Raw genomic sequence first — 144,179 nt, forward strand, 5'->3', positions numbered from 1 at the left:
ATTTAAAGTTGTCATGCAAGGCATGCAAGCTATGGCACCAAAGAGTCTAAGTAGTTTTGTTTTAGCTTTCCGGACTTCTAAGAAATGGATTCATATATTGCACTACGTAAAATTGGTGCTTAGTGATATAATTACTCAAAATATTCAAGGTTTCTGTGTGTTGCTCCCCTTTGCTGAAGGTTTGGGGCATGAGCACCCGGACCCACCGTGTTAAGCAGTAAGTTTGTCCATTTATTTATACAATTCATGCTTCCTATAGTTTTATTCAAAAATTTGAAGATTCAAACAAACTTGTGTATTATAATAAATAAAGTACCCCATTTTGTAAACTATTAGAAGTCAACTCAGAATTTCCATTACCTCTATATGGTCAGGGAGCTCTTGTGTGACTTATACTATTTTACAATAGGTTATTCACTATATATATGTGTGTGTGTGCAGACCTTATTTGGCACCCCCCAGGAACATTTTTCATGCTTGTGTTGCCCCTCAACTCTATTTACATCTGAATGTTGCTCCAAGGTAAAAAAAAGTTTGGGGATCCCCAGTCTAAAGGTTGGCAGCTTATTGGCCAATGTGTGCGGCCCTCTGACGGGCTTCCGCGATCAATATCTGTCTGAAAGTTGGCCAGATGTCAATTGGACAGGGTAAATAAGCCCATCGGATTGCGGCCACATCTGTTCGTTGATGCAGTTCCACAATCTGACTGCCCTAGGGTCGCCAATCAGATCAGCCTGAGATCGCCCACCTCAATGAGGACATATTGAGGAGAGATTGGCAAACAGGCTGATCTCTACATGTACGGCTGAATTAAGCCAATGCTTTGTGGTTTGTGAGGTGTTTTTAAAAAAATCATTGGACTGCTGTTGTATGTATACATTATTAAGACCCTCACTGCTTGCATTCAACTGCCCTACTACCTGTCAGTTACCAGTCCCTTGACATTTGCACTACATACTCAACCTGAACAGTCATAATATACTATAACAAGTTAAGTGTACATTGCATATGAGAAGGAACAAGAAGTTGACAGCCCATTCTAGCATATTATGACTGTATAGTGCAAATAAGGGGTTGGTAGATACACAGGGCAGGTAAATAAAGGCTGGGTGGGTAACAGTATGAAGGTTAAAGCCAAGTTTAATGAAAAAGCTATAAGGTGTATGTGGCTCATACTATGACTGGAAGTGGACAGTAAGGGGCAGATGTGAGATTAGAGCTCATCATAAAAAAATTAATTCACTTTCCTATGGAATTTGTAGAATTGTATTTATCAAATAGTGAACTCTAATTTTCACCCATTGATAAATGCACTTCTAAAAATCCCATAGGAATGTATAATATATTGTATAAGCAACAATAAATATATTGTAGAAGCAACAAGACGTTGGTAGGTGAGCGTTTGCAAATAACACTGGCAAACATGTCGTATTGCAAAAGTGGGAGGTGACCTTTATTAATACACATATATTGGCTAATATTTGTTTTTTGGCCTAGAAAGAAGCTTCCAAAAAGTTTTCCCCCACAATATTAGTATCCATTGGACAAAAAAAAAAGTGGCTGGTCAGTCTGCTTGCTCAGTTAAAACAATTTGTTAAACATAATATCAATAAATAAATACATATATTTTTAATGTTTAATTAATTGTTTTCATTCAGCAGGCTGGCCAGTCATGATTATTGTTCAATAAAAGGATATGATTTACTGATGGCTCAATTGTGTATTGATGCTACATGCATTTGTGACTGGATATTGATTATAGTTTTCTATTTGTAGTATTCTACAACTTTCTTACTTTATAAATGTGTTGACCCTCATTGTCCCTGAAAGTGACTATACCCCTTTTTAGTTTTATTTATTTATTTGATCATAGTGAATTATTAACAATAGTTAGGAGGTTATTTATCAAAGGTTGAATTTTAGAGTAATGTGCATTTTTTTAAACTCTAATAAATTAGATTTTATTCATAATTCAAATAAGTTCTTTATGAAAAAATGTGAATGTCTAAAATTACATTGAATAGTGCTGACCCAAAAACTTGAATCAAATGTTTTTTTTTCCCCGTGGTCTATGAGGCTCATTTTCTAAGTGAAACTTGGCAAAAATTTGGCACATCTCTACTAGTAAGATCTACAAACAGATCAAGGGACCTCTGCCATAGACTTCAACATGAACTCGACAGGTTTTAAGTGGATAATAGTTGAATTAGAACTGTTTCCAGGGTTGAGTTGTGATAAATCTTACATTCAAATTCAAAATTGAGTTGGTGGTTTTCAATTCTAATTTATGAGTTTTGACCAAAAAACAGTTGAAAAATAACTCAAGTTGAATTTACCATTCAAACTTTTGTAAATCTGCCCCTAAATGTTCACACTTTCCATATTTGTCAATTTTAAAATGTCCTAGAAATGGATTGAGAAGTTAAACTTGGCCAGTGCTGATGGGTTATAAAAACATTAAGCCAGACACACATAATTGTTGCTTAAAATTGATGATTTGTAGTTTGTTAGCAGATCTATAGAAATGACCTTGGTGACCACTGAAATAAGAAATCATTTGCAGTTTATAGGAAAATAAATAGTTTCACAATTTACACTCATGACTAATCTCAAACTGACAGATTTTTCATGCTGTGAGACTGTCAACATTATGTGACTGAATATCCGTGCATGATAAGCATGACCTAAGCAAAAGACTATGTTGAAAGAGTTACTGAATATAAAAACTGAATGAAACGCAAAGCTGTCCTTTTCTATCAATCCATGGCTATCTGTGTTCATCAGTATTGTATTCATAAGACTAGAAGTTGTCTTCAAGTAGGTGCTCCATAGTTTGCCCATGGGGCACAGGTCTGTGGATGGTACTGTACATTGAAGAGCTTTAGTTTACATTAAAATTGTTTTTTGCCATACTACCACTTCCCACATATTTTTTCACAGTACCTGTTGTTTAGCTTTACCTAAATGCGGATTGATTGCTTTCTAACATAACCTTTTATATTGACATTTTGTAGGTTCCCACATTGATCACTATAATTGATCATAAATATGGTAGCCCCAACTACAGATACAGAGTCAATCTCTCCAATGATCATATATACAAATACTTATACAGACCTATCAATCCACTCAAGAACTCATCCAAGCCAATCTCAAAGACATTAATAGAATCTGTCAACAAAACATTACCCGGTAGGGCATTTCAAAACCTCACTGCCATCACTAGAAAGAACCATCTACATTGCTTCAAATGATCAATAATGGTTTTGCTCCTCTAGTATAAAGTGGTGGCATTTGAGTCACTGATCTTTTCTGTGTAAAAATAATAACCCAGAATCCACATAAAATGTCATTTAATGTAAGTGTAAAGAGTAATTATGCCCCATCACAAACACCTGTTCTTTAGAGAAAGCCCCACAACCTTGACACCCTTGTTTACCCTAATATTTAAAGTGGACCTGTCACCCAGACACTAAAATCTTCATAATAAAAGTCCTTTTCAAATTAAACATGAAATCCAATTTAAATTTTTTATTAAAGCATTAATAGCTGTTGTAAGCTCATTTCAAAATGTCAGCTGTCAATCAAAATTTTCTGCACCTCCTCTATGTCTTAGGCGAAGTGACGCCTGCTCCTGTTAAATTTGGTAAATTCGTGATGTCCCTGCGGGTGGTAACGCTAGCGAATTGACACTAGAGTTAACCACTTCACCCTCAAGTAAATCTTCTACTAAAAAATCATGTAAACATTAAGGGGTCGATTCACTAACTTCGAGTGAAGGATTCGAAGGTAAAAAACTTTGAATTTCGAAGTTTGTTTTGGGCTACTTCGACCATCGAATGGGCTACTTCAACCTTCGACTACGACTTCGACTTCGAATCGAAGGATTCAAAGTAAAAATCGTTCTGCTATTCGATAGTCGAAGTACTGTCTCTTTAAAAAAAACTTCGACCCCCTAGTTCGCCATCTAAAAGCTACCGAAGTCAATGTTAGCCTATGGGGAAGGTCCCCATAGGCTTGGCTAACTTTTTTTGATCGAAGGATAATCCTTCGATCGTTGGATTAAAATCCTTCGAATCGTTCGATTCAAAGGATTTAATCGTTCGATCGAAGGAATTATCCTTCGATCGTTCGATCAAACTATCTGCGCTTAATCCTTCGACTTCGATATTCGAAGTCGAAGGATTTTAATTCCTAGTCGAATATCGAGGGTTAATTAACCCTCGATATTCGACCCTTAGTGAACCCAATAGGCTGATTTTGCCTCCATTAAGGATAATTTATATCTTAGTTTGGATCAAGTGCAAGGTACTGTTTTTTTATTAAAAGAGAAAAAGGAATTTTTTTTAAAAAAAATATGGATTATTTGGGGAAAACTGGAGTCTAGAAATGGAGACGATCTTTCTGTAATTTGGAGCTTTCTGGATAATGAGTTTTTGGATAATGGATCCCATACCAATATATATAAACCTTCAAGATGGACCAGCTGCAATACGAAATTTGTGCTGGTCCATCTTGAACTTTTATAAATAAATAATAATAAAATAAATAATAAAAACGAGTATCATATATATCATGTGGCAAATTATTAGTGATGAGCTAATCTTCTCTGTATCTCTTCACCAAAAATTTTTTGAAACTGCTAAAAACATTTGGGAAATGCAGAAAAATTTGCGTAAGTCATTAAAGGCAATGGGCGACAACAATTTTCTTCGAGCACAACAATTCGTTCTCATTCCAAATACATTAAAGTCAATAGGCGTTTACTTTTGTGACAATTTTTTGGCTCTGCAACTTTTTTTGAGCTTTTTAAATGTGGCAAAAATCGCAAATTAATAATACTTATGCACACACTTATGACTTTGGTGGTGGAGAAAATATTCGAAAAACAGTTTCGCTATTTAAATTGCTGTCAGCGATATTTTCGCACACAACAACCTCGCACAATGACCCATCGCATTTTCGAGTCGTTTGCAAAAAAATGTATTAATGCGAATTTTGGAAAAAAAAACAGAAAGATGGGCACAGCGGTGCAATATTTTAGGGTTCAGGGAAAAATTATGGGCAATACAGCAATTTGTGAATAAATATGCGCTGTGCAAACTTTATAAATGACCCCCACAGAGTTTTATATATAGCGTAGGAGAGAGAGAGAGAGAGTGAGACAGAGAGAGAGACAGAGATTGGGACACCACTGTAGAATATGTTAGTGCTTTTGTAATTTTTTGCTTGTAATAATAACGCAAATAGAAATTGCCTTTTTTCTGTTCTTCTTGGAATTGAAAACAAAAGTCCCAGAAATCAAACATACAGGTTTCAGAGAGCTTTATTGAACCAAGACACCAAACATATACAGTGAAGATGTTTAAAGCTTATTTGTGGTCAAATAAAAATTATATGCATTATAAAAGCAACCATTGGATTTAGTTAGCATTTACTCACATGCTATGTTTATACTGCAATACTGACCTGCTGCTGGTTCATTAAATGATGTTACATTTCTATAGTCAAAAAAAATTGCACGCTCACTTCTTAAAATTTCACACCTTCAAACCAAAAAGGTTCACTCTCTTGCCATCACCTATATACATATGAAAAAGACACTCACACCAGGCATTTACAAAATTGACATTAAGGGGCAAATTTATCAAGGGTAGAATTTTGAATTGAAAAAACTTCGAAACTCGAATTCAAAAAGACAAACCGAAATTAAGTCAAAGGTTTTTTTTTTGGTCGAATAGGTCAGTTTTCGATTGAATAGGTCCGTATTCGGCTGAATTCGAATCGTACGAATTGAGAGAACAGCGCGTTTGATTCAAATTTCCCCCCCCAAAAAATTTGATTTTTCAAAGTCCACCAATCGACTCCAAATAGGTTCTAGGAGGTCCCCCATAGTCTAAAACAGCAATTCGAATGGCGAATGGTCAAAGTTGAAGAGACAGTACATGATAAATTCTGATGTTCGAATTTTTGATTTTTTTTCAAATTTTAATCAAATTTGGACTATTCACTAGTCGAAGTACACAAAAAATAGCTCAAATTCAAATTCACCTCGACCTTTGATAAATCTGCCCCTAAAAGGCAGATTTATCAAGGGTCAAATTTAAAGTTTACGGGAGTTTATAAAAACTCCTATAAATTCCCATAAACTTAAAATTTGATTAAAAAAATGACCAATCGAAATTTATTTAAAAAATCATATTTTTTAAATTCGAGTGAATCGGACCGAACTGCAAACTCGAATTGAATTTGAATCAAAGTCGATTGAATTTGATTCAAGTTTTTTTTTAAAAAAAATTTTGACTTTCAAAAGTCCACCAAATACCTCAAAATTGATTGTAGGGGTCCCCCATAGGCTAAAACACCAATTTGGCATGTTTAGATGATGAATAGTCAAATTAGAATTCTTAAAGGGACTCAAATTGAAATTGGACTATTTCCTAGTCGAATTACACTAGTAAATAAATCCCTAAATGTCAATGGAATTATTATAAATTGGTATTTTGTTTTTCCAGAAAACAATGCAGCACTTAAAAAAACATAAAAAAGCATTTGGTTTCACAAATTTTTTGGTGATATGGGTTTCCTTATCTGGTAGCCCATTAGCCAGAATGCCATGAATTATGGGAAAGCCACACAGATTCTAGGAAATAATCAGTGATGAACAAATTTCTGGGTTTCACGCAACTTAATCAAAAATTCACCAACACGGCTTGTTTTTGCTTTGCATGACAAAGCAAAAAACATGTGGTTCCACATTAATCAAAGGCATCTGAGTAGTCCCACTGTCTATAAAAAGACACACACATAAATATAGGGTTTATTCATTTTAATATGGGATACAAAGCACTCAGATATTATCTGTTCAGATTTATTATTAGTTAATCACGTTTTGCTTAAACTCTATTAAACTCGAATATACTCAAAATTTGATTGGGGAGTTGTTTACTAAAAAAATTTAATATCTTAAACTCTCACAAATTTTACCAACTTGAAAACTCGAATCAAATTTGAATCAAATTCGACCGAATTCGATTCAAGTTTTTTCTCTGAAAAAAAAAACTTGAATTTCAGGAAGGCTACTGTCCAAACTGGTCCCTGGACCTCTCCCATCGACTTATACATGAACTTGGCAGGTTTTAGGTGACGAATAGTCAAATTCAAGTTCTTAAAGGGCCAGAGTGTGATAACTCTCGAAATTTAAATTTGAACGAAAACTCAAATCGAGTTTGGATAATTTACAATTTGAATTTGAAAGTTTTGACCATGAAAAAATGTGAAAATTTGAATTCAAATTTGAAAATTTGATCCATAATAAAGCTGCAACTAAGGGGGTTATTTATCAAAGTCAGAATTTATCGCAATATTTTCTGCTACAAACTCAGATCAAATCCGCTTAAGTAATTTTTTGTAGAGATACTTTCTGCATTTGCAGTCCTGCAACGGAGCAGAGGTCACATACGTGTGCTCATGTTAAGCCTCCTCTACAAACTGTATCTTTTATACACATTCTTTACAAGCGTGTCAGTGTAATGCTGGGTTTGATTCTGACTAATGATGGGTGAATCTGACCTGTTTCTCTTTTTCTCCAAAAATTTGCAAAATGGCAAAATTCGCAGAAATATGTTGATGTCTATGGACGACCAATTTTTTCGTCTCTGTTTTGTATTTCATGTTTCTCCCACACTGCTATAATATACAGTACAGAGAAATAAACTAGCTCCTGAAAATATTGACCTTGTGTGGACAAATGCTTATTAAAATTAGTTACAGTAAATATAGAGAGAGAGACAGCAAGTAACAGAAGACTGAACAATAATATTATTGTAAACATGGAACTTACAATAATTTACACTTACAAAAATAAAACATTTGTATTAGAGGGCTGTATTCACAAGAGTATATTAAACATAACTTTGTACATTACATATAATTTTCGCTAAACACTGGAAAAAATATTACTAAAGAAAACAACAGGCATGCCTGTACTGCACTAGTGACTATAAGTAACACAGCTAAACTTTTTCTTTGGATTATAGTGTTTGCCACAGCTAATGAACCAAATGATGACGCACTATGACTTAGACAAAGTAGACAGATACCCATACATTTCTACCATGTTTACTTGTTCAGTCAATTTTTTCCAGTTCAACTTTACATTCACTTGTTCACCTGCAGTAAACCATAAATACCATTCCATTATTTAGGTGTTGATTGTCTGTGGAAAACAAAAGTTTATGAAGTGTTTATTATTTTAAAATTAGTCTCTGTGTATTTTACTATTGCTTTCTGCAAACAATCCACTCCTTTCTGAAGCTTTATTCAAAAGACTCTGGCCACCACATTGTATAATCTTCCTGCTGCTCACCTCTTCTACGATAGAACCTTGTGGTGGTGGTGGTGGGTAGGTCGATGGAATTTCAAGCTTTGCAGAAGACACAGACGGGACCCACAACTATTGCTATGCATTAAAAATAGGTCCTGTCTGTATTCCATTCCATTCCCAGAAAGCATCCCTGACTTCCAGGAGATATCTAAAGTGATTATTTGGCACTGGGTTAGAGCCTGAGGGCATGTAAATTCTTAAAGTGAGATAAGTTCCTAACGGGCAGGGTTGATTTAACTGTACTCCAAGGGGTATTCAGTGAATTGGACTCAACTGAAAGAGATTAAAGAGGACTTTGTAAATATCCAAATACACCCCTGTCACATTTACATACAGTATACTGTAGGTTTGGGGCCAACCCAATATTATTGTCGAAGATCACAGAAAATGCTACCGGTGATCCTCCTATTGTTTAGTTTTATAAGCAATAAACACTATATCCAATGACCACTTGGTGTAGTGATATGCAATAAGCTTAGAATGGTTGCAGCAAAAAAAAAATTCTGAAACAAGTCTTTATTACATTATTAATGCTACTGATATGAGAATGTAGTGGGTCATTCTGCCCACAGGTTAACCCCAGTTGGCCTTCAGTTTATAAAATAAAAAACATGCACCATAGACAAAAAAAGCTCATACTGTGTGTGTGGCAGCAGTGACTGTCAATCCACCTGGTACTGCATACATGTATATATGTATGTATGTATGTATGTATGTATGTATTTATTTATAAAGTGCAACCTGCACAATTGTACAACATAGAAAGGTCACACAGGGAAGACAACTTTATATTAAATAATAGTAAATGTAAGTATATCTAAGAACAAATTTATAAAGATACAAGTGCCACTTGATAAAAGACACTGTCGGAACGAAATCCTTAATACTTGACTATGACTACGCATCACAAGATACGAAACGCGTCAGGATTCCATGTTTTTAATTTGCTGAAATAAAGTTGCCTTTTATTTCATGAGTGGCTTCAGGAGTGCTTGCTGACTTTTCTTCAATTATACGCTCACCTCCTGCTACGGGTTTGGGGCGATGAACCCGGGCCACTCGACACATTCGGTGAGTGCAATTTCCCACAAGCTGAAACATTGTTAAGAGGCTGGTTTTGATACAAGTGAGGGACCTGGGGTTTCTTACACCCAGGTCAAAGTATTCCCAGGATGAGCACCTTAAGTTTAGGGGATCTACTATTATTGCTATTTAATAGAATTATAATAGGATCTTGTAGCAACCTGCATTCATAAAATACCATGCATTCATAAAATTCATTTTTTTATGGAATGAAATCCTTGCCCCACTGAGTTTACAATCTGGTGGATAACATACAGGCATAAATAGGAGGCAAAGTGCAAAAAGGTTTTGGCATTGGCCCTGAAGTTCAAAGACTGGTCAGGTAGTGTTCTGGTGATCTAAAGGATAGGATCTGAGCTTGTTTTTTGAAGGAGTTCAGAGAGCATTCTCTATGGAGAAACTTAGTGAAAAAATTCCAGAGGTGAGGAGCAGCAAGAAAAGTTTAAGATGGGAGATGGGTATAAATGGTGTGCAACAAGGGTGGTTTTGAGAGGAGTGGAGGTGACAGAAACGTACAGTGTGAAAAATGCAGAAATGTAGGGTGGAACAGAGTAATGAAGGACTATGTTAACATAAGGATTTTGTATGCTATCCTTTGCTAAACAGGCAGCCATTACATAGATTTTATCAGTGGATTTATAGACGACAATTCTAGTATCAAAATTTAAAATTGATTGTGGCATTAATCGTGTGAGGCTATTTATGTATAATTGTGTATTGATATAATAAACGAAAAATGCTTTTCAACAATTCAAATCGTGCAACTTTTTCAAATTGCTTCCTGAAAAACTTGAATTATTCAGATTATCAAATGAAAACCAAATTTTCAGATTTTCTTGTAAACGCCTGCATCAAACAGCCTGAAACCTTTAAACATCATGAAGGCAAAAAAAAACAACAACTTCCAATTGCAAAAGGGACCATCTGCCATCTACTTTTACATGAATGTGAGTGAATAGTAAATAGAGGAGAAATGTCAGGTCTGGGCGCAAAGACCATTAACTCTGTCTTAGCTAGGTTCCATTTCAGAATGGGGATGATTTTTGCCCCAAAACACCTTTCAAGATAAATATGTCCTGTGTACCTGGGATGACAGTCAAAGTAAGTTGAAGTTGGGCCGAATGAGCTGCGTTTTAAAAATGTGTGTTTTCACCCTGGCAGGTTTTTGCTGTATTTACAAAAAATGTGAACAATTGAAAACACAAAAAAATGGAGACTAATATTAAACTTTTTGGAATACTGCTGCCTGCATCATACAAAAGTTTAATTTAAAATTACCCCTTGTAAATGATTTCTGTCAAGGAAGCCTATAACTTTTGAAGATTATCATAGAGCAGGTGAGAATTGATAAATTTTAACACAGGAAATAAAGAAAAGTCATTAAGATAATTTTTGGATATCTATCTTTTGGATATTTTTGAAAACTATGGGAAATGGGAAAAAAACTGGAACGAAATTTGGAAGTTTTTCTCCTTGAACTGAATCTCATCCATGCATTATAACATGATAAACCATGAGATACCTTTTTCTCACTGAACTGAATCTGGCCTGAAAAATCAGAAAAAATGTCTGATGGTAAGCATAGCTGAAGTGTAAAAAAAACCAAGCTAAAATGGTAAGAGGTGGATAGTGAGAAGAAGTCTAAATATGTCTAAACAATAGGCAGGGTTGATCATCATAAACATTGCACCTTTATAGAAAATGAAAAGAGAAATGTAAAAATAGTAGGCATTAGATTTTATAGCAATATACTTTAGCTATTAATCAGAATCAATAAAGAAAAGAGGCTTAGTGAACACATTCTTTTTTAGTTTATGGAATCAGCTTATTTTATTTCTTTCTTCAAGGATGTTTTGCATAAAGCTATCTATCTATTTTTACCAATCATTACATTTTTTAAATTAAACCAAGCAGGGGATTTTCATAATCACTGAAGCATTTCATATGGGGATAGTAGTGACCTTTGTGTTATTTGCTTTATGATGACAGATTGTTAAATTGTGCTTGAATTCAGTATGTACAAATAGCAAGACATGCTAAATGTATTTAATGATACCTATCTATAATAACACTGAATCCAAATATAGAAACACATAGGCAGTTCCTTAAGCCGGGTGAGGTGAGCAAATTAAAGGGGACCCATCACCCAAAAAAATATTCAAAATCCTATTTAATCACATTAGTCAAGAAAAATAAACTTGACTTACACTATATAAAGTATTTCAATTGTGTTCCCTTTAGTCTTGGGATTTACAATCACATCACACAAGCAGGCAACATTTTGTGGCCACATATTAAGGCAGACTTTGCATCATGAAAAAAATCTTGTTTATGCACCAGAATGGGGCACCCAATGTCTGTGCCCAAACACTGGCTACACAGAATGGAAAGTGAAATGTAATTACCTGCCCGTCTCTATGCCTGAGGCATATAGGCGGGGCAAGTATTACGTATATGATTGACATCTCAGACTTTTAATTGAGTTTATAATAGGTAAAGATGTTTTAATTAAAAAAAAAAATTTAGGTTTCATATTTAATTTTCAAAGGACTTTTATTTTACAGCGTTTTATGTCTGGGTGACAGGTCCACTTTAAGATTAGTCTGATTTCTCATTTGGCCCAATAATCTCATTAGATTAGGGCCTGGTGCAAAAACTTTTGCAGGAGGATCCCATCATTATACAAATCGTGTCCAAGATGAGGTGAGAATCTTACATCAGATTTTACTCAGGGTTGGCAAAAGGCTTATGGCAAGCAAAGTTACCATGGTGCACAAGAAATTTAAAGAGGCAGATATATCAGTGTTCAAACTGACAAACTCATAAACTCTAATTACAGTTTGCAAAACTTGTTTAAGGTTTACTAAGAGTAAATAATTTGAGAAACAGTTACTGTCAAAATATAGCATCTAAAAGCTGTAGAATTCATGGGAGCTGTCCCAGCAAAATATTATTTGTTTTTCTCTGATCAAGTTTTTCCAGTTTTACACATTATTTGGAAAGTTGGTAGACTCATTGAAAATAATGAGGTAGTCTATGATTTTGCTGCGTTCAAGTTTTTTTTTCACATTTTTGATCAATTGAGTTTCGAAATTCAAATTCTTAAATAAATAAATAAATAAATAAATAGAGCACCCATTCCAGTTTGAAATTAAATTTTAAAAAACTTGAAAATTTACAAACTCAATTTTTGAGAAATATGCCTCTAACAGTCAGACTTTTTTACATTAAGTTGTGATTTCTTTGAGTAAGAAAGTGCTATAGCACCCTGTACACTAGCAATCAGTAACAACCCAGGTCAAACAGAAGGAGGTGTAAAAGTCATGGGTTATGGGTGGTTGAGATTCAAAAATCGCGTGTAACAAAATCACCTTACCCTTGTGGTCTATTGGACCCACCGCTCATCTTCCTGCACCATGGATGTTGCTTAGGGCGTGCGCACCCCTTTTATGGATGCGGACGCGCTGGCGTGTTGACATCAGTGTGCAAAGGTGCGCAATGGCACGAAATTCAAAGGGTATTTAAAGGGACTTCATTCATTTTTGCATTGCCCGTTATAGGAGTTTGTTCCTGGTGCTATTTGAGCTTTGTGCTATTCTGTTTGAACCTATTTGATTCCTGTTGTGACCCCTGCCTGGCTTTTGACTATTCTGACCTCTGGATCCTGACCCCTGCCTGATTACCAACTACCTCTTCTGCTTAACCCTCTGATTGACTTCCTGGTTTGACCCTTGCCTGCCTGACTACCTTTATTCTCTGTCTGCCCCGACCCGGCCTGATCTGACTACTCTTTTGCCTAACGTCTTGTACCACGCCCTTCTGCCCAAAGACTTTACCTAAAATTGTGCCTCTTCGCTTGTTTTGAACCTTTCGCCTTGCACCTCTCATTTTAAGACTTGACAGCATCTGAGTAGCTGAGGGCTCCTCCCTAGGTCAAATGCGGCTGCTACAGGCAGAAGCACGAGCCAAGACCAGGGTGCTTGGCATTGGTTCTAGATTCAGGGTGCCAACCATTAAATCGGGCAAGTTTCAATTCGACGAAAAATTGCCAAATGCATTTGGCATTTTTGTGCAATTTTTTTACATTTTTGTACATTTTTCAAACCGTAGAACATTGTTTTACTGTACGTCATTGTCTAACACATTTTAGCAGGGAAAATGTATCTTGTGGAGGCTTTTATATTAAAAGTCTGATTTTAGTGGTTTTAGAGGTTTTTAAAACCACAACTAAACTCACAAACTAAACATGATTGTCATAGAATTTATTAAAAGTTCTGATTTTAAAAAGTACAAACAAAAACCTTTAAATACTTTATGGGCATCGTTTTCGCGCTGAAACAAGGTGAAAAAATTTGCCCATCCCTAATACTGACATGTTCCTATAAAAATCATAGGAACGTGTCAGTATCAAGTATTAGCTGCACCCACAATAGTTGTACGCATAAAATTGATGCGCATCGAAATAATTTTGACGCCCATTGACTTCAATGCATTTCAGGACAGATTTGCCCATCACTACCTATAGATAATGTTTATGGAAAACATGCACAGGTTACAACCACATATAACATTAATACTCTTGGTTAATGGCTAATACTGAGTCTAAAAACCTAGGATTAGTTTGATATAATATATACTTTGTAAACTTTAAAAATTCACAAAGTCATTAGTAGCTGCTAGCTGCCAATTTGTTAAAAAGCTCACTCTGCACCATGAACAGGGTCTAGAATCTACCCTATGCTCATTGAGAATACTTTTATTACAGTGTAAAGTATTTTCCAACACCCAATCCATGGGTATTTCTAGGTAGGTAACATGGACATTATCAGCATTATTAGTAATACAGTATTAGAGTTTGAGCTAATTGTATTTTTCAGTTTTCCATTCAAAGTAATACTTATTTTGTAATTCACTGGAATGTTCCAGGTATATTTCCAGTGAACAAGATATTAGTTTTTATTTTTAAAAAATGAAAAGAATAACCAAAATCAATGTTGTTTTTTCCACTGGTCTCTCGCCAGTGAAATTGTGTGAGCTAAAATACAATATTTACCTTGTAAATATTGCAGATTTCCATGTCCGACCTACGATGACGTCAAAAATTCTTCTCATGAGCAGTATAAAAGACAAGGAATGAGAGTAGAAGGTTTTCATTGCATGGCCAAGGAGCAAGGAGTTGGCCTTGACACTTTTCTAGGGAATATGATTAAATTCCAGGTAAAATTCATTCTGTTTATCCACTTTATTAGTCTTCCCAAGATTATGGCAGTGAATGAAGCAGCATTGATATAAGAAACAAGAGGCATTTATGACCTGTTAGTGCAGCTGTTGACACAGTTGTTCAACAAAAAAATTAAAGGAATTAAAGGAACTTGCATCCAAAGCCACAATTTTCATTTGTGTTTGTTGACTTTAATTGCATCCCTTTCCTCTTGTGAATCCCTCAACGTACATCTAAAAATATAGAGTTCCCTCTGTGGAGGCCAAACATTAATTGAAAGAAGAAATTGTGGGTAAAAAACATGGCAAATTTGTACTTTTTTTTTTTTTTTCACAAATGTTTTTATTAGTTTTTCCAGATAACAAGTAAAATGAATTAAAACAAAATCATAACCAATAAAGTAAATAAGATAACAATATTATTGTCAAGGGTAGAACAAAGTAGTAGAAGGCAGGAATGATAATTAGCAGTCTATACCGTTGCCAAGTGACCAGGAGAGAATGGACCAGGTAGATACACCGCTACCTATATATATTGAAAAACGACCCAGCATGTCACTAACTATTAACAGTAGGAAGAAACATAAAAAAAAAAGAGGCAAATTTGTACTTTACGCACTGCATTTGTGGTCATAAATGAACCCTTGGATCTTTTTTTATGCTAACCTTGTCTAGTAGCACTTTAAAATCAGAAGAAAACAAATGTAGTGATTCTGGCAAATTTACAAACAAAAAAATAGTTCCCAGATTCAACTGATCTGTAGAATGAATACGAAGGAGCTTGCACACTTCACCCAATATTAATATATAACATGCAGTATGTTAAAAATGTATTGTACAGATCTACAATTTGGAGTGTGTTAGTTCTTTGTGTCCAAATAATTTCCATTAAGTATGAGTCTGATCATTTTAGTGGTGAAATAATGATACTGTAAATTTAGTAGTTATTTGCTTAATTAAAATCAGGGCTGTAAATTATATTAACATTTCTAAATATTATCAGCACATTATATTGAAATGTCTGCAAAATGACTGTTTATTTCTTCATTTCATTTTAATTTATAAAATCTGATGGTCTTTTTGAAACCTTATTACCATCCCAGATATATTAAATATTTTTTAATATTTATTAATAATTAATATTTTAATTAATTGGTGCTGAGCTCAAAATATATCCTAGACTTAAACATGTAATATATTGTGCCATGGACTATTGAGCTCTCAATGGTGTGCTATAAGAAATATCCCCCAAAAAAGTATAACTTTAGTGCTGCTTTCCTTGGAAAAAGTACATTTAATAATTTCACAATTTTTTTCATATTTAAGCACAAACATAATATTTATATTATCAGCATTTAAAGTAATCTTGTCCTCCCATTATCTAATTTATTATTATTTACACATTGGGGCACATTTACCTAAGGTCGAATATCGGGGTTAATTAACCCTCGATATTCGACCGTCGAAGTAAAATCCTTCGACTTCGGATATCGAAGTCGAAGGATTTACCGATATTCCTACGATCGAACGATCAAAGGATTTTAATCCATCGATCGAAGGATATTTCTTCGATCAAGAAATTGTTAGGAAGCCTATGAGGACCTTCCCCATAGGCTAACATTGGCCTAGGTAGGTTTTAGGTGGCGAACTAGGGGATCGAATAATTTTTTAAAGAGACAGTACTTTGACTATCGAATGGTCGAATAGTCGAACGATTTTTAGTTCGAATAGTTCGATTCGATGTTGAAGGTCGTAGTTGAAGGTCGAAGTAGCCCATTCGATGGTCGAAGTAGCCATATTCGACCATTCGAAATTCAAACTTTTTTTCCTCTATTCCTTCACTCGAACTAAGTAAATGGGCCCCATTGTTTCATACTTTTAAATGAAAAAGATATTTTAATTAGCAACCATTAAGTCAGCCATAACAAAGTAAATGAAAGATTTTTAAAATAGCTGTTGATAATGATATTTAGTAATAGGGGAATTCTGAACTGTTTTGAGAAACTACAATAAAATTCATTGAAGTCTATGGATCACAAATTTTTTTTAAATGCAACAAATTGTGCAACAAACTTTTGATGGGCATCATATTCGCGGCTAAACTTTCCGAAAAATTATGCTCATCACTACTGATATAATCGAATAAAGCCTCGAATAAAGATTAATTATATCTTAGTTAAATCATTTTAAAAATCTGAATTATTTGATTATAATGGAGGCTATAATGGACTCTCTGTCTTTTCGGAACTTTGTGGATAAAGGGTTTCCAGATAATGGATCCCATACCAGTAGTTCCAGGGTTCCCATGGTGGCCTGTGTCAATCACCACCGTACTGTTACATCGAAGTTGCTTCGAAATTCCAGACCAATATGTCGCTCTCAAACAGGAAATGATGGAAATAGAGGATCAACGGAATAATTGTTTAGCACAATTGTTTCCTGTTTTTGTCAAAGCAATGGTCACAACTGTTTTAAAGGTACAGTATCTCTCCCTGGTGATCACAATAGCACTGGAATTGTAATATAACCCCATCTAAGCTAGGCTAGACCTTGTCTGGCTAAGAAACAAGCAGAGTACTGGTTACATTTGACTGTCTCTCCACCGGATTGGCCTTTGCTACTTGAATCGGTGAAGAAATGGTGTTGTGCAACTACACCTCACTTGTGTTTTGTGACTAAATAACAAAATTGGATGCCAGAAGGTTCTTGAACAAAACGAACAGCAACAAGCCTGTGCAAATCAGGATTTTGACTCGTCTGAGGTATTCACATACATGTTCGGTAGCATCACAGCATTTGAGAGAGTTGTGACATCCCTGTGGATTATGAACCACATGGATAGCTGCACCCTCGGCATCTCTGTACCCTCACCTGGATCTCCACATGTTGGATCAGGGAAAGCACTAACCCTAAATCCCTATTAGGCAGTGATCCCTACAATACAGGCCAGTCATTCCTGAGGGGAGAGCTACCCCTTTACCATCCCTCCTAGTTGGAGCCAACTGCTCTTGCTCACTTCTAGTGATGGGTGAATCTGTTCCGATTTGCTTCACAGGAACAATTTGCGAAACAGCGAAAAAATTTAAAAACTGCAAAACACATTGAAGTCATTGGGGGTCAAAACTATTTTGCTCAAACGACAATTTTTTTTTTTTTCCCCAAATGCATTAAAGTCAATGGGTGTCTGAATAATTTTGACACTCAACAATTTTTATGCGCAAAGATTTTTTTTTTATATAGAATTTTTTCGCTGCCTTTGCCCATCACTACTCACTACTTCTATCGGCCTCACCTTCCTAGAAAGTGCTGCTACAGAGGACTACCCTGTCCTGACTACTCCTCATTCACAGAGGTCTCCTGTTGAAAAGCAAAATACATTTCATTTTCAGTGTTATGCGCCTTCTTTACATAAGCACACTAAATGAGCTTATTATATATTACAGAAAGGGGTTATATTATCCCTTTATTTGTCTAGATAAACAATTCCCATGATGCAGTGGGGATCAATAATTTGATGGACACTGAGCTCCACTGAATGTATGTAACGGAATGTTCATTATGGTGCCATTTGAGAATTTAAAATGGTTTCATTTAATTTCAACTGTAAACCTTCTGTTGATGTTTAGGTCAGTTTATGTGTATAAATAAAACACCCCTTGGGAAACAGATCCTTTCTATTTTCCTTGGCCAAGATCCAACATTTAAAGAGGTATTGACACGACAAATAGAACCCTATCTTTGAATGATATTTATAATGTTGCCATAAAAGTATTTGCCAGATGCTTTTACACTACTTATCAGATCAGCATCAGACTGGGGTGTTTGGGTTCACCAGGGCCTCACACCGCGACCCCCATGGCCCCCTGCCCAGCCTCAACCCTCCTCTGTCCCCCCCATGGTGCATACTTTGTGTTGAGGTTAGGGGGCAGCACACTGGTTTCAGGTGGAGAGTTTTCTGTGGGGGGGCCACCAGGTTTTTTTCCTGATGTCTAGTTATAGGCAAATAAATTCAGCAGGTGAAAATTGGTGGCGAATTTCTGCGTTTCGCCGTCGGCGAATAAACTGTCATGCCAACATTATTCGGATGCCCATTGACTTTAATGTGGCCCTCAAAATTGATGCAACCGTCAAAATCGACGCAGATTGATGAGGGCGTCAAAATTGAAGCAGGCGTCCAAATTTGCATTCAACAAATTTTTTGGTTTTGCGGATTTCACGGTAAATTCACAAAATTTTTTGGCAAAGCGGAACAGGACAAATTCGCCCATCACTGCTGATGTCCTGCCAACTCAGTCTAGCCCTGTATTAGATCCCCCAAGTTCCTTATGAGAGGGGCTGCCATATTTGTGCAGCAATAGTTTGTTTGCATTCGAAACGCTAACTGACAGGTTGAGAAGAGACAGTTAGGTAACTTTTTTCCAGTAACTTTTAGGGGCAGATTTATCAAAGGCCGAGGTGAATTTCAAGCTATTTTTTGTGTACTTCGACTAGGGAATAGTCCAAATTCAATTTGAATTTGAAAAAAAATAGAAAATTCGAATATTGAAATTTATCATGTACTGTCTCTTTAAAAATTCAGCTTCGACTGTTCGCCATCTAAAACCTGTCAAATTGCTGTTTTAGCCTATGGGGAACCACCTAGTACCTAGTTGGAGTCAATTGGACTTTGAAAAGTTTTAGGAAAAACTTTGAATAAAATTCGATCGAATTCGCTAGTCGACCCAAAAAAAAAATGGACCTATTCGACCCAAAAAAAACCTTAATATCAGTTGGTCTTTTTGAATTCGAATTTCGAAGTTTTTTCAATTCGAAATTTGACCCTTGATAAATATGTCCCTTAATGTACAATAATATTTTGAAGAGTGTTTTTTAGTGTCAATATCCCTTTAAGTAAATATTATTTAGTTACAGAGAGATCAGTATCCAGAAAGCTCAGAATTATGGAATGTTTGTCTCCCATAGACTCCATTTTTTCCAAATAATCTAAAATTTTATAATGAATTTCCTTTTTCTGTGTAATAATAAAACAGTAACTTGTACTTGATCCCAACTAAGATATAATTAATCCTTATTGGAAGCAAAACCAGCCTATTGGGTTTATTTAATGTTTGTATGATTTTTAATAGACAAATTATGAAGATCCAAATTACAGAAAGATCCATAATCTGGAAAAACCCCGGTCCCAAGCATTCTGGATAACAGGTCCCATACCTGTATTTTGTATCCGTTTTTTATTTAAATGAATGTTGTGCCACGGTTACAGTTTGTGCAGATGAGAAAACTGTGCAAATATATTTTCTATTTCCTCTTCTGTACAGTTTAAATTCCACGAACATGAATATGTTTATATAATCTGCTCGTATAAATCCGCATGTGGCCAAGGTTCACCCAATCTAGGGCCGACATGTCATCATTCTAAACCTGACTTTCTCAACACAAAATTACAATTTCGGTTTTGCCTTGTTGATAGACTGTTAAAGAGGGTGTTAAATACTTAACTGCTTCTCCTTTCAGTATGGACAATACTTTGTGTTTAACTGTGAAAGCTGCATCTATTTGGAGGGTGGCCATAGAATAACGTGCCAAAAACAACAGTGTCTTCAAGTACCAAATGAAATATTTACTCTGGAAGATTTCTATTCAGTGACTCAAATCAACTCTACAAACAAAGCACATTTCAATCACAGACAATAAAAGCTATCCAAAATGGCCAGAAACAAATTAAATGCAGGTGCCTAATTCAACCAACGGCATTGTCTTTGTGTCTATGATATTCATTAAAAGGAAAAAAAAGGCAATGAGAACGAGTCTTACTAATTGCCAGATGTGCAATACCCCCACAGGTTTATCAAAAGGCAAAAAAAAAATAATTGGGGTGAAAATGTGAGTGTGTGCTTACATGTTATTTTGGATACTGATGGAATGATAACAAGATTACCAATGGCATTTTCATATATCTATAACCTTACTATGATCTATGATTGCCATAGACAGGTATGGGATCTGTTATCCAGAATGCTTGGGACCTGTTGTTTTCTGCATAAGGGGTCTTTCTGTAACTTGGATCTCCATACATTGGGGCTCATTAATCAACAGTGGGTACATTTGCCTATGGGCAGTTACCAACATCAACCAATCAGTGATTAGCTGTTAAAGTTGCAAGTAGAACGATGAATGCAACAACCTGATTGGTTGCCATGAGTTGCTGCCCATGGGCAAATTTGCCCAATGTTGCTAAATGACCCCCCAATGTCTATCATTTAAATATGAATTAAACCCTATAGGATTGCTAGCCTCCAATAAGGATTTTCGTTTAGATCAAGTACAAGGCACCGTTTCATTATTACAGAGAAAAAGGAAATAATTTTTATAAATTTTTATTATTTGAGTAAAAAGGAGTCTATGGGAGATGGCCTTCCCGTAATGTAGGGCTTTCTGGACAATGGGTATCCAGATTACAGATCCCATACGTGTACTTGAATCAAACCGTATTTTGATGCACAAACATCTTCCCCGTATGTGGACCTAATTCTGTATATGAAATTGTGGATGTTATTAAGGCAGGGCACTACTAATATTTGTAGTTAGTTTCTGTTAATGGATTGGCTAAACTAGATAACTGAAGAGTCAACAAAATAAGCTGTTAAAAGAGATGGGGCAAAACCACAACATTTTACCATTGCTGCACCTTGAACTACCAGTCATATCCTGATCTACCCTGTCTCTACCCTGTCTAAATGTTCTGTAATTGGCAGATAAATGAGGATGAGGCATAGGTCACCTCCAGCCTGTAGATGGCAGTTAATGGGGAAACAGCTAGGTTGATGCCATATGACTGTGGAAGGGATGCTGGGAAAGAGGAAGCCAAGTCAATGAGCCAATGAGAGAGCACGCACATATCTGGCGGCAGAGAGACAGAGACCCCCATGGGATGTAAAGTTGGTAAAGTACAGGAAAGTGTAGTTTTCACTTAATGTCTCTATGCAGTTTAGGCCCCTTAGGATTGTCTTCCAATAGGGCCTTTACTGTAGCTGTTGCAGATCTAGGCCCCAGTTAGGGACTCAGGGAGTTGTTTCATAAGAATCAGAATGTTTGTTAGTCAGGCCCCTTCTCTAAACAGAGAAGATTACAGCCCCAGATTCCAGTGTTCAGTAGGGTCAATTGCCCTTGCTTAGTTACTGGGCCAGTTCTACCCGAAAAGAGAGCCAGGACTAACTACTGGACGCTAAATCTCTGAGAATGCTGCATGGATAAACATTAATGGATCACAATATACTGGAATTCATACAGGGCCAGATTTACATATCAGGCACCGCTAAGCCCACTGTTATTTGACGCCCCGTCCCTACCTTTTATTCAATCAAATTTTCATCATCAGGACCAGAGCAATGGGGATTGGCATACAGGAAATTTTAAAAACTATCGCACCTCCCCAGTGTTCCTGAACCAATACAGGCATGGTTGAGCAGCATACCGGCCCCTAAAATCCTGCCACCCTCTACAAATCCGAGGCTGAATTAATGGATGCATCACCAGGGATTACAGATAAGTGGGCACCAATGTAGAGTGTACACAACAAGGAGGCCTGAACTCTCAGTTATATGTGGTGCACCACACGGCTAATAAATTGTGGAACTCTATTACTTTGTACTCTAAAACCACGACTGTCATTAAATTTATTAAAAATTCTGAATTAAAAAAGTACAAATGGAAAAAGGCTCTGAACAAGTAATTTCTAGTGGAGAAAAAATCAGAAAACTTCTAAAAGTCTGCATCAATTTAATACGGTCCAATGAGATCAGTGCAGCTCCCATTGGCGTCTATAACACCTAAACAAGTTTAACATGGCATAATTTGGCATTAAAGGCTTTCGTAGTTTTTTTTACTTACTAAATCTCAAATTTTACGTGCTTTTTTAGACATAAGAAAACCATAAATTTTTCAAGATTCATGGTAAAAAAACATCAGTTTTTTAACCAGTGTAATTTGCATTTGCTTGTTCATGATGTACATGTTTTAGTAAAAAAGAGAGTTGTGCATTCACACTTATTATAAATACAACAGTGAAGCATATTTACTTTGTACAAGTTAAAGGAACCCATACCTTACCAGGCTACCCAGAAGATAACATATAAAATAAAATAGACTTTAATGGGCGTCGGTGATATTTCGCCGGCCGCAAATTTTTGGCGAAACGAAATGGTTCGAATTTGCCCATCCCTATTCAGTACTTTACTTCTGGTAGTAGGAACATAAAGAATACACATGCTTTCAGTTATTTTATCTCGTTTGCAAGACAATTTTATTGGCTGTTGGAAGAGGACCTGGCCTAGAGGTTAGGTTATCTGATTTTGATGTTGGATCTCATGCTAGAGACCCTGGTTCAATTCCCTCTGGCAACTCCTTGTGACCCTGGACAAGTCACTTAATCTTCTGGTGTCCTGACAACTTAGTGATATATAAAAATGGTTCTCTTTCCAAAACAGAATAACTAAGTTAATGGCCTGTTGGCAGATTGGTCTTCATGATGATCATGCAGAAAACACTCAGAGCAGCAACGTGTCAGCTGTTTTATTGAAGTAACACAAGGATAACACATTCTCTCTTTCACAGTGTAGGTATCAAGGGCAATATGATGGATCAAAAGGAATGAGAGAAAAACTGCAATAAGACCAGTTATCTAACAGCATAAATCAATGAACACACATTAATGAAAATTGCAATGCCATCTTGTGGCTGTTATACTATAGGTCACTACGTTTAAGTATGTCTGCTCTTACATATATGCCAACACTGCTTCTTAAAAGCAAAAGCTGATAATTATTATGCACCATTTGGTTGGTTGTTAATCACAGACCTACTGTATTATATATATTGAATCATATTATGAAATGAATTGGGAAAATATATGTAAAGTGGATCTATACTTTCCTCAATAAATGTATTGAACTAAAGCAGGTTGGTCTTGTACCTTTTAGACAACCAATGGATGATATTAGTGATGGGCAAATCTGACCCCTTATATGCTTCACAAAAAAGTTGCAAAAAGGCAAAAATTTGCCAAAATGTATTGAGGTCTATGGGCAACAATTTTTTTTTAAACCACGACAATTTGGGGATAATTTGCTAATTACTAGATAATATCCATACAGTTATAGATCCCTGATCCAGGGAGAGGGATATCTTCTTGGTGCCCCCTCCCTAGACCTACACAAAGCATTTGAATTCTTATCCTTGGATTTCTTTAAATATGTAAAAATCCAGTGGGCCCCACCAACCCAGACCCGCACCCTTCTGCTGCACATATGGTCCTCAGCCACCCATGATCTTGCCCTCCTACAGCCCTGATCAAGAGAACATGAACATGTGGGGAGCCTGAAGGGGGGTTGCGACTAGGGGTGCCTGGAGTGGGGGTTGTGGCTGGGGCAGGTGGGCCTGGAGGGGGGTTGTGACTAGGGGCGCCTGGAGTGGGGGTTGTGGCTGGGGCAGGTGGGCCCGGAGGGGGTGTTGGGACCGCTGTGTCAGAAACCTGGTGGGCCTCAAACCCTCCAATTCGAAGCTGTCTATTAGTTTCATTGTATATAAGAAATTAATGTATATAATAATGAGTTTTAAATATGTTTAGGATTGGAGCACAGGCCTGTTATATATTCAAATGGAAAGATACTACCAGTATGGAACCTGTTATCCACAATGCTTGGGACCTGGGGCTTTCCTGATCTTTCAGTAATCTGGATCTCTGTGCCTTAAGTCTACCAAACTGTAATTTGAACATTAATAGAAACCAACACAATTGTTCTGCTTCCAATAAGAATTAATTAGATCTTAGTTTGGATCAAACACAAGATATTGTGTATTGCATTATTTACAATTATTATAGGGAAGGAAAATCAGTTTTAAAATTTTTAATCATTTCATTCTAATGAAGTCAATGGAAGAAGGCCTTTCTGTAATTCAGAGCTTTCTGGATAATGTGTTTTTAGATAACGGATCCTATTGCAAATAGAGCTGGTTTAGTACTTTCCTATTTTCAGTGATACTTTCTTTTTCCTTCTATTTAGCTTTCTTGTTGAATATATTTTATTACACCTCGTTGTACGATATGTTTTACAGTGATCATGTATGGATTTCTTAACATAGGAAGTAATTGGGAAAAGTCTTTATTTCTGATGAACTATTTGAAAACAACTGAACTGAAAAGTGTTGGAAAATGAACAACCTATTTAAGACTTAAGAGTGTATATGTAAATTATAGAATTAAAAGAGAGAGCAATAAAGGGGTACTGCTGAGGAGAGCAAAGTAGTAAAAATATCATGAGTGTTCATTTTTGTTAATTTACATAGGTTTATTTCTTGTATTGTATGGTATTGTATTATTATTATTATTATTATTAACATGTATTTATATTGCGCCAACATATTGCGTAGCATTGTAGTTTCCATCTTTCCCATTTTTACACCATTTACAGTAATTGCATATTTTAATTGATATTATCTCTTCCAATTGTTTAATTCCTATCATTTTGTTTATGCCATTCTTAAATTTTACCTACCTTGGTGGATTTCCAGTAAAGAAAAGTAGAGATTTACCAAATGCAAGTGCAAGTACCAATGAGTTTTTTGTAAAGGTTTGCATATTAGAATAATACTATATGTTCTGTAGTTATGTTCCAAGATATATTAGTTCCAGCTATTGCTACAGTCTTCTCAGTATAGTCCCAGTGAGTTTTTACATTTGCGTATTTAAGGTAAATATGTGAGTTATTCACAGGCTCACCATTGTATCTTCAGCATGTATTTGTTTTTAAAGCTTTTTTTAGTTTGGTTGGTGTATATTACCAAGTTGAGTTATTCTTGCCATTCCAGCATGAATGTTCTAGTGGTGTCCTCACCATTTACTTTTTGATTAAAGTAGGAAAGTGGTCTCTCCAGTTTGGGTTTTTGTTGTATAAGAGTTTCCCACCAGGTTCGTGGTCTTACATACAGTAGTTTGTATTTTGTTTTATTAATAAATTGATGTCATTGTTGGTATCTCTAGTCTAGTCTAGTCTTCTGGGGGATGGTTATTGTATTTACTTTAAACTGTTTCCAGGTTTATTAGTATTTATTAATAGATCTTTTATTCATCTAGTTTATCAGACCATTGATTGTATATTTTATCTTCTTGTTCAGGTGGAAATTCTTTATTGGGAGTTAGTTGTGAAGGGTGTGGCACCATTCATGATTTCATGCACTTCTTATGCCAGATGAGCAAGTTTGAGTAAACTCTTCTTTGTTTGATTTTTAATTGCCTTTGGTATATATTTTGTCCATAATAAATTGTGTAATTGATCTTCAAAATCTTCCTGTTCTATCATTGACCATTGCTGTTGATTTGTTGACCATATAAATATTAGAACATTAAATTGTCTTGTAGTTAGAACAAGTGAAAGTTAAGGCTAGTCTACCATTGTTTTTAGGTCATAATAGTGTTTGTAGGAAATTCTCAGTAAATAAATTTGCCATATAAATTGTTGTAACTGTTGATGTAATTGTGGAGAAGCAATTTAATGGTAGCATGTTTGGAAGTGCCTGTAATATGTGGAGAATTTTAGAAAGTATCATCTTTTATAATACGTTGAGTCTTCCACAAGATATATGTAAAGATTTTTGTATTTCTTAAAATCTACCCCTTTATTAAGCAAAAGTATTTTCCTGCTTGATGAAACTGTGCTTCTTCCAGAAACTTACATCTCTTTTTTTCCTTTTTCCCAGCTCTATTTAACCAATTTTATTTTACACGTAACTGTATCTTTAAAATGGAATCTGTGAGAGATGATCTCCCAGTACTTCAGAGCTTTCTTGATACTGGGTTTCCAGATGAGTGACCCCCATAGATGGGAAGTGTTATAAAGGAGCATTCATTGAGTAAATACCATGTTGAAGGAATAAACATCACTGCCCAAGGGATTTCTAAAACACTTCCTCGTTTGGTAGAAATTAACATGTTTTCGATAATTTGAGATATATGGGATTTCATACGTTTTTATTATTTGAGACTATACATTGTGTGAAATGACTTGTATCATGCTTGTGTACTAATTGAATCACTCACTTTAACATGGTGTGACGACCTGTGATGTTGGTTCATAGAGAACTGAAATGTGTAGATGTGTGGGAATATATATGTATAAATGTATATCTATATATATCTATATATATATATATATATATATATATATATATATATATATATATATATATATATATATATATATATATATATATATACGGTATACATATACATATATATATATATAAATATATATATACATTTTTTTATTTGTTTTTTCTTAAGGAAGATCACAGTTTATGTGTAAAATGTTGTAAAATGTATATATTGAATATATTGCAATATATGGACAAACAATCCCTGTTTTAAAATGGAGGAACATTTTTAGAAGTTATAAAATACTGTTAGGGGTGAGTGCTGAGGATCTCTTATTTTTGTCTGTATACATTTTGTTGTCACACCCTCATTTCACACTTGTTTAATAATTTAAAATTGTTTAGTGGTGAGCACAAATATTCATTTTGCTAATTTTTTACAGGAATAATGGCTGGTGCCATGTTGTAGCTCCTAACTTTTTCTGCTTCTGTCAGGTGATCCCAGTGGTGACCATGACAATGTCAACTATTTTGATGTTTTAACCTTAGAATGCAAAGCTGCAGGTAAAAATTATTCTCTATAAATATTACCCAAAAATGGAAAGACTAGAATTCTTCAGATCAAAGTGAGTGAAGGACTGGCCAGATCAGGGATGACTTTGACGCAGTTGGCCAGCTTAAATATATTGCAATATATGGACATGTTATCCCTCTGTTGTTTAAAGGGAAGGAAGGTTCAGACTGGGCTGGGGGGACACACCAAGAAAAACCCTGTGGGTCCCATGACCAAGACTTGATCTACAGCTGAAAAACTGTCACACCCCGGTTGCACTCCCTTTCCTGATCACAACACAGTAAGTATATGGTGTGCATGAGGGGAGTCTGGCAGTGGGTGGATAAGAAAGTGAGTGGGGGGTACCTGAGGGGTGCGTGGACCTCTCACACCCCAGTTCGATAATAAATATATATTTACTTCAAAGACATTACTTCTAAGTTTTACTCCATGGAGTCTTTCCCAGTTTTTATGTTGGCAAGATGCCCTTGTGCCCCTGCACTGCCAACATTTGCTTGTCTAAAATTTAAATTTCAGGTAGGTTTTAAATAGATATCAAAGGTTGAACTTGATGGATGTGTGTATTTTTTCAAACTAACTTAGTAAGTTTCCATGTTATATTACAGTATGATAATGATAATAATGATATTTTTCATCAAATAGTTATGAATTATAGTTGCTGTTCAAAATATCTATTTGTAACACTGGGATCTGTTTAGCAGCTACTGTTTACTATATGTCGCTCTCACACCTCCACCATCTCCCCATTGTAATTCCAAATCTCTATCTCAACTACCTTTTCATAATGCTGTAGTTCAACCCCCGTTGCCCAGCTTTATACACACCTCCAGCCTCCGGACACAGCAGATTCAGGTCCCATTGAGGTGCAATTTATCACAGCTATAGAGATTGTACGTCTGAGTGCTCTTCTTTTCTACCCCAACAGTTGAGCCACACATTTGGTTCTTTAAACTCCCAAAGTCTACTTCCTTATTTATCACAACTGAGACTGCAGTCAACAAGTGAATACTAAAGTTCTCAAATAATACCAAAGTGCAAAGATTTAAGATTCATTGTAGTTCTCAGTTTCAGTGTTCCAAAAGGATAATTATTGTGGTTTGGCTGTCATGAGGAAGTAGGTTTTAACGTGTTTATGCTGTTCGATCTTTAGCATTCAGTAGAGCATATTTCTTGTGCTTAGTATATACGGTACTACATTTTTTACAGTCTATAAATTTGCAGTCTAATGTTCAGTGCAAATGGCTCTATGATTGCAGTCAGCAGACTTAAACCATAACAAGTTCAACAGAATCATGTCAAGTCTATAATTCTAAAATACAGGTTAGTGAATTAAAACATAAAAAAACATTTAAATTGTGGCAGCAATTTTTAGCAAGTTGGAGGATGTGATGAGTATGAAGTTCACCAATAGTTAAGAAACTCCCATAGTTAAAGTTTCTATAGCCTTGTGATTTCCTTCTCAAGATGGCTCCTCTGGGTACACAAAGCAGCTTCATTCTTGAAGATTAATTTGCTAAAATTTAGGTTTAACAAAAGGCTGGAAAACTCCATTGTGCACGCAGTTAAATAAGGTTTCCCTGTTCTTGTGGATAAGCCAAGCAAATGGTAATATTTTATGAGTAAGCTTTATTTTACCCCATGAAGTAGGTGGTGCTGGTAAAATGGGCTATGTCCTGATTTTTTAATATTATGTCCTTTTCCAACATCCCCACTCTGAACTCTTATACTTCGTGAAGGATCTGTTTTTTTGGTATTGAAACTGTAAATAGCAAACAGTGTTGATTACTGAATGGGGAATCTTTCTTTTGCTCCAGGTGATTAAACAATAAGTAAATATCTGCTTGAGCTCCAGGCCCATAAATGTATTTGGTACTCCATGAATTTCTAAGTTCTCCAGCATCTGTTCTCTGCTTATTCCTGAAGTCTGGATGGGGTGTTTGTATAGAGCACTTGCTTAGTGATTCTAGTTATGGTATATGCAATAGAAAGAGGGATTCTTACTTGGGCAACCACCAGGGTGTAAAATCTATTCATTAGGGCCACCAGTTCATTTTTCATTTGTCTTAGCAGTAGTTTGGCCAGGTCTATTTTCTGTGCAAGAGAATCAAAGCATGGCCTAGCTGTGCTACTCTGGTCCACCACCTGCCACCTTGGGGTACTCTTTAAGATCATTCACCCAAAATAAGAATCACATTGATATTTATTTGCAGATTAAATTTATTTGTACTAAAGTAGAAAAACATAGCATGAAAATTAATAGTAAAGCACTATGTTATATTTGAGCTTATAAGAGTCATGAGATTAAACAACACATTCTATACTTCATTAAACATACCCAGATTGATCAGAAACTACAAATATTCTAAAATCACAAAAAACAAGAGGTATACGTGTATGTGTGCTCTATTTTTTTTTCTCTTTGTCTTTGAGAAGAATCTGAACCTGCAGTGCATATACTTTTTGTTTGCTGCAATTTCCATGGACTAGTTATTAATATAGTAAGATTTATACTTGAGGAGTACAAACAGCTCCAGCACAGCCACAACTCAATACATCAACGTAGCTGTAGTTCTGGCTTCTCCCATTCTCACATAGCAGGTCCACGTTCTTTGTTACAAACTCCATCTCTTTACAGCATGTGCATTTCTGGTCAAAACCATTGGATACCATTGAATACCTGAAGGAAAAAACAACATTTTACCAATGTAAAAGAAATCAGATTTAAGGTGCATCTATCACAGGATCTCGCTAAGCACCTAATTTGACCAGTGTCAGTTTTTTGGTGGACATCCCCTTTTTGTTTCTTGAGTAGAAGTTTATTAATGTGTTTAGCAAACAGTACTAGAGCCATTAAAGCTTTGTTTTGAATATAATTTTGCATGCCTCATGGTTCTCATGCAGAATATTTTCCATACAAATTGAAGAAATAACACTTCTATAATATAATATTTTTAAATGTAGCACTTTACCTTCCTTGTTAATAAAAACATAAAGACATGCCAATAATATTCATCTTGAGTCTCCATTAAAACTATGGCATTGGGTGGATTTGCAAAATATTTCTCCATCTGGTCCTGCTTGTATAACCTTCATTTGCAGATGTCACAGAATACTAATCTAATAACAGGGTATAAAATGCCATTGGTGCTATAGCATGCATGCAAGAATAACTCAGTATTTAAGAAACTTACATTGAAGATCCCATGCAGGGTCCTCCACAGTAAGACAGTTCTACCTCCAGTATGCAGTCATCTTGTTCCAGGACTGTGACATTCTTACGTACACTGCAGTCTTCGATGACCTCTGGGGGTGGTGTTACTATGAGCTCTGAAAGAAAAGATACATTTTTAAAAAGTTCATGTTTATCATGAATATCTCAATTCTAGAACATTTTCACATTGAAGAACATTTTGTAAGGCTACCTAAGTGAAAAAGGATTGGAATTTTCCCTGAATGATAGTATTTCTGCCCTATGTGTGCGTAACACCCCTTTATATTTCATTACTCTGTATTTTTAGAATGCAAATTTCTGTGTTTCAGATCTCAGTATTTTGCCCAGACACAGCTGTCTGTAGGCACTCATTTTAGCTGTTTGATATTTTAATTTTAATTGCTGAAAACATGTTTCTGAAGGGTTTATCCCAACATTAAGGGGCCGATGCATCAAGGGTCGAATAGCGAGGGTTAATTAACCCTCGATATTCGACTGGGGAATGAAAATCCTTCGACTTCGAATATCGAAGTCGAAGGATTTTGCGCAAAAAGTATATAGGAATAATCCATCGATCGAACGATTAAATCCTTTGAATCGAGCGATTCGAAGGATTTTAATCCAACGATCGAAGGATTATCCTTCGACCAAAAAAATTTAGCCAAGCCTATGGGGACCTTCCCCATAGGCTAACATTGGGTTCGGTAGCTTTTAGGTGGCGAACTAGGGGAGTCAAAGTTTTTTCTTAAAGAGACAGTACTTCGAATGGTCGAACAATTTTTAGTTCGAATCCTTCGATTCAAAGTCGTAGTCGAAGGTCGAAGTAGCCCATTCGATGGTCGAAGTAGCCCAAAAAACTTCGAATCCTTCACTTGAGCTTGGTGAATTGGCCCCTAACTGTTTCCCTTTCTTGAGCTTTTTTGATTATCTTGATTTCTGTATTACTGCCCATCCAACTTAAGTAAAAAGTCCAGCATCTGCAAAAACATATAATGTAATTTTGTTGGCCTCAAAGGACAATCTAAACAGCTGTTTCCTAGCAATGTTCGTTATTAATGTAGTTCTGTATAAAATTAATGTGAACAAAAGATATGTAAAGATTAAAACAGTTATTCCAAGATTTTTTGCCAATATGATCTTTGTCACTTGCTCTTTTCATATCAGTAGGTGTTTATTTAATTATTATTATTTTAACTTTTGCTATTGGCTACTAATATTTCATACTTTTAAGAATGGTTTCACAAGAAAACATGCAAAAAATTGCTTGTTTGGCACGTTCATCTGTTTTGGCTAGCAAAGTTTATGCCAAATTAGGATGATCAGATCATTTGCCCATGCGGCCAACAATCAGATGATATTGGGGACCCACAGCTAGTGATGGGTGAATTTATTTGGCAGGTGCAAATTCGCTGCGAATTACCGCGATTTGCCGCCGGCGAATAAATTTGTGAATCTGACGCTAAAAATTTGCTTGCTAAAATTCACTGTGGTCCAAAAAAAATGGACGCTGCATCGTTTTGCAAATTTTTCACATTTTTTGGCGAATCGAAATGGGTCAAATTCGCCCAACACTACCCACAGCGACTCTTGGGAAATGACAGGGTCTATAATCCAATGTTTCCCTTGCTGACGGGATGTTGCAAAACCCATACAAATGATTTAATGCACCCCAAGAAAGACAGGAGCTCCTCTCTAGACTGGGAGGGCATCATATCATGTTAAATGACAGAGATAACAAAATCCTACTTACCTGTTTTAGGTGTGCATATCCTACAGCAATTTTCATCATCATATGTAAGAGTACTCTGGAACAAACAAGATAGATTAAAAAAAAATAAAAATAATTATTTTTACAAGTAGAAAATGCATGACATTAATTTACAACATCACATGACATTAATTTCAACATACCATGTCACATATGGAGACATCCAGTGGTTGACAAACCTTCTCTACCCTGGTGAGGACAGCAACACCATTTTCTTCTCGGCACTCATAATAGGCACAAGTGTTATTTGGTATGCGAAATATTTCTCCAATCTATTAAGAGAAGATAAATATATGAAGATAGTCAAACATTTTGTGCAGAAAACTAACAAAAATTAAAAAATGTTTAAAATGTAGCCAAGAGTACATATGTAATAAATGGCTTTCTGCAGCAGTTAAGATATGTACAGTATTGATGCAACTACAGCTGCTCTACATTGGCTTCACATCTTGAGTGGGTCTCACACCTGGGGGGTTATTTATCAAAGGTCAAATTTTTAAGTTATGTGAATGTGAGGTAATTTATGAAAAAAACTTGACCCTCTAATATTTGTTCGAATAGGAATGACCTGAAAATTCGAACTGAATACAAATCGAATTTTCCTCTGAAAAAAATACTTAAATGTCCGGAAGGCAATTAACATCTTCAAATGGTTCAATGGACCCCTGCTATTGACTTCTACATGGACTTGGCAGGTTTTAGGTGGTGAATAATCAAATTAGAACTGTTTCCAGGGTTGAGATGTGATCAATCTCACATAACATTTAAATTCAAATTCAAGCTGGTGGTTTTAAATTCAAATTTGTGAGTTTTGACCAAAAAAAATTAGAGATTTTGAATTTACTATTCGAACCGTAGTAAATCTGCCCCCTGAACTTCTACCTAACCTGCTTCCATCTGCTCACAACTTGCTGCCCATTAGAATCCTGGTGAAAACAAGGGAGGATGGAAATGGAAGGATGGAAAAACGGAAGGACTGACTATGCATTTAAGATATCAAGAAGTATGATAAATTGAGCCAGTACCCTGATATGCACAATTGTACTACAGTAATATCTATGCATAAGATTTCTGACAATTTTGTTGCCAGGATGATGCAGAAAGCCATTTAATGAAGCTAGGTTCAAGAGCTTTGTACCTCTTCTAACTTCTTTAAAATAGCTAAAGAAAAGTAATTCATAACTGGAAGTCACTTGTCTAGCGATTACCTCTAGATCTATTACTGTGTTTCCTGTGTATCCTGTGCCTCCAGAGCCTCCTGTGCCTGTAGTGCTTCCTGTGCCTCCAGTGTTTCCTGTGTTTGCTGTATCTCCTGAGCCTCCTGAGCTTCCTGTGCCTCCAGTGTCTCCAGTGTTCCCTGTGCCTCCAATGTTTCCTGTGTCTCCTGAGCCTCCTGTGCCTCCTGTGACTCCTGAGGCTCCTGAGTTTCCTGTGACTCCTGATCCTCCTGAGCCTCCTGTGCTTCCAGTTGCTCCTATGCCACCAGTGTTTCCTGTGTCTCCTGAGCCTCCTGAATTTCCTGTGACTCCTGAGTCTCCTGAGTTTCCTGTGACTCCTGAGCCTCCTGTTTCTCCTGAGCCTCCTGTGTTGTCTCCTATGCCTCCAGTGTTTCCTGAATTCCCTGAGCCTCCTGTGACTCCAGAGCCTCCAGAATTTCCTGTGACTCCTGAGTCTCCTGAGTTTCCTGTGACTCCCGAGCCTCCTGAGCCTCCTGTGTTGTCTCCTATGCCTCCAGTGTTTCCTGAATTCCCTGAGCCTCCTGTGACTCCAGAGCCTCCAGAATTTCCCGTGACTCCTGAGCCTCCTGAGTTTCCTGTGACTCCAGAGCCTCCTGTTTCTCCAGGGCCTCCTGTGCTTCCAGTGTCTCTTATGCCTCCAGTGTCTCCTATGCCTCCAGTGTTTCCTGCATAACCTGAGCCTCCTGTGATTCCTGAGCCCCCTGCGTTTCCTGTGACTCCTGAGCCTCCTGCGTTTCCTGTGACTCCTGAGCCTCCTGCGTTTCCTGTGACTCCTGAGCCTCCCAAGTTTCCTGTGACTCCTGAGCCTCCCAAGTTTCCTGCATTACTTGTGCCTCCTGTGACTCCCGAGCCTCCTGTGTTTCCTGCATCCCCTGTGCTTCCTGATCCTCCTGTGTTTCCTGTGCCTCCTGTGTTACCTGTATTTGTACTTGCATCAAAATTTCCCATCATGGTACATTTTAACTTGATAGGCACACACTCTCCACAGCACTGGCCTGTTTTCATTTTGTATTCATAACCCTAATGTAAAAAAACAAGAATACGTTTTTGCCTAATTTATATTTTATTTGAAAATATTGAAACTGATAAAGCAATATTGCAAATCAAGATTTCTTCACTTGAGGCTTTGATAATAAATCTAGATCAAATGTAGCAGGAAGAACTAAATTAAAAAACATTTGCATAACAATAACAATAATTGCAAGCTAAGCCAATAATACCTTTAAAAAATATTTAGCTGTGGTTGGAAGAAAAAATAACTGTACAGTAATAATTATCCCACCTTTCATTATTTTCACTAGACTACAAGGGTAAAAACAGCTCTCAGAACAGTACTTTAATGGGATTATATAAAAATATATATATTTGGGTTATATGAAATCAATTTATTTCTTGCATGGGGAAAGTTTATTTCATTAGAGATATTCCACATCCAGAATTCCTTTCCAGATTTGTTGTGGAACTTTGATTTGTTTTCTGTCATATCTTTAAACAATTTAAAGTAATTTGACTTTTTTCAGAATATGCTATTTGTGTGGATTTAGTTTATATTTTAATGTTACATAAGGTTCAGACATGACATGGTAATCTGCCTGAAGTATTTGGTATGCATAATTCATCATGTATCCGAATGATTACAGTTTCTGTTGTTTATGTTTAATGATGAATAAAGTAAAAAAAACTGTGAGAAATAGAAATTTTGCAAATGAGGCTAATCCTTGTTTGTCTAGGGATAATATAGAAAAAAACCTACTTTACTGCAAGTCGTGTCACACACAACTGGTTGGCACTTTATTATGTAGAACTGTGATCTTGTGTCCATTTCTTCAGAGCATTTACATGTCTGACATGAATCAGCAGGTTGTGTGATATTTGATCCGACCTACAAAAACAAGGTATATAAATTCCCAGTGCAAGTGGCTTTTAATCATATACTGTAGTATATTCTAGAATACAATATAAAATATATTCTTCCAAATGAAAATGCTGGGCAACTTTCACCATGGGTAGTTACCTATAGCAACCAATCAGTAATTAAAAAAAAAGTAATTTAAAACCAGCTGCAAGTAGAACATGAATGCAGCTATTTGATTGGTTGCCATGGGTTACTGCCCATGGACAAATTTGCCCAGTGTTGATAAATGACTCCCATTGTGTTTTTTTTCTAGTAATACCATTCATTTTACACATACAGGGGCCGATTCACTAAGGGTCGAATATCGAGGGTTAATTAACCCTCGATATTCGACTAGGAATTAAAATCCTTGGACTTCGAATATCGAAGTCGAAGGATTTAGCGCAGATAGTTCGATCGAACGATCTAAGGATAATTCCTTCGACCGAACGATAAAATCCTTCGAATCGAACGAATATCCTTAGATTAAAAAAAGTTAGCCAAGCCTATGGGGACCTTCCATTGACATTGACTTCGGTAGCTTTTAGATGGCGAGCTAGGGGGTCGAAGTTTTTTTTTAAAGAGACAGTACTTCGACTATCGAATGGTCGAATAGTCGACCGATTTTTACTTCGAATTCTCCGATTCGAAGTTGTAGTCGTAGTCGAAGGTCGAAGTAGCCCATTCGATGGTCGAAGTAGCCCATTCGATGGTCGAAGTAGCCCAAAAAAAACTTCAAAGTTTTTTACCTTCGAATCCTTCACTCGAAGTTAGTGAACCGGCCCCACAGTGTCTACTGTTAGTTTATACAAAATTGATTTCTCAGTTAAAACATTAATATAGACTTTGCTGTTAGTGAAACTCTCACTGGTGATGAGCAAACTCATTTTTACTGAGTTTAGCCTCAAAAATGAAGTCTATAGACTGCAATGGCTGAATAAAATTGTCATGTAACAAAAAGAAATTGACGGGCCGCATGGCATAAGAAAAAAAAAATTGACATATATAAGGGCAAATTTACTAAATTTCGAAGCGAAGCGACTAAATTCGCCAGAGTGACATAGTTTTGGGACTTCACTGATTTACTATGGGTCCCTGCGTAATTCACTAGTGAAGGAGATAGACTCTAGCGCTACTTCGCACTCTAATGGCAGGAAAATGTTCGCCCTGGCGAATGGACGCAACTACGCTAATTCACTAAGATGCAGATTTTCCTGATTTTCTTGCTCCAGAGTTTACTTCGCCAACTCAGACCAGGCAAATGCAATAGAATAGATAGGAGTTCGTTCAAAAATAGTTGACATTTTTTCTAAGTCCCAAAAAACGCTGGCGTCTTTTACTTTTTACAGGGTGATAGGCTGAAAAAGTTCGGTAATTTTTTTTAGGGTACCCTCCTTTTCCCCTACATTTCCTAACATATGGCACATAAACTATACAATGGGTACATGTGCAGGGCATTATAACATCTCTGTTTTATTTTATTAAGGTTCCTTGGCCTTGTGTAGTGTAATGTATTTGCTGCTACATATACGTCCATTGTACTTTAACTGCACGCCGTATGCTAAGTCGCCATCACTAGCGTAACTTCAAACTGCTTATCGTATTATCACTAGCGCAACTTCACTAGCTTTCGAACCCTGGTCGCAACTTTGGATTTTCATGAATAAGCGTTGTTCTGGTGAACCTACGCCTGGTGAAGTGTTGCGATGTGAGTGAAGCCGTCGCTGGCACAATTTCGGAGGTAAGTACATTTGCCCATTGAAAAATGGGCCAGCTTCCCCCATTACTAAATTTGTCACTAATCTCGATCAGTCAGTTCATGTAACCTCAAATTTTAGGAATAAGCAGCGGTTGTCCAATTGTCAGTGTAACATTTGCTGTACAATGTAGAAACCCAGCCACAAACCATTTACATTTCAATCTTATATTTCAACAGATTTTACCTGGTATGTTTCAGTTCCATACACACAGACTGCATCAGGCACTGTTGATTTAAAAAACAAAAAAACTGATTACCAAATGTAAAAGTATTTCTGGTTTCATAAGTTATAGAGATGACTTCCAGACCCAACAGTTAATAAGCTCATACCAGTTCAGAACATAATTGTTTCTGTTTTCAATGAGCCTATTCAGTGAGCAAATCATGAAAAACAAAAACTCATCAAAATTAGGGCTATATATATCTATCTATATATATATATTTATTTATTGTTTATTTTTTTTAACAGTGGGCAACATCAGTCCAATAACCAACAAATGATTTTGCTGTATTTTGAACAAAACTTTTGGGGCACATTTATCAATGCTATCTTAATTTGTAGTTACATTGGGAATTATTTCTTCCAATTTGGCAAGTCGCACATAGAGTTTCATTATGTAACATTTTCGCAATGGTCTTTCTGAAATTGAAGTTCAAACTGAATGCAAAGTCATCTTTTTTGCTGAAAGCATTTAGTTTCATTCTGACAAATCAGCACTTTTCTTTTTTATTTTTTCAGCATTCAAAATGAGCTCTCTCCTATGGCATATACAAAGGGAAAAGAAAGGCGAAATAAACAGAATACTCACATTATGTTCAATAACACTTACCGCATGTAACATTAGGACAAGAGTTAATAAGTGATTTCACAGCAGCCACGCGGAAGCCTATTGAACAGTTTGGCATGAAGCACTGACATTCGTGTGCTTTGGGGGGGAAGAATTAAAAAAAAATGTGTTTATTATGCAGTCAAATATCTTGGTACTGCTTCAGTATTCTTTGTTATCCTTTTTATAAATCAGTAAAGGTTGAAAAGAAAAGACATCCTCCAAGTTCAACCAGTTTTCTTAACTTACTGATATTAACAAAGCAATATTTATCTACAAACAGGCACCCACAAAGGCTATTTGACCCTCCTTTCAGTCTTTGAATTCTCTTCATCTACTTAGGGGGTTATTTACTAAACTCTGAATGCAAAAATCACGAAAAATCACAAATTTTTCAGAATTTATCAAGCCCTGAGGATGGAAAATTCTGAATCTGAAAATCCGGCATCTCAGACCTGTCTAGGTTGTATATAAGTCAATGGGAGAAGTCCCAATGGTTTTTTGATGTGCTCTGGATTTCGGGCAATACCCCAAAGTTTTCATGTGAAAATTACGAAAAAAATCTTGAAAATAGTAAAAATTGGACAAAAAAGTCTAAAAAATTCTTGAAATTCTTGAAAATCTGATTTTTTTCCCGCAAAGCAAATTTTCTGGAAAATTTAATAATAAATAAGCGTAAAAAACCCGAGCGGATTGAGATAAATTTGGACTTTGATAAATAACCCCCTTAGTGTCAGTATCTGTTTTAACATAAATTAAAGTTGCCCAGAAACTATACTTATCTTACATTTATCTTTATTCCCAAGAATATATGAGAACTCATTTCTCATATACTCATGTATTTTTGGACTGTGGAAGTTCAATGACCTATAGACATTAATTAATGTAGTTTCATTTAGTTTTATAAGAAATGAGAATTATATTCTATACAGTACAAACATAACTTTTGGAAAGTCCAAAATATCAAGCATGAATTAAACTTAATAAACATAATAATAAGTATATTTAGTTTTAAGTATTTTTAGTTTTATATATTTTAGGATAACATATAAAAAATGTAATTTAGACTGTTCAACTTATTCAACCCTTCAAAAACTTATTCTGCTCCCTAAATTGAGAGAAAAACCTTCCATCCATCTGTAGATAAAATCATGCTGGTATGCATACTGGAACAGCATATGGATCATATATGGTACATCTTGGAATCTGGCATCTTGTTTTATGCAATTGGCACAGTGGAAGTATATTTTGTATAGGCTATATAGGCTATTCCAGCATTTTCATTACTGCCCTTGGTATATCATACCTTATGGATTGTGTCAGTTAAGCTACACTGCTATATTTTTACCCCTCATTGCCAAGCTTGGAATTATTGTAGAAATGCTTCCTATTTTTAAAGCATGACAGCTTTACTTTGCACATTTCCCTACTTCACCCATTGGTGGTCAGTAAACTTCATATGTACGGGTGCAAGTAAGTCCATTGCACATTGATTTCTCTACTGTTACTCACAGCCACAAAGGCTCAGAAAGTCACGTACTGTATATTTGCAACTGCTGCATTTTCTTACTCAAGACAGGCAAAAGAGAGCATGTTTTATGTTTGTTTCCAAGATAATTACTGACTGGCCAGTTTGTGCCCCATTCTCGCTAAAAAAATAAGGTTCAGGCTGGGTGTCACACAACTAAACACATCAAAACTAGGTGAAAGTTACTTTTGAGTTTAGTAGATGAACGTTAACAGGTTTATTTTGGTATAGCATATTTACATTTGAAATATATACTCACGTGTACTCCTGGGTACTGAAATAGATGTAGAAGATAGAGGAGCTGATATTGTAGAAGATGCAAAGCTTGAGTGTGTGTCACTTGATCCAGGCGTAAATGACATAGAACTTGATTTGGAACTTGACACATCAGGTGGAGATGACACACTGGTAGACAGAAATGTTATTGAAAAAGGAGTAGAGGATACTGAGCTTGATACTGTTGAGTGTGTGTCACTTGATCCAGGTGTAGATGATTCAAAACTTGATTTGGAGCTTGACACATCAGGTGGAGATGACACACTGGTAGACAGATTCTTTCTTGAATCAGTAGTAGAGGATACTGAGTTTGATACTGTTGAGCGTGTATCACTTGATCCAGGTGTAGATGACACAGAACTTGATTTGGTACTTGTTACATCAGGTTGAGATGACACACTGGTAGATAGATCTTTTCTTGAATCAGTTGTGGAGGATACTGAGCTTGATACTGTTGAGCGTGTGTCACTTGATCCAGGTGTAGATGATTCAAAACTTGATTTGGAGCTTGTCACATCTGGTGGGGGTGACACACTGGTAGAAATATCTTCTCTTGAATAAGGAGTAGATGATACTGAGCGTGATACTGTTGAGTGTGTGTCACTTGATCCAGGTGTAGATGATCCAAAACTTGATTTGGAACTTGTCACATCTGGTGGGGGTGACACACTGGTAGAAATATCTTCTCTTGAATAAGGAGTAGATGATACTGAGCTCGATACTGTTGAGTGTGTGTCACTTGATCCAGGTGTAGATGATTCAAAACTTGATTTGGAGCTTGTCACATCTGGTGGGGGTGACACACTGGTAGAAATATCTTCTCTTGAATAAGGAGTAGATGATACTGAGCTTGATACTGTTGAGTGTGTGTCACTTGATCCAGGTGTAGATGATTCAAAACTTGATTTGGAGCTTGTCACATCTGGTGGGGGTGACACACTGGTAGAAATATCTTCTCTTGAATAAGGAGTAGATGATACTGAGCTCGATACTGTTGAGTGTGTGTCACTTGATCCAGGTGTAGATGATTCAAAACTTGGTTTGGAGCTTGTCACATCTGTTGGGGGTGACACACTGGTAGAAATATCTTTTCTTGAATAAGGAGTAGATGATACTGAGCTTGATACTGTTGAGTGTGTGTCACTTGATCCAGGTGTAGATGATTCAAAACTTGATTTGGAACTTGTCACATCAGGTGGGGATGACACACTGGTAGAGAGATCTTTTCTTGATGTAGTGGATATGGAGCTTGAAATTAATACAGATGGTGTTGAAGATGTTAATTTTGTGGAATGTATGTCTCCTGATCCAGATGTAGATGATATAGTGGAAGATGTTAGACCTGTATCAGGTGTAGGGTAGCTTGAACCTATTCTAATATGTGGAGAAGGTGACACAGTTGAAGATGATTGTAGGTCTGATGGAACTGTTGATGATTTTGAGTCTGATGGCGAAGTGTGTGTTGTAGTAGGCATCCACATAAGACAAGTTGTAGTTGGCGTGGGACCTGCAGTTGTTGTAGATGATGTGCTGACGGTTGTAGTACAATCACCAACATATCTTTGTGCTTGACATGTATCATTACATAATGCATAATATTCACAGCCAGCCTTGTCCATAATCGTATAGAGACGTTCACCTATATCACAAGATTTCAAAGGCAGTTAAAAATGTGTGTGTTTCAACATTTTCTTTGACACTTTTATGCATTTTATAATTATATATTAAATTGGCAATCCTAATCATATGAGAGAATTAAATATCTTGTACAGGCAAGTGGATTAATCACATTAAAATGCACAATAAACAACATTTATTTTAATGGAATGGACAAAAACCTCTGAAACATTTATAAAGTAGCAAATATGGTGAGCTGTACACATGAAGTTTGCATCATCTAAGCTGAATTATGTGTGGAGATGTTGATGGCTGAAATGCAACTAATCATTATGTCTGTAACACAAATAACTGAGTACAAAAAGTAAAGTGACCGCTTTGTGAGACTCTGTATTTTTTTATGTCCAATAAATTAACTCAGTTTTTCTGAAGAACCTTGTCAGGTAGAGCGTTTCAAGAGCAAGAAGAATCCATAGAAAAGTATGTTTTTTTTCCAAATGCACATACATGCACATACATGTTGTGGAGAATGCCATTTATTACAAACTCAATAATTGGTAAGTTTTTTTAAAAAAATTTGATCTACAGATATTAAAACAATTAAACTTACAGTGGATAGGATTCTTTAGAGACCGATTCATAAAGAATTGAGTTTTCAAAACATTTTTTCTAATTTGAAAAAAAAACCTCAAAAATGTCTTGAATCTTTTGAGGTTTTTTTTCTAAATAAAGGAACAATATTCCTTTGCATTATTTGTGTGTAGAATTCAGTATTTTAAAAGTATCTGCACCTAATACTCTCTGTTATTCCCAGGGATTTTAAGATATTTAAAATATATGTCTAAATTGATTATCTCTTCACCTGTATTGTTATTTTGTTACAGACACGGAAAGAGGAAAATATTGCAGGTCAAAGCTGTCATTATAATTATCTTAGTGTTTAAATATGGTTTAAACTGTTATAATTAAACATAGAGATGAGAAGAAGCAGAAAAGCCAGCTCTCTGCCCCCCCCAGTGCAGTTCATGCGCACAATTGGCAGCACCCAACCTGCCAACCGTGAATGTGCTTTCATTGACAACCCATTGCACAGATTAAAACCCACCAGCATTGAGTAGGCAGCAGAAGAAGCATGTACCTAGCACCCCTTCTGCTGCACCCTAGACACATGCATTTTCTGCCAACCCCTAGATCCAGCCATGAGAAGAAGGCCACTCCAGACACATGTTTCGTACTGGCACCTATGTCCACTACATATATATCCACTCCATTGTGTAGACTAATTGTAGGTGCTCAGCCTTTACCAGTACTCCTTCACACAGCAGCACTCTAGAAAAAGTTTTTATTGATATCAGTAAAAATGCTGATGCAGGGTGATCAGGCCTAATATTCTTGTATTAACTATTTTTACTGAAAAACCATTCGTCTGGATTGTCTTTTGGAATATTTGTTTTCATTTTATTTAAAAATTACACAATATAAGCAGACTTACTTACCACTGATATATAAGGTTGTCTGTACTTGACAATAGCATCTTGTTGATGTGGTGATTGTTGAGAATGAAGTAGTTGGAGTTGAGGAAGTGGTAGGCTCTGACGTGGTCTTTGTACTTGTAGTTACAATGGTTGTAGATAATGTAGTTGTAGTAGGTATAGATGATGTGGATGATGTAGTCATTGATGTAGTAGGCACTGTAGAAGTAGTTGTGCCAGATGTTGAAGTGATAGTGACATAGGTGGAAGTTGTTTGTGTTGTTGATGTAGATGATGTGGTGGTTGTTGTTGGACTTGTTGTAGTTGTTGGATGGGTTGTTGTGGTTGTTGTTGGTAAACTTGTTGTAGTTGTTGGATGGGTTGTGGTTGAGGTTGTTGATGGGCTGCTTGTAGTTGTAGTATGCATTGAACATGTAGTTGATACTATAGGTATTTTTATCATTTTTGTAGGGGGTTCTGTTGTTTTTAAAGGTGTTTCTGTTGTTTTTATAGCTTCAATACTGCTGCAGCATTGGATTTGGATTTCATAGTTGTTGCATTTTGGAAAGTTCTCACTGTTCAAGCAAATTAAACCTACATCTTTGTTACATGTTATGGTTTGTCCTACATCTGTCAATGAATAAGTGGGAAAATCTTTTGCTCTGCAATCAACACTCATAATAGTCATTGTCTCATTGCAAATAGGAATTCCTAGGCTTCTGATTTTAGTAAAAGATTCATCATCACCTCCAGTTTCTCCATATTCTGGATAGCTTACATCAATCCATGGGGTCAATGTACAGAAATAATTATTGGAGGGAAAAGCATCAGTTGAAAAGTATAGGGGAGCATCTGATGCAGTGGTCAGGTGCACATTCGGTGAAGTGTCGAGATGTACTCCAAAGGAAGCAGGAGTAGTGTAGGAAATACAACCTAAAAAAATAGAGATAGCTATATTTTGAGCATATCATGCTATTATTTGAATAATACAGTATATCAAAGCCCATCTTTAAAGTTGACTGTGTTGGTATTTTAATCACTCAGGTCAGCTAAGTAAATTCATCTGTTGAGTAGCTGATTTTAAATATACCCTTATTTAAAGTTGATGGTGTTTGATATATTAGTCAGTTAGAGCAACTTAATATTTATAATATTATAATTCTTAGCTTTACATTGTGTAAAAAAGTATATATATATATATATATATATATATATATATATATATATATATTTACTTTTCTAGTATATATATATGCACAAATTAAATATTGTTTAGAAAATAAGAGATTAATAGGGTTTTTACCTTCTGTACTAGTTGTGGTAATTGTAGTAGATGTGGTTGTTGGAGGGATTGTGGTGGTTGTCATTGTTGTAGTTGTTGGATGGGTTGTTGTTGGACTTGTAGTTGTTGAATGGCTTGTAGTTGATGACATAGTTGTTGGATGAGTTGTGGTTGTTGGGGTACTTGTGGTTGTTGGAGGACTTGTTGTAGTTGGATATGTTGTGGTTGTTGTAGGGGTTGTGGTCGTTGTAGGGGTTGTGGTTGTTGTTGTAGGAAGACTTGTTGTTGTAGTTGTTGGATGGGTTGTGGTTGAGGTTGTTGTTGGACTGCTTGTAGTTGTTGTTGTAGTCATTGAACATGTAGTTGTTTCAATAGATGTTTCTGTTGTTTCCAAAAATGTTTCTGTTGTTTCAATAGGAGTTAATTTTGTTTTTATAGGTATCTCTGATGTCTCTGTAGGTGTTTCTGTTGCTATGTCTATGGGTTTAGTACTGCTGCAGCATTGAATTTGGATTTCATAGTTGTTGCATTTCGGAAAATTTTCACTGTTTAGGCAAATCAAACCTATGTCTTTGTTGCATGTTAATGTTTGACCAACTTCTGCCAATGAATAACTTGGAAAATCTGTTGCTCTGCAATCAACACCCGCAATAGTCATAGTATTATTACAAATGGAAATGCCTAGGCTTCTGATGTTATCAAAAGTTTCATTGTCACCACCAGTTTCGCCAAATTCTGGATAGCTTACATCAATCCATGGGGTCAATGTACACCAAGGTGATGTGTCTGGATATGTGTATGAAGGATCTTTAGGTGAAGTATCAAGACCAACACCCAGTGAATTGGTGATACCAACACCGGGTGAATTAATGAGACCAGCACTGGATGAACTGGTGAGACCAGCACCAGGTGAAGTGTCAACACCAGGTGAAGTGATGAGACGAGAAGAGGGTGTAGTACAACCTGCAAAATGAGCTGAGTTACAGTAGCTGTCTATTGAGTATACAGTAGCAAGCTTTTTTTCACTTATTATAAGCAATTTACAGGCTAATAATGCAAGCATAGGACCTGTTATCTAGAATGTTCAGTACCTGCATTTTCCAGATAATGGATCAATCCATAATTAGGATATCCATATCTTAAATCTGCTAAAAATTATTTAAATTAATAAATCCAAAATGAGAAGAGAGTCTATGGGAGATGGTCTTTTCATAACTCAGAGCTGGCAAATTTTCTATAGGCCAGACAGTAAATTACAGTATATCCTTATAAACTGTGCACATAAAAAAACAGCGTTTGTCACTTAAACACATTTTCCCTCCAGTCCAAAATTTTCTTTAAAGGTCAGCGCTAATTGAAAGCTCAAGGGAAAAGTATGATGAAAAAGAGAAAGAGATGAATTTTTTATATAGTGTAGTATTTTACTGGGAGTTGTAGTTCCACAACCAAAAAACTATTTGGTGCAGTTACCCTTTACAATTCACCACAGGTGGCTATTGGATGGGTACTTACAAATGTTTAAATTTAACCAGCGTTTCCTCTTGGATGTGACGTCAGCCAGCTATGCCTTACGCGTTTCGTCGCTTAACGACTTCATCATCAGCCTCTGATGAAGTCGTTAAGCGACGAAACGCATAATAAAAAATTCATCTCTTTCTCTTTTTCATCATACTTTTCCCTTGAGCTTTCAATTAGCGCTGACCTTTAAAGAAAATTTTGGACTGTTGTTTTGCACTCGAGGAGAAACGAGGATCGTTGGGTCGGACAACCAAGGGGAAGACTCAGAGACTTTGGTCACCTAACTTTTTCTAAGTTTATATTTTCATACACTTTCCCTCCAGCCTGTCCACCTCATGTTCCTTACTTTAAACTGCTGGCTAATTTGCTCCTCCTTCTCCAATGTTGCCTACGCTCTCAATTCTCTCTCTCCCAGTCTCTCTACCTCTTAGGTCTTGTGCCTTCTGACACTTGCTCCCTCAGTATCTCTTTCTCCATCTCCCACTACTCCCTCCATCTCCAGACTTCTGCATCACGCTCCCTCTGTCCCCCCTAACCCCGTCACTCACAGTCTTGTTCCTTCTGCTGCTCCCACCCTCCATCTATTAAGCTCTGGTTTCACTTCCAATGGGTCTCACTTCCTTTGTCCATCCAACCCACTTCCCTCTCCAGTCTTGCACCTCTGCCCCTCCACCCATCAAAGTTCTGCCTGACTTACTCCCACTATCCCTTCCACCCTCTGTTCCTCTCTGTTTTCTCTCCTCTTCCCACTGTCCATTCATCTCTGGTGTTGCCTCCCCTGCACCCTCCATCTTCAGTGTCTCCTTTCCCCTTCCTCTACTCCTTAACCTGCAGCAATATAACATGGAAGGCCAGGATGCCATAGAAATCAGTCTGATCAAAGGAGGAAAAAATACAGATGAAACACAGGTACAGATTGCTATAGGAAGACTCAAGAATTAAACTGAAAACCATAAAGGGAACTAAATGGGAAATAGATTGAAGCATGGCATTGTGTAGAATAAAACAGAGCAGAGTTAGATACAGTAGCTCCTTGAAGACACTGCACATAGAAACAATGTAGATTATATTGAATAATGCATCCCTACCAAAATGTATAAAGATATTCAAAGTCACCTTGGAGTTACATGACCTGCATAAAAGCACTCAATCTGCGACCTTGGGATTTTACATGGTAATGCAACTCCTCCATGACTTCTAATGTCTATATAAATTACAGTACTGTATAAATATCTGTATGATTATACAGTATATAGTGTTCCACACTTGCAGGGAGCATTTTCCCTTTATTTATTATTAGTTATTACACAAAGTGGCACACTGAATTTTATAGTTTTACCTCGTGTTCTAGTAGATGTGATTGTAGTTACGCTTGTTGTGGTCATTGTAGTGGGTGTTGTTGTTGTAGTTGTCGGATGGCTTGTGGTTGTAGTTGTTGAATGGGTTGTGGTTGTTGTTGTTGGACTTGTGGTTGTAGAATGCCTTGTGGTTGTGGTTGTTGGACTTGTGGTTGTGGTTGTTGGACTTGTCGTTGTGGTTGTTGAATGGCTTGTTGTTGTTGGACTTGTTGTTGTTGGCTGAGTTGTGGTTGTTGTTGTTTGTGTACTTGTTGTAGTTGTTGGATGGGTGGTGGTTGAGGTTGTTGTTGGACTGGTTGTAGTTGTTGCTGTTGTAGTCATTGAACATGTAGTTGTTTCAACAGATGTTTCTGTTGTTTCCAAAAATGTTTCTGTTGTTTCCAAAAATGATTCTGTTGTTTCCAAAAATTTTTCTGTTGTTTCAATAGGAGTTAATGTTGTTTTTATAGGTATCTCTGATGTCTCTGTAGGTATTTCTGTTGTTATTTCTATAGCTTTAGTACTGCTGCAGCATTGAATTTGGATCTCATAGTTAAAGCATATTGGGAAATTGTCACTGTTTAAGCAAATCAAACCTACATCTTTGTTGCATGTTATGGTTTGTTTTAAGTCATCCAGTGAAGCATCTGGAAAATCTTTTGCTCTGCAATCAACACTCATAATAGTCATAGTCTCATTACAAATGGAAATTCCATTTTTTCTGATATTATCAAAAGATTCATCATCTCCGGTTCCTCCAAATTTTGGATAGCTTACATCAATCCATGGGGTCAATGTACACCAAGGAGATGTGTCTGGATATGTGTAGGAAGGAGCTTCAGGTGAAGTGGCAAGACCAACACCAGGTGAATCGGTGAGACCAACACCGGGTGGATTGGTGAGACCAAGACCGGGTGAATTGGTGAGACCAACACCGGGTGAATTGTTGAGACCAACACCGGGTGAATTGGTGAGACCAACACCGGGTGAATTGGTGAGACCAACACCAGGTGAATTGGTGAGACCAACACCGGGTGAATTGGTGTGACCAGCACCAGGTGAAGTACCAAGACCAGCACCAGGGGAAGTGATGAGACGAGAAGAGGGTGTAGTACAACCTGCAAAATGAGCTGAGTCACATTAGCTGCCTTTTGAGCATACAGTAGCACACTAAAAATTATTTTGACATGAATTAAATCCAATATGAGTATTTTTCCTCCAATAAGAATTTATATAATAATACTTAATTATTAGAATAACTTGATTAAAGTAGAGTCTATGAGAGATGGCCTCTTCATAATTCAGAGCTTTCTGAATAACACGTTTTCCTCTCTCTCTCTCTCTCTCTCTCTCTCTCTCTCTCTCTCTCTCTCTCTCTCTCTTTCTCTCTCTCTCTGTCTCTGTCTCTCTCTAAAATATATATATATATATATATAGTGTGGCATTGTATAGAATAAAATAGAGCAGAGGGCTCCAAGAAGACACTACTAGGGGTGGGCGTGTGTTCCAGACTTGCAGGGAGCATTTTTCTTTATAAGTTATATTATTACACAGAATGGCACACAGAATTTTATAGTTTTACCTCGTGTTTTAGTAGATGTGATTGTAGTAACACTTGTTGTGGTTATTGTAGTGGATGTTGCTGTTGTCGTAGTTGTTGGGTGGCTTGTGGTCGTTGGATGGGTTGTGGTTGTTGTTGTTGTTGGACTTGTTGTTGTGGTTGTTGGATAGGTTGTGCTTGTTGTTGGACTTGTGGTTGTAGTTGTTGTCATTGAAGTTGTTGTGGTTGTTGACTCGGTTGTAGTTGTAGTTGTTGGATGGGTTGTAGTTGTTGTCATTGAAGTTGTGGTTGTTGGATGGGTCGTGGTTGTCGTATGGGTTGTGGTAGTTGATGATGTTGTTTCTGTGCAAGGTGAATCTGTAGCGAATCTTGTGATTGTTCCATTCTCACATATGGCATGAACACTACCACCCAGTCCATCACTAGTACAGTATACTGGTTGTGATGTTGTATACAATGTTGTATCATATTTACAGCAACCTGAAGAAATTATAGTTATATACAGAAATAGTTTAAAATTATTTTACTTACTTTATCTTATGTTTAGAAATTATAGAAATAGTTTCAAATTATTTTACTTACTTGTATTTTAGGTATACAATTATGCAGTGTAGAGTGTGTACATAAGAGTGTAGATTAAGTAATTATTATATAATGTAATTGGCAGATTTATCACAGCTCAATAGATTTTTTCATTCAATTTTCCTTTTATATTGAGCTGCATTAAAAGGGGTACAATATTTCTCATCATGCACAAGTTGCAATAATTTATGTAATACAAATAAAATTTAAGAAACTGATAATCTACAAGGGCAACTATCCTGAAAATAAATATGCAATATTTATTTCATTGAAATAAGATTTTTTTACAAAACCATTACAAAAAATTATATTTTTTGCATTTCATACAATATAAAAATCTTTACTGTATCTAAAATATTTTTTTGATTTTTCACCTATCACCATCTCAACTTCTGGCTCTTTACAGGCAATTTTTGGATATATTGGAAATATTTTGAAGTATAATTAGCTCTAGTACATTGTCGAGATAAAGTAAGAACACAATCTATCTACCTCCAACTCCTGCATGAAGAGAGATGGATTGATAAGAGGGGACTATTTCCACACTACAGTGTAGTATAAAATTGTTAATTGATTATCATTAGAAAGTTTCTTATTTCAATGAGATCAAACTTATATTCAATTTTCATATTCAACATTGTTTCCATTTATGTGTTATAATTAATCACATTTACATAATATATCTTTAACCATTACATCAGTTTTGCTATTTATTTCAATAAACATCAACCATCTCTGCCATTTTTTAGAGCCATATTTTCATTGCCATTAAAATGGTTACTACTGAACTTCTGCTACCAGAAGGAGCATAGGGAGGCAAAAAACAATAAATATTTCAGTAACTCTCAGGTTGGTAACAGATAGGCAGTTTGAATTTTACTCACCAAGTACAGTGATTTTTATAAAGCAATAAAAAATGATAATACTTTGTGGTGGTCTGTACTGTGATGGTTAGTGATGGGCGAATTTCTCCCGTTTCGTGTAACGCAAATTTTGACGCCGACGTCCAAATATTTTTGTCGCCACGACAATTCTGATGCTGGAGACATTTCTGATGCCTATTAAAGTCAATGGGTGCCTAGAATTGTCGCCAGCATTGGAAATGTCGCCAGCGTTAAAAATATTTGAATATTTGGATTTTTGCGGCAATTTCACAAATTTAATCACCGGCGGCAAAACATGGAAATTCAACGCGAATTTTCGCCTGGCAAATAAATTTGCCCATCACTAGTGATGGTTTGTAAAACCGAAAAATGGTGTAAGATGAAATGATGAAGGAATCTAATAGGTTATGTTGGTATCTTGTATATTTAGATTACTGATCATTTTCAGTTATTTACCTGTATCAGTAAAGCATTGCCTTCCTCCTCTGGTGCAAACGCTAAAACAAAAGAAAGGTTTTATTTCAATGTATATATAATAAATACAGAGACATGACATAGTAGCATCAAGCTGATAAGTATTTTTGTCATTTGAAGTGAAATGTCACTATGGCGTGCAGTGTTGTAACTACAGTAGATATCATTGGGCCCCAAAGGAAATTATTTTTCAGGCATACAAAATGTTTAGCGGTTGACTTGTTTTACCAATATTTATTGAAACTGTATATGAATTAGGGCCTCATGGGACACCTATACCTCCTGGGCCCCCCTGCAGTCGCATGATCTGCTTCCTCTATAGTTACATCCCTGATGGCAAGGGTTGGGTCAACTGTGACCTGTTTGGTTATGTGTAATAATAGTTTATGAGTAACCAATGTCACAAGCTCAGTCGTCTAAAGAAGCCCTTGTGAAAAGAAGCCCTGGTGATTTTTAATTACATTTCCCCTTAATTCTGGATCTCTCAATGACCCCCAACCAAAATTCAACCAGCTACATGTTCATATTGTAAATGAATTCAGGCTATACCTTTTAAATTAATATCAGTAGCGATGGTCGAATCTGGGCTGTTGAAGTCAATGGGCGTCAAAATTATTTTGACGTGCATCAATTTGTGACACTAGTGTCAATTTTTATAGGTTCAACTATTTGGTCCAAATGCATTAAAGTCAATGGGGTCTGAATAATTTTGACGTGAGACAATATTTGTAGGTGCAACTATTTTGACACACGTCACATTTTTTTGACGTGGTGGAATTTTTGCTGGTGAAAACGAGGAAATTCACTGCAAATTAGTAATGTATTCAGCCATCACTATTTCAAAGAGGAAGTGGTCAAGCTAAGTGAGAGAGAAGAAAGAGTGAAAGGGATTTAACAAGAAGGTCATATTTAAAATAAAATGAATGATGGATGAATTGTGGAAGAAGGAAGAAATGCAAAGTATGTATAGGAGTAAAGGGAACATTAAGGAGCAGGTGGGGAAGGAAGAATAGATAGGGAAGAAGAAGCAGAAAAAAGAAGAGATGATAGGAGTGGTATCTTGGAGTAACAGAGAAAGTAGAAAGGGCAGAGAACTGCATAAAAAGACAAAAAGTATAAGGTAAAATATATATTTTTTAAAAGACATTCAAAAGAGTTAAACAGGATAAGAAAAATAGCAAAGAACACAAGAAGACAGGGGCTATGTGGAAAAGGTAAGTATGATGACACTGCACATGTCCAATTATAGAACATATTTGGGCCACCCTAAAAATCCTGCCCTTCCCCCTGAAGATGAAGAAAGAATCGTAAGAATTTTTCAAAAACTATTTAGGTGTTTTTTTTTGCTTATAAAACCTGCAACTGTAATTTTTCGAATGTGCATTCAGTATGTTCTGTCTTACCAGATGGTACAATTAGAATCTGCGGCCTCTCTGGGCATCACTTGACCAAATAGGTAGTTTTTTCCTATTTTATCAAAACAGCAAGATCTGACGCATGTCATTCTTTCCTCGTCAAAGTATGGTCTGTCAGGTGGGCATACTGGGTAACAACCTATATAGGAAAATGTTATTAATTATTGGATGTGCATTCTATGACACATACTTGTAAAAAAGTATATTATGAAAATGGTTCATTTACATGAAGCAGGGTTTTACATATGAGCTGTTTGTGCAATATGTTGTTATAGAGACCTACATTCTTCAAGGGTATAGTTTCCTTTAACAGTCCTCAACATAAAGTGCCATTATTTTTAATATACATCCTATTTAAAAGGTCATAATGCCTTAAAGGGGTAGATTAATAAATGCAGCAGTAACAATAAGGGGCAGATTTATCAAGGGTCGAATTTCGAAGCACAAAAAACGTCGAAATTCGACCATCGAACAACAAATTTGGCAATACTGCGGTCGAATAAAAATCGTTTGATCGAACAATTAAATCATTTGAATTGAACAATTCGAACGATTTTAGCGATCGATCGAACGATTTTCCTTTGACTTCTAAAGACTTAGAAAATGGTTGTAGAAGGTCCCCATAGGCTATCATAGCACTTCGGCAGGTTTAATTTGGCAAAGTATTAAAGTCTAAGTTTTTTTAAAGAGACAGTACTTTGATTATCAAATGGTCGAATATTTAAACGATTTTTACTTCGAATCAAAGTCGAAGTAAATTTGAAGTCGTATTATCCTATTCGATGGTCAAAGTATCCAAAAAATTATTTCAAATTTCGAATTTTTTTACTTCAAAAATTCCCTCAAATTCACTTCGACCCTTAGTAAATCTGCCCCTAAATGTGTTTTCCATTTGAAAGCTGGAAAGAGTCAGAAGAAGAAGGCAAACAATTCAATTAAAAAGAAAAAAATGAAGACCCATTGAAAAGTTGCTTAGAATTACCAATTACAATATGTTAAAGGCAAAAAGTTACTGTAGTTCAATTTTGTATGCAAACATGTGAATGATATGTTCATTATATTCAGATATTTTCATGTGCTATTTTGTATTATCACTGCTATAAAATAAAACAAATTCTGATATGATGCAGCCTGTGTCACAAATTTCAAGAAATAAACCATAAATAAAAGCAGGCATACCTTCTAAGCCCATTAGCTTGTAATAGCACAATCCAGTGGGGTTCCTGCAAGTCTTCATACATGGTGCTCCACATGCTTCATAGTGCCATTCACACTGTCCTTCGAGGTTGTAGTAGTCACAAAACAATGCTATTTTGGGGGAAAATGGCAAGCAATTAAGATATGTGATCCAGAAACCCATTATCTTGTTTTCAGACCCTGCCAGTCTGCTTTATATTACAGACAACCCCCATTTTCTGTTTGTAAATTTGCGACAAGCCCTAAGCTTAGCTTCTCAACAGCTGCTCAGATCCCACTGAGCATGTCAGAGTCACAGACTCTTTCCAAGATGGTGACCCCTTGTGACAAGTTTGAAGTCCTGGATTATTGCTGCTATTGACAAGCTGAAACTTTAGGCTGGTGTAATAAGTTCAGTACAGGTATGGGACCTGTTATCCAGAATGCTTGGGACTTGGGACTTTCCAGATAACAGATCTTTCCATAATTCGGATCTACATACTTTAAGTCTACTAGAAAATCATAAACATTAAATAAACCCAATAGACTGTTTCTGCTTCCAATGAGGATTAATTATATCTTAGTTTTGATTGAGTACAAGATACTGTTTTATTATTACAGAGAAATAAGGAAATCATTTTAACAAAATTGGATTATTTGGATAAAATGGAGTCTCTGGGAGATGGCCTTTCTGGATAACGGATTTCCGGATAACGGATCCCATACCTGTATATAAAATATGGCATTTTTAGCCATATTCATTTTTAGGGTTTAGTTCTCCTTTAATCCCTATTGGAAGCAAAACAATCCTTTTGGATTCAATTAATATTTAAATTATTTTATAGAGGACTTAAGGGGAAAAATAAAAAAAAATTTATCACGAGAAAACACATTTTTCGAGATTATGCTACAAAGCTACTAAAAACACAAAAATACTCCAGCTAAAATCTGTCAAAGTCATGTAAAAGTGAATGACGGATGTCCCTTTTACAATTGGAAGAGGTTTTTTTGCCTTCATAATTAAAACTAGAGTTTTGGGACTGTTTGACTCGAAAAATACGAGGTTTTCAGCGATAAATTTAAAAATGTCGCCGAATTCAAATTGTTGCATTATCCATTCATATGGCTATGCTTTATGTGGATACCCACAAGCACAGCAGATATTTTCTCTTTCACCTTCAATGTGTTTACATGTACTTACGACAGAAATCTGGGGTTCTCCAGCTGACGCATGTTCCAGCCTCAGTGCAGGCTTGAGCGTATGCAGCAATTGCAGTACAGAGACACTCACAATCCCCACCAGTATCACAAGCACAAGCATCATTGACGCATGTGGTATAATATGGATTTGGGTTCACCTGGTTTGGGTAGGAAAAAAATGATTTGTCAAAGATATACAGTAATTTAGGTGAAATTCATTTGTTAACATCAATCTTAATAAAAAAATGCTTTACTAAACTTAACTAAAACTATTATTTTTTGCTGTTCCAGTTTTTAAAAATTCTTTTAAAAATGTTGTTGCTGAACTTACGACAGCATGGCAAGCCGCAAAGGTGGTACCAATGATGACGCTGCACTTTTTCTCTGCCCATGGCTTCCTGTATATGTTGGCTGTGCAAGAATCCGCGATTGCTACAGGAGTTGGACAACTTGACGATTGTTTCCAGCTGTCTGCAAACTCTAGTACATTTGAAACGACCGATAGGCTTCTAGTGGTGAAGTCATTTACAGAGCTTCCATCATAGTTGCCGCATAATCCACAAATTTTGCGCTGTTATATTACAAAGTTAATTTGGGATGAAAAAAGAAAACCATCAATCAAATGCAAATCTCCCATTTTATATATACAGTATGTAGCCTATATGTTCAATCACATGCATATAATTTGCCATCACAAAGAAGGCTACTCCTTAAAGATACTGCTCTTACAATGGCCGGGCATTCCACAACCTCACTGCCCTCATGACCATTAACTGCTTTAAATGAAAATTCAGTTCCTTGAGTCTAAAATGATGACTTTTTTGTTGTATGTTAAAAAAAAGATTCCCTACTAAAGATTCTGTCTATAATGTCCTATAGTGTAAATTAAGTATGCCCCTTTGCAAAAGCAATTTTCTACCAACTTTTGGTAGTCTTTACTCATTATTTACTTCTTTAATTTCCATTCCAATTGTGTTGAATGTCTCTGCATTCTTTCCAGATCATGGCATCCTCTATAAAGACCTATACAGGTACTTACAAAAAGGCAAAAATTATGTTTTCATGCTTTTAGACAATGCACGTTTCATGCAAAAGTGTCCATTAGTAGATGCCAATAAACACTGCCTGATGCACAAATGGTTATCCATAAAACCCAAACTACAATTATAGGGCTTATTTATCAAAGATCGAATCTGTGAGGTTTGTGAGGGTTTTTCTACTTTAAATAAACTCAAAATTTAAAACAATCTCGAATGTTTGCATATTTATGAAAAAATCGGAATGTAAAAACCTTGATTAAATACAATTGTGAAAAAACGTGATTACTTCAAACGTTTTTGAATTTTTTGAGTTTATGTGGGTTTACAAACTCGAAAACTTGAAAATCTGGAATTCAAAAAAGAAAGAAAGAATTTTGCCTAGGACAACTCCCTTTGATTTCTACATGATCTTGCCCGACTATTTTGCATTCAAGTTTTTGAGATTTTTTTTGCTTTGTAAATACCAGACATTTGAGAAAATTTGAAAATACAATTCAAATTTGTGTGTTTTTTTACAAAATATTTGAAACATGGCAAAATATAAAATTTAAACCTTGTTCAACTAGCATATGTTCTAATTTTACCCAAGTGCATAACCTTGCATCAATACTGACACAATTTGCCAACTTGCTGCCAAGTTCTCCAACTAAGTCAAATCTTTTTACTAGACTGCACCATCCTACATGCAATGTATAGGTTTCCATAATTTAGTGTCATGCCCAAAAATAAAGACAGTAGTAGCTATGCCGACCTCAAGGTCGTTTATTCTGAACAGATAAAAGAGCAAAGGATCAAGAGCAGACCTCTGTCTATTAATGTACAAATGCTTTAGGAAAAAGGTAAATTCCATCATTAAATAGAATATTGATTTAAAATGAGTGAACCACATTTAGTAGTTTTATTCTCTAGAAGGAAATTAAATAGGTAATGAGGCTTTTTGATCTTACCTGAAAATCTTTCTGAAGCTTTATATAAATAGTTGTTTTTTTATCCCACACCAGAACTATTCCATTCAGAGTCTCTATTACCAAAAAGATGCCCATCTGGTGCACTTTGTATGGCACATAGGTTCCAGGACCTGTATACTGCACTTCAAATTTTTCTTCAGCAAGTATTAGTACATTATTCTGATAAAAAAAAAATATGGAAAATAAAAAAATAAAATTATTATGCAGTTTATAGTTAAAACTGAGACAAGTTTACAGTTATTGGAATAATATATAAAATCAGAGATGCTACCGCTAGTATTGTTTGCAGTGTTTGTTTTCTTATAAAAATGACTTGCTTTATTTTTTTAAATAAAATATTTGTTCTGTTGTTTTTTCATTTTTTTTTCAATTCATAATATAAGTAATATAAGTATGATTCCTTGAGTATTATTGTTTCTTTCTTTTCTAATTTGCAGAAACCTCTTGTTCATGGTGTATTCATAATGTTACATACGTAGTATTAGGGGGTTATTTATCAAGGTCTGAATTTATCTCAATATCTGCTGCTACAAACTCCGATCGAAGCTGCTTGGGTTTTTAACGCTTATTTATTATTACATTTTCCTGAAAATCACCTTTGCGGGAAAAGCTCAGATTTTCATGATTTTTTGTGTGTATTTTCCCCAAAAAACTCAGAAAACATTGTGAAATTTCCAAATACACAATTTTTCAAATCACAATTTTTTTCCCGATTTCAGGGAATTTCGGGTATTCGGAGCTTAGTAAATAACCCCCTTAATGTCATAATGCAACTTTTCAATTGCTTTGCCAGTTACTGTGCTTTAACTCCACATATTGTGAGGAGTGATTTCACAAAATCCACATCCACCGCTATCTCATCTAAAAACTTTTTATCTCTCTCTATAGGGAATAGTTTCTCCATCTCATCAAAAGAAACTAAGATTTTACCATTTGGAGCTCTAGAACATTGCCTGGTCCAGCGTTAGTCGATGCCCAAACCTTTGTGTACTTCCTATATTTTACCACATGGCACTTAATCTATGTATATTTATACAGGTATGGGACCTGTTATCCAGAATGCTCAGGACCTGGGGCTTTCCGGATAAGGGATCTTTATGCTAATTGGATCTATATGCCTCAAGTCTACTAAAAATCATTTAAACATGAATTAACCCAATAGGATTGTTTTGCCTCCAATTAATTCTATCTTAGTTTGGATCAAGTACAAGGTACTGTATTATTATTACAGATCATTCTGAATAGTGTTCCATACCTGTACCTCTATATATATATATCGATTCGAAGGGTTTAATCGTTCGATCAAAGTAAATGCGGTAAATCCTTCGACTTCGATATTCGAAGTCGAAGGATTTTACTTCGATGGTCGAATATCGAGGGTTAATTAACCCTCGATATTCGACCGATAGTAAATGTGCCCCTAGTAGTCACAATGCATTTGTTTAATAGACTCCCCAGCACATTCATTTAAATTGAATGTTAATTTAATGATAGATATATGTAAGAATTATGACTTACTCCGAGAGAAAACCGAATGGATTTGGAACAAGTGGTTCCTGTACTACCACATGGGATGTTTTCAGTGATGATGCGGAAAGTACCGTTATTGGGATCCTCACAATAATCCTTGTATAAAAAAATAAACAGTAAAGTGTCAGAACCATAATCACTGATTAAAATTAAAAACATAGTAAGTATATGCCATAATCTCTGTACTGTATATTTTGCTCATATACTGTAGCACTATGGCTCATATTGTATTCTATTCAAGCTTATGGAGATTTGGCATTTTGACTGGCCTTGTCCTCACAGAGAAGGAGCAGTTCTACAATTCCAGCAATTATCTTCTAACAAAGATCAAAATACTTTGTTGGCTTCAACTGTGAATGTATACAACATGCATAATATACTTTCTAACATCTATATATCAAAAGTGAAATTACTTGAGCCAGGACGTATTGGCAGTCACCACCAAAACCATATCTGTTGCTGTCAAATGTGTAATAGTGGCCGTCTCCATACACAGCGCAGGTTCCCAAACAAGTGTCACCGGTGCAGTTCCATATTCTGTTTCTACAGGTGCTGAATAGGGGAAAAAAAGAATTGCAGATTTAACATAGAAAGGCTGAACAAATCATTTAAAAAATATTTTCCTTGGTCATAAAGATGGCTGTCTTTTTTTTATTGTAGATTGGTGCACTTTTTTTTACTATGTGCTATTGTAAAGTTTTATTATAGATGATTAGATGGGGCAGAGAAGGTTGTGCTATAAAAATAATGTGTACATAAATTACACACCGTGATAGTGCGAACAGCATCTCTTCTTCAGTTTATGCCAAGAAATATATGGTGCAGCCACCAAGTGGATGTACAGAGGACAGTATTTTTTTTATTTTTTTACTTGTTTTAGTTCTGAAGTTCCTCAGTTTTAATTTAGGAGACAACGTATTTAAAAGTCACATCAAATCTAGCTTGTAACACATACAAACAATCTAGCTTGTCACATACCCTGGGCATCTGCTCGATGGCTCTAGAGCTCTGATTAGTGTTTCACTTACCCCCATATAATATACTAGCTGAACCAAACCAAACGATGAATAGAAGATGTTCTGAACATAACGTTTAATAAAAATAGTGTGACTCCAGCCTAAGCCTAAGCAAGTAGAGCATTTTTGAGAATGCTTAAAAATTCTCAAATAAAGTGATCTAGAAATGTCCATTCTGTTATGCCCCTTAGTTAAAATGGAAGTGAGCAGCTGTCAGTTTCTGAAAAATTTTGTTTAAAAATGAGGAGACATGAAGGGGCCCATTTACTTAGCTCGAGTGAAGGAATAGAGGAAAAAAACTTCAAATTTCGAATGTTTTTTTTGGCTACTTCGACCATCGACTGGGCTACTTCAACTTTTGACTTCGACCTTCGACTTCGATTCGAACGATTGTAACTAAAAATCGTTCGACTATTCGACCATTCGACCTGTCTCTTTAAGAAAAAACTTTGACCCCCTAGTTTGCCACCTAAAAGCTACCGAAGTCATTGTTAGCCTATAGGGAAGGTCACCATAGGCTTTCTAATGTTTTTTAGGTCGAAAAATCGTTTGATCGATGGATTAAAATTCAATCGGACGAATAGCACTAAATCCTTTGACTTCAATATTCCAAGTCGAAGGATTTAACTTTGACAGTCGAATATCGAGGGTTAATTAACCCTCGATATTCGACCTTAAGTAAATTTGCCCCAAAAAGTTGATTACTTAAAATTGTGATCTGCCGCAGCAACCAGATTTTTAAATGATAAGCTAAATTTTGCATTTCAAATTTTGATATATTAACAATTCATGCTGGAATTACAGTGCTGGATTTGAAAAAGTATAGTTGCGATAATCTTAGTGGCAGATTTATCAAGGGTGGAATTTCGAGTTCATGGGAGTTTGTAAAAACGAAATTGTACAACAGGAAAAGCAGGGCTATCCAGCACTCAGAGGAATCCACAGGGCCAAATATCAGTCTTTATTGTTCAAAGTTAAAATGTACATACATCTACTAGGGCCCTAGGCTCTTATTTTTTTTAGCTGGTTTTGGTCTTGTGGATTCCTGATAGCCCCACTTTTCCTGTTGTACAATTCGGTTTTCCGAGGGTCTGGGGCTGGTACACCTGGAACACATGATCATCTTGGTCAGCTATCTGCATTTGTGATTATTGATATTCTGGAGCACCTTCTTTATATTGCCAAGTTTGTAAAAACTCCTAGAAATTCCCATGAACTCAAAATTTGAAAAATCTAAATATCTAAAAAAAAAAAAATCAAATTTTTCAAACTCGGGTGAATGGGATTGACCTGCATCAAATTTGATTTGAATTTTTTCTCTGAAAAGACAACTCCAAACTGATCCCAGGATGCCCCCCATAGGCTTAAACAGCAATTTGGCAGGTTTAAGGTGGCAAATAGTCAAAATCAAATGCTTAAAGGGCCAATACATGATAAGTTTCAAAAATGTAATTCACAATTTTTCAATTCAAAATCAAATTCCATTTAAAAAACTCAAATGAATAAATCTGCCCCTTAATGTAGGACAAGGAGTTGGTGCATTACTTTTTTGAAAATGATGAGTATATGTCAGTGGTGCTCTGGCAATCAACTCCCCCAATCAACTACTAGGGGAGGATTTTTAAAAACAGTGGCTCTGTTTGCTTTTTGATTTAGCAAACAAGTTTTTTATGTAGAAGTGGGGTGGTGTGGGAAAAAAACTTTTTTTTTTAGGCAGTGAGTTCCGGGTATCAGTTAGTTTTTGACCTTGGCCTGTCCTGATTAGTGTACATCCATGGCTACAGCATTGTCTAGCTTATTTGTTACAACCTGGCTCTGTTCGAGTTTTGGTCTCTGTTTAATTCAAGGTACTGAACTATTGGTTCCCCCCTTGCATATGAAACACCAAGCCATAGTTTAGCAACCAGCTATAATTGATATAACATCTTGAGCCTCTAGGATCCTTATTCTGCACTGGTATTCCAGAATTTAAGAATTCTCCAACATGTGGGTACTAAAACCATGTGAGATTTCCTAAACTCTTGGGTGTTTTATGCTTTCAAATACCTTGGCTTCCTGACAGCAGCTTTATTTCCCTGAGTGGGTTTTGAAAAATATAAAAAGACCGCACCTAAATTTTGCCAAGATTTTTATTTTTTGGGTGGGGGGAAAAAAACCTGCTAGGCAGAGTTATTTGAAGGATGAAACCACATTAGAGGCTTAAGTACCCAAGTGCTTAAGACTTCTCAAATCGGGTCCTAAGTGCTAAATCTTAGTGGGTGAGCATGTAATACCAGTATGGAATGTGGGATCCTAGAGACCAAAGGTATTTATTAGAACTATATTCCCACAGCAGTGCCAGGAATTATATTAACCAGCCCTGGAAAAAAAAAACCTGTTCATCAGGAAGCCAAGGTATTCAAAGGAAAAAAGCACGAGTCTAGAAATTCTCATGGCTAGGCTCGAGCATTCTTCAATTATCCCTTTACTGACCAAAACCCTAAAATTATATGAAAGTTGCCCATTAATGACTGATTAATGAATAAGTGCAGTTACCATGTTTTGCATGAAACTGTAATTGTTGATCCTTCTGCATAGGCATCATTGTTGTACACGCAGGGGCACTGATCCTCCTTAATACAATCATCTGTTCCATTTGCTACGAATCCTTCAGGGCACATGCAGCCAGACACACACTGGGCGCTGTACTGTAAGGAACATTACAAAGCAAAGTAAAAGGACTGCTAATAGAAAGACACATTCTGCACATACAATAATCACCATAATAACAGCTAAAAAAACTTATATTTTTCAAAGTCCAGCAAATGACCCCAAATTAGTTCTAGGATGTCCCCATAGGCTAAAACAGAAATTCAGCAGCTTATAGATGGTGAATAGTCGAAGTCGAATTTTTAAAGAGACAGTTTTGCCTTCCTCTGGATCAACTGGCAGATAGGCAGGTTAAAAAAAAGTAAAAAGGTTGAACATGATGGACGTGTGTCTTTTTTCAACCTAACTTATTATGTTACTATGTCACTATGCTAAATTTTGATATTCTACTTTTTGAATTTTTTTTTCAAATTCAATTTGAATTTGGACTATTCCCTAGTCAAATTACACTGAAATAACCTCGAAATTCAAATTTAAAAATTTGATTTTTCAATTCGACCCTTACATCGAACCTCGATAAATCTGCCCCTTAATGTGGGTTCACAATTTTGTATATGTTAGAATTGACATAGCTTTATAGCTTTGTTATGTTTCATTTCAAGTTGCTAAATGTTACCGTAATGAGTCTTTGCTACAAATCCCCATAAAATTTTAAAAAAAACTTTAGTAATCAGCTTTTTTAATGATTGCACTGACAGATTTTTTTCAGACTGGACAACTTACACAGTTCATATCAAGAGTCTGACAGCTCTTCTCACATTCAACACCAGTGGTGCTAGAAGTTTGATTTGTGCAGTCAAAGTAGACTTTATTGGGCTTACACACTAGAATAAATGGAGCAATATTATAAGAAATAAGATCAATATGAACAAATATATACAAAGTCAATATAAAAACATGTGTGTTGACTTTTCAATCCAAAACAAAGACCAGGGAAAAAGTAGTTTTAATATCATCAATGGAAGGGCTTCTTCTCTGTTAAAGAACTCAATCTCTAGAACATTCTCCAGAACTCATCGTTTGTTCATTTCAAATTCAAATTTGAAAGTGTGCTTTCTAAATTCAATCTTTACCATACAGATGCAGCCACTTTGGTTTGTCTGTTTGACACAGAATAACTAAACACAGATATCCCATTTATCTCATTTAACACAGAAAACTGCGTCACAACATCCCATCTAATTAAAGCATTCACCATTGTTCACAATGGTGCTTTGGTATGCTAATGGAAAGGTTAAATGCATTAAATGAGTTAAGATGACTTTAGATACCGCAGTTTCTTCAATTAACCATGAGTCATGACGCATTTATCTCACAAATCCAAGTGGCTTCATCTGTATTTACAGAATAACTGGAAAACGTAATTGTTTTAATATGCAGGAATATACTCAATCATAATATAAATGTTTCATTAATTTTCAAAGAACTCAAAAAAAAAAATAGCTTGAATTGTAAAAATGAATTAAAATGTTAAAAATATATCTACAGTGGCCTGTTATAGAAGCTCATTGGGTTTTAGTTTAAAGTAATTTTAAGTTCAATAAATTTACCCCTTCTTATATTATATAAATATTATATAACATAATATATAACATTATGATAATTTCAATCTAATAGAGCCCATTGAAGCAACTACTATGGCATGAATTGTTACTTGACCTGCTGGAGGTTTTATTTACTTTTTTCTGGATCTCTTTACTTAAAGTAATGATATATTTTTTTATTTTTTCTTTATTCACTTTATGAACTATGTTTTAATTTACTTAAAGTATGAACTATGTTGCAGTAGCTGGCATTTTCTCCATAAATCCATTTTAATGAGATAGCTGAGAGACAATGTATATTTAAAATACAACTCTACAATTATATTTCCTAAGCAAAAGATAAATACAAAAATATCAAATTAGATAAATTACCAGCTCTTAAATCAAATGCAATTAAATATTGTCATAACTAAAATGATTTACCTTTTGTAAGATTAAGGTGCCCAATGCAGTCTAGTTTCCCCAGGGTGCAGGTACTATATAAAAAAAGAAATGCAAACTTACCATAGAAAATAAAACATTAAAGACCCAATTGATTATTTTATAAGACTCCTTTGTTAAATCATCAATACTGATAAGAGGTAAGTGTTTCTTTTATATTTTTATTTCTTGCTCATGTTCTTCTCTATTTCACTCTCTAATAAAGCTTTACATACAATGTAAATCATTTTTCCTACAGCTCAAAAGAATACTCCTGCGCTAACTACAACATGTTTTATTGCCTCCTTTAAACTTACAGCTAACTGTAAGGAGAGTGTTTTGACCCAAGGGTGTAGCTAAAAGGCAGAAACTAGTGATGGGTGAATCTTTCGGCGAAACAGCAAAAAAATCGACAATTTTTATACGTTTGACTATCTTGTCCAAATGCATTAAAGTCAATGGGCGTCTGAATCTATTTGATTTTTTTACACAGTTTTGCAAAAACATTTGCGTGCGGCGAAACACGAACATCCATGCCATGCCTGCCAAATGAATTCACCCATCACTACCAGATACTAATGGTTTTCCACAGAAAGAGGGACACCAAGGAAAACCTAGGGGTTTATTTATCAAGGTCCGAACTTATCTTAATATTGTCTGCTACAAACTCCGATCTAAGCCGCTTGGATTTTTAGCGCTTATTTATTATTACATTTTCCTCAAAATTTGCTTTGCGGTAAAAACTCAAGCAAGATTTTTTCAGAGGTTTCACCTGATTTTCATGATTCAGGGTTTTCACCCGAAACCTCAGATTTTTGCCCGAGACCCAGCGCACATCAATAAAATCATTGGGACTTCTCCCATTGATTTATATGCAATCTCAACAGGTCTGAGATGCTGGGATTTCAGACTCTGAGTTTTCCAGCCTCGGGGTTTAATAAATTTTGAAAAATTCATGATTTTTCAAAAGCCTGATTTTATAAAAAAAAAAATCACAAACTTTTCGTGATTTTTGCATTGGGGCTTCGTAAATAACCCCCCTAATGTTGAAAGAGATAAATTATGCATTCTAGCAGCAAACAAATACCCTGTTAATCAGAATTATAATTGATTAACTGCTTATTTTAATTTTTTTTACAGAAAAATGTTTTTCCTACATTAAGGGGCAAATTCATCAAGGGTCGAATATCGAGGGTTAATTAACCCCAGATATTAGACTGGGAATGAAAATCCTTCGACTTCGAATAGCGAAGTTGAAGGATTTTGTGCAAAAAGTTCGTTTAAATCCTTCGAATTGAACGATTCGAAGGATTTTAATCCAACGATCGAAGGATTATCCTTCGACCAAAAAAATTTAGCCAAGCCTATGGGGACCTTCCCCATAGGCTAACATTGGGTTCGGTAGCTTTTAGGTGGCGAACTAGGGGGTCGAAGTTTTTTCTTAAAGAGACAGTACTTCGACTATCGAATGGTCGAATAGTCGAACGATTTTTAGTTTGAATCCTTCGATTCGAAGTCAAAGTCGTAGTCGAAGGTCGAAGTAGCCTATTCGATGGTCGAAGTAGCCAAAAAAACACTTTGAAATTTGAAGTTTTTTAACTTTGAATCCTTCACTCTAGCTTGGTGAATGGGCCCCTTAGGGTTATTTATCAAAATCTGAATTTTTTTTTAAATAAAAAAATCTGACAAAACTAGAATCTACAATTTAACCTTATTCATCAATTAAAAAAAACATAAAAAATCAGATCAGGAAAACTAATGACTTTTTTACATCTTTAAATGCTTAAGGGAACATCTGACTTTGACTTTTACATGGATTTGGCAGGTTTTAGATGGCATATTTTTGAATTCGGCTTCGGGGCATAATAAATAATGAAAAAAAGGGCATTTTTTTACTACATATTTTTCAGCTTTTGGCAACAAAACAGTTGGTGTTTTTTATTGTATGTCAATGTGTTTTTTAGTAAAATAAATTGCTTACCACCAGGCACCAAGGTCGCTAACTGTTTCTCCTGATTTCACTATGTTGCCTCTGAAATAGCAGGGACATTGGTCACGGGGAACACAGTTGCCGTATTCATTGAGGTATGTTCCAGCTGTACAAACGCAGCCATCAACAGGCACAAAGTCAATATCACAAGTGACGTCAGGTTCACTGAGGGAACGGCAGGTGGGCTGGCAGGTTGTCACATTGTAGCTGTAACTGAATGAGCTTGGGCAAATTGTTGATGCATCTGAAGTAAATATTGGTACAGAGTTAGAAAAAATTCTACACTATTTAAGCTGGCAAAACTAAATAAAACTCTTTCATTTACTCATTTGTAATAAATATTTACATATGCTTTGCTATAATATATAATGTAATACCAAATAAGTAAAGACAGTAATATATTCTTAACATTCAATTTCACCAACTTACAAAGTGGGACCTCTACCTTGTCTTAATTGCCACACTTTTCCTTGCACTACCTGTTGGCATAATTCGTATTCAAATTAAATAGATGAAAAACTGCTGACAATACGCGGTCATCAACTTTCAGAACACCTTTGTTGTGTGGATCACACATTTTATGGGATACCTCTCTTTATCATGTGATCAACCTGGTGTTCACTTGATTCTGCGGGTTGATTACAGTGCATTGTCAGCAGTTTATCTATTATATTTGAATGCAATTTCCTCTGGTCTGTAAAGTTGTGGGGAGTATTCAGCACCGAAAGACTGTAGGAATTGTTATCCTGTGTCTGTCAGAGCAGAACCATAGTGGCTAAACCCAAGCAACACCATTTTATCACCATTAAGAACACATGAAAAATCACATTAGGTTGGGTTCTTCTTTATATATCACACCCAAGTACTTCCTTGAGATGAGGTATGAAGAATGAACTATGGAAAATACTTTTCTTAAAATTCTAGGACAAAATCAAGATTTACATACATTTTATACAAGAGTAGAGCTCTTTGTATTCCAATAATAGATATTTACTAATATGCCTTAAACTTACTACAGTTCGTATCTCTCCATCCTGTTATTAGAACGCCCATTCTAGCGCAAGCATGTACATAAGATGAGAGAGCTGCACACATGTAGTTTTCACTATTGGCATAGTTGCAAGAGTCAAACATACAGTTCTGGAGATAAAAAAATCAAAAAAAGTTTATGTCATATGTACCCAAACAATATATGAAAGTGGTTATACAATTTTTATTTAGGGCTTATATGTTGGATTGCAGATCTGAGATCTGTTTCTCATGTATTCACTAGTCACAGGAAATGTGAGGAACTCAAAGAAAAATGAAAGAATGTTTCTTTGTTGTCATGTTTTTTTTACTGTTTATGCTCATGAAAGATAATTTATCTGAAATTTTCAGTAAAATAGGATATTCATAATTTTCATACCATTTTGTATAGCAGTGGATCCACTTTAGAATGGCATTGTGCATAAGGTCCTGCAGGGTCAGTCAATTTTGAGCACCAAAACTGAGCATAATTTGCTGTAAAATAGCACAGTAATGAATTTTACAATGTACTTCAAATACCATGTTTTCCCATTTTCAAATAAAACAATTTATTCATTCATATAAATTAGACTAGATTTAGCCCAATATTCTTCTCATTTGAAAATTCACTGGAGTATTGATGGAAAATTGTAAGCTTTACATGAATTATAGTATCAATTTAATAAAGCTTTAAATTGTGAATGTCAATGCAGATGTAGGTTTAATTCAATGTATATACTTCCCTAGTATCCCTTTTTAAGGAGGAACGTGATTCATGGACTCAAATTCTTGGGGTCTATCAGTAGGTAATGAGAATGGATTGTGTTGTCATTAGCCATGGTCAAAAATCATCAAAGATATGAATGGGGCAAATCCATTATAGATACTATGATTGTTTATCAAGTTTCATTCATCACCATTTGCTGCTGTTCTACTAAAAAAATACAACAGGATACTAATATTTTTAAATATATATATTTACCATTTTCAACACTGAGAGAGCAAGGATTATCAAAGTATGATAAGACATTTGGGCAGCTTGCTTGGGTCTTCCAGGTATTACCAAAAGAGGCAGCAGTTCCTTCAATAACTCCACTAAGAACTTTGAAGTCATCCATTTGAACATTATTGTAGTCGCCACAGAGTCCTTGCAAAAGGAGATATCAGAGGGTTTTTTTGCATGAATAACAAAATAGACTTAATTTAATAAATTAACAAAATGCAGTTTAGATTTTCTAGGATACAGGAAAGGAAACACTGTGAGATATTGCACTATATAGATATGGAGAGGGAGAGGGAGAGAGACTTGGCGAAGGGAAGAATAATTGGGAAAACAATTTTCTTTTCAATAAACAGTAAATAAATAGTAATCCTAGAGAAAATACTGCATGGAGAAGCAGAAAAAAGGCAAGAGTGTGGCCAAATAGAAGAGGAGGGGGGAAAGAATATAGTGTGGCAATTGAGAAACAAAGTGTTGGTAATGTGTGAAGCTGTGACTTTAAATGTATGAGTTGTGATTAATTTTGTGTGAGCATCATATTGATTTATGAATGTGAGGTGGCACTTAGTGATGACGTAAAATAGTTCAAAATAGTAAAATTCACCAAATGCATTGTGTGTCCATGTGCTACCCATTGGTAAAACATTTCGCTCATCACAGTGGCATTTTCTTTAGTAATAACAGAATATTATAGCTTTTAACAACACATGTACGGCACTTACCAAGCACTTGATCTCTCCACTTTGGCTCTAGATAAATGTACATTTGCATTACTGAGCCTAACTGAACCTCCACCTGAAGTCCTACAGCTGTTTGCACAATGATGAAGAAGGATGAAGGCTGGAAGATGGTTACACTTGCTGTGAAAAAATTTAAAGCACAGAAACACATGTGAATGTGAAAATAGTTGAAAACTAAACTGTGCATAAATAAGGTCTGACTTCAAAACTATTAGTGTAAAATGCAGTACTATTTATATATTCAAACTTTGAGATACCCTGCATTTTGTTGAAGTTGTAATACTAACAGCCCACCAAACATTTATTTCAAGCATCTGTTTCTTTTTGGTTACTTGAGTTGAAATATCACCTCAATATTTTGTATTGCTATAAATCAAACCATAATGTCATTATTAAGGTTAAGGAACTACAGTACAAATTACATAATGGTTTCATAATGACATCACACCTATTAACTCATTATTCTAAGGACTATATCAATGACTTGTGTAACATGCATCTACCTCTGGTTCAGCATTTAAACAGGATGACTTAGAGAGGGAAGTGAAGACGGAAGAAGAATGTGGGCATAATATAAGTGCAAAGTTCAGATATCACCGTGTACAGTGCAAGTGATATCATTAGGTTTGAAACTTTGTCTGCACTAACCTACCTTGGGAATAGTCCAAATTCGATTTGAAATTAAAAAAATTCAAAATTCAAATTTTGAAATTTATCATGTACTGTCCCTTTAAGAATTCAAATTTGACTATTCACCATCTAGGGATTGAAGGGACCTCCTACAATCAATTTGGAGTCGTTTGGTGGATTTTTGAATTTAATTTTTTTTTTTGTGAAAAAATTTGATCGAATTCGATCCTACTCACCCGTTTTTAAAAAAATTGGGTTTTTTAAAATTTTTTACATTTTTAAAATTTCGAGTTTATGGGAGTTGATTGGAGTTTTTAGAAACTCTCATAAACTCAAAATTCGACCATTGATAAATCTGCCCATTAGTCTTCAGTACATATTGCTATTAAGGAGCTTTTCCAGCAAGATGCCTTTGACTCAGTACTACTTAAGAAAACAAGTTCTTAGTATGAATCACTGGAAAAACTCAATAGAAATCAATGGCTGGTGTGGTTGAGCTTTCTAACATACCTGATGAGACTGGTAACTGGGAGAAGATTCTATTCACATTTACACTGCCAGTAGGCTGAATTTCAATGATCTAACAGGGGTGACAAAAGGATTTGTGAATAGGAAATAAAATAAATCTGACATCAACCGTTATTAAAACTACTTATAGTTATTGGTTTACCTCAGTTCCATACTCTAAAGAGATAACAATACTTTTTAAACAAGTTGTAGTGTCTTTAATTTCACACTTCTTCAATTCTCCCACCACGCTGAACTTGTTGTCAGTTGTCTAAAACACAGTAGGAAAGAAACAGTTATCACTGATAGAAGAAAGGCGTTTTTAAAACTGAACTGAACCTTTAAAAAAATGTTATCCTTAATTATTCCATATTTTCTTCTCAATATCGTGAACAAATTGTTATAAATGTTCCACCTATGTCCATTCAGTGATTATCTAGAAGCTGGTCCATCTGTCATTTCTCATGATTGGTACATAATTGCGTCTATTGATGCTGGGGAGCCCTAAAACCATTGTCTCCCTGGATCTGACAATAGATCCAGGGTACCCAAAGTAGGTTACATCATTAGGCACACCAACTGCTCTAATACAACCTCCACAATCTGGAACATCACCATTGGAATTATAGGAAGTTGCATTATAGCAAATAAAAACATGGATATTTTTGTCCAAAATTATATTTTGCACACTGCAGTTGGTTGGGCCAGGCCCCTTAACCCACAGCAACAGTATAAATATAATATTTGCAAGTTTGGGTTTAAATGTCACTCTACTAATAGTCTATGCAATAAAAAAAAAAATTAACTTTATTATCCTTACTGATTTTCACGGTGGCTCCTCTATCAACAGTACATAAAATCGTACAATGAAAAATATTATAAAATTTTCATTACACATTTGCTGGTGGATGATTGGTACATTGTGGACTACAGATTATAAATTCATTGATTGTACAGATTTCAAAATCCACCAGGCTTGCCAGTACATGGTCCCTCAGAACGTTTCAGCAATCCATAAATGACTGAATCATGTATGGCCGCCAGCGCAGTATACCCTATTGTTCAACATGAGTGCAATAAATACAGTTTGTACCAACATAGTTTTTTTTTCTTGTTTTAAAATCTTGTTTTTTTCATTTCTTGAGCACAAACTGGGAAATTAAAACCATGTAATGTTTCTTACTTGCAATGTAGATAACGAGATTGCCATTGAATAGATAATATCCCCTCCCTAACGCCCTCATGCTAAAAAAAACACAACAAATGGTGAAACGGGTGTAACAGACCTTGAGAAGCTTCAGTTTCCCTATGTAATAACAAATAAATAAATATAAAAAAATATATATACACTCATGTTGAAGAAAAGGTATACTGCCCCTTTAAGTATGTCTCAAATTCAACTGGGTATTTATAACTTAAATGGCATTAGTGGACTAATGGAATTTTGCAACATCTATATAAAATGTCTATAAAATACTGTACACTAAAATGTACCATCAAGCAAAATAAATAGTTTCATGCATCTTACAATATTAGTATTACTTCCTTTGTACCTTTGTCAGGATGTAGCTGCAATCACCGAAAAAGTTGTAACGAGTATAATCAAAGGTGGTGATGTGAGATCCTCCAATAACTGAACATGATCCAGAGCAATCTCGGTCAACACATCTCCATTTTCCTCTATAACATGTGCTAGAGAGAAGTATAAGGAATTTAGTTTACATGAAACATTTGAGGTTTTTTTTACTAAAAAATCCAATTTTTTTTTTAAAAAAAAACCCTCAATTTTTTTAGGAATTATTAAAGTCCAGTGCTGAAAAAAGTCCAAATCCGAAAAGCCGGCATCTCAGACCTGCCAAGGTTGCATTCAAGTCCATGGGAGAGGTCCCTATTTTATTTGGAAGTTTCTGCAGTCTGTGCAGGAATTAGCCAGAAAATCTGACTATTTCGGGCTTTTTGGGCAAAAATTTAAAAGAATTTGGAAAAAAGCCCAACAAAATCAATTAAGGGAAAAGATACGGAAAAATCTGACGATTTGAATTTTCGCTCAATTCTATCGAGTTTTTCCCCGTTCTGATTGAATCATGCTTTTTAATAATAAATAAGGTCAAATTGTAGATTCTAGTTTGGGCAGACTTTTTTTTAATAAAATACTCAGGCCCTCAGTATTTCATGATATGTATGAGGTATGTAATATAATTATTTTGGACAGGCATTATGTTATTATGCTGAAATGTGCCCCCTCAGCCAATTTAAACCTTAGCTAGAGATTCTATTTTGAAGAGCATGAAAAAAAAAGAAGATGGCTTACCATGACTGACACTGTGCAAAATAGGAACTTCCGGGGCTAAATATCTTTCCATTATAGACACAGGAACACTGGTAACTAGGAATGCACCCAGTGTTGTTAATGTCATCCCACACCGTTCCTTAAAAAATATAAAGCAATATAAAAATTCCTAGGTAGATGTTTCATGATAGCAATTATTGCTTGTACGTTAATTTATACTGAAATTGTGTGCAATTTGTGTCCATAAGACATTGATGCATTATTCTCTGCATATAATTAAACATGCTTCTGTGAAGCCACATGAAAATTCAGCTGTAGTTTTTTTTATTTAAAAAATAAATGTTCCAGTCTGTGCCGCTTATTTAATAGTTTCTTTAAGAATTTACCATCTGGACAAATGCATCCATCTGTGCAGTGTCTGTCACAGGATAATGAGCGGTCAGGATAGGTGCAGGTATCTGGACAAGCTGTTCCACATTCTCTGTACTGCATAGTGTATTTACATTGTAATGCTGGAAAAGCAAAACATTTTATTATTCAGCATATCTCATATCAACATGTTTTACATATTCATTTCATATATACTCAACCAAACCCAATGGTATTTTTCTATCACATGTAAAATAAGAAATAACACACAGACAACCAGGCAAAACTCACGGCACAAATCAGAAGTTCTCCAGTTGCTTGGGAAGCCCCCAGCATGAGCACATTGACGGGAATATTCTGTGAATGTATTACAGAGGCAGAATCCAGTTGAACTACTTGCACATCGGCATAGGTCCTGTACACAAGCATTTATGTATGGAGCAGGATCGACAAGAATGTTGCAGGATGAAAACGATACACTCGTCAAGATCACCTGGCATATGCTGCTCTGTAAATCAAATTAATCAAAAAGGTCATTTTATTTTTCATTAAACTTTTTTTAATTTATTATAATTATATGTAAAATGTATATTTTTTTATAGAATGTTAACTTTTACAAATATGAATGGGAGCTAAAATGATTAATTCTCTGAAATTAAGGGGCAGATTTATTAAGGTTTGAGGTTTTTTTTCAACGAACAATCGGTTATTCGAGTTTTTGGTCAAAACATACATTTTCGGATTAAAAAAAACTTGAATTGATCAATTTTTTTGAAAAAAAATCTTGAATATTCTTGATTTGTTATACTCCGACCCTGGAAATAGCTTGAATCCAAAAATACACCACCTAAAAGCTGTCAAGGTTAAATAGAAGTCAATAACAGAGGTCCCTGGAACCATTTGAAGAGGTTAACAGCCTGCTTGATGTTCGAGTTTTTTAGGAAAAAACTCAAATTGAGGACTCGATTTGATCGATTTGAGTTTTTTTCTGCCAAAAACTAGTTAAATTTGAGTTTTCTGGTTGCGGGACTGAAACTCCCAGAATCGGGTTTTTCACATTCAAGTTTTTTCTTAAGTAAGATACCATTCTAGTTTCAAGGTAATTTAAGATCTTTCGAGGTAAAAAAACCTCTAACACTTGACCTTTGATAAATAAGACTGAAGTATTCTCATTTTACAACAGTGAAAAATCAATGTCCAGATCTCAAGCAATATGTAATATTATATTTTAATTTATAACTAGAAATATACAGATAAGGAATGTTTCATGCACAGAATATGCTTTGCTGTCATGCTTATTCTTTTTGGAACTGTTTACATCTTATACTTTAAATGACCAAAGCAATACAATTGGTATCTGAGTCTAGTGATGGGTGAATCTGAGCCATTTCTCTATGTCAAAAATTCACCAAAATGCATTGATGTCTATGGGTGACAACATATATTTTGACTTGCAACAATTAGAGTCTGTGGGCATCATTTTCGAGGCAAAACTTGGTGAAAAATTTTGCTCATCCCTGCATCTGGAATATTTGAGTCATTTTACCAAAGTGCTTTTATCACCTTTTCCACCCTTCTGTGTCATTTGCTAAGGAGTCCAATTATGTGTATCAAAGATGATTGCACTCTGCAGTCTTGCAGGAAAAAGATGCTATATAAACTATCCTTTGTTTGCAGATTAAAAAAAGGTTAGAAACACTAGTAGACCCACTTATTAAAAGTCAAATTTTAATAGTTTAGAACTTTTTGAGACTTCAATTAAACTATATTTCTCTAAAATTACGAATGACTTGACATTCTTTAAAAGATCCAAAGACCAAATGTACAAACAAAATCCGAAAACCACAGATTTTTTGTGAACATACAAAAATTTTGTTATGACAATGAAAGTTTTGATGTCCAAAAACCTCTAAAACCACAAACAAAATGCTGATCTTTGCAAGATCTTTGCAAGAAAAGAAAGGGAAAGGGAACATCCATTGACTTCTACATGACCTTGTAAAACTTTATTTTCTGCATGACCTCAACAGCTTTAACTTGCCATACTTTAGTATTAGTAGATTTTATAGTCTTTACACTTGATAAATTACAAAAAATATTGTGGATTAAGTAATTATACAAAAAAAATTCATTTGATAAAATGTGCTAAAAAGTTACAATTCAGAGAAACAATCATTCTATGAATATTCCGAAATCATCCCATTACAGTTTATACTTTAAGTAAAGTCAGAGTTGTAAATGATTGTACTAACCAGATAATTACAATACTAACCAAATCAGTGCAGTTGTTCTGAGGAACCTCAAGCACATCTGCACATATTTCAGTTGGACCATTCATCTTCTGCAGATTTCCATACTGATTATCAGTTAACTTGACATCTGTAAGAAGCACACATATTTTAACATGCAAAAAGACATTTATAAAGGAGTGTAAACTTATTCACACAAAAAAAAACCAGTAAAAAATGAAATTAAACAGATCTATAAAGCTGTGTGTTTCTTCACAAAGGTGTCGATATTTATAAAGGTGTGTGTGTGTTATGAATTACAGAAATGTACATAATTATTCTGCAGTCACCTTAGAGTTGGTATCCTTCATGCTAGTCAATGTGGCGGAGAAATGTGTGATGAAAAAAAAAGTGAGTCAAAAGCAATGTAATTTATAGAAGTTGGTGTTGCACAGCTTCATAAAGCCAAATTACTTTTCATAGTATAGCAGTTCATGTAGTGATGTATGTATTCTGATTTTTCATTGGCTACCCAAAGTCCACAAGAATAACACCAATGTATTGGGTCAACCTATATTATAGGGCATTGGGTCTCTCACTGAACATTTGTCGGAATATGTGGAGTGCCTTCTACTGCCCATCGTCCTAGGGCTTCCAAGTTATCTTAGGGCAGTACAATTTATCTACCAGGGAGCTGTTATCTGGTTACCTTCCCATTGTTTTGCCAATGAGGAGCTGGGGGGATATCACTCCAACTTGCAGTACAGCAGTAAAGAGTGACTGATATTTACCAAAGCACAATTCCCATGAGTGATGGCACCTGGGAAATTGACAATATGTCCAGCCCCATGTCAGATTTCAAAAATTAAATATAAGAAAATCTGTTTGCTCTTTTGAAAAATGGATTTCAGTGCAGAAGTCTACTGAAGCAGCACTATTAACCGATTTTGAATAAAAACATGTTTTCCCATGACAGTAACCCTTTTAATATGCACAATAAGGTACGATAATTAATTGAGCCTAGCTCAGAAATGACTTACTGTTAAACATGAATTCATTGTAAACTGGATCTCCATTAAAGTCTCCGCAAAGACCACAAGTCTGGTTCTGATATTTCTGATCCAGTTCCAACTGAAAAAAAAGAGGAGGCATCCTTCTGTCAAAACTAAAGTGAAGTATTTTGCAACAGTGGTCTGAAAGAATCCATTACTTGACAGGGTAAAGGAAATAATAAAAAAATAATTTACTTAAAATAGTCTATGTTACAGTTTATAGTTGTATGGATATTAGGCTTTCAGATTAACAATATCATACTTATATAGCAATATCATAATTAGTGATGGGCAAATTCACAGGGAATTCCCGCGATTTGCCGCAGGCGAATAAATTCATGAAAACGCCACTTTTTGCCGTTTTGCGATTTTTTTTTTTTGCCATTTCAAATTTGGCCCGTTTCACGTCGCCGAGAAATTTACGAATATCCCACGAAATTTGCGAATTTTTCCGCGAAACGGCCCAAATTCGCCCATCACTAATCATAATTATAGAACTTAATAAAATACACTACAATACATATTATATACAGTATGTCTGCATGTAAATGCTATGTATGAAAATGCTAAAATGTTGGAATTAGTACCATTGCAGCATCGTCTTCATTCCACTTAAATTCCAGGCCCACTTTGGAAATTACTCTGATGTATGCTCCACTTCTATCAATTTGAATTCCTGAAAAACTGTATGGCAGAGTCACCCTGGATTCAAAATGATAAGAAGAAGATCGTCATTTCTAATGATGCCAACACATTTGTTTTAGATTTTAGCTTCAAAATATGTTGTACTTGAGGTATGTAGAAAATATGTTACTATATGTTTCATCTATCAGTATAACAAAGAGCATGACCTCAGAATAACATGAGAATAAGAGATACTGTTTAAAGAAACATGAGTAGAAAAAAATCTAATACATATATATATATGGCAGATTTAATAAAGTTCGAATTTTGAAGTGAAAAAACTTTGAAATTCGACCATCGAATAGGTGTTGTATGACAGTCGAAGTCTAAGGTTTTTTCCTTAAAATTAAAATTGTTCGATCGCATAATGAAATCCTTCGAATCGTTGGATTCGTACAATTTAATTAAAAAAAACTTTGACTTCTCAAAACTTAGCCAATGGCTCATGTAGGTTATAGGAGGTTCCCCCATAGGCTAAACAGCAATTCGGCAGGTTTAAGGTGGCAAAGTGTCGAAGTCTAAGTTTTTTAAAGAGACAGTACTTCGATTTTCGAATGGTCGAATTTGTGAAGTATTTTCAATTTGAATCGAATTTTGGCCTATTCGATGGTCGAAGTACCCAAAAATTACTTTGAAATTCAAAGTTTTTGAATTCAAAAATTCACTTCGACCTTTAGTAAATGGGCCCCTATGTGTTTGTCAGTATGTGTATCAATAGATATGTGTGTGTGTTAGATGGATAGAGGGACAGGCAGAAAGACTGGGGGTCCATTGGAGGAGTTGAATTTGATAGACCTTTTTCTTTTTTTCAAATCAATTTAACTATGTAACTATGATGTTCAGCTCAGTAAATTCAGGCAATTTTAAGTTATCTCACCTGAATTGACAGGTAAATTATATTAACTTGAACCATGCAATCTAAAATAACCTGGTTTACAGCATTTAAATTACTGTACAATCTGCAAGATAGGAACAAAAGAAAAACTTACACTTGATTACTGAATTTAATGGCATCTTTTGTTAGTTCAATAAATACCCCTTCAATCTTCATGCCAATGTGGCTCACTCTAGGTAGACCATTCACAACAGAACGCCTGATCTGGATGTTAAAGTCTTCAGTGACGCTTTTACAGTTTGAGGCAAACAAGTAGTTGCATTGTCCAGGGAAGTAGAAGATATCGCCATCTAAGGCCTTGAAATAGTTATTGCCCCATGTACTGCAGACATATCCATTATGGGCAGAAGAACTGCCTAGAAATCAAACAAGTAATGCTTAGACCATGCCTTTAACTTCAGTTTGTGTTACAGTAACTACAGAAAGTATCTACATTTGTAAAATGTATGACTGGCAAATAATGTCAAGCCACTTACTTGTGAAAATCGGATTCAAACTTGGTGAAATAAAGGAAAATGTACCTGAAAGGTAAGCAAATGTTATAATTATTTAATTAGAGAAAATATGAACTAAATGTATGAATAAGAAACGTTTTATCATAAATTTCACTTGGTGTCAGAACAGATGGAGCAGTGTTGGCAATGGAACCAATACTTTCATATTTAGGGGTAGGGGCCACATACTTGAATAAACCTGTACATATTGGGCATCAAACTGTTCAACGGACTTTGTCTTTCACTCTGTAATTTGTATTTTGCACATAGCAATGATTCATCTACTTAAATTGAAGTCATAACGGTTGCACCACCCATGAGGAATGACTTTTGTTTTGATGCACCACCCACAAGGACTGATTCATTTTATTGCACCACCCACGCAGACTGACTTTGATTTTTACTTATGGTAGGTCTTGAGGACACATATTTCAATTGTATCTGTCCCTTTGCAATAGACATGCTCAACTGGTTACTTTGTGCCTTAGAGCATATTTATCCAATTTAAATTTTCACTACATCGTTTTGTTCCATTTGAATAGTTTGTCCCCTGATCAGCTGCAATGGAAATGCCAAAATATTATATCATTTGTATAAAAGATTTAATATAATACAATGCTGGACTTCTGCATTATTCTGCTCTTCTTTGTTGGATAACTGAACTACACATTAAAAGTTACATTTTTTATGGAATCCTTATTACAATTTCTTATGGCTTCTCTCACTCATTAACTAAGGGCGATGGCACTGGGGGTATTTTAATAAAAAAACGTTTATGGTGAGCACAAAATCAAAGTAAACTGATTTTAATATGATTTATAATGCCCTGCATAGAAAAAGAATATAAATATTATGTACATTAAACATGTTACAGAATAGGGTTTTTTTTAATTCATTCAATAATTACAAGACTCACTACAGTAAAACACATTAAATACATACCTTGTGCCATGAGACAGGGAAGCGCTATCAAGAGAACATAGATAGAGCTCCATATTCCCCTGCTTGTCCCCATTTTTCCTCTGTTCAGTAATGTATTACTAAACTGGGGGGATATACAGTGGAGGTGCACTTACTGCAGTTAAGATCACCTTTTATAGTGAAATAGCCAGCCCCCTCACTAGTGCTCCCCATAAGAGGTGGAGTCAAATTGAATGTGGATGTTTTCCGACATGCTACATGCTCAGCAGGCATGCTAATCCTTTTCAATCTGTACATCCAGGATGTTGTGTTCTAACAGTTGAAGGAGATTTATATTTTCCAGAATATTGCTTGGAGGTGATAAGGAGATTGACAGACCAACATAAAGAAAACATTAAGTACATATTTTCTTAGAGATACACTGAATTTATTGAGTTCTCATGCAAGGCATGCAAGTCATTGAACCGAAGAACCTGGTTTATTTTTAGTTTTCAGCCTTTAGAAAGGTGATTTATAAATCGCATTCTGAGTTAAAAAATAAGTCATGGATGAAAGTTATCAGAATGAAGGCAAAATAACTAAAACACATTATAATTTTTGCTGACAGTGTGCTTATATACCCTATGAAATGACCAGCAACACTTGCTCCATATGTATGTATATTTTATCTTGTTGTCTTGTTCTACAATTTTAGAAACTTAACAAAACAGGTAGTGAAAAAGAAGTTTCCTGGCCATCAATAGTATAAAAATCATGAAGTGGAGTGTTTAATATGGATACCACAAGTAGGATACTCCATCTGGAATAGTACATTATGGCAGCTACTTCTCAAGCCTTGAGTTTATAACCAGTTTCTTATATAGGATGATCTCTGTACAAGTGATGGACAAATTCACCAAAAATGTGTAAAACTGATTTCTCTGAGTGTCACTTGGTGAAAATTTCCATCTATAACTAAACTCTACATCTAGGGGGTGATTACCAACGTTTGAATTTGAATTTTTGCCACAATTCGATTTTGTTTTGCATAAATTCTCGCAAATTCAAATTATATTTTCAAAAACTCGAATGTTTGGTATTATTAAGCAAAAAAAAACTTGAATGTAAAACTTTGTCATCAAAAAGCTTGCGAGTTCATTTAATAGTCAATTGGAGTTTTCCTAGGCAAAATTCAAGCTATGTTTTTAAATTCCTAATTTTGAGTTTTCGATTTTTTTTGGAGGTTTCTATATTAAAAGGTTTAAATAAACAGACATCCAAGTTTTTTTTAAATTTGTGAGTTTATTCAAAGTAGAAAAAGAAAAAGTAGTAAAACCTCACAAATGTAATTTTTGATAAATATGTCCATTAATGTAATTACTAATCTTTTTCTTTTTATTTGAAGTGTTTCATAAATTTCATGGCATTTGATTTAGAGAAAATACATTTGATTGAGATTTCAAAAAGCTACAATACTACTAAAATTCAAAGGTTAATAAATGGGCCTCTATATGTTGAGTAGAGAAACTATAGCTTTTGCCAAATGCCTGTGGGGTGGTTAAGGGTTCATTTAATTTTTATATTATTGGTGAATACTATTTTATACTAGTGGTGAAATATATTGTGTCCCAATGGCACTGTATATGACAGTATTTGCACTGTGTTTATTTTATTTTTTTTTAAGGGGAGGTAATTTACAGATTGTCCTATGTACAGTGTTTATTATGCCAAGATTGCCAACTGATTGCCCAGTCCCCTTCTTATCTATAAATACTGTGCAGGCTGGTAAGATTCTGAGTATATTTAATACTTTTACACAGTTCACTGGCAATTGTTTTACCTCCGATTTGAAGTTATTCCTATAAATTATCTGTTGGTGAGATTTTAAAAGGTCTAAAAACTCTAAAACATCAAGCGTACAGGTCTGTAGTCTCCTGGCTGCAAGCAAAACATATTTCATACTAATGTTTGACATCAACAAGGTGACTATCTTTAATTTAATTTAATTTATCTTTAAATCCAAATATTCTATTTTCATCTCTAAATTAGTCAACATTTCACGCTATTTTAATCAAAGAATCACAATGAGGGCCTCTTTTATTAATCCCATGAGTGCAATGCCAGAACCCTTATCTCTGAATCGCCTTCAACATACCATATTGCAATGCAGTGTCGGACTGGGACACCAGGGGCCCACCCAAAAACCTTTGACTAGGGGCCCACCAATTAATCTTAGACCAGGGGCCCACGCTTAGTACTATTATTCTTCCTTTCCTCACTCATCTATTCTCCTTTTCTTGACGTACTATAATATATTATTCCATCTCTTTAGCCACTTTGTTCTCATAGAAAGAGGGAATGGCCATGAAATAGGCCAAATGTCTAGCAGCATGAGGACCCAAAGACACCTTGACCCACCAGGACTTTTCTTGGTATCCCTGTGGGCCAGTCCGACACTGGAGCAATGTGAACAGTTCTGTAGACAAAAGGCAACCCTGTATCTAAAACCTGATATAGGGAGACCCTGGGTCCTGCTAGGGGTTACCTATTGTAGTCCAATACAATAATACATTACTGATGAACCTAATCAGCCACTGTGTTGATTATATTTCAGTAATTTGATTCTAGGCTCAGTAACTGGTTTTCAACAGTTTTTTGTTAGCTCATGCTTTTCACACGGGAATACTTCATTTGTACAATATTGACAGTTTCACAACATGAAACATCTGTCAGTCTGAGATAAATCATGAGATTAAATTGTGGCTATACACTAGAAACTGTACATTCTCTTTTATAGCAGTGGTCAGTAAACAACGTGATTTAGCAAGAAAAGAATACACATATGGCCTTGTGGAGTGGATTCATCAAATTTACAAAAAAAAAAAGTAAATTGAAGAATAGAATGAGATCAAACATGTGAACCATAATGCTATCGAATTGAAGATAAAACAACTACACTGGGGGGGGGATTTATCAAAGTTCAAATTTGAATTTTTGCCTGGTTTTGATTTTTTTGCTCAAAAACTTACAAATTTGAATTATATTTTTAAAAACTCAAATGTCCGGTATTTATTTAGCACAAAAAAAAAATGCAAAACTTTGGCATCTAAAAGTAGAAGTTCCTGTAGAATTCAATGGGAGTTGTCCTTGGCAAAATTCAATCTATTTTTATTTTATTTGAGATTTTTGGGTTTTAGAATTTTTTTAATTTACAAACTCACTCAATTTTTTTTTTTGAACTTGTAAACTAACATTCAAATTGTTCAAGTTTTGTTCACAACTGTATGCAATCAATGTTTTTATATTAAGATTTTTTTAATAAATACACAGGCTTTCTAATTTTTTTAATTTGTGAGTTATTTTCAAAGTAGAAAAAAACTCACAAATTACATTTTCTTTTTAGAAACCATTTAAAGATCAAAAAACAAAGCAAAATCAGGATCATTTAACAGTGGAGAAAAAACGACTATTGAGCTAGAGATAGAGAACATTAGTTCTACTGTACATGTTATATAAAGATAATGAATATAAATCCATTCCAATTCTTAAAAAAAACAAAAAAACAATAAATAATGACATTGTATCATTCAAATACATAGGCCAGAGGTCCCCAACCTACTTGTGAGCCACATTCAAATATAAAAAGAGTTGGAGAGCAACACAAGCATTTGAGGCCACTGGGAGCAACATCCAAGGGGTCAGTAAGCAACACCGTTGCTCTCGAAGCACAGGTTGGGAATCACTGACCTAGGGAAAATGTTGCTCTGACGAATGGACGTTACTCCGCATTCTGTGAGTGGAAAAGCTTCTAAGTTCAATAAACGCTGGCGTCTTTTCCTTTTTTCAGAGTGATAGGCTGCAAAAGTCCTAAATTCTTTTTTGGGGATAACCGGATTCCCCCACACATTTTCTAACATATGGAACATTAAGGGCAATCAAGGGTCGAATATCGAGGGTTAATTAACCCTCGATATTCGACTGGGGAATGAAAAACCTTCGACTTCGAATATCGAAGTCGAAGGATTTTGCGCAAAAAGGAATAATCCTTCGATCGAACGATTAAATCCTTCGTATCGAATGATTCTAAGGATTTTAATCCAACGATCGAAGGATTATCCTTCGACCAAAAAAATTTAGCCAAGCCTATAGGGACCTTCCCCATAGGCTAACATTGACTTCGGTAGCTTTTAGATGGCGAACTAGGGGGTCGAAGTTTTTTTTAAAGAGACAGTACTTCGACTATCGAATGGTCGAATAGTCGAACGATTTTTAGTTCAAATCCTTCGATTCGAAGTCGTAGTCGAAGGTCAAGTAGCCCAAAAAACACTTTGAAATTCGAAGTTTTTTAACTTCGAATCCTTCACTCGAGCTTGGTGAATGGGCCCCTAACTATACACTGGGCTCGTGTGTAGAGCAATATAACAACTCTATTGTCTTTATTAAGGTTCCCTGGACTTGTGTAATGTAATGTATTTGCTGCAACATATAACATAAAGACGTCCATTCAACTTTAATTTCCTGCCGTATGCAAATTAGCCTGAGTGCAATACCTCTAGTGAGGTCATCAGAAATGAACGCTTTGCTTCGCTTTGAATTGCTGGCATTGCTGAAGTAACGCTAGCGAAATGTCACCAGCGTTAGACGCCTGGGACGAAACTACGCTCTTTGTGAATTTTCTCCTGGTGAAGAGTAGCGATAGGTGCAAAGCGATCACTAATGACTTTTCGTCGGTTAGTGAATCTGCCCCATAGTTCCCAATAGGGATGGGCGAATTTTTTCACCTCGTTTCGCAAACGAAACGGCTCAAATTCGCCCATCCCTAGTTCCCAATCTTAAAAACAGTTCATGATCGCTTCAAGTAGGACACTGTACCGTTTGGATCTTTTGATCCACCAGTGACTGTGCTGCAATAGCGCTACTGCCTTTGTAAGTTATTTTTCTTGTGCATTGCAATTACCTTATACTGACATTCTGTCTACTTCCAGTGATGAACTACAGTACCCTCACCTTATAGTATTTACATTATACATTGACTTGCACCTTCATACTGTTACTAACTGCCCTTTTATCACCTGTGCTGTGTAGCTACCAACTCCTTATTTGCACTATACGGTTATAATATGCTAGAATGGGCTGTCAGCTTTTGGTTCCTTCTCATTTGCACTGTGCACTTAACTTGTTAAAGGATATTATGACTGTGCAGGTTGAGAATGTAGTGAAAATATCAGGGGACTACTAGCTGACAGCTTTTGACAGGACCATACAAGCAGTAAGGAACTGTTAACAATGGGATTATATGTACAGCACTCCAATGACTTCTTTTAAAAAGTCTAATTTAAATCCCTATTTAAAAAAAAAAAAAAGCATTGCTTCAGACCATGAATGTGAAATTTCAGGTCTTTTGTGACCCTTTATTAGCTTGATATTTATGCCAGTACAGATCTGGTATTATACATGTTTCTAATGAAAACATGTATAATAATTGACAATATGTCTAGCCCCATGTCAGATTTCAAAATTGAATATAAAAAAATCTGTTTGCTCTTTTGAGAAATGGATTTCAGTGCAGAATTCTGCTGGAGCAGCACTATTAACTGATTAATTTTGAAAAAAAAAATCTTTTTTCCCATGACAGTATCCCTTTAAATCCTTTGAACAAGCAGTTGAAAATTACACTCCAGAGATAAGAGAACACTTCCTTTAGCAAGAGAAAAGAGCAACCAACTATTCAATTATTGAATTGAAGAGATCAATATCAGCAGCAATTGCAACGATTTATACATTCAATGCTTATCTTACCCTATATGAAGGGAAGGGAGAAGGGAGGAAAATTCTGTCCCTGTTGAAAATTTTCATGTCGCCTGGTTATATGAAAAAGTGGTATTAGTCATTTATTATTTTTATGTTTTCACAATTTTATTATGCCTTTGTGTTGTAAACAGCATGATGTATGCATATAGCTTATTCACACTCAATTTGCGCTGTGATAAGTAAATCTTGCTTGTTTTATTTTTGGAAAACTCAATAAAAATGTTGAAAAGAAAAAGTGAATTACAGCATTAAAAAAATTATTATCACAAATAGCACGCCATACTAAACTCTTCATTTAACCCCTTGGGGTGCCTAGATTGCAATAGCCAGATCCAATAGCATTCTCTCTGCAGTAATAACTTCTTGATGTTATACCCTTGCTTATGTGGAACTTTCTCTACAATCTGCCATTTCAATTGGGAAATGCGATGTCCCTTTGTAAAAATTTTTTAGCCAATACCGTCTCCTTTTTAACTTTTTCTTTGGCAGTACTTTTTTGTTTAATCTGTACATCAGGTATGGGTTGGTAGTGACGTATGGTACTTTTATGTTTATTCAGTCTCACTTTTATCGCTCTGCTGGTTTGGCCTGAGTAGACCAATCCGCACGGGCACTTTATAGAATAAACTACTTCCGTACTGTAACCGGTGAAACAACCTTTAATGTTGTGTTTGGAACCATGTTGGGGATGTAAAACAATATTACCCAGAATTATCCCACTACAGTGCCCACAGTTTCTACAAGGATGCGTGCCCATATTGCATTTGGATACCACATTGTATGATTTTGGGCAATTAGAAACAGTACATTATACCCACTGACAGAAATAACTTGTTAAGGGCCTCAAGTTTTCCTCCACAGGGTTTATTGAAAGGATTACCTAGAAATGTGCCCTTTTCTCTTGCTAAAGGAAGTGTTCCCTTATCTTTGGAGCATAATTTTCAACTGCTTGTTAAAAGGATTTAACCTCTTAGGTCTGGACTGTAACGAATTGCGTAAGGACTATTCCTGCGTTAAGTATGTAATAAATATGTTCTACAATGTTTTTTTGCCAAGAGACTATTTCTACAAAAGAATTTTTTCTATTAAAAAAATTTTCGACTAAGAATTTTTTTCTACAAAATTATTTCTATTTTCCACTAATGTACTTTATGCAAAGAAAGTAAATTTTTTGTGATCAACTTTGGCTCATTAGAATTTAATTGGGTTTGATTTGTAGCCACCCATTATGTTAATTAATTTTTTACGTGCTTTACGTCTTGGATGTGTTAAATTGCTAATTCTTTCACTATATTTTATGCTTGACAAAGGGGACATCCCCGAAACGTTGCACCTATCTGCCAATAAAGTGTAAGGGTATATTCCTGCGTTGATCAGCCTTCGAGTGCAAGTGAAATTTTTGTTTTTACAGATATGAACACCTCTTTCAAAATTAGATTTTTTCAGATTTTTTTAAATAAAAAAGTCCAACCACACTAAAATCCATGATGTGACCTTTTTATCGGATCGGGGACAAACTCGATAAAATCAAGTGAAAACCTGAATCATACGATTTTTTCAGAGTTTTTTTTCCACATAATGCGATTTTTTTTGGGCTTTTTCCTGAAAAGTGAAAATTTTTTGTATTTTTGCCCGAAAAGTCAGAAATAGTCAGATTTTAAGGCTAATTCCAGTGCAGACCACAGAAACTTCCAAATAGGATACGGACCTCTCCCACTGACTTATATACAACCTTAGCAGGTCTGAGATGGAGAATTTTCAGATTCTGACTTTTTGCATCCTAGCAGGGTACAATAAATCTCGCAAAAAGTCAAGTTTTTTTTCCACTAAAAATTCTGATTTTATAGCAAAAAAACGTACATTTTTCATGATTTGGCATTCAGACTTTAATAAATAACCCCCCTACTTGGTATTACAAGTGTGAACAATGCAGCCTGAATCTGAGGTGTGATCAAAGCAATATCTTACAAAGCTTCCCAACAGTTACAGTAGCTCAGTTCTTACACCCTTTGAAGCTTACACAATGGTAAGCAACCAGACTTTAATGGAGGGTCTAATGGGGGGGGGGGGGGTGCTAGTTGAACACTGATCTGGTGTATTTCATTTATTTTCATTTATTTTCTTTAAATATATTTCATCTGATACACATGTTGGACACAGTTCAGAAATCTTGGCAAGAACATCCTTGTAGGAGTATATTGCATAAAGACTGGTCTAGGAACATTGGCACAGCATTATTTGCCAGCCAGACCAGCAGGAATACGTGAAATAAAACATCACAAACAGATGTTCATGTAATTATAGATTAAGGGGCCCATTCACCAAGCTCAAGTGAAGGGTTCGAAGTAAAAAAAAAATCGAATTTCAAAGGTTTTTTTGGGCTACTTCAACCATCGAATGGGCTACTTCGACCTTCGACTTCGACTACGACTTCGAAACGAATGATTCGAACTAAAAATCTTTAGACTATTTGACTATTCGATAGACGAAGTACTGTCTCTTTAAGAAAAAACTTCGACCCCCTAGTTCGCCATCTAAAACCTACCAAACCCAATGTTAGCCTATGGGGAAGGTCCCCATAGGCTTTCCTAAATTTTTTTGGTCGAAGGATAATCCTTTGATCGTTGGATTAAAATCCTTTGAATCATTCGATTCGAAGGATTTAATCGTTCGATTCGAAGGATTTAATCGTTTCGATCGAAGGATTTAATCGTTCCATCGAAGGATTTAATCGTTCAATCGAAGGATTTAATCGTTCGATCGAACTATTTGCGCTAAAATCCTTTGACTTCGATATTCGAAGTCGAAGGATTTTAATTTCCAGTCGAATATCGAGGGTTAATTAACCCTCGATATTCGACCCATGATGAATTTGCCCCTAAATGTAATGACTTGGCGAAGGAAGAACAATTTGGAAATCCACAGATCTGGGAAGGTAAAGATTTTCAACATAAGTATAAAACTTTCTGTTTGCTCAGCTCCCTTTTCAAACAGACCTTCTGTACTGTTTGTACAAATCTTGTAACACTTGGATACTTATGTGCTAACCTGAACCCTAATCCTGGTGGCATTTCTAAGAAAAGGCAACAAATGGTGATGATGTTTTAAATACATTATTTTGTACAGCTTTGTATAGAAATATTGCATTAGTGGGTAGAACAAGTCCGGTTCACCTGTAAATAGGAAAGGCGTGCTTCCTGTGCCACGTCTCACTCTCATCTTTTATTAAAGAAAAACAAAAAAACATTTGTCTGCTCTGACAGAAGTTAAACTTATACCCTTTTAAGACAATTTTAAAAGACAATGAAATGTTATTTCACTAACTACAGTATCATCGCTGGAGCCCGAATGTAAGCAGAGCAGCCGGACCCCTATTCCGCCTCCGGACGCAGTTTTTAGGGGCAGATTGGCATTGGCGCAAGTGGAGAGCCCAAGGGTATCCGAGCCCTGTGCAATCACATTCTCTACACTCCCAGTAGTTTCACCCCTGCATTTTTGTCCCCAGGCCAGTGTATATTTTTGGGGAAAACTTCACCTATTTGAAAGAGTGCCAAATTATCATTTTACTTCCCAGTTTTGGATTTTATAGTAAAAAAAAATATATTTTTTAATTTTTGGCATTCGGTACATTAATAAATAACCCCCTTAATGCCAATGAGGCAAGCTGAAAAAATGCTGGCAAAAATCTCCTCCTTAAAGAGACAAATTTCCATTTTTTTAAAGAAGTAATGTCTAGTGCGAGAGAGCACCATTTTCCAAAATGGGGCACTGCTGAACAGAATGCTGTGTAAATTGTTTAAAAAAAAACAAATCAGTTGTAAACTTTCTGTTTCCAAATAACATTCTCAATACCACTTAATTTAATGATGAACTACATCTTTATATTACATTAATGCCTAGTTATATAGGGTACCCAAATATTTATTTAAGAAAATTCAGGCTTTGGCATTATATAGATTATTGTTGTCAAGGTACAAGTGCACATCATTGTTGATACAGGGACATCTTGTGGTGAAATGGAAGTACAGTATGGGATCCGTTATCCTGAAACCCTGTTATCCAGAAAGATCCAAATTACGGAAAGGCCGTCTTCCATAGACTAAATTAAAATCAAATAAGCCACATTTTTTAAATTTATTTCCATTTTCTCTGTAATAATAAAACAGTCGGTTGTACTTGATCCAAATTAAGATATAATTAATCCTTATTGGAGGCAAAACCAGCCTATTGGATTTGTCTCATGTTTACATGATTTTGGAGAAATTACAGAAAAATCCATTATCCGAAAAAAATCCCATATCCCGAACGTTATGGATAACTGGTCCCATAAATTTACAATATACGGTATCATTTAGGATTTTATTAATGAAAACAAATAGTTGTGCTTACTTTTTCCATGATCCAATTAACAGGATTGTCACTGTGGTGAAAATGAAGTACAGGTATGGGATCCGGAAACCCCTGACCCGATTTACTGGATTGTCACTGTTTTATGTTTGTTTGTTGGAGACAGAATAAAATTTCCTTTAACGCAACAGTAACACTAAAAAATGTTATGTAAAAAAAAAAAACAATGTACCCTGCTCCAGAGATTTATAACTGTATTTCTGAAAAGCATTTAATAAAATTTAATTATATTAAATGCTTTTCAAAAATACAGTTATAAAACTCTGCTTCCTGATGTCTTCCCAATAAAGTGAAAGGGCAACTGTGCAAATCCAAGGTGTGGAGCTCCACATTGCCTCCCAGGCAGACTCCTTGCTGGTTTCATTTCATGTGCTGGGTCATCAGTGTGTGCGCTCACTTATATGCCCATACATGACGGGCAGGATTGGGGTATTTTATAAATATATATATATATTATAAATATATATATATTTTTCTACATACACCGCCTTTCTAATGGATTCTGCCTGAATCTGCATGGTACAAGGTCTTAAAGGAATTCTGCATGATTTTTATGATGTCGTTTTTATTTCTAAATGACACTGTTTACACTGCAAATAATTCACTCTACAATATAAAATGTCATTCCTGAACCAGCAAGTGTATTTAGTTGTAATATTGGTGTGTAGGTGCATCTCAGGTCTTTTTGCCTGGTCATGTGCTTTCAGAAAGAGCCAGCACTTTAGGATGGAACTGCTTTCTGACTATTCATCATATGAATAGTTATGTGTTGCATAGATGCCAAAGTGTGGGTCATTACCCCATACAGTATGATAGTATGGTATGAGATCAATATTTTCAACATGTCTAGGAGCTTTCTGAATAAGGGACTTGTCTGTAATTTGGATCACTATTCCTTACATTTATGAAAAAAAAAACAGCAAGGGGCAGATTTATCAAAGGTCGAGGTGATTTTTTGAATGAAAAAAAATTGAATTTTGAGCAATTTTTTTGTGTACTTTGACTAGCTAATAGTATAGTAGGGAATAGTTCAAATTTGATTCAAATTTGAAAAAAATTCAAAAATTTGAATATCGAGATTTATCATGTACTGTCTCTTCAAAAATTCGACTTTGACCATTCGCCATCTAAAACCTGCCGAATTGCTGTTTTAGCCTATGGGGGACCTCCTAGAAGCTATTTGGAGTCAATTGGTGGACTTTGAAGAAGCAAAGTTTTTTTGGAGAAAAACTTTGAATCGAATTAGATCAAATGCGCTTTTCCTTCGATTAGTACAACTCAAATTCGGCCGAATACGGACCTATTCGATTGAAAATGGACCCATTCCACCAAAAAAACCTTCAACTTAATTTCAGTTGGTTTGATTGAATTTGAATTTCAAATTTTTTTCAATTTGAAATTTGACCATTGATAAATTTGCCCCAAAATCATTAAATAAATGAAAATAATTGCTTTGCACCAATATTAATTTATGCAACGCAGTTACCATGAAATACAGATATGGGATCCGTTATCAGGAAACCTGTTATTCAGTAAGATCCAAATTAGGGAAAGGCTGTCTGCCATAGACTCAAATAATCAAGATTTTTCAAATTGATCTTTTTCTCTTAAATAATAAAACAGTACCTCATACTTGATCAAAACTAGAATATTATTAATCCTTATTGGAAGCAGAACCAGCCTATTGGGTTTATTTAACATTTACATGATTTTCTAGAAGACTTAAGGCATGAACAGATCCATTATCAGATCCATTATCCAGACAACCCCAGGTCCAGAGCATTCTGGATAACAGGTCACATACCCATACAATGTACTGTTTTATTACTGCAGAGAAAATGATAAAGATAACTAAAACACCAATAGAATTTTTGCTTAAAAGTAGTGCTATTGAAGTTGGCCTCTTTGTAATATGGAACATTCTGGATATTGGGTTTCCAGATAAGAGATATTGTAATCTAGTTGTGGTCTGCAGCTAAAGTGATTACTTGTCAAGTTCCAAATGACTAACCAAAGGGGCCTGGTTAATTCATTATTGACTTTTTTATGAATATAAAATAGATGACGCCAAGGAAAAGGTTGTAATCATGTTTATTATTTTCTACTTAATTCTGAAAAGTAACATTAATAGAAAGAAATAGCATCATCCACTGCCCATGTTAAGTAGCCTTTGCTGTCATGATATGACAGCAAAACTATATAATTTAGAAAATCATTAGTATGAGCAGTTAATCTATCTTCTAGGAGACATAATATTTGAATTAGTTTTACTGAATCTAGCTCCTAAGTGACAAACACTAATGGCATTCACAGAGTTATCATGTATCTAAAGAAACTTCTACTGATTTGGGGTCAGTTCCTTCTGGTATTTTTAGATCAACTTCTCCTGATGTGTTTTCAATTCCAACTATTGACTCTTTTGAATCAGTTTCTCTTGAGGTTTTCGAATCAGCTTCTCCTGAGGTTTTTAAATCAGCTTCTCCTGAGGTTTTTGAATCAGCTTCTCCTGAGGTTTTTGAATCAGCTTCTCCTGAGGTTTTTGAATCAGCTTCTCCTGAGGTTTTTGAATCAGCTTCTCCTGAGGTTTTTGAATCAGCTTCCCCTGACGCTTTTTGAGCAGCATCTCTTGAATTTTCGGGATCAGATTCACCTGATGCTTTTGAATCAGCTTCTCCTGAAGTTTCTGAAGAAGCATGTCTTGATGATTTTAGATCAGCTTCTCCTGATGTTTTGGAATGAGCTTCTCCTGATATTTTTGAAGCACTGCAAACAGAACTTGCGCATCCACATTCTACCACATCTGTGTAGGTATATCTCTTGTATTTCTTACCAGGGCAAACAAGATTTACAGTCTTTCTTTGTGTTTTCTTTTGTCTGCAGCAACTACATCCTCCTTCTAATGTTTCAGAATCACTGAAAGATAAAAGAATATACCAACAGGTAGGATCAACTGAGAATAAGGACAACTGTGTGACTGCTGCTGTTACTAAAACACACATCTGAATTAATGCTATAAGGTACTATTTTCTGAAAATCATCTCTATTGTACTGCAAATGGCAAGGAATGTGTTACAAAGGCAGAGTCCATTGAATACACAAGATTTTCCCATGAGAATTTCTGACTTACATGGCTCCTCCCATACAGGGGCCTCCACAGTATGTGAGTTCCACGTCCAGTGAGCAGCTGCCATCCCTTAGGACCTTCTTGAGTTTCCGTGCACTGCATGTTTCCTCTGCCATTATATGATGTAAAATAATTGTTTAAATACAGATTATATATACAAATAATGTCCATTTCTACAGATTTTCAGTCTTAGAAACATTGATAGTTGGTGGTAACAGCTTTTGTCTTTGTATTTTGTGCACTAATAGTCTCTCATTTAAATCATTGCATGGTTGCTAAAGTACATTGGACCCTAGCAACCACATAGCTGTTGAATTTTTTAAAAGTCAATACAGTGTAAGTGTATCCACAAAAGATTGATACCTAATCCAGCACTTGTTAGACCCACCCTCTATGCTGTTCATACGCTGGGCTAAATTCAGTTCCAAGAAAAAACATTATTTTATGGTGTATCACTTGAAAATATATGAGTAAGATAAATTTGGACAATTTAAAAAAAAAAAAAAAAAATTCAGTTCTATTTTCCCCATAAATTTCAATAGATTTTTAACATGATAAACAGTGAGATACACTGTAAGATTTTCTCCTTGAATTGCATCTGACTCTGGGGGAAAATCTGGAATTGAATGAAGACATAAGTTTTTTCTCATCAATCTGAATCTAGCTCATTGTTTTTTTTATTTTAAAAAAGTGTAAAAAATTTTAGAGTATGCTGCTTGATAAATTTTCTCCTTACCCTTATATGTACAAGTCTGGCAACATCCATTTTCATCCTGTTTTAACGTATTCTGCAAAAGAAATAAAAGCAAAGCCCAAGGGGCAGATTTATCAGGGGTTGAAGTAAAAATTAGAATAGTTAAAATTCGATTTGAGCTTTTTTTTGAATTTTGAAATTTATCATGTACTGGCCCTTTAAGAATTCAAATTCAACTATGGGGGATGTCCTGAAATTTTTGGAGAAAAAACTCGAATCAAATTAGATCAGAATCCGATTTGAGTTTGTGGGTCGATCCTATTCACCTGAATTTGAAAAATTAGATTTTTTTAAAAAATGTTGATAGGTCGTTTTTTTTTTAAATTTTGCATTTATGGGAGTTCATGAGGTTTATGGGTGTTTTTACAAACTCCCATGAACTCGAAATTTGATAAATTTGCCCCCAAATGTCACCATTTTACAGTTGCACTGATTGTTGTGAATTTGTGAGAAGCTCCGCTACTTGGTACAACAACACAAGAACGGAACTGAAAAGGGAAATAGAAAGAGCTCAAAGAATGAAATGTAGTAACAAGATTACCGGTTGGCATCTAGAAATGTCCAGCTGCTGGCAGACCTGCTTTACTTTGGTCAAGATGGGTTGGTCATCGTTCGCATCACATTCATAATGGACACAGGTGTTATTTGTGGGGTAGTATGAATGTCCAATCTACAGAAAAGATAAAGCAATACAATGTACAACAAGTACAAGAATAATGATCTACATTTAACATAAAGGCAAGTAAAAGAGTGTATAAACTTACAGTAGATACATGTGGCAGAGTACATTCAGAATGCTAAAGACACTTGCATTGGGAAATATGGTTGAAAGGGGACCTGTCACTCAGACATAAAAAGCTATGTAATAAAAGTCCTTTTCATAATAAACATGAACACCAAATTCTCTTTTTAAATTAAGACATCCATACTTGTTATTAGTGATGAGCACATTTTTTCCACTGACAAAAAGTTTGGCAAAAATTCACCACATGGTCAGTTTTGTATGTGAAATTTGGGGGGTTATTTACTAAACACTGGTCAGGCTTTTTGGGGCAAAACTCAAATTTTCCAGTTTTTTTATAAAACCTTTTAAAATCAGAAAAATCCTGACTTTTCAGGAAAAAGCCAGAAAAGAATTGAGCGATTCGGGAAGAAACTTGGGGTTTTGCTTGGTTTTAACGAGTTTTTTCCCGGACGATTAAATCAAGCTTTTTTTTTTTTTATAATAAATAAGGTCAAATCATGGATTCTAATTTGGTTGGACTTTTCTTACTTAAAAAATAAGAACAATTTAAATTTTGACAAATAATCCCTCAAATGTTGCTAGTGTGTCTAATATGACATGTGGTAGACAAAATAGTTGTGCAGCAGACAAAATTGTTGCACGGTAGACAAAAAAAATGCGCATATACTCTTATATATTAGGCAATCACTTTCACTTTCCTTTCTGCACTTCCTTGATGTCACATCCTCTCATTCCCCCTCCATACTGCCTGATTGTGTAGCCAGTGTATAGGCATAGACATTAGGTCCCCCATTCTGGCACATTAACAACATTTTGGCATGATGCAAAGCTAGCCTTAATAACAGTGCCAACAAAATGGTACCTAGCAGAGATTCTGAATTCTAAGGCTGATGGAATAAGATGTACATCTTTTATATAGTGTAAGTAATATTTATTTTACTTGACAAACACAGTAGAAAAGAATTTGAAATATTTTTTTAGGGTGACAGGTCCCCATTAAATGAGCTGTAAGACTTACCTCAATGCTTATCTTCATACCATTGCTTCCCTTCACAATACACTTTGGCTTTTCCAAGGGTACACATTCTCCACAGCAAACGCCTGCTTTTGTTTTGTATATAAAGCCCTAGAAAGACCAAACAAAATTGTGACATATTTTACTTTCTAAAGAGGTGGAAAGTACTGATACCAACAATGACTTTGATTTTTCATTGCAGTAAATTAAAATAGCCCCTACATTAACCTAAACAATGATTAACTGATGACATATATTAACTGCTATAAAAGATAGGGCACGTGTAGTGATGGGCAAATTTATTCGGCAGGCATGAATTTGCGGCAAATTCCCGCTATTTGGCAGCGTCCATTTTTTGGATGCCGGCACAATTTTGCCAAAAATGGACAAAAAAACAGACGTCGGTGTCAAAAATGGAAGCTGGCGTCAAAAACGAGACAACGGCGCAGTTTCTCGAATTTTTCGCTGTTTTGCGTATTTTGCTGGAAATTCGCAAATTTTTCGGCGAAACTCCCCAAATTTGCCCATCACTAGGCACATGCATATTAGTATTACTATAGAAATTTGTGGTCACATTACAGGATTTGATCCACATAAAAAAGGAGACAAAAGAGTTGACCTTGGTGTGTGTTAACAAAAAAAGCTTACAAAGATTGACTTACCTTCTTACAGTTTGTGTTACAGACAATTGGTTGGCAGTTGACAGCATAGAACTGGGATTTATTGTCTTTTTTAGAAGAACATTTGCATGTTTGGCACACATCGGATTGTGGAACGATTGACCCTTGCTGTTAAAAAGGAAAATTAAAAAAGAATTTCAATTATTTTTGTAAAAAAATAGGGAGATTACCTGTTGTTAACGCAAAGCATTTTTTATGAATAGAAAAAAAAAATATTTCAATTCTATGAGTGTTGCACTTGGGACTACATGATATATTATATATACAGGAATGGGACTTGTTATCCAGAATCCCCAGGACCTGGGGTTTTCTGGATAAGGGATATTTCCATAATTTGGATCTCCATAGCCCAAGTCAATTAAAAAAGTTAAAACAATAAGTAAAACCCAATAGGATTTATTAGGCTCCAGTAAGGCTCCTATTAATTATATATTAGTTGGGATCAAATACAATGTACTGTTTTATTATTACTGCTTCGACATTCAAAGTCGAAGTAATCCAATTTGATGGTCGGATTTCGTAGTTTTTTCCACTTTGAAATTCGACCCTTGATAAATCTGCCCCTTGGAAAATGGTTTACAGAAACTCCCATAAACTCCAAATTAGAAAAAAATGATCGAAATTTATTTCAAAAATCTAATTTTTTAAATTCGGGTGATCAACCCACAAACTTTTTTTCTACAAAAGCTACTCCAAAGAGGCTAAAACACCAATTTGGCAGGTTTTAGATGGCGAATAGTTGAATTCAAATTCAGTACATGATAAATTTTGAATTTCACATTTTTTTAAAACTCTAATCGAATTTGGACTATTCCCTAGTCAAATTACACTAGAAAAACTTGAAAGTTTGAATTTTTTAATTTGAAATTCGAATTTTCACTTCCACCCTTGATAAATTTGCCCCCTAAAGTGAAGCAGATCTTTAAAAGTCTTTTCAAATAAATGCATCGAATGCATATAAATATAATTAATATGCTTTAGACATCTGTAGTGTAAGAGCTCAAACACTGATTTAAACATAGGTGCTATAACTTATTTTCTGGGTACCTACAAAACCAGATTTTCATGCATTTCCTACATATTAAAATTTAAAAAAAAATCTTACATGGTATACGTCATTTCCCACGACACAGACAGATTCTGCCACTGTTGAGATGAAGCAAAATAATGCATTCTTATGTCAAAACAAAATTAAAAAATCACAGATTGTGACCCCCACAAAATTAAAGCAACATTATATTTTAAAAATAGATACCAACTGTGAGTTTACAGTGTGCCCTGGAATTTTGTAAAGGCTAAAATGATAGCTATAATGCTAATATTCTCTCAGCATAAATCAAGCACTGGGGGTATCACTGAGATGTTGTAGGGTCTATTAATGTTTGGTCTTTAAATATATTTTATGTATGTCTATTCCAATTGCATATACAAACTATTGGCTGGTATACAAGACCCTAGCAAGCAGATAGCTGCTGAGATTCCAAACTTCAAAGCTGCTGAGCAAAAAGCTAAGTAACTGAAAGTCAACAATCAATACATACTCAGGGTAGATTTATCAAGGGTCGAAGTGAATTTGAGGGAATTTTCGAAGTAAAAAAATTCAAAATTCAAAGTAATTTTTCGGATACTTTGACCATTGAATAGGATACTACGACTTCGACTTGGAATTTAATTCGAAGTAAAATTGTTTGTATATTCGACCATTCGATAATCGAAGTACTGTCTCTTTAAAAAAACTTTGAATTCAATACTTTGCCAAATTAAACCTGCCAAAGTGCTCTGTTAGCCTATGGGGACCTTCTAGAGCAGTTTTCTACATTTTTTACTTCGACCGCAAATTTGTCGAAAAAACTTCGAATTGAATATTCGAAGTCAAAGTATTTTAATTCGATGGTCGAAGTATTTTTATCTTCGAAATTCGACCCTTGATAAATCTGCCCCTAAATATAAATAATACATATTTAAATAATAACAACAAGTAATACCAGTTGCAAACTGACTCAGAATATCAACTTCTATGTAACTTCTATTTAAATTATTTTAAAGGTAAACAGGTAATTAGCTCGACACAATCCTCAACTTTGTATATATTTAGAAATGTATGTATTTATTTGTTTATTTTAATTTAAGATTACTTTAAATAAAACTTACCACATGAAATTTGAGGGCAGAAGGAATTCATTCTTGAGAAAGTTGCAGGGCGATAACCAGGCTTGCAAGTTGGCATCTTGCAGTCACAAGTTGGATATGCTGATAAAGAGAAAATAGATTTGCTTGTTCCCATGAAAGACTAACATAGGAATAGGATCAATTATCTGGAATGCTTACTGTAATTTAGGTTTCCGTACCTTTAGTCTACTAAATACTTTTAAACATTTAGGGGGTTATTTATCAAAATCCGAAAAGTTCTCACTAATTTCTGAAAACTACTCCAACCAACCCCCCCCCCCATTTATCAATACATTTTTTCTGTGCGGGAAAAAAATGATAAAGTCGTGAAAAATCTGAATCGTACTAAGTTTTTGGATTTGTCACAGAAAACTGTAACTTTTTTTGGATTTGATGCCCAAAAAACCACAATTAAACAAAACCCAGAGTTGGAGTACTTTTTTATTTGGACTTTTAACACTATCTTAGTTTAATGTCAAAAAATGTGAGGTTTTTTTTCTACAAAAAAATTGTGTTTTTACATTTGTAGGGGCAGATTTATCAAGGGTTGAAAGTAAATTCAAATTTGAATTTTCGAGTTTTAAAATTGAAACATTAGAATTTGAATCCCCTATTCGAATAAAAATGTAAATGTGAGATTTATCACACCTCGACCATGGAAACAGTCCTGATTCGAATATTCCCCACCTAAAACCTGCCAAGTTCACGTACAAGTCAATGTCAGAGGTCCATTGAGCCATTTGGAGATGTTAATAGCCTTCCTGACATTCGAGTTTTTTTATGGAAATAATCTCGAATTGTACAAATCAAATATGAATCGGGATCATTCGATCAAATATTACACATTCAATTTTTATAACCTCCCAGTCGAATTGTGATTATATTCAAATTAAACAAAATTCACATGAATTCAAAATTTTACTTTTGATAAATGGGCCTCCCCATGTACACACATTAGAAAGAAACCAGGCTCCTCTTTTCTAATACAAGATATTATTCTGTTATAATAACATTTATAATAGCTGAGAAATGTCATTGTATATTCACATGGAATAAATGTCCTATATAAGATTAGATAGTCTCAGCATTATTTTTAATATTGACATTTTTTGTAACTTATTCTTCAACTGATATGACTTCCTCTTTCTATCCTTGTTTTTTTTATTAGAAAAAAATCTATTTCTAAGTTAGAGTAGGAGCAATTTGTAGACATAATATGATATAAATAAAGGAAGGCTAAAGCTGTACCTGGAGTACCAAAGTCATTAATGGTTACAGACTTTTCAGAGTATGGTTCCACTTGTGAGGTTGATATCAAGCCTGTTAAGTTAATTTAAACATTTGTTCATTATTTAGGCAATACGCTTAAATAAGGCTGTTGAAATAAGATGCTAGATGTAGAAAAACAAAATAAAAACTGTCCTGAACTATTTGTTGCTGCTGAGCCAGTTCCTTGTGAGATGGATGGTTTAGTGTAAAATTCAGGTATTTTAGTTTGTGATGACAGAAATAAATAGCATATTTCGAATATTTATGTGCATACTCGACTTTGGTGGTGGAGAAAATATTTGCAAAACATATTGAGAACAAAACAAACTGCAAATTTAAATTATTGTCAACACTATTTTCATGTACAACAACATTGCACAGAGGCTGCATTCATGCAAAACACCTGTCTCATTTTCCAGCCATTTGCGAATTTGTGCGCAATTCAAATTTGCAAAAAAAAACAGAGTGCAATATTTTAGCTTTCAGGAAAAAACATTGGCAATACAACCATTTTCAAATAAATATGTGCTGTGTGAACTTTATAAATGGCCCTCACTATGTGGGGTCCCACAATATGGCAATGCCATTTCTCGTAGGGTTCTATGTAAAATATTTACTCAAGATGCCAAGGTGTTGGTCATGGCTCACGATTCTGCTGTTTCACTTTCGCTTCAGGAGCAGCCCATAACTATTTAAATGCTGCCGGGTCTCAAAGGACCAGTAACATCAAAATCAAAAAATCCGTTAGTATACCACGAAAAAAAACACCAAGACTACTTAAACTTTAAAATTGCACAGCCTTTATTATGAAATAACAGCTTGCGCTCCTCTTCAGAAAAGGCAATCCAGCGATCCATCGTGCGGCGCTCGATTTCTCCTCCCTGCCTTCCTTATAGGAGATAGACAGGGAGAAGAAATCGAGCAGTGCACAATGGATTGTCATCATGTCACCTTTTCTGAAGAGGAGCGCAAGCGGAGTTTCAGTAAGTTATTTCTTAATAAATGCTGTGCGATTTTAAAGTTTAATTAGTCTTGGTGGGTTTTTTTTCGTGGTATACTAACAAATTTTTTTATAATTTTTTTTGATGTTACTGGTCCTTTAAAGTGAGAGAACCGAGGCAAGGGTTCTGGGTAGGCAAGGGAGCCGGAATGTGTGACAGGAGGAGGGGAATGAGAAAGTGTAGTCGAGGAACAGGCCGGGGTCAATAACCGATCAAACAGCGCAGTACAGGATCCAGAAGAATAGTCAGTTATCAAGGTTGGTTCAGGCAGTGAATCAGAAAAGGTCAAGGACAGGAAAGGGTCAGGAACAGTCAATCAGATCAAGAGTGCACCCAGGAATTATGGTATTTCAGAATATACCTAGAGTGGGCAATGAGTTAGTGCAGAGCAGGGGGTTATACAGTATAGTTAGCCTTATGACTTACACTGATAACCTGTGACCAGATTAACAATAGGTAAAACAAGCCAAGTCTACTTGCAATTAATGGGATAGCAATAACAGTGAACCAGGACTTTAGCTGTCTGCTCATGTAGCATATTGATAATGCAGACGGCATGAACGTACCATGTCTCTGGTTTTACTCTAGGCAACATGTTACAGAAACCAATGCTTTTCTCAAAATTGGCTTCAAGCATCACCTCACATTAAGTTGAACCTCTGAACACTCTCCATCCCTTTCCTGAGAATTTAATTGCATTGATTAACAGAAACCATCTGTTTTGCTGATCTTTAAAGGTAAATGAAAACTTACCTGAGTCTGTGGGTTCAGGTATAAAGGGTGTAGCTGTTGGGTATTCTGCAGATGTTGTTCCTGCCACATACATGATACCTGCATTGTTAGATTTGACAAATTTGAAAAGATTACATATTTTCTTTGAAAAGGTCAAGAATCACTTTTTTGTCAACAAAAGAATTATAAAACATTAAAGTATCTGCTTAAAATGTAATCAATGGGATAGGACATCCCCTAATTTAGAGTTTACTGGATTTTGTGTTTCCAAGTAAGCGATCCCATACCTAAATAAACGCTAGACATACTCATATACAAACGAGATAACCAAAAAAGCATTATCTATAAAAGAATAAATGACACAAGTATTTGTACAGCACATAATGTTAACATAAATATTTGCATTTGATTTCTCTGTATACAAAAGCTTTTGGCCAAATCCAAATGTCCAAAAAGTAAATGGATGTAGCCAAATCCTGAGCCAACCAGAAATCCTGAACCCTATATATAAACGTGCATTTGCATATACGTGAATAGTAAAACTAACATGTAGTGCTGGGAACAGGACTAGTTGTTACACTTGGAGTGGTTTCTTCAGGTGAGGGTGTTGTTGGAGGTGGTGATGATGAAGGTTCGGGTGTGCTTGGGGTGGTACAGTCTCCTACATGTCTCACTGTTGTGCACTGACTGCTGCATTCTGCATAATATTCACAACCTTCTTTGTCTGCTACTGTGTAGATTATTTGACCTGAAGAATAAAAAATATTTTAAATGCCACATTAACAATTTTTCACTTTCGATACTTTGTCAGCTTGAGAAAGGACCTGGATGGTCCAAAACATTGCTGGAGTTGTCGTATGAAATAATAAAGATGGTTTTATCTCAATAAGATGGGAGTGCTGCGATCTTTTGACTTTGTAATTTAATAGAAGGAGATCTATCTGTTGGTATATGATAAATTGATTAAAAAGGGGATCTGACGTTTGTCAGTGTACTGGAGAATAAATTATAAAAGACAAAAGAAAAGTATCCCCTATTTACCAATCACGTCACTTCATTAACACGGTTTCTATAAAACAACTGGATACTTGTGCTTTCTATAAGTGAACATTCTGTTAAAATTAATAACAATTGAAGTAAAATTGTGGATGAAATTAATCAATGAGTTGCTGATATACCAATATTGTGATATAATTAATATCTTTATTAGCACCTAAAATGCATGGGTGCCAAAAATTTTTTTTATAAATAAAGCGACTTGTTGCTCAATCAATCCATTAAAATCTTTGAATTGATTAAAAATTCATTCTATCTATTGCATTCAATTGTGCAAAAAATTAATTAATAATAATTATAAAGTGATATAGTGCTTGATAAAATCCCAATTACACCAGGATCTTTTGACTTTGAACATAAACATTTCAAGTAAAAATGGTTAGAACCAAGTAAATTGGAGTACTAAACATTGTAAGGGTTAAACAGAGAATTAGTTTATTGGGTCAGGACATTTTAGCACAAAGCTAGTGTTAGTGTTTCAAATATTCTCTTGTCCATGAAGTAGAAATCTGTTAATTAGTATTTCTTTAATCATTAGTAATTTGCAAATAAGTATACTTCACTCCTTTAGTTGAATAATACAGAGCCATACATGACTAGCAGAATTAACAGTTTAAAATTTGATTTTAACCAAGCCTGTTAGTGCAGTATTTGAAGGTAAACAAGACAAGAAGCATGATTAGTCAATTTGAAAACATATGACATAAGAATAACTTACCTGGAGTATATCGCACTGTGTTTATCTCACAGTAGCAAGGTGTTGTCGCAGTTCCAGTGATTGAAGGCTTTGTTTCAGTGACTACTGTGGAAGTTGCAGGTGGTGTATTTAAAGATTGAGTGTTAATAGGTGGGGTTGTCCCAGTAACAATGATTGCGGGGGATGTTTCAGTGACAATCGTTGGGGTAGAAACAACTGTGGGGGTTGTAGGTAGATTGCTAACTGAATATGTGGATTGGGTGTTAATAGGTGGTGATGTCTCAGTGACAATGATTTGGGGGGTTGTTTCAGTCACAACTACAGGGGTTGTAAGAGGTTGAGTTACTAAGGAAGTTGGCTGTGTGTTAATAGGTGGGGTTGTCCCTGTGACAATGATTAAGGGTGTTGTTTCAGTGAAAACTGGGGGAGTTGTAAGTAGTTCAGTTACTAAAGATGTAGTTTTGGTGTTAATTAGTGGGGTTGTCCCAGTGACAATAACTGAGGGTGTTGTTTCAGTGATAACTATTGGGGTTGTAAGCGGTTCAGTTACTGAAGATGTAGATTGAGTGTGAACAGGTGGGGTTGTCCCAGTCACAATGATTAAGGGTGTTGTTTCAGTGACAACTATGGGGGTTGTAAGAGGTTCAGTTACTGAAGATGTAGATTGAGTGTGAATAGGTGGGGTTGTCTCAGTGACAATGATTGGGGGTGTTGTTTCAGTGACAACTATGGGGGTTGTAAGAGGTTCAGTTACTGAAGATGTAGATTGAGTGTGAACTGGTGGGGTTGTCCCAGTTACAATGATTGAGGGTGTTGTTTCAGTGACAACTTTGGGGGTTGTAAGAGGTTCAGTTACTGAAGATGTAGATTGGGTGTGAACAGATGGGGATGTCCCAGTGATAATAATTGAGGGTGTTGTTTCAGTGACAACTATGGGGGCTGTCGGTGGAATACTAACTGAAGTTGTGGATTGGGTGTTAATGGGTGGTGATGTCTCAGTGACAATGATTGGGGGTGTTGTTTCAGTGACAACTATGGGGGTTGTAAGAGGTTCAGTTACAGAAGATGTAGATTGAGTGTGAACCGGTGGGGTTGTCCCAGTGACAATGATTGAGGGTGTTGTTTCAGTGACAACTATGGGGGTTGAAAGAGGTTCAGTTACTGAAGATGTAGATTGAGTGTGAACTGGTGGGGTTGTCCCAGTAACAATGATTGAGGGTGTTGTTTCAGTGACAACTTTGGGGGTTGTAAGAGGTTCAGTTACTGAAGATGTAGATTGGGTGGGAACAGTTGGGGATGTCCCAGTGACAATAATTGAGGGTGTTGTTTCAGTGACAACTATGGGGGCTGTCGGTGGAATACTAACTGAAGTTGTGGATTGGGTGTTAATGGGTGGTGATGTCTCAGTGACAATGATTGGGGGTGTTGTTTCAGTGACAACTATGGGGGTTGTAAGAGGTTCAGTTACAGAAGATGTAGATTGAGTGTGAACCAGTGGGGTTGTCTCAGTGACAATGATTGAGGGTGTTGTTTCAGTGACAACTATGGGGGTTGTAAGAGGTTCAGTTACTGAAGATGTAGATTGAGTGTGAACTGGTGGGGTTGTCCCAGTGACAATGATTGAGGGTGTTGTTTCAGTGACAACTTTGGGGGTTGTAAGAGGTTCAGTTACTGAAGATGTAGATTGGGTGTGAACAGATGGGGATGTCCCAGTGATAATAATTGAGGGTGTTGTTTCAGTGACAACTATGGGGGCTGTCGGTGGAATACTAACTGAAGTTGTAGATTGGGTGTTAATGGGTGGTGATGTCTCAGTGACAATGATTGGGGGTGTTGTTTCAGTGACAACTATGGGGGCTGTCGGTGGAATACTAACTGAAGTTGTGGATTGGGTGTTAATAGGTGGTGATGTCTCAGTGACAATGATTAGGGGTGTTGTTTCAGTGACAACTATGGGGGTTGTAAGAGGTTCAGTTACAGAAGATGTAGATTGAGTGTGAACTGGTGGGGTTGTCCCAGTGACAATGATTGAGGGTGTTGTTTCAGTGACAACTTTGGGGGTTGTAAGAGGTTCAGTTACTGAAGATGTAGATTGGGTGTGAACAGGTGGGGATGTCCCAGTGACAATAATTGAGGGTGTTGTTTCAGTGACAACTTTGGGGGTTGTAAGAGGTTCAGTTACTGAAGATGTAGATTGGGTGTGAACAGGTGGGGATGTCCCAGTGACAATAATTGAGGGTGTTGTTTCGGTGACAACTATGGGGGCTGTCGGTGGAATACTAACTGAAGTTGTGGATTGGGTGTTAATAGGTGGTGATGTCTCAGTGACAATAACTGGGGGTGTTGTTTCAGTGACAACTATGGGGGTTGTAAGAGGTTCAGTTACAGAAGATGTAGATTGGGTGTGAACCGGTGGGGTTGTCCCAGTGACAATGATTGAGGGTGTTGTTTCAGTGACAACTTTGGGGGTTGTAAGAGGTTCAGTTACTGAAGATGTAGATTGAGTGTGAACCGGTGGGGTTGTCCCAGTGACAATAATTGAGGGTGTTGTTTCAGTGACAACTATGGGGGTTGTAAGAGGTTCAGTTACTGAAGATGTAGATTGAGTGTGAACAGGTGGGGTTGTCCCAGTGACAATGATTGAGGGTGTTGTTTCAGTGACAACTATGGGGGCTGTCGGTGGAATACTAACTGAAGTTGTGGATTGGGTGTTAATGGGTGGTGATGTCTCAGTGACAATGATTGGGGGTGTTGTTTCAGTGACAACTATGGGGGTTGTAAGAGGTTCAGTTACTGAAGATATAGATTGAGTGTGAACTGGTGGGGTTGTCCCAGTGACAATGATTGAGGGTGTTGTTTCAGTGACAACTATGGGGGTTGAAAGAGGTTCAGTTACTGAAGATGTAGATTGGGTGTGAACAGGTGGGGATGTCCCAGTGACAATAATTGAGGGTGTTGTTTCAGTGACAACTTTGGGGGTTGTAAGAGGTTCAGTTACTGAAGATGTAGATTGGGTGTGAACAGGTGGGGATGTCCCAGTGACAATAATTGATGGTGTTGTTTCAGTGACAACTATGGGGGCTGTCGGTGGAATACTAACTGAAGTTGTGGATTGGGTGTTAATAGGTGGTGATGTCTCAGTGACAATGATTAGGGGTGTTGTTCCAGTGACAACTATGGGGGTTGTAAGAGGTTCAGTTACAGAAGATGTAGATTGAGTGTGAACTGGTGGGGTTGTCCCAGTGACAATGATTGAGGGTGTTGTTTCAGTGACAACTTTGGGGGTTGTAAGAGGTTCAGTTACTGAAGATGTAGATTGGGTGTGAACAGGTGGGGATGTCCCAGTGACAATAATTGAGGGTGTTGTTTCAGTGACAACTTTGGGGGTTGTAAGAGGTTCAGTTACTGAAGATGTAGATTGGGTGTGAACAGGTGGGGATGTCCCAGTGACAATATTTGAGGGTGTTGTTTCGGTGACAACTATGGGGGCTGTCGGTGGAATACTAACTGAAGTTGTGGATTGGGTGTTAATAGGTGGTGATGTCTCAGTGACAATAACTGGGGGTGTTGTTTCAGTGACAACTATGGGGGTTGTAAGAGGTTCAGTTACAGAAGATGTAGATTGAGTGTGAACCGGTGGGGTTGTCCCAGTGACAATGATTGAGGGTGTTGTTTCAGTGACAACTTTGGGGGTTGTAAGAGGTTCAGTTACTGAAGATGTAGATTGGGTGTGAACAGGTGGGGATGTCCCAGTGACAATAATTGAAGGTGTTGTTTCAGTGACAACTATGGGGGTTGTAAGAGGTTCAGTTACTGAAGATGTAGATTGAGTGTGAACTTGTGGGGATGTCCCAGTGATAATAATTGAGGGTGTTGTTTCAGTGACAACTATGGGGGTTGTAAGAGGTTCAGTTACTGAAGATGTAGATTGAGTGTGAACAGGTGGGGTTGTCCCAGTGACAATGATTGAGGGTGTTGTTTCAGTGACAACTTTTGGGGTTGTAAGAGGTTCAGTTACTGAAGGTGTAGATTGGGTGTGAACAGGTGGGGATGTACCAGTGACAATAATTGAGGGTGTTGTTTCAGTGACAACTATGGGGGCTGTCGGTGGAATACTAACTGACGTTGTGGATTGGGTGTTAATAGGTGGTGATGTCTCAGTGACAATAACTGGGGGTGTTGTTTCAGTGACAACTATGGGGGTTGTAAGAGGTTCAGTTACAGAAGATATAGATTGAGTGTGAACCGGTGGGGTTGTCCCAGTGACAATGATTGAGGGTGTTGTTTCAGTGACAACTTTGGGGGTTGTAAGAGGTTCAGTTACTGAAGATGTAGATTGGGTGTGAACAGGTGGGGATGTCCCAGTGACAATAATTGAAGGTGTTGTTTCAGTGACAACTATGGGGGTTGTAAGAGGTTCAGTTACTGAAGATGTAGATTGAGTGTGAACTTGTGGGGATGTCCCAGTGATAATAATTGAGGGTGTTGTTTCAGTGACAACTATGGGGGTTGTAAGAGGTTCAGTTACTGAAGATGTAGATTGAGTGTGAACAGGTGGGGTTGTCCCAGTGACAATGATTGAGGGTGTTGTTTCAGTGACAACTTTTGGGGTTGTAAGAGGTTCAGTTACTGAAGGTGTAGATTGGGTGTGAACAGGTGGGGATGTACCAGTGACAATAATTGAGGGTGTTGTTTCAGTGACAACTATGGGGGCTGTCGGTGGAATACTAACTGACGTTGTGGATTGGGTGTTAATAGGTGGTGATGTCTCAGTGACAATAACTGGGGGTGTTGTTTCAGTGACAACTATGGGGGTTGTAAGAGGTTCAGTTACAGAAGATATAGATTGAGTGTGAACCGGTGGGGTTGTCCCAGTGACAATGATTGAGGGTGTTGTTTCAGTGACAACTTTGGGGGTTGTAAGAGGTTCAGTTACTGAAGATGTAGATTGGGTGTGAACAGGTGGGGATGTCCCAGTGACAATAATTGAAGGTGTTGTTTCAGTGACAACTATGGGGGTTGTAAGAGGTTCAGTTACTGAAGATGTAGATTGAGTGTGAACTTGTGGGGATGTCCCAGTGATAATAATTGAGGGTGTTGTTTCAGTGACAACTATGGGGGTTGTAAGAGGTTCAGTTACTGAAGATGTAGATTGAGTGTGAACAGGTGGGGTTGTCCCAGTGACAATGATTGAGGGTGTTGTTTCAGTGACAACTTTTGGGGTTGTAAGAGGTTCAGTTACTGAAGATGTAGATTGGGTATGAACAGGTGGGGATGTACCAGTGACAATAATTGAGGGTGTTGTTTCAGTGACAACTATGGGGGCTGTCGGTGGAATACTAACTGAAGTTGTGGATTGGGTGTTAATAGGTGGTGATGTCTCAGTGACAATGATTGGGGGTGTTGTTTCAGTGACAACTTTGGGGGTTGTAAGAGGTTCAGTTACTGAAGATGTAGATTGAGTATGAACAGGTGGGGTTGTCCCAGTGACAATGATTGCGGGTGTTGTTTCAGTGACAACTATAGTGGTTGTGAGAGATTCAGTTACTAAAGATGTGGATTGAGTGTAAATAGGTGGGGTTGTCCCTGTGACAATGATTGGGGGTGTTGTTTCAGTGACAACTAAGGGGGTTGTAAGAGGTTCAGTTACTGAAGATGTAGATTGAGTTTGAATAGGTGGGGTTGTCCCAGTAACAATGATTGGGGGTGTTGTTTCAGTGACAACTATCGGGGTTGTAAGAGGTTCAGTTACTGAAGATGTAGATTGAGTGTGAATAGGTGGGGTTGTCCCAGTAACAATGATTGGGGGTGTTGTTTCAGTGACAACTATGGGTGCTGTCGGTGGAATACTAACTGAAATTGTGGATTGGGTGTTAATAGGTGGTGATGTCTCAGTGACAATGATTGAGGGTGTTGTTTCAGTGACAACTATGGGGGTTGAAAGAGTTTCAGTTACAGAAGATGTAGATTGAGTGTGAACCGGTGGGGTTGTCCCAGTGACAATGATTGAGGGTGTTGTTTCAGTGACAACTATGGGGGTTGTAAGAGGTTCAGTTACTGAAGATGTAGATTGAGTGTGAACAGGTGGGGTTGACCCAGTCACAATGATTGAGGGTGTTGTTTCAGTGACAACTATGGATGTTGTAAGAGGTTCAGTTACTGAAGATGTGAATTGAGTGGGAATAGGTGGGGATGTCCCAGTGACAATGATTAGGGGTGTTGTTTCAGTGACAACTATGGAGGTTGTAAGTGATTCAGTTACTGAAGAAGTGGTTTGGATGTTAATAGGTGGGGTTGTCCCAGTGACAATAATTGAGGGTGTTGTTTCAGTGACAACTATCGGGGTTGTAAGAGGTTCAGTTACAGAAGATGTGGATTTAGTGTGAATAGGTGGAGTTGTTCCCGTGACAATGTTTGAGGGTGTTGTTTCAGTGACAACTATGGGTGCTGTCGGTGGAATACTAATTGAAGTTGTGGATTGGGTGTTAATAGGTGGTGATGTCTCAGTGACAATGATTGGGGGTGTTGTTTCAGTGACAACTATGTGGGTTGTAAGAGGTTCAGTTACTGAAGATGTAGATTGAGTGTGAACAGGTGGGGTTGTCCCAGTCACAATGATTGAGGGTGTTGTTTCAGTGACAACTATGGGGGCTGTCGGTGAAATACTAACTGAAGTTGTGGATTGGGTGTTAATAGGTGGTGATGTCTCAGTGACAATGATTAGGGGTGTTGTTTCAGTGACAACTTTGGGGGTTGTAAGAGGTTCAGTTACTGAAGATGTAGATTGGGTGTGAACAGGTGGGGATGTCCCAGTGACAATAATTGAGGGTGTTGTTTCAGTGACAACTTTGGGGGTTGTAAGAGGTTCAGTTACTGAAGATGTGAATTGGGTGTTAATAGGTGGTGATGTCCCAGTGACAATGATTGTGGGTCTTGTTTCAGTGACAACTATGGGGGTTGTAAAAGGTTCAGTTACTGAAGATGTAGATTGAGTGTGAACTGATGGGGTTGTCCCAGTGACAATGACTGAGGGTGTTGTTTCAGTGACAACTATGGGGGTTGTAGGAATTTCAGTTACTGAAGATGTAGATTGACTATGAACAGGTGGGGATGTCCCAGTGACAATGATTGAGGGTGTTGTTTCAGTGACAACTATTGGGGTTGTAAGTGGTTCAGTTATTGAAGATGTGGATTGAGTGTGAATAGGTGGAGTTGTCCCCGTGACAATGATTGGGGGTGTTGTTTCAGTGACAACTATGGGGGTTGTAAGATGTTCAGTTACTGAAGATGTAGATTGACTGTGAACAGGTGGGGATGTCCCAGTGACAATGATTGTGGTTGTTGTTTCAGTAACAACTATGGGGACTGTCGGTGGAATACTAACTGAAGTTGTGGATTGGGTATTAATAGGTGGGGTTGTCCCAGTGACAATGATTGAGGGTGTTGTTTCAGTGACAACTTTAGGGGTTGTGAGAGGTTTAGTTACTGAAGATGTAGATTGAGTGTGAACAGGTGGGGATGTCCCAGTGACAATGATTGAGGGTGTTGTTTCAGTGACAACTATTGGGGTTGTAAGAGGTTCATTTATTGAAGATGTGGATTGAGTGTGAATAGGTGGAGTTGTCCCCGTGACAATGATTGGGGGTGTTGTTTCAGTGACAACTATGGGGGTTGTAAGATGTTCAGTTACTGAAGATGTAGATTGACTGTGAACAGGTGGGGATGTCCCAGTGACAATGATTGAGGTTGTTGTTTCAGTAACAACTATGGGGACTGTCGGTGGAATACTAACTGAAGTTGTGGATTGGGTATTAATAGGTGGGGTTGTCCCAGTGACAATGATTGAGGGTGTTGTTTCAGTGACAACTTTAGGGGTTGTGAGAGGTTTAGTTACTGAAGATGTAGATTGAGTGTGAACAGGTGGGGATGTCCCAGTGACAATGATTGAGGGTGTTGTTTCAGTGACAACTATTGGGGTTGTAAGAGGTTCAGTTATTGAAGATGTGGATTGAGTGTGAATAGGTGGAGTTGTTCCCGTGACAATGATTGGGGGTGTTGTTTCAGTGACAACTATGGGGGTTGTAGGAGGTTCAGTTACTGAAGATGTAGATTGACTATGAACAGGTGGGGATGTCCCAGTGACAATGCTTGAGGGTGTTGTTTCAGTGACAACTTTAGGGGTTGTGAGAGGTTTAGTTACTGAAGATGTAGATTGAGTGTGAACAGGTGGGGATGTCCCAGTGACAATGATTGAGGGTGTTGTTTCAGTGACAACTTTAGGGGTTGTGAGAGGTTTAGTTACTGAAGATGTAGATTGAGTGTGAACAGGTGGGGATGTCCCAGTGACAATGATTGAGGGTGTTGTTTCAGTGACAACTATTGGGGTTGTAAGAGGTTCAGTTATTGAAGATGTGGATTGAGTGTGAATAGGTGGAGTTGTTCCCGTGACAATGATTGGGGGTGTTGTTTCAGTGACAACTATGGGGGTTGTAAGAGGTTCAGTTACTGAAGATGTAGATTGACTGTGAACAGGTGGGGATGTCCCAGTGACAATGATTGAGGGTGTTGTTTCAGTAACAACTATGGGGACTGTCGGTGGAATACTAACTGAAGTTGTGGATTGGGTGTTAATAGGTGGGGTTGTCCCAGTGACAATGATTGAGGGTGTTGTTTCAGTGACAACTTTAGGGGTTGTGAGAGGTTTAGTTACTGAATATGTAGATTGAGTGTGAACAGGTGGGGATGTCCCAGTGACAATTATTGAGGGTGTTGTTTTAGTGACAACTATGGGGGTTGTAGGAGGTTCAGTTACTGAAGATGTAGATTGACTATGAACAGGTGGGGATGTCCCAGTGACAATGATTGAGGGTGTTGTTTCAGTGACAACTATTGGGGTTGTAAGAGGTTCAGTTATTGAAGATGTAGATTGACTGTGAACAGGTGGGGATGTCCCAGTGACAATGATTGAGGGTGTTGTTTCAGTGACAACTATGGGGACTGTCGGTGGAAGACTAACTGAAGATGTGGATTGGGTGTTAATAGGTGGGGTTGTCCCAGTGACTATGATTGAGGGTGTTGTTTCAGAGACAACTTTAGGGGTTGTGAGAGGTTTAGTTACTGAAGATGTAGATTGAGTGTGAACAGGTGGGGATGTCCCAGTGACAATAATTGAGGGTGTTGTTTCAGTGACAACTATGGGGGTTGTAAGAGGTTCAGTTACTGAAGATGTAGATTGAGTGTGAACTGGTGGGGTTGTCCCAGTGACAATGATTGAGGGTGTTGTTTCAGTGACAACTTTGGGGGTTGTAAGAGGTTCAGTTACTGAAGATGTAGATTGAGTGTGAACTGGTGGGGTTGTCCCAGTGACAATGATTGAGGGTGTTGTTTCAGTGACAACTATGGGGGTTGTAAGAGGTTCAGTTGCTGAAGATGTAGATTGAGTGTGAACTGGTGGGGTTGTCCCAGTGACAATGATTGAGGGTGTTGTTTCAGTGACAACTATGGGGGTTGTAAGAGGTTCAGTTACTGAAGAGGTTGATTGAGTGTGAACTGGTGGGGTTGTCCCAGTGACAATGATTGAGGGTGTTGTTTCAGTGACAACTATGGGGGTTGTATGTGGTTCAGTTACTAAAGATGTGGTTTGGATATTAATAGGTGGGGTTGTGTCAGTGACAATGATTGAGGGTGTTGTTTCAGTGACAATTATGGGGGTTGTAAATTGCTCAGTTACTGAAGGTGTGGTTTTTGTGTTAATAATTTGAGTTGTGCCTGTACTAACGATTGGTGTTGTTGTTTGGGTGACAACTGTAGGATTTGTAGGTATTGTGTATGTTGATTCAGTACTTGTTAGAGCTGTTATTTCAGTAATAGTTATCATCCTTGTGAATCCAGAAATGGTAGGAATTGTTTCAGTACTTGGTTTAGTGCTAGGTGGTGTTGTTTCTGTAAGAATTGTGCTTGAAATTGTTGTTTCTGTAAAAAAAAATTTAGAATTATATCAAGTTGCTGTAACATTTTACCAATATCTCCTCAGTACAAATTAAAACAAAGGGTTTTTTGAAACTTTCAATTAGCTTTAGTAATAGCATCACTCTGTTAGTATAATACATGTGTTTTAAATATATACTTTTTTTACCCAGTGAATGTCATATTTTTAAAGGTAGAATTGTATAATAAATCAATGGAAAACAGCGAATAACTGCCCAATTCAATCACTTAAATAAATTGCACAGACAAATCAAGTGGATAGCTCTGATACAATAATACAGTTTGATGCCTTTGAAATTATTTGAGTTTTTAGTAGTTTAACAAATTTGACAATTTTAACAAAAATACACATCTTAAAATATCTGTGGTTTTCTTTAGCAAAACAAGAATAGATATTAGTTGTCAGTGCTAATACTAGACATCATTATGGGGCAGATTTTTCAAAGGTCGAAGTGAAAATTTGAATTAAAAAAATTAGAATTTTGAGCTAATTTTTGTGAACTAGGGAATAGACTAAATTCCATTAAAATTTTGAAAAAATTTAAAATTCGAATTTCAAAATTCATCATGTACCGTCTCTTTAAAAATTCGACTTTGACCATTCGCCATCTAAAACCTTCCGATTTGTTGTTGTAGCCTATGGGGGACCTCCTAGAACATATTTGGAGTCAATTGGTGGACTTTGAAAAATCAAAGTTTTCTTTGAGGAAAAACTTAGATTTGTACGGTTCGAATGCTCTATTACTTCTAATTTGATTGCAAACTGACCTATTCTGCCAAAAAAAACTTCAATTTAATTTCGAAGTTTTTCAAATTCTAAATTCGACCCTTGATAAATCTGCCCCTAAAAGTACAGTATATTCTGGATGAGAAATCTAATTTTTTTGTATGTTCAGAATTGTATCCCTGTATACTGGTGAATATAGCAAGAGTGTTAAGGATTTAATTCTGAATCAAAAAACAATTTTGAAGAACTTTTGTGTCAAACAAAAGCATTTTTTTAGCAAAGTAGAATGTTCAGGACAACTTGATTTCTTTAAATGACAAATCTGCTGGGCAAATGAAATACATATTTGTACATTTCTCCCCAGGGAGCAGTGGTATTTTAACATCTGAATGATTGGTCTGTCTATTAAAATAAATAATATTAGTGATGCACCGAATCCACTATTTTGGATTCGGCCGAACCCCCTAATCCTTTGCAAAAGATTTGACCAAATACTGAACCAAATCCTAATTTACATATGCAAATTAGGGGTGGGAAAAAATGTTACTTCCTTGTTTTGTGACAATTTCCCTCCATGCCCCAAATTTGCATATGCAAATTTGGATTTGGTTCGGGCCCGGCAGAAAGATTCTGCCGAATTCAAATCCTGCTGAAAAAGGCCGAATCCCAAACAAATCCTGGATTCGGTGCATCCCTAATTAATATGCAAGATGGCACCTGTTAGCTCTCCATGGGGAGGTCTGTGCAACTTTCTGCAACAATTTTTTTTAAATAGTGGACAATGCAAAGAGAAAGCAGGGAGGGATGAATGGGGGCTTTTAAATGGGGACTCTAATTAGGAGAGGTTTAGTTGTCCTTTAAGAAAAAAATATTTAACTATTGTTTTATATTGGTGATTACCCAATTACTTCAACTATTGAAGTCAGTAGGAAGCAACATTTTGCAATTCCAACACCAATGGGAAAAATCCCTGACTCCTTTGCTGCACCCCTATTAACCTAATATCATTTTTGCTATCAGACTTGCTCAGTGTTGAACTGGGGGGAGGGGGTCCAGGCCCATCGAGGCTGCCACTTCAGGGGCCCACACACGCTTACCATGGGCCCCAAACTCCCCCCTCAGCAAACTCCAACCCCCCCCTCGCGCCAACTGCAACACTCCTCTACCCGCCTTTCCCCACCCCCACAATTCATATATTTTATGGTTGTTTGTTGTCATTTATATTGATGGTAAATCACTCCTTAAACTTAAATTGTTAGTGGAATGTTATTTACCTGATGTGACTGTTGTACCATTTGTAGTACTGAATGGGGTACCGATAGTTACAGTGACAGGAGATGTTGTTGTGAAAACAAACGTTGTAGGGGATAACGTTGGAATTGTAGTTGAGTTGCATTCTTCAACAACTCTGTGCTTTGTTCCATTGATACAGTACAATTTAAAACAGGCTCCTAATCCATCAGTGGTAGTGTAAATTAACTCATTCTCCTCATACAGTTCACCATCATACTCGCAGCAACCTTCATAGAAACACAGAGTTTATACAAAATTAACATTTCATGAATGAAATATTTTCATTATATGTAAATATTATACAAAAGCCATGAATATGCTGCTAATTATATTCATATAAAGGGTGTTGTGTATTATAAGTAATAATGTACTCCTCATATGAGAATATTAGTAGTTATCTCTGAATTACATGACCTGCATAAAAGCATGCAGCCTTATGTCTTTATATGGTCATGGAACACTTCTAATAGCCTTATATTTTACAAAAGGGGGTACATACAGTAATTTACTATATAATACACAAGATCCATCAATATCCTGTAAATGATATCATTATAAAGGGTTCTTAATGACATCATCAGTTATAATTGGTGGTTAGTGGTGTAAATGTGTCACATGACTGCCGGAAATTTGTGTTTTACAACAATTAATTATAAAAATTTAAACAAATAATGTTCCTCTGTTGTAAAATATGAGGATATTAAAAGGAGTTCCATGTATAAAAACATTCAAACCTTGGTGTTGTGCATGTACTGTATATGGTCATGGAACTCCTTGGTGACATTCAGGGGCGTAACTACCGGGGGAGTAGAGGGTGCAACTGGGCCAGAGCCCGCACCCCCGCAGGGCCCCCCTGGCAGATTGCGCGCGCTGCAGCCGGGTGGAGTCGGCTGCAGCCACAGAGAAAAATCATACGGACGAGGGTGGGGGCGGGCCCGGCTGCATGGCCCGCAACAGGGCCCGCCCCCACCTAGTTCCGTTACTGGTGACATTACCTGTATATTAAATGCAGATTGTCCCCAAATTAAAAGTTAAACACATCCCAGTTCCCTGTTATCCAGAATGCTGGGGACCAGGGGTTTTCTGGATAAGGGATCTTTCAATAATTTGGATCTTCATACCTTAAGTCTGCTAAAAAATCATTTACATTAAATAAACCCAATAGGCTGGTTTTGCTTCCAATAAGGATTCATTTGATCTTAGTTTGGATCAAGTACAAAGTATTTTTACAGAGAAAAAGGAAACAATTTTTAAAAATGTGGATAAAATAGGGTCTATGGGAGATAACCTTTCTGTAATTTGAAGCTTTCTGGATAAGGGGTTTCCAGATAACAGACCTGTAATATGGAGATTTCCTAAATTGTTTTTAGCTTACGTGTGTTGTTAGATTCTGTGTGGTTGTAACATACTCTGCCTTCTGGTGTACAGATGCTAATAAAAAGAAATACAATGCATATAATTAAACAGCGTAACTTCAACATGTAGTCATTATCAACACTCATACATTATGCATTTACGATTATATTTTACATCATACATTTAGGGGTTATTTATCAAAATCCAAATTTATTGATTTTTTTTAAAATGAAAAAAGCCTGACCAAACTAGAATCCGTGGTTTGACCTTATAAAATCAAGCAAAAACTTGAATCGTGCGATTCTTACGGATTTTTTTCCGGAACCACTCAATTTTTTCTGACTTTTTCATGAAAAGCCCAAATTTTTCAGATTTTTGCCAGAAAAGCCCAAAATAGTCAGGCTTATTCCAGCACTGACCACAGAAACTTCAAAATAGGATAGGGACCTTTACCATTGGCTTATATACAACCTCGGTAGGTCTGAGATGGCTGATTTTTGGATTCAGACTTTTTGCAGCCTTGGGGTATAATAAATCTCGAAAATTTTTAGGGTTTTTTTCCACAAAAAAATTAGATTTTCTAGTAAAATAAACTTTCCAGTTTTTAGCATTCAGACTTTAATAAATAACCTAATGGACTTACCATTCTGTACACTTTGCGCTTTGATCTGCAGGCATTGGCTCATTGATTTTATATTTAGTCTCACTGTAGTAACAGTAGTCACATGTTGCAACACATCTCATTGTGTCCTCATCAAAGAAAGGCCTTTCTTTTGGGCAATTGGGGTAACAACCTGAGCACAAGAACAAGTGCAAACAGTATTAAATTAACATCACTGAGACAAAAGCAAGATTATTAATGCAAAATTCACCTTAATATTGTGATATTGCAGGTCTGCAGAACAATTTAAACATTTCATAAAATATCAAAGCAACAGTTGTGGGGTATGTTATGGGCTGTCCAATAGAAGATCAGCTGAATTTGAATTACCTAATCATTTTCATTGAATCATTCACTGGAGATATAGAATAGTGGATAACTGTCTCATTTCATCAATGCATTTGGTCAGCACTGCTTGAGTGCACATCTCCAAAATGTCATGTAATATCTTATTGTGGGTATTCAAGAATTTTACCCCAGAATTGTAACCCATAGCCATAAATAATTTTAAAAACATTTGTTCTGCTACAATTTGAGGCAGGAACCACTAGGTTTGTGGCTGCATGTCCCATCTACTATGCCAGGAGAGCAGCTGGTAGGATTGCTCATTATCTATCACCTGGCCTTCCCTATGTTTTTCCAGCAGCCTTATTGGTTGGTTAAGGTTAGCCAATCATGGTTATTTAAGCACTGCTCTCCTCACTTTCTATAATGAGCATTAGCTACTGTTGAAGCAATGTGGCCTAGTCCCTAGCTCTTGCTCCTGAGCTCTTATCCTTCTTGATTCATGTTTACAGCACTCTCTGGTTCTGCTCCTTGTTTTCAGCACTGTCTGGTTCTGCTCCCTGTTTCCTTTTCCAGTTCTATCCCTGTCACTGTCCCACCCCTGCCAGTCCCTTCCTCTTGGCACACACCGTCCCACTCCTGCTAGATCCTGACTCTTTTCCCACAACATCCCGTTCCTCCCAGACCCTGTCTCTTCACCTGCATTGTCCTGCTTCTGGAACACCCTGACTTTTTGCCCACAACGTCCTGCTCCTGTAAATCCTTTTCCTGTCCTTCAGCCTCACCCTTTTCATTATCTATTAGCAGTACCTTGCCCGAGGGACTCGCTCCTCCCCTTTCAGAAATCTCTTACAACTGATTATTTAAGATGTCATTTTAGAAAGTGTAGTAGGAAAGTATAAACCCAAAAGCATAAGAGGAATGGCAGGGGATCCTCATTAATTGGTTTATTGTGAATGGACACAAATTAATCACTGATTGGTTTCTATGGTCTACTGCTCAGGTACAAATTTGCCCAGTGTTTATAAATAAGCCTGACACAAGTCTAACACAAGTTAGTAATTCACACAAGTCAATAACTAGAAGACTGTGAGTCTTATTTAGTATTAGGTTAGCACCACAATGTAGGCTATGCAAAGCCGTACCAGAATTAAACAGCATGGAATGTTAAAATAAGGTTTTGTTGAAGTGAAGTGTCCACTCCAAGTATTTAATCAACCCAATATTTGGGGCTGAGCTGCACAATTCACGTTACAGTTGCATTTCTCACCTTCTAAACCAGATAGATTTTCATAACATTTTTCACCACGATTCCTGCAAGTCTCTATACAGTTTTTCTCAAGTCCACATGGCTTGTAGTGCCATTCACACTGTCCTTCAAAGTTGTAGAAATCACAAAATATGGCTGTTGAAAGAATGCGAAACCATGTTTTAGTAAAGGTCTGGCAAATATCTACTTTCTATTATTTATCTACTTTTGTTTGGTTTTCTAATCTTGTCTGTAACACTCGAGTTTGGTACATGATCTTTGGTAAGACAATTTCTCTATTTCTGCTACTAAATAACACTCCTCCTAGAATGAAATATTCTGCTTTTATTCCCTACTACTTTCCTTCGTTCATTTAACGTAAGAACTCAGAGGAGCTGCTGAAATGTCTTATTCCTACTCACGGCACACAGTTGGGGTTCTCCAGTTGATGCACTCTCCGGCCTCACTACAGGCTTGGGCATATGCAGCTACTGCTGTACAGAAACACTCGCAATCTCCACCAGTATCGCAGGCACAGGCATCATTCACACATGATTCATAATATTTCATAGGTTCTACCTGTAAATACAGAAATGTTAATATTGCTCAGGAAAAATATTTTATAGATATATACAATGGCGTAACTAGATGTTGCTTGGCCCCACAGGGCCCCTAACATATCCAGTGTTTGTCCTGTTTTACCAATATATGTTCAAATTGCTCATCAATGAGAGCCTCATGGGGCCCCCTGTACCTCCCGGGCCCCCCTGCAGCCGCAGGGTCTGCTTCCTCTGTAGTTACGCCCCTGGATGTATACATTATACATATATATTTTAAGAACAAAATAATATACTACTTCTTTTAATGCACCTTTTCATGTTGTTTTTCATCTATGTTTGCCTGGTTATTGACCCTTGCCTGAAATTCATAGTCTTTGGTCTAGACACTGGTCTGTTCCTTGCCTTCCGCTTTGCTGACACATTCTTTTGGTGTTCTAAGTGAAGGATAAATCCCTATAGGTTCCTCTGCAGAAGATCCTTGGTCTCAACAGTGTGTTTATGAACAGCATTACATGCAGAGTTCTCTATTTTTGCTTTAGAAGCCAGATTGTAACCTACTGGTTGCATCTTGTGATGCATGTAGATGAATGAAATGTTTCTCTGGAAACTACAGGTATCCCTTATTTTAAACACATAAATCACCTGTGCCACAACACTCCTAGATGATGAAGTTTCTACCTGTTGAGAATAGCTGGGAAAATCAAATTGACCCTTAACCTAAGAGAAGTGTAATGAATCTTTACTGTACCCATGTTTATAAACCAAATTTTTAAATTCAATTCTGGAATAATCATGAAAAGCCTTTTGAATGTACAAATAACTCTGTGTATGATATACCTTAGAGTGACATTTTGAGAATGTAAGCCCTGTGATAATGCTGCACTTTCTTTCTGACCAAGCTCTTCTGTAAGGATTGAGGGAACAGGAATCCTGGACTGTATGGGCAGGGAGACAGTTCATTGATAATTTCCAGCTGTCGGCAAACTGTACCACATCTGTAGTATCAGCCAGAGTCAAAGTGGTGAAATCATTATTAGACATTCCATCGTAGTTTCCACAAAGTCCACATACTTTACCCTGCAGAGCAAAAAATATATTTCAGAAAATGTCTTTAAATAAATAAGATAATTAAAAAGAGAAACTACTGTTAATACTGATTATTAATGTTGTTCCTTAAAAACAAACACATTTCCCTCTTACAATACATTCGAAAGATTTGTACTATAAAATATATATAAACTTATTTATCTCTTTGCGGGGGGACCAAAAAGAGACTGTGGCATAAAAAGAAGTTACAGGGCTTCACAGTGAAACTATTATTAGGTAATCAGCACCCCTTAAATGTAGCAAAAAATGCATTTAAATAAAAATATATTTCTAAATTATACATTTGTCAGGACCCTACATGAAATCCATATACCCTCTGGAAAGAGCAGCGACTGGTTCTTCTATACATGTCAAAGAAATTTACATACCCAAGAGCCACCGAAGCAATGATTGTGATGAAGAAGCTAATATGTTTTCAATAATAAACAGAGGATCTCACTTCTAGACCAACTGTGTACTCTTCCAGTCCTAATTCTAAAATAGGTTTTAGGAAAATCAGCACTATCTCAAAATTATCAGATTCGATAAAATTTCCCAATTGGTCATGAGCTGAGTGTTTTGAGCACATTCAGATTTTGCATTTCTCATACTCATTACACTTTTATGGCTTCTCTAATGGCAGTTTTATTTTTCTCACTAATTCTTTGATTCCTTTTTGTTATCGTTCCTCTCCAGATTATGGGGGTTATTTATCAAGGTCCGAATTTATCTCGATTCTTTTCAGAGTTTTCAGAGTCTTTTGCGCCGACAGACATAATTTCAGACACTGGGACCTTCCTCATTGACCTCGAGAGCTTTTAGATGTCTGGGTTTCGATATTCAGAGTTTTAAGACCATTGAACTTTAATAAATCTCGAAAAATTTGAATTTTTTTTTGCATCCGAAAACTACAAATTATTCGAGGTTTGGATATTCAAACATTGATAAACAACCCCCTATGTCAACACTCACAATATTTTTCCTTACAATAGACAGAATATTCTTCCTTTCTTAACTCTAAGTAGAGTATTTTCGCAGGGTCAACCACAACAAATGCTGTGTAGTGATCTGTAACTCATCATATTAGATAATGAATGAAAACCATTATTTAGAAAATAGTAAAATACATAAATGCCATTTCCCATAATTCCCTGTTTAGACACAAATTTTACTTTCTGTTCTAACTAAATTGCTTACCATAAATCCATATTCATTGCAGAACAATGCTATTTTTTAAATTCTTCAATATTATTTTAGCAGCCTTAGGCCATGGTGGTCTACATAATGAAAAACTGACCAGCTTTCTAATCCTAAGCATTACAGATAATTGATCTGTGAGAAAGATGCTGATATTGGAATGCCCAAGTCTATGTTATTTCTTTATAGTGCCTGAGGTATATTAAGTATCTTACCTGAAAATCAGGGTGAAGTTTGATAATGATAGTTGTCTTTTTATCCCACAGTAAGATCAATCCATTAACAGCTTCGATCATTGTGAATATGCCCATCTGATGCATCGTGAAATGTATATTTTTTCCATAATTTGTTAAGACGACGTCAAGTTTTTCATCACTGAGAATAAGTTCACGGTTCTAGGGACAAAAACATTTTTTTAAAAGTTAAATGTATGGCAAATATGTTAACAATTGGTGTTCTACTGAAAACTGATATACTGTATACTGGAAAAATAGTCTTAAAAAAGTAAAAGTTTTCATGGGCACCAGTATAAATTAGGGCAAACTTGTAAAAAAAAAAGTTAGCATGGAAATTTTTAATTGGGATACTTTCCTTTAATATTATCCCAGCATTTGGAAGACCACTCAACATTCAACCCGAATGGAATTCTGTATTTACAGATGGCCCCATTGCAAGATGAACTGATTAGCATTTTAAATTGCATTATTTCCCACAATATAATATTTAATTAGGGCTAACAGGTATTTTTAAGGAATGTGTCAAATGCTGTTCAAATTTTATTAAATATGGCAAATGCACAACATGAAAAGCAGTGGAATTTGCCAAAAACTGGAATGAAATGTAGGGGCAGATTTATCAAGGGTTGAATTTCGAAGTGCAAAAAACTTCGAAATTCGACCATCGAATTAAAAAACTTTGAATTCGAATATCGAATTCAACGTTTTTTTTCAACAAAATTGGCAATCCTGCGGTCGAATAAAAATTATTCGATCGAATTGAACAATTTGAACTATTTTAGCGTACATAAGGATTTTTATTCGATGTGTAAAGAATGTTGTAGAAGGTCCCCATAGGCTAACATAGCACTTCGGCAGGTTTAATTTGGTTAAGTATTGAAGTCAAAGTTTTTTTTAAAGAGACAGTACTTCGACTATCAAATGGTCGAATATTCGAACGATTTTTACTTCGAATCAAAGTCGTAGTATCCTATTCAATGGTCGAAGTATCAAAAAATTACTTTGAATTTCAAATTTTTTTACTTCAAAACACCCTCAAATTCACTTCGACCCTTAGTAAATCTGCCCCGAAGAATACATGAGTGTATTAAATTGGGGTTTATATGTTTTTGAATGCTTACCCCAAGATAGATTTTGATAGCTTTGGAGCACGATGTTCCAGTAGAACCACAGGGGATGTTTTCAGTGATCACTCTGAATGTACCTTTGAAGGAATCACTGACCGTGTTGTCTGTACAGAAATCCTGGAAGTAAAAGCACAAATTGTTTTAGCAAACTGCAAACTGCTGACTGTCATTTTATTCTGATTCAAAACATCATTTGTTGGGTCCGGTGGTAAATTATCCTGTGATAATTAACAGTGTTTTTTTTGTTAACTTCAGTTCCATAATCCAATTTACCAGGGGCGATCCTGGCCCCTCCGCCGCCTGAGGCAGCAACAGTTGCTGCTGCCCCCCCCTCCCCCGGAAATTTGCTCTTAAAGTACCAGGAGCAGCATTTTTGCTGCCCCTGGTACCTAGTGGGGCGCTGCCGCCTGAGGCGAGAGCCTCAACTCGCCTCATTGGCGAAGCACCCCTGCAATTTACACTTGCTCTGTCAACTAATGATACTACAGTGCAGGATACTGATGGCAGATCTACTTTGCATTTTCCTTGTTTCATCAAAATCTTTTCATCAAGATATTTTAGTTAGTAGTTAAGCTCCAAGTAACTTGCGTTGCCTTAAAGGGGAACTAAATTCTAAAATAGAATAATGCTAGAAATTCTGTATTTTGTATACTAAACATAAACATGAACTTATTGCACCAGAAGCCTAATAAAACAAATCTTGTAACTATGTTAAACATCTTTGCAAGACCAAGACTGTGCACATGCTCAGTGTGCTTTAGGCTTTAGTTGGGAGGTTAAGCTTAGGGATCGTCACAAATTATCAAAACAACACAAGTCAAATAAGTTCTGCCATAGAAGCCTTTACAGTAAGACTGATTAATAAAAAGAATATGTAGACTGCCCTGGGTCTACGAATACAAATCTCTAGATGGTCGCTGGCTCCTCTACAGGGAAATAAACAAAGCTGTTTTAGTTCTGCCGTTCGAAAGTATGATCAGGTTCCCTGCAGAACAGTTGGGGACCATCTAAAGATTCCTATCGACAGCAGTCAGAGCAAATAAAACAAAGGGGGAATTTTAATGCATACAATCAGGTTTCTTATAAAAACAGTAAACTTTTATTAATTTTAGTATATTGGAGATTTATTTTTCATTGATTGTAAACCAATGCTTGTTAATTAAATGGGGCTGAATAATTTGGTTGTTGGATTTGGATGGAGTTCAAACACATGCTGCTAAATGGCCACATTAATCAAACCAGTAAATACTATGGGGGTTATTTATTAAAGTCCGAATGCCAAAAACTTTAAAAAATCAAGTTTTTTTACTTTAAGATCTGAATTTTTAGTAAAAAAAAACCTCAAATTTTTCAGAATTTATTATACCTTGAGGATGGAAAAAGTCTAAATCTAAAAGTCCTGAAGAAATCCTGATCTGCATTGGGTTTAGTGCAATAATACAAACATTTTGTGGTTTTAGGGCAAAAATCCGGAAAAAAAACATACAATCCAAATTTTTGTACGAATTTCACAATTTTTTTTTGTTTTTTTCCGAATTTGGTCGGAGTATATTTCAGAAAAAAATTCAATAATTTTGATTTTGTGCCAGGTGATCTGCCATGGTTAAATCTGAGCTACAACTACTGCAGACGAAAAATCTCCTGAAAATGATTTCCCGAAACAAACATAGCTGCGTATTCTTTTAAATTATTATTCTATTAAATTTTAAATTATTGTTAAAATTATTTAAATTATTGCGGGTTTTGGAGACAGGGTCTCAAACTCTTACTTGTGTCAATATATATTCACAGTCTCCGTTGAAAGAATATGTCTTGCTGTCAAAAGTAGTGTAGTGCCCATCTCCGTACAGTGTACACGTCCCAGAACAAGAGTTCTTGGTGCAACTCCAAGTTCTATTTTGGCACGTGCTGCATAGACAAAGATGTGCATTGTTATTTGTCAGTGACTGTGCAGTTTTTACGGATACAAGGACTGCAAGATGAGGAACCTGTAAAGATAAATAAATGACTTACCAAGTGTTGCATTTGTCTTTGATTTTTGAACCTGGTTCGTAGGCTTTACTATTATGAATGCATGGACACTGATCCACAGGTACACATCCTCCATTTCCATCGGCTAACAATCCATCAGGGCATACACATCCAGACACACACTGTGTGCTGTACTGTGAATGACAATAAATAAAATTTTATTAACTGCCAAGCAAAGCCATGGCACTAGTTAGAAGGATTTGCTACAATTGTATACCCATATAGTATAAGTAGTTGTATGTACTCTGCCTGAACTTCAGATTATTACTTACACACTGATTGTCGAAGATAAGACAGCTCCTCTGACATTCTGCTCCTTTTGTTCCCACTGCCTTATTGGCACAGTTAAAATATACCATAGGATGTTCACACACTAGAGGAAATGTTAATCTATGTATTAGTGGATGAAAAAACACAATAATAAAACATCTGTTGGAAAAATGTTATGCAATTTCAATGTTGTTGTTTAGTGATGGGCGAAATGACCAAAAATTCGCTAAATGGCGCCGTCGTCTCGTTTTTAACGCCGGCATCCATTTTGTTTTTTGACGCCGGGCGAATTTTCGCGGCGGTTTCCCAAATATATTTGCCGGCGGCGAATCCCATGAATTCGCGCCTGGCGAATAAATTCGCCCATCACTATTGCTGTTCCTTCTGTGAGGCTAAACAAGTTATCAGAGTATTTGAAGTAAGTATAAAGACAATAATTACCTTTCACTTCTTCTTGTTGCCCAATGCAGTCTAGTTTGCCTTTTGTGCACATGCTTTGAAAAAAAAGTCATCAAAATCATCAGGAGATTTCTGAGCTTACAAATAATGATGTATTCAGAGACAGTACACACTGCAAGTTGGTCATATGGAACTTATTTACACAACTCTAATTACTTTCAATAAATTTTAATAAAGAGTTAAAAAAAAGAACCCCCCTTATATCAAGTTATAGCAGTTTATGCAAGTTTTTACAAACTCCCATGAACTCGAAATTCGACCCCTTGATAAATCTGCCCCTAAAAGTTTTGTAAATAGGTCAAATGGGGCAGAATTATTAAGGGTCAAAATTCGATCAATTGCAATTTATTAAACAAACAGAATTTTTGAAACTCGGGTGAATAGGATCGACCCGCAAACTTAAATTGAATTTGAATCGAAAAAAAACTTGATTGTCGGGAAGGCTGCAAACAACTCCAAATTGATCCCAGGACGTCTTCCATAGGCTAAAACAGGTTTAAGATGGCGAATAGTTTAATTTGAGTTCTTAAAGGGCCAGTGTATGATAAATCTTGAAAATTGAATTTGAATTTTTAAAACACTCGAATAGAATTTTAACAATTTCCTAGTTGAATTTCACAGCTTTGGCCATAAAAAACTCAAAAATTCGAAAAATTCAAATTTTCATTTCAACCCTTGATAAATCTGTCCCATGATATCCATGTATTTTTGTAGTGGATTTTACTTACCAGCATTCAGATCTCTTCTATTACTGCTAGCATACTGTACAAATAGGAACTTTTTAATGACTAAAAAAAAACCTTTTCCAAATCAATGTACTCACCACATGGCGCCATTATCAGTAACTGACTGTCCTGCTGGCACCGGTGTGCCCCTGTGATAACATGGGCAATTTTCAAGGTCCACGCATCTGCCACTTTCATCCAAATATTTCCCATTTGGACAGACACAGCCATCAATAGCAGCAAAGGAGTTCTTACAAGTGGTGTCAGGTTCACTGAGGGAACGACAGGTTTGCTGGCAGGTGCTCACGGAGTAGCTGTATGTCATTGTCTCAGGACAGGAGTTGGTGTAGTCTGCGTTTTCAAAACAGATACAGTTTAATGCTTTTCTGTAAATAATTTCATGCAAGCAGACTTTTTTTTATACTGCAAACTGAACATCAAACTATTATAAATTATCCTTATGCACCCTGTTTTATTCCAGTTCCAGTTTATAGCTGCAGGTTGTAATAACAGCTTTCTCTGAATCTTCTATTGAGTTAATTTTGGTCAAACTTTGCCAGCTCTATTTAATTGAGAAGAGAAGCATGCAGCCCATTTTGGTGTGTTCCTGTTATCTCTTGTAGCTGTCCACCATTTTTTGAACCACAGCAGGTTCCATCTCACCATGCTTGCTCCATGTTCCTCTTGCTGAACTTATACACAAATCAACCCCCAGCAGCCCTACTGTTGTCAGGACCTAAAGTCTCCTTCCCTGCTATGGGCTTCTTTCATAGGTCACGTGACTTTGCTCATACAATTAGTGAAATTATATTCCAATAGTTAATACGATCTAAGAAGTTTGGCTTACACACATCATTTACACAATTTGCTTGTTATTTGTTTGATGAAAGGTCCTCATATGAGTCTAGTCATTGACCACTCATTGACACCCTTCTTCCTATAGTCTGTCTTGGATATTGAAACAGCAGATATTGGTTTAATTTCAGACAGTTTAGAAAATGTTTAGACAATTACAGAACAAGAGTACATACTTGAGCAGACCCTTTCTCTCCATCCAGTCAATATGATTCCTGCTCTTGCACAGGCATAGACATAGGAGGAAATGGCGGCACACATGCACTTCTCACTATCAGCACAGTTGCAGGAGTCAAACATGCAGTTCTGGAGGGACAACACAAGAACATATTTTTACCATTTCTTGCATTTATTACTCAAGCATTCTCAAGCAGCTGTTGTAAGAGGGATAACCTATGATTCAAGGATTGTATTCCTTTTTTTGAAGGAAAGGTAGAAAACCGTGATAGCAAAAAGATATGTCTTAATAAAACTTGGCATACTGTAGGTATTCAAGGTAAAAAATGGAAAACAAATCCAGTTCCCCCCTTGAAAGTACAGTTTCTGGCTGTAGATGGTTGTAACATACAGGTTCACGAGAATGAAATATTTTAACCTCACCCCAACTGGCCATAATGTACCTATCAATCCCAGTGTATAAGTAATGGTTTTAATTTGTTCTTTGATGATTTGACATGGAGGGCAGAGGTAAACTAAGTAAGCACAAGTGGTACTAGACACCTGAAATTAAGTCTATGTTATAGACCTCAGATACCATGTTTAAAATTAATCGATTAATTCATTTAATTAAGTCAAAGAGCACAACATAATTTTCAGTACTGCTTTCCCCTGACCATAGACAATGTTACAATGCTGCCACCAACATTGGATAAGCAGCAGACAACACATTGAAGCCTGAATTAAACAACTTTTGAACAAACCACTTTACAGAAATTCGCAACCCCACTTTTTAACCAAAAAGGGGAGTTACGGATCTCATTCTCCAATACACTTAATACTGTGGAACAATATGCCATAATTTTACCCTACCTCTTTGTAGATATTTGGATCCACCTTCTGATGACACTGTGCAAAGGCTTCTAATGCATCAGTTAACATTGAACACCAGTGATTAGCAAAATTAACTGTAGAAAAATAATGCATTAGGCAGTTTAGTCTTATTTGTTATATAATCCATTAGCTATTATATACAATACACAAACGCCATGAATATTTAGTAAATTATATAGTGAATAAAGTACCCCCCCTTGTAAAATATAAGGATATTATAAGTTACCGAGGAGTTTCATGACCATATAAAAGCACGAGGCCGAAAGCAAGGAACTCCGAGGTCATTTCTAATATCCTCATATTTTACAACTGGGGGTACTTTATTTATTATAATACACAAATTTCAGTGAGTCATGTGACAGAAATGACATCAGAACTCACCGTTTATAACTGATGACATCAGAACTCACCGTTTATAAGGATATAATTTACAAGATATTCATGGCTTTTGTGTATTATATCCTTATAAACAATGCCATCAATTATAAATGGTGAGTAGTGATGTCACTACACTAAAACTTGTGTATTATAATAAATAAAGTACCCCTTGTTGGAAAATATGAGGATATTAGAAGTAACCTCGGAGTTCCATGACCTGTATAAAAGCACTAGGCCTTTGACCTTGTGCTTTTATATGGTCATGGAACTCCTCGGTGACTTATAACATCCTTATATTTTACAATAGTGGGTACTTTATTCGCTATATATTATAACTTCTTGTATTGAATACATGTATAAACACTGTATACATATAAACTGAATTAATTAACCAAGCACCCTGTCTTAAAAATCTTAGCATATGGCTGTGGTTAACTAACTGTGTTCTAGGTTTGTAACAAAAGTTATGCCTCAACAAAAGTTTTTTCACTCATTTTTACATCTCTTGGTTGCAAGTCAGTGGATGGTCAATGGTGAGCAATAAAATTGTACCTATTTGTTGAGCAAAGGCCTAAAAAGTAACTAAAAATAGAAATCGATAAAGATAGGAATTTTAACATTTTATAATCAAATTTTATCTGAAGATTAACATCTTACAATTTTCAACACTGAGATCACAGGGTTTCTCATAGATATTTGTTACTATAGGACAGCCAGCTTGTGTCATCCAGGAATTGGCAAAGGACGATGCAGTTCCTTCAATGACTCCACTGTGGATCCTGAAATCATCTTCTTGATTGCCATTGAAGTTTCCACATAGACCTGAAAATGAAGGGTAAATTACACTTATTCCAAGAGCTAATTATTTACATTTTGGTGGTTTGTTCCAATAGTACAGTATATTTATTAGTGCCTTTATATTTGGCACATTTCATATCATTTACATTCAGGATTTTTTTTTTTTACCTGTATACCAAAAAACATTTAATGAATTCCTTACCACAAATGCTACTTTCATCAGATGGTGTTAGAGAAATGAAGACTTGCATGATCGGAACAATCTGGATCTGCAATTGCAGTCCAATGCTTGTCTGTACAATTATGAAAAAGGATGAAGGTCTGAAGATGGTGACACTGGCTGGAAATAAGGAGAGAACCACCTTTATTGGTTAGGACATATATCATTATCTTAATCTCTTTAGTCACACACAGTAACAAAATCAATAATAAATACACTTTAAATGGATTCTGTCATGGGATACATGTTTTTTTTTTACAAAATGTGCATGTTTAAAATCCTGCATTGCAATATGTTTTTCAAAAGAGCAAACTTTTTATATTTAAGGAGTAATTCATCAAAGGTCGAATTTTGAAGTTTTGTAACTCTAATAAATTTGAATATACTCACAACTCGAATGGGAGGTTATTTATAAAAAAAATGTGAATGTCTAACATTCGATCGAATAAGAATGACTCATAAATTCAAATAGAATTTGAATCCAATTTGAATAGAGTTTTCCTCCAAAAAAACCCTTGAATGTCAGGAAGGCAATTAACATCTTCAAATGGTTCAACCAACCTCTGCCATTGACGTCTATTAGTTGAATTAGAACTGTTTCAAGGGTTAAGGGGTGATAAATCTCACATTCTAATTCAAATTTGAGATGGTGGTCTAAAAACTTGCATTTCTGAATTTTGACAAAAAATATTGAAAACTCGAATTTGAATTTACCATTCGAACTTTAGTAAATCTGCCCTGTAATTTTGAAATCTGATGTGGGGCTCAATATGTTCTCAGTTTCCCAGGTGCCCCTAGTCATGTGACTTGTGCTGTAACACGTTACTACTGTATAGCAAATTGGAGTGATATTACACCCTCCCTTCCCACCAGCAGCCAATCAGCAGAGCAATAGGGAGTTAGCAAGATAACAGCTCCCTTACAACTGTATTGCTAAAAATCCTCCAAAGCCCCATCTAGCACTTCTAGCACCCAAGCCTGACCATGACTCCTGCAGTTAAATTGAGCAGGAGAAATGATAGTTTATCTGAAATCCATTCCATTGTGAAGTGCTAGCTCTTTCTGAAGGCACAATGACCCGAGGTGGCTGCCTATTCACACATATTACAACTAATAAAATAAGTTTATTGGATCAAGAATAACATTTTTAAATTATTGAATAAATTATTTGCATTGTATGCAGTGTAATTTAGTAATAATAACACCATAGAAATCATGACAGAATCTATTAAGGGATTTAGCTCCATAAGGTTTGTGGGGATTGTATTTCAGTTCAAATGAAAGATTAGTGATAAAATTAGCTAATACTTGATAATACTGGGAAAAAGCATGATAACTCTTACCAGATGAGACTGGCACCTGGGTGAAGAGTGAGTTCACATATACGCTGCCACCTTCTTTTACATAGATAAACTGGTAAAAGGAAAGAAAATGGTGGGAGGTGAGATTCTGCCTTAAAAGAAGCAGACAATCAGGAATCCTGCTCTGCAGTTTGCAATACTTACGTCTTTTCCATCCTCCAAACTGATAATAACACCCTTTAAACATGTCTCTGTGTTAGTCAAGCCACACTTGCGTATTTCTCCAATGACGCTGAATTCTTTGCTACTGCATGACTAAATTAGAAAACAGGACAAACAACAAAGAATAAGTGTTTGGTTTACTAACTGCAGTTACACGGTGTTATACATTAATTTATAACAGGGTATAACATGATGCACTAGGGGGCACATTTACTTAGCTCGAGTGAAGGATTCGAAGGAAAAAACGTAAAATTTCGAAGGATTTTTTTTGGCTACTTCGACCATCGAATTGGCTACTTCGACCTTCGACTACGACTTAGAATTGAACGATTCGAACTAAAAATCGTTAGCCTATTCGACCATTCAATAGTCGAAGTACTGTCTCTTTAAAAAAAACTTTGACCACCTACTTCACCACCTAAAACCTACCGAGCACCAATGTTAGCCTATGGGGAAGGTCCACATAAGCTTTGTAAGTATTTTTTTATCGAAGGAAAATTGTTTGATCGATGAATTAAAATCCTTCGAATCGTTTGATCGAACGACATGCGGTAAATCCTTTGACTTTGATATTCAAAGTCGAAGGATTTTACTTTGACGGTCAACTATCGAGGGTTAATTAACCCTTGATATTCGACCAATAGTAAATGTGCCCCAAGGTCTACGAGGATATAAAAAAAGGGTTACAGAATTAAAATAGGATCAAATTGCCCATTTCACATCAGTTTCTAATAATCATCTGCTATGTTGTGGGCCATAAGGATACTGTTACATATATGAGGAAGAGAAAAATATAATGTCCTGGTGTCACAAATATAGTATTAAATTATTTTATTTAAATAAAATGTCCCTATTTACCTTGGCTAGGACGTAACTGCAGTCTCCATAAAAGCTGTAGTGTCTGGAATCAAATGTGGTTATGTGGGATCCACCTGTAACTGAACAGGTCCCCATGCAGGCAACATCCTCACATGCCCATAACCCTTCATTGCAGGAGCTAGCGAGACAAACGAATGATTAAACCATCCAACTCAGACAGCCCAAAAACCAGGCCAAACTCTATAGAGTCTTTTACAAAAATCCTGGACAGAAGTGGAGGAACGCTAAGGGGGTAATTTACTAACAATCACATTTAAATTTTTTCCACAATTCATGAAAAAATAGTGGTTTTCCTGGTTTCATAAAAGTTTTTAAAATTTGAGAATGATCAGGTAAAAAAACCCCCACAAAAGCCTTTCATGCAAAAACAATGATATAGGCTTTCAGATTTTTTTTGCTATGAATGGTCTTAAAAACTTAAATTTTTAGAGGTTTCGGGGTATTTTTTTTTTTTTCGTTCATACTTTTTATAGTAGGAAGTTTTAATACATTCAATGACAATCATGGTTTTAGAGATTGGGAGGTTAATGAAGGTTTCTAAAACCTCTAAAACCACTAAAATGTGACCATTAATTTAAAAAAGCCTCTAAGGAGCACAAGTGCTTATCTCTTAGTACGCAAGCAGAGAACACTTCTGCCCAGGAACTGTTCTCAGCACCTCATGGTGGATTACAAATCCAGAGCAAAGTAAAAAACGCATGCCAGCCCTCATGTGGCCTACATCACCCCCATTTCCTAACTTGTACTTATTGCACAGGTGTGGGGATGGATAGGTGCTGGAGGGACGGAGATATAATGAATACAGTGCTGCTGAACACAGGTAGTACTGTATTCATGGGAAAGGTCAAAATCCAGACCGAAATGTGGAAATTCCTCTTGGCTAACAAATTGCAAAAATGTGGTAGATTGTGCCCATTTTCTCCATTTGCTCCATGGCTACTTATATCACTAAAACAAACAACAAATAATACCATTCTTTGCATTTGGCAGAATAGCCAGTCCCAGGTGCATAGATTTTTCCATCATGAATACATGAGCAGCTGTTCTTCGGAATGCAACCAGTGTTTTTAATGTCATCAAACACGGTCCCTTAAACACAAACAAAAATATAATATGAACAATCATACATAACTGTGGTTGCTTTGGTTCCTTTTTTCATTGATTCTTTTTTGCACAAAGTCATTCATTTACATTTTATTGAAACATCTCAGCAATAGCCTTCTATGTATATAGGGTGATTTAAAGGGACACATACAATGACTTTGAGGGGCAGACAATATATGATTGACAGCTGACATTTTAAACAAGGTTTGGATGTTTTCATATAAAAATAATTTGTGTTTTATGTTTAATTTGTAAAGGCCTTTTATTATACAACTTATTGTGTCTGGGAAACAGATCCCCTTTAACAATGATCATATTGGAGAATTAACATAATTAATTTAATCCTAAAGTTAAGAAAAGGGGATCTAACTGGTATATGTTTCTATTAGATTTTCATTATTCATCAAAACAATCATGTGATAGCCCGGCACATACTGAACAGAAAAATAGTTGGCAAATGTATACATTATTCCCATGCACATTTTGGGGTCATATATTTTTTTCTAAATAGACAATGCTTTATTTATTTATAGTATATGCAGTATAATACTATAATAAAAATGTACCTTGAGGACAGAAGCATCCATCTATACAGTGGCTGTCACATACGGATGAGCGATAAGGGTTTGTACAAGTGTTTGGACAGGGGCTTCCACATTCATTGTACTCCATGTTATAATTGCATTTCATAGCTGGAATTTTTAGAAAAAAATTAACTCTTTCATCTGTGTAGTAAGTAATGTGTTATGTCATAGAAAACCATAACTGGGATTAAATATAGACCTATACAAAATACTTAAACAACAGTCATGCGGTCTCAGTACTCTCATTACTTAAGGCATGGAAGCAGCATTTCCTCCAATTTTCTTGTAGGCTGTATAACCAAAAATGTCATTTTGTCTTTTAAAAAAAAAAAAAAAAAAAAAAGTTGGCAGAGTGGTAGGTGGGTTAATAATGAGTCATTCTTATTTCGAAATAAGTCATTAAATGAGTCATTCTTATTTAGAAACAGTTTTGCCATTTTTCAACATGTCACCAATGTACATGTTTAAACAGAAAATAAGAAAATGATATGCCTGCATAGCCAGGAACAACCCAGGTTTTCATATCGTCCAACATATAAGCTCTCAAAAACTGGATATTTTTGTCCATGTGCCCATTCTTTCCAGAACACACAAGAAAGTTCAGAAACTGTTAGAATCAGAACTGTCCTGCATAAACTGGAGTGTTCTGCATGCACAAAAACAATCAGGATGGGAAATGGCTAAGGTCATTTCCAATATCTATCTTTCTAGTCATTAATATGTTCATTCTAGTCTAGTAGATTAAATTATTTTCGTCTCCTTTTTTAAAGGCATTTATAAAAGTCCTAATAATGTAATACTTCCTACTTACAGCAAAGTTGGTCAGTTCTCCAGTTGGATGGACTCCCTCCAGCATGAGCACACTGCCTGGAATACTCAGTGAATGTGTTGCATAGGCAGAAGCCTAAGATGTCACCTGAACACTGACACAAGTCTTGGACACAAAGCTCAATGTACCGAGAAGGATTCACACGGAGATTACAACTTGAAAATGCTGAACTTGTCAGTACTAGCTGACAGATGTTTCTCTGTTGAAGAGTTTAGAAACAGAAATAACATCCTTTTTAGGGCCAATATATTCTACAGTGCTAAAAGGAGAGTAAGCACCATTCAAATCAACACCTTCAATCAATGGAGCTTACACAGAGAAACCCATAGCCAAAAGGTTTACTGAACATTTCTAGAAGCTTTCTAGAATTAAATCCCCCTAAAATACTGTCCTTTTGTTCTTAATTATAAATTGAGCAATGAAGGGCTAGGGCTCTTTGGAAAATAAGAATATCACAAAGGGTAATTTGTCTTTGATTGCCAATTAAATGCATCCAATTAAGGTCAATAAATATCAGCTTTTCATTAAGAGAAAGCCCATTGATTATATAAATAATACACGTGAAATACTAACAGAGTCTGTGCAATTCATTTTAGGTGTTGCTTGGAGGTCTGCACACGTTTCTGTGGGGCCATCAAACCTTTGCATGTTTCCATATTGTACATCTGTCAGTTGAACATCTGAAATAAATACATGAATAAAACCATTAAATTCCATTGCATTGATTTTATGTTATATCTGTCTTTCTCGTTTATAAATGAAATACGTCTCTTACTGTTCATTATAAACTCATTGTAGACTGGAATCCCATTGAAGTCCCCACAAAGACCACAGGTTTTGTTGGCATATTTCTGATCCAGTTCCAACTGAGAAGAAAATAAATGTGTTTTATATAGGTATAATGGTTAGCCCAGGGCAGTTTCCATTGGTGGGGACAAACACATTTGTAATGTTAATATTGGACTGTTCACATGGAGTTTAGTTTATGTTATCATATTATATAACTCTAATCATTCTACCTTTCCTTATGTGACATAAATTACCCCTACTGGCAGGCACTGCCTAGAGTTGAAAAGTCCACAAAAAGAAATTAGAAATTACCAAGATAGCGTCCTCTTCATTCCACCTAACTTGCAGACCCAGTTTGGAGACAACTGTGATGTAGAGGCCATCCCTGCCTATCTTGATCCCAGAATAACTATATGGAATTTCCACCCTGTCAAAAACAATATTATTCAAGTTAAGACAAATGTAATAACTGTAAATTATTTTAAAATCACTTTGGGTATTGAAAGAAGAAGTTTAATTATTGTAATTTAAACCAAAATTGAAGCATATGCCTAAAACAAATGCTATAAGACATCTTGAATTTAAAATCTATATCTTTATGCAATGTAATTTCGAAAGATATCTTGTTCTACTTTAGCAAAAATAAAATGGGAAATGCTAATGTTGACCATAGCCTCCCCCACATGCCCTATAAATAGAGTGTATGGCAGGGTGGCAAAGTGAGGTTGTTTTGTGGAAAGGAAAATAAGGAAAATGCTGGAACAGAAGTAATTATGTCAAATGCTTTCTTTTGTAGCTTTTGGGATCCTTCCTCCTATTTATTCGCAGTGCCTGTGTTAGACAGCACCACAAATTAAGGGAATATGGATTTCACTTGACTCACCTGGTACAACTAAAATGCCAAAATTAACAGCAGCACAGGCCACTTTACTTGATTTTGCTGAATATTTGCAGTAAAAGACATACTTAAAGCAAAGCACATTGTGTATAGTTACCCTATACACACTACCCTAAAGGAACCCTACATTTTCTGGCTACTATTAACAAAACAGAGCACATGAGAATATATGCATATAACCTGTTATAACCACAAAAAAACACAATATGGACACTTTATCAACTACTGCCATGGTTATCTGAAAACAAAAGGTTTCTGAATACATTCCCATTTGGAGCACCATTTCCTAAAGCTATTGGTTTCCCCACTTCAAATATGAAAAATTTGCAGCTATTTTGGAAAAAATACACAGAGCACTCTACTCATTTTTTAACTTTGACTAAAATAGTAAATTTTCCTGTAGGTCCTTGTAACTAGCCAAATTATTCAGCTGTTGCTTTCACCCATCATGTGCATAACCTATGTTTGTAGTAATATCAGGAGATTTTAGGATACCTCCCCTGAAGCATGTTGAAAAATCACCAAAATAGATTTAAATGAGATTAACTGGTCACTCACTTTTCATCATTAACTGTTATTTGCCCATTTCCAAGCACAAGAGAAACACCATCAAGCTTCATACTAATGCGAGTAAGAGTGGGAATTTTTTCCACCAAAGAACGCCTGATCTGAAGGTTGAAGTCTTCGTAGGTGCTTCCACAGTGTTTGGCAAACACGTAGTTGCAAGATCCTCCGAATTGAAAGATATCACCATCAAATGTCCTAAAGTGTGAGTTTCCCCAGCTGCTGCAGATATGTCCATTGTGCATATCGATATAATCTGCGAAAGAGGTGAGTTTTCACAAGCATTAGAATTGTATAGTCTACAGATAATACAAAACATACTCTACATGAAATGCATCTTAAACTAATTATACACCTCGAATGGTAAATTGTTGGATGGTATAGTATGCAAAGTGAATTCTGGCCACTGGCTACAATGTACAACTTCATCCACTATTGAAACATACAAAATGTTTAGCCCAGATTTGTTAACATTTGGGTGCTGAGTTGTGTAGTTTAGCAAGCCATCCACAAGATGGAGGTTAGTGTCTTAAGTCATCTGAAAGTATAATTTCCTTTACCATTATTTGATTACATCTGCTCATGTAGACTCACTTTTTTCTGTTGGAGCTAAACTTTGTCCATACAGCGTCACCCTGGGATCTGTTAGAAATTAAAGACAATTATGCATTAGTCATTTCCTCTTAGGAAGATTCAAATTAATAAAAGTAAACTTTGCAAACACTGGATAACAAATATAGCCAAAAAGGTATAGAAAAGTTAAAACACTACCCACTAAAAGTCTTAATTCTTTCTAACTTTAAATTCTTACTCAGAAGGGGAGCTTTATTACAAATAGTGATGGGTGAATTTGCGTCGTTTCGCTTTGCCGCAAAATTCGCGAAACGGCGCTGGCGTCTTGTTTTTGACGCTGGCGCCCGTTTTTTTTATGCCGGCGCCTGTTTTTGATGCCGGATTCCGTTTTTCGAAAAAACAAATTTGCTGCGAATTCGCGCCTGCCGAATAAATTCGCCCATCGCTAATAACAAAACAAAAATTTCTTTAGGTATTTCAGATATGGAATTCCTGTTACTGACATAACTTACATATGCTGCCTAGCACTCAATGCAGTTAAAATGCATAGAAGCATGGCCTATAAGGTATAATAGATTTTGAAGTAAGAAATTGTCCTGAATGAGAACAGGGCATAGAATATACAGATAATCACCCCATATTCACTCCATGAGAACCAATAAGTTGTCAACATCTCTGAATCAAAGGAGGCAGTTAGTGAGTATATTACCTACAGACAAAAACCCATGATTTTTAGATCTTTCGTCCAATGAGTGTCCAAGGGTTGTCTCCATGAGTCTTGCCATGAGACAAGGGGTGTCAAAAAGCCACTCCTGATAACTTTAAGTAACTTTCCAGCAATTACACTGGAAATCTGCCTTTTCTAGCTTAGAGAGCACAATTGCGCTCTCTGCGCTAGCAATGGACCCCCACCAACTATGTTTAGGTAAGTTTGGGTGGCAAGGGGGGGCAACATTGCAAATGCTGTCTCAGGTGGCTTTAACACTAGAATATCCCATGTGAGTGCCCTGAGATTGGCAGCTAAGCAAAAGTCTTATCCCTTTTCTGTAGGATCTAACCCTATATTCCAGAATAAGCTTCCTGGACAAGATTCAATTTATGGATGTGGGCTAAATAAATACATTTTCTAAAAGAGTTATCACCTTAACATGCAATCAGTTATCAGTTTTTTTCAATAAAAAAATACATATTAAAAATATAAAAAAATATTTATTTACCAAAAGGATTTTCCTCTGGTTTCCAAGCTAATAACTGGGCTGTAAAAGAGAGAAAGAAAGACATAATATTAGATATTTTTATACCAAAAGTGCCAGTGACTTAGAAATGATTAAGATTATAGACATTTTATATTCTAAAAAAAAAATCTTTTCTAATTAGAAGACTCTCCTACTAAATTTATTGTGTTCAGTGAAGCCATTGATAATATTCATGTTTTGAATTCTATAGTCTTTAAAGTCTTTAAAGTTATTGTAGTTACATGTAGTAAAAATATTATTCTTTAAGAATGGATGTAGAATAAGTAAAAAGATCAGACTTCAAGCAATGTTATCAAATGTTGAAATGAAAATGTTATTACATCTCAACTAAAAAATGTTTTTCCCTATTCATCAGCTGCTCTCACATTCTTGTGCAGCTAAAGCATCAGACAGCTTAAACTCAGCAAACTACTTGGAATTTTATAATTTGTATAAATGAAAATCTTCCTATAACTTAATTCACTTTAGAATTCTCTAATTGTTTTATGATTCAAGTAAATATAAGCCTAACCCCAGCTCTAGCATTATTCTCAAACAATGCTTCTTGAAAATTGAAGAGACAAATTATAAATAGTGATGAGCAAAATTTTTAACGCAAAAATGACACTCATAGGCTCTAATGGGTGAAAAAATTTGTTGTGCGTCAAACATTTGTGTATCAAAAAAAAAGTTGTTGCCCATAGACATCAGTGCATTTTGACAAATGTCCGCTGTTTCACGGGTCAAATTCACCCATCACTAGTTATAAATACCCAAAAATTAAAAAAATAAACTATTGAACAATGAGATTCTCGCTGGCATGCAACTTTTTCCACAAAAGAATGTTTTGTCGTTTGCTAAAAAAATAAGCTATCAATCGAGAAAAAAATGGTACAAGATTTTTCAGAGACTTCTTTCAGGAACTCAGATATTGATAAATCTGCCCCATATATAAAAATATCTAGTGGTAGCAAGTTATCAGTACTACTCCATAAAAAAGGCCTTTTTGTACAGACTGACCCCCCCATTTTTTTTTCTAAAATTTTTGTGTTTTGCACTATATAATATTTCTTTCAGTATTTTTGTATAAGCTGTGTATTTGATTACCAAAAAAATTAAATATTTAAATGTCTAAAAAAAATTGAACATTAAAAAAATGAAACATTAAAAATGTCTAAATATAAAGTTGTCTACCATTTCTGAAATAATCAAGTTTCACATCTGCAAACCATGTCTGCATACAGTAATTGGAAGAATAAAAATAAAATGTCATTCGCCTAAACTATGTATTTGCTCTAATAGGTCCCCCCAAATTTGATGTGAAACCCTATATGTAGAACCAGCGATGAATTTCTGTGAAGAGGAAGGTGAATATGAACCCAATTACTTCAGAATTAACTATTTTAAAAAGTTTGTAATTTCCAAGGATTCTAGTAAATTTTTGTATTGATGATAGTCCTCCTTTAGAGTTTCATATCATATGTAGTAGAGGTTGCTGCTTACCTTGGATGTGGAAATGACTAAGCATAATTAGAAGAGAAAATATTCTCAACGGCATACTCCTCCATATCCCCATTTTTGCCTTCTGTCCAGTGAGAAAGAACAGAATGGTGTAAGGGAAAATTGAAGGGAGCTGCTGCTTTGCCTGTATTTGGTGAGCCTTTATATACATGCATCTCGAGGAATCAGGGAAGGCTTATGGGTGGGAGTTGATTAGGGCCAATTTGTTCATCTTTGACATGTAACAAACCTGATCCAGGATGTTTGCTTCATGGTTAATGACTGAACTTTGCTTTAACAAGAAATTTCCCACAGATAAAAAAGACAATAATACAGAATCTATTAAAGATAAGTCAAGCAGAAAACTTTCTTTTTGAAGTCTCATTGAGAGGTGTAAAATGCAACAGTAATTTCTAGTGATCCATGCTATAATTTATGAATGACCAGGTGCCTGGGTTACAGTATGTGTGATATTGCAAGCTCTGCATTACGTATGTACCTAATGCAAACTACTATAGTTTATTAGCATTTGACTTGGAATGGGGTTTTCTTTTCCACAAAACAATAATTTACTAATGTTTAATCTTTTATTTACAGATTTAAGAATTTTGGAAAACCAATTATTATATGCATGTTTAAAATCTAAATTCTAACAATTTCCCCAAGTGTATTCTTGCTCCAAATGCATTGAAGTCAACGAGTATTTTTTTTTTTCTTGCAGCAAATGCATTGGCAATAGATATTCATTGGGTAATTTTTTCTCACATTCCTTTTCCACACAAAGAAAAAAAACACATTTTATTTCTGGTGAAAATTAAATTTTTCTCCACAGGTCTTTATCAGTTTTTTTGGTTGTATCAATTATTTCAAAAACGTATTTGTAAATGCAAATACATTTCTATTAAATGCAGCATGCTTGTCTTTTGCTATTTTTTGCACTGCTGGTTCAGACTACATGCACAGTTGAAACAATATTGCACTAGTTACTTCCTTTCCAGCCTAGATTTCAGCTCCTCCAATGCTTTATGTATCTTGACTGACATACCTGTAAAAAAGACCTTAATCCTGCACCTCAAGATTCGGACAGCAGCACATACTCAAGTTAAAATAAAATAAAAGTCATAAAAACATACCAAGTACCAGGTTAAGCCTGGAAACAAATGTATGGTTGGCACAAAACCAAGATTTTTTCCATGATGGTGCCTATGATTAAGGGCGTAAGAGAGTGAAACACGTCAGGCCAGCCTGTGGAGCCAATAGTAACTATGTTATAATTTTTGCTATGTTATGTTAAGCTTCACTACGGAGCTACTATCTCATTTTTGTAATAGTGCATGTAGTCTGAGCCAGGAGTGTAGGGAACACTAAATTCAGAACCGATGCTAAACACACTGTTCGCGGCTCTTGCTTCTGTCTTTAACAGCCACCTTTCACCGCGGGAGGAGCCCTCGGCTAATCAGATGCCGCCAGGTCTTATTAAGAGAGGTGCAAATCGAGGCGTTCTGAACAAGCAAAGGGGCATAACGTTAATGCAAAGCCTTTTGGTCAGAAGGTCGTGGTACAAGGCGTAGACAGAAAGCAAAGTCAGATCAGGCCGGGTAGGGGCAGGCAGAGTACAAGCAGAGTCAAACAGGCAAGGGTCAAACCAGGAGATCAATCAGTTACGGAATAGAAGAGTCAGTTACCAGGCAGGGTCAGGATTTCAGAAGTCAGAATCGTCAGAAGCAGGCAGGGGTCAAACCAGGTAATCAAAATCACAGAATAGCAAAAGCTCAAAAGCACAGAAGCACCAGGAAACTCAGGAACAAGATCCTATAATGGGCAAGGACTCACACATGCCCTTAAATAGTGTTGGAATGCCCTTAAATAGTGTTTGAAATGCCCTTAAATAGTGTTTGAATTTTGCACCCATGCGCGCTGGCGGCATCACGCCAGCGTGACAGCGCCTTTAAATCCCACAGAGGCCGCGCGCACCCTGAGGAACCAGCACTTGAGGGGACATGGAGGAGTGGCGTGGTGGGCGTCCCCGCTGCACCACTAGGCCACCAGGGAGGTGAGTTGTTACATCTAGTTTAAGTATATTTAACAGAATAAGTACAAATGTTTAAGTCATTGTAAATGTAATGTAGGGTTGTTTTGGGTATTTTCCCAATACCTAGTCCTAGTGTGGCTGCTCTACCTTAATAATAGTAGTTTGTTAGCTTGAAGTTGGTGAAATTCCTCTTAGTAAAAATCTATGAATTTTACCACTGAAAAGTTAATTCTCCAAAACTTGTCATACTAGCATTTTAGTAAATGATTGATGTTGTAGCAAATGTTCACATTTGACAAAAATGCTGCAAAGTTTAACTTCAGCATTTACCTGAAAGCATTGATGTAGTTTAATAATGTACTTATCTGTAAATCCGAAAGTCTATTTCAAATACAGACATTTGCAGGAAAGTGGACATAGTTTAGTAGCTTACTGAAGAAGAGGCAGAGAATAGTTCAAACATTGACCTACTTACTTAGACAAAAGTGGAAAGTCAAATTGGGAGGTATCTGTGTACCAGTGTAATACCACATGTTTATTTTTATATATATCCTTATAAATGGCTCTTAGTGATGTCATCAATTATAAATGGAGCTTAGTGATGTAATTTTTGTCATTTGTCTCACTAAAACTTGTGTATTATAATAAATAAAGTACCCCTAGTTGGAAAATATGAGGACATAAGAAGTAGCCTCGCCTTTGGCCTTGTGCTTTTATTTGGTCATGGAACTTCTTGGTGACTTATAATATCCTTATATTTTACAATAGGGGGTACTATATATATATATATATATATATATATATATATATATATATATATATATATATATATATATATATATATATATATATCACTGCCTTGCACCAAAAGCTGCAAAAGTAAAGTTCAAGTTAACTTTTAGTATGTTATAGAATGTCCTATTCTTAATGATTTTTCATTTGCTCTTCACTTTATTTTTTACAGCTTTTGAAATATATGTCTTTTTCTTATGACTCTTTCTAGCTCTAAAATGGGGGTCATTGACCGGCAGTCAAACAACTATGTGAGGCCACAAATTTATTGTTACTGGTTCTTTTTATTACTTATCTTTCTTTTACAACCCCCTACTCATTTCCCAGTCTCTAATCTAAACCACTTCAAGCTTGTTCAGGTAAACTGGGACCTAGCAACCAGATAGCAGCTGAAATTCCATAATGGGGAGCCGCTGAACAAAACACTAAATAATTCTAAAACCAAGAAAAAAAAATAAAACATGCAAATAGTAGTGGACGCTTATTTATCAAAGGTCAGATTTTAGATTGACTAAAAGCACAAACTCTAAAACCACGTTCGTCATTGAATTTATTAAAAGATCCAAGTGCAAACAAAAAAATCCTGACTTGGACAACACATTCTACTGCCTTGTAAAGAACATTAACAGGTTTTGAGCAGTTTCTCAGATCAGTGATCCCCAACCAGTGGCTTGGGAGCAACATACTGCTCTCTGTCCAGTGCCCTCAAAGCAGGGGCTCATTTTTGAATTCCTGGTTTAAAGCAAATTTTAGTAGCATAAAAATGTTAGTACTACCTCCTGTAGACTGCAAGTCCACATACGGGCTATCCATATTTGGCACCCCAGGAACTTTTTCCATGCTTACGTTGCCAACGTTTTTGAATGTGGCTCACAAGTAAAAAAAAGTTGGTTACCCCTGATCTCAGAGAGTCATTAAAAAGTTATGTTCACATTTAACCAGTCCATTTCATATTTCTGATCTGGGGGATTCCAAAACTATTAACCACATGCTTGCCTATGTCATCAGAAACATTTTTGTAAATGTACCGTAACTCTCTGACTCCTTATTTCGTAATTGATTGTGTAATATTATTCGCCTGTCTCTTTGACAGTCTATAGTGCAGGAGTTCAAAGAAGTACAGAATTTGACAGTTTCCATAAACAACATCTTATACACACAAGGTGTGAAACCTTTTCCACTGACCTATACTGAGTAAATTTGCTTTTATAACATAAAAGTGTTTAAAGACTATGTATGTTTCCATGTTGTTCCATCAATTTTACATTGGGGCATAGTTACTGCGATTGAAGGAAAATGTGTTTTTTAAGTTGAGCTTGTAAGGAGCCACAAACTGGCTAACATAAAGAGAAGCTTATCATGTGCCTTGTATTTATTGAGGGGCGAATCTGATCAGTTTTGCTTATCTAAAAATTCACGAAATGACAAAAATTCACCAAAATGCATTAAAATCTATGGGAGCGACACATTGAGTGACAAATTTTTGTAGCACAACAAATCTTTCCACCCATTAGGCATCATTTTCTCTGTGTAACTTGGTGAAACTTTTTGTTCATCACTGCTTTTAACCATGTTGCACTGGTGGCTTTACATATACAAGCAAGGTGGTACAGGTATGGGACCTGTTATCCAGAAAGCTCTGGACCTTGGGTAATCTGGATAACAGATCTTTCTGTAATTTGTATCTCGATACCTTAAGTCTACAAGAAAATCATGTAAACATTAAATAACCCCAATAGACTGGTTTTGCTTCCATTAAATATTAATTATATCTTAGTTTGGATCAAGTACAAGGTACCATTTTATTATTTCAGGAAAAAATGGAAATCAATTTTAAAAATTTGGATTATTTGGATAAAATGAGAGTCTATGAGAGACAGCCATTCCATATCTCAGAGCTTTCTGGATAACTGATCCCATACCTGTAGTAGTGAATGACACACCGAGTTATTATGTGGGTGGTTTCAAAATTTTAAAAGTTTTTTTCCAATAAAGACAAGCTATACATATGGGACATGCTTCTGGGATCTCCTCTCTCCATTCTAATTACATTGTCAAAGAAACCATTTTTAAGACCTGTATATATATATATATATATATATATATATATATATATATATATATATATACATGTATATATATATATATATGTATATATATATATATATATATATATATATATATATATATATATATATATATATATATATATATATATATATATATATATATGACACGTTTCACTATGTAAAAAGGGTATTCTTTAAAGGGTATTTTATTGAACCATAATGCCAACAGAGGACCCTGAAAGAGTAGTATAAAATAGAGGGGCCTTGATAGTAGTGCAGTAACTAGGTAGGCTACTGGAGGAATTTGCTTTTCATATTGACCCTCATGTGAAAACGTGGAGCCCTAAAATCTTCATCTCTGAGACCTCAGTCATTAGCTAGTAAATAATTACCTGCCCATGTTTTGAGCTTAGCC

The 144,179-nt window shown here is 36.0% G+C and overlaps 6 protein-coding genes across 6 annotated transcripts; all 6 read right to left on the bottom strand.

Annotated features, from left to right (window-relative positions):
* Window positions 1–29,614: 29,614 nt before the first annotated feature.
* LOC108714925 (uncharacterized PE-PGRS family protein PE_PGRS46) lies at window positions 29,615–35,505 on the bottom strand. The gene is made up of 6 exons (XM_018259801.2): window positions 35,381–35,505; window positions 33,598–34,647; window positions 32,533–32,661; window positions 32,372–32,426; window positions 30,602–30,737; window positions 29,615–30,087 (listed from the first exon to the last, which is right to left on the bottom strand). Exons 1-6 carry the CDS (start codon window positions 35,447–35,449, stop codon window positions 29,916–29,918), a joined length of 1,611 nt encoding a protein of 536 aa, XP_018115290.2. The 5' UTR covers window positions 35,450–35,505; the 3' UTR covers window positions 29,615–29,915.
* A 5,895-nt stretch (window positions 35,506–41,400) lies between these two features.
* LOC121393162 (GATA zinc finger domain-containing protein 14-like) lies at window positions 41,401–43,470 on the bottom strand. The gene is made up of 2 exons (XM_041560856.1): window positions 43,025–43,470; window positions 41,401–41,550 (listed from the first exon to the last, which is right to left on the bottom strand). Exons 1-2 carry the CDS (start codon window positions 43,432–43,434, stop codon window positions 41,547–41,549), a joined length of 414 nt encoding a protein of 137 aa, XP_041416790.1. The 5' UTR covers window positions 43,435–43,470; the 3' UTR covers window positions 41,401–41,546.
* A 1,068-nt stretch (window positions 43,471–44,538) lies between these two features.
* Window positions 44,539–46,591, bottom strand: LOC121393425 (mucin-5AC-like; the record flags this gene model as incomplete). The annotated part of the gene is made up of 2 exons (XM_041561912.1): window positions 46,498–46,591; window positions 44,539–45,329 (listed from the first exon to the last, which is right to left on the bottom strand). Coding segments are annotated over exons 1-2 (885 nt in total), but the record flags the coding sequence as incomplete, so codon positions are not given.
* A 225-nt stretch (window positions 46,592–46,816) lies between these two features.
* Window positions 46,817–68,530, bottom strand: LOC121393426 (mucin-5AC-like). The gene is made up of 19 exons (XM_041561913.1): window positions 68,317–68,530; window positions 67,577–67,741; window positions 66,995–67,089; window positions 66,600–66,726; window positions 65,578–65,830; window positions 63,600–63,652; window positions 62,356–62,456; window positions 61,519–61,670; window positions 58,381–58,519; window positions 57,956–58,063; window positions 56,417–56,596; window positions 54,761–55,000; window positions 54,431–54,587; window positions 53,233–53,361; window positions 52,042–52,192; window positions 50,621–50,661; window positions 48,720–49,178; window positions 47,140–48,255; window positions 46,817–46,842 (listed from the first exon to the last, which is right to left on the bottom strand). The coding sequence occupies exons 1-19, from the start codon at window positions 68,519–68,521 to the stop codon at window positions 46,817–46,819; spliced, it is 3,897 nt and encodes a 1,298-aa protein (XP_041417847.1). The 5' UTR covers window positions 68,522–68,530.
* A 132-nt stretch (window positions 68,531–68,662) lies between these two features.
* LOC121393427 lies at window positions 68,663–72,633 on the bottom strand. Its single transcript, XM_041561915.1, has 7 exons — window positions 72,422–72,633; window positions 72,148–72,273; window positions 71,783–71,900; window positions 71,051–71,163; window positions 69,635–69,742; window positions 69,475–69,544; window positions 68,663–68,700 (listed from the first exon to the last, which is right to left on the bottom strand). Exons 1-7 carry the CDS (start codon window positions 72,557–72,559, stop codon window positions 68,663–68,665), a joined length of 711 nt encoding a protein of 236 aa, XP_041417849.1. The 5' UTR covers window positions 72,560–72,633.
* An 18,043-nt stretch (window positions 72,634–90,676) lies between these two features.
* On the bottom strand, window positions 90,677–102,621 carry LOC121393160 (intestinal mucin-like protein). The gene is made up of 12 exons (XM_041560855.1): window positions 101,865–102,621; window positions 100,638–100,838; window positions 100,112–100,189; window positions 98,337–98,408; window positions 97,071–97,169; window positions 96,025–96,065; window positions 94,902–95,027; window positions 94,243–94,350; window positions 93,021–93,149; window positions 92,462–92,513; window positions 91,729–91,834; window positions 90,677–91,514 (listed from the first exon to the last, which is right to left on the bottom strand). The coding sequence occupies exons 3-12, from the start codon at window positions 100,182–100,184 to the stop codon at window positions 90,920–90,922; spliced, it is 1,401 nt and encodes a 466-aa protein (XP_041416789.1). The 5' UTR covers window positions 100,185–100,189; window positions 100,638–100,838; window positions 101,865–102,621; the 3' UTR covers window positions 90,677–90,919.
* Window positions 102,622–144,179: the final 41,558 nt, after the last annotated feature.

Source organism: Xenopus laevis, chromosome 4S (assembly GCF_017654675.1).
Source record: "Xenopus laevis strain J_2021 chromosome 4S, Xenopus_laevis_v10.1, whole genome shotgun sequence".
NCBI classification, from domain to species: domain Eukaryota; kingdom Metazoa; phylum Chordata; class Amphibia; order Anura; family Pipidae; genus Xenopus; species Xenopus laevis.

Bases quoted from the DNA above. Each gene is read 5' to 3' on its own strand.
- LOC121393427 (XM_041561915.1), bottom strand. From the start codon at position 72,559: ATGCTTGTGTACAGGACCTATGCCGATGTGCAAGTAGTTCAACTGGAT. The intron at 71,901-72,147 runs GTAAATTCTTAA...ATATTTTTTAAG, and splicing joins TGGATGCATTTGTCCAGATG to GAACGGTGTGGGATGACATT. The intron at 71,164-71,782 runs GTAAGCCATCTT...ACTTCTCTCTAG, and splicing joins TTTGCACAGTGTCAGTCATG to CACATGTTATAGAGGAAAAT.
- LOC121393162 (XM_041560856.1), bottom strand. From the start codon at position 43,434: ATGTTCAATGCATACTACAACTACAAGCAGCCCATCAACAACCTCAAC.
- LOC121393160 (XM_041560855.1), bottom strand. From the start codon at position 100,184: ATGTATGTGGCAGGAACAACATCTGCAGAATACCCAACAGCTACACCC. The intron at 97,170-98,336 runs GTACAGCTTTAG...TCTCTTTATCAG, and splicing joins TAATGACTTTGGTACTCCAG to CATATCCAACTTGTGACTGC. The intron at 91,515-91,728 runs GTAAGTCAGAAA...TTTATCTTTCAG, and splicing joins CCCTGTATGGGAGGAGCCAT to TGATTCTGAAACATTAGAAG.
- LOC108714925 (XM_018259801.2), bottom strand. From the start codon at position 35,449: ATGGACACAAGATCACAGTTCTACATAATAAAGTGCCAACCAGTTGTG. The intron at 32,662-33,597 runs GTAATCGCTAGA...TTCTCTTAATAG, and splicing joins ACACAGTAATAGATCTAGAG to ATTGGAGAAATATTTCGCAT. The intron at 30,738-32,371 runs GTAAGTAGGATT...CTTTTCTTTCAG, and splicing joins GATATGCACACCTAAAACAG to AGCTCATAGTAACACCACCC.
- LOC121393426 (XM_041561913.1), bottom strand. From the start codon at position 68,521: ATGCACAGTTTAGTTTTCAACTATTTTCACATTCACATGTGTTTCTGT. The intron at 54,588-54,760 runs GTAAGTTCAGCA...TACCCAAACCAG, and splicing joins TTGCGGCTTGCCATGCTGTC to GTGAACCCAAATCCATATTA. The intron at 49,179-50,620 runs GTAAATAACTGA...TAATTTCTTCAG, and splicing joins GCAATGCTTTACTGATACAG to GTTGCTGTAAATATGATACA.